The sequence below is a fragment of the Lampris incognitus genome, chromosome 4 (assembly GCF_029633865.1).
Source record: "Lampris incognitus isolate fLamInc1 chromosome 4, fLamInc1.hap2, whole genome shotgun sequence".
NCBI classification, from domain to species: domain Eukaryota; kingdom Metazoa; phylum Chordata; class Actinopteri; order Lampriformes; family Lampridae; genus Lampris; species Lampris incognitus.
This window is the reverse complement of record NC_079214.1, coordinates 50,090,857-50,225,216: the sequence shown is the minus strand read 5'-3', so window position 1 is coordinate 50,225,216 and position 134,360 is coordinate 50,090,857. Positions and strand designations below refer to the sequence as shown.

General features: G+C 42.5%; 2 protein-coding genes across 3 annotated transcripts; both read right to left on the bottom strand.

The window, feature by feature from the left end:
- Positions 1 to 21,634: 21,634 nt before the first annotated feature.
- Positions 21,635 to 80,284, bottom strand: LOC130111784 (OTU domain-containing protein 7A-like). The gene is made up of 12 exons (XM_056279066.1): positions 80,197 to 80,284; positions 63,790 to 63,972; positions 59,293 to 59,511; positions 57,511 to 57,612; positions 55,858 to 55,985; positions 53,756 to 53,868; positions 48,021 to 48,148; positions 43,855 to 44,004; positions 31,689 to 31,803; positions 23,692 to 23,776; positions 22,521 to 23,416; positions 21,635 to 22,409 (listed from the first exon to the last, which is right to left on the bottom strand). The coding sequence occupies exons 1-12, from the start codon at positions 80,279 to 80,281 to the stop codon at positions 21,635 to 21,637; spliced, it is 2,979 nt and encodes a 992-aa protein (XP_056135041.1). The 5' UTR covers positions 80,282 to 80,284.
- A 29,094-nt stretch (positions 80,285 to 109,378) lies between these two features.
- gtf2a2 (general transcription factor IIA, 2) lies at positions 109,379 to 120,087 on the bottom strand. Of its 2 annotated transcripts, none has more exons than XM_056278989.1 (4): positions 119,901 to 120,087; positions 119,258 to 119,362; positions 110,274 to 110,400; positions 109,379 to 109,681 (listed from the first exon to the last, which is right to left on the bottom strand). In XM_056278989.1, the coding sequence occupies exons 1-4, from the start codon at positions 119,970 to 119,972 to the stop codon at positions 109,656 to 109,658; spliced, it is 330 nt and encodes a 109-aa protein (XP_056134964.1). In that variant the 5' UTR covers positions 119,973 to 120,087; the 3' UTR covers positions 109,379 to 109,655. The 2 variants fall into 2 exon arrangements, with proteins under 2 accessions (XP_056134964.1, XP_056134965.1); XM_056278990.1 differs by having other exon boundaries at positions 110,274 to 110,380.
- Positions 120,088 to 134,360: the final 14,273 nt, after the last annotated feature.

Here is a 134,360-nt window from a genome sequence, read left to right as displayed (position 1 = left end):
ACGAAGCATAGAGGGCTAGGAAAAAGTCTGTTAAGGAAAAAGTATAATACAAAAAAAAACACATTAGGAAGCGGTGATAGCATCAAAATAGGCCTGCCCAACATGCATGCACGCACACACACACACACACACACACACACACACACACACACACACACACACACACACACACACACACACACTATCATTCCCATACCTTGTTCCACATATGGTACATGTACCTGGACATAAAAACAGATGCGTGCACAGGTGTATCCAGGTGGGTAGTTATTGTAGAAACCCCACTTTATGTATCTGCGCTGCAAGTGATGATACTATCATTTGTGACTCGTGGCAAGAAGGAGCACCCATTGATTCCCTCTCGAGGATGCAAATGAAGTGCAGTGGCAGTGGAGCCAGCCCGCTGTAAAAAGTGGGGCTTCAACAACAGCTACACTTGTTTGTGCGCGAAGGAGTGAGAGAGAGATCGAGAGAGAGAGATAAAGACAGAGATAGTAGGATGATCATTACACTTGTCTGCAGTGGTTCAGTCATGAAAGAGAGGAAGAACCAAATTACAGGCTATCACATTGTCATCAAAACATGTGGCGACCGGTGAGGAGATAGCTCATCTGCTGGCCAGGCGTGTGAGTCCGGAGGTATTGCTCTCTTTGCATTTTGGTTTTTAAAGAACTGCAAATTTTGGCTGCAGTGGAAAATACACGTTTCATTTTTAATTTTTAATTTCTTATTCTGTGTTAATTAACTTGCTCAAGCTTCGCCTTCAAACAATTGAATAGAAACACACTAACCTGATGTGAACCTGTGAAGTGATATTTCAAATTGGCAGATTTTTTTTTTATGATTACACATACAAGCTCTTGGACTGTCATCTCCAGCTGTTCAGTTTCTTTCTTTTTTTTGTTTCATGGTTTGTAAGAGTAGAAACGTGTATCTATGAATGTTAGAGGCGAGCGTCAGTCTCATATACTCATTAGGCGACTGTACATGAGGGCAATTATTTCTTATCTTTTATTGTGTTTTTTTTTTAATTGTTGTTGTTCTTTGTATCCCCACATTATGATTTGTCTGTTGATCTACTAATAGGAGCAAGTGAGCGACATGAACACACACATGTACAGAAGATATTACTGGTGGCTGACCTTAAATGAGCTCATATGCATGCTAAAACTGATTTAAGTTATTGATAAAGGGAGTGATAAGGGGAAGTTAAGAGTCCAACTAAGTAGATAGCAGGTACAGTAAAAAGGCAACTTAATCACCTGGATGGAACACCAAGTGAGAGCACCCCCCCCCCCGTCTCTCTCTCTCTCTCTCTCTCTGTAGGTTTATAGGGTGAGGCTCAGAGAGAGGAAGAGGAGTGGGATCACCCTGAGCATCTCTCTCTGCGGGCCTCACCCTTCCGCCCTCCCAAACATGTCAGAAGAAATGCTGATAGTTCATTCCACTCAGAGCACAACGCAGACCAGACATGCAGGCAAACATGTAATGAGTTAACAACACTGCTTGAGCTTAATCTCGACAGTGGTGCATGTCTCATAGCGTGCAAGCATGCTTAGTCCGCAGCACCTAAGACATGAAGAGAGCAGAGCACTTATTAAAGATAATTACAGGGTTCGAAAGATGTTGAGTTTTGCAGGTTCCTCTCATATTGCATGTTAAATTCTTTCCTCTGTGGTTATGCTGATGATTTGGTCTGCCTCCACATTGCCCCAGGTTTGGTAGTGAGCAATGTGGCTTTAAGAAACCTACCGTCCAGACCGTTTCCAATGCTACATTCCCTGGGTGCAGCCTTTTTTTTTCAATTTGGTTTTTAATGTGCTGCTGAATGCATATTATAGCATCTGGCTGAAGCTTTTGGATTTGCAGCTCTTTACTAGTTAGTAAATAGGCTGAAGACCCACTTGAATACATTGCGGCTCTCTGCCTGAAGTTATTTTTAAACGGGGGTTGAACTGCATTTTCATCTTTTGTGTTCCCCTCTGGATTTGTGCAGCATCACTAAGCCATGTTGACTCAGGCTCCCCTCCAGCGCCAATGACATGTTCAGGAAAAGCCATCTTGGAAAAATAAGACCCAGATAGCTTTCCTCATGGCACTGCTTATGCCTTTCAGCACAGTGTATTAAACACATACTGTAAATGATGGCGTTTCCTCTGCCCCTTAGGTCTATAAAAGGTTGAGGAGGACCTCTCCCTTCCTTCTTAAGGTTGGAGGGGTTTCATTTCTCAATGGGCTGAGCTTGGCACAAGGTTGGATGCTTTCCACGCTGCAGCTTGGGCTTTCAGTTGAACATAATACACTCTGGCAAGGCAAGCGCACACGCACACACACACACACACACACGCGCGCGCGCGCGCCCAGAGGAAGAGGAGAGGAGCTGTCCAGCTGGATAGAAGCTAGGCATGCTTCTGCAGGGGGGAAGGAAGCAGGTGTCATGGCAGTGAATGGTCTGCCTTGTCCCTTTAGCCTCTCCCCTGGGCCTCATTTTACCAGTCACCTCCAAAAAGAGCCATAATCAGCTTTTTCCCCTACCCCCAACCCGTTAGTAAAGAAAACACCCTTTAGAAAAACACTGCATCACCAGCTACAGTATTTCCAGCCCTAAACTCCACAACAGACATAATCCTAGATAACCCTCATGCCGTTTTAAGAGCTTTCACACAAGAGTTGGACCCAGGGGGCCTCTACTGTGTGAGAGCTGTAAATAAGAAAGGGAGCAAGGAATCGTCTTTCCATGTACCCCTTAAAATGCATGAAAAGTCATTTCCAAAAAAAAAAAAAGCTGTGTATACCTTCCCTCCTCACAGGAGTGTCTTTTCGGAAACACCCAGAGATCATTGGTTTCCGGACGAAACGTTGCTGGGGGATGGGGGGGGGGGGTTCTGTTAGGGCAGAAAAATATAATACTCCATGTCATGCCCAGCTTCTGCCATACAAAGACAGATATCTACTGTTTCCTTTTACCTCAGAATGTCATGACAGTTTTTCATCCGTTATGCCATAACTTTCTATATACCTCTATTCCTATCTCACATACAGTAAAACGCTGGCCCAGACCGAGTCTGCAGACATTTCTCCCTTCTGTTACTGCTTTTCTTTTGAAAACTGTCGCAAAACTTGACTTCGCAGAGAGGTTGTTTTCTCTGCATCTGCCCCAAATTTACTGATATAAAACGTTGTGTGCATGCGTGTGTGTGTGTGTGTCTGTGTGTGTCAGTAGAAGCAAATGTCCTAGCAGTCTGCAGATTTGGTTTGGGTCCGTAATAAGTCACTTTTGGTGGAAATTAATTCATCTCTTGTCATATGAGCAACTTCTCAGGATGCTGCTCTTCTCTCATCTCAAACTACATTTCCATTTCACGCAAACATATAAATCTAGGTTACGCTCATATTTACTGTGCATATTCAGATTCTTATTAAAATGGGGCAGACGAACTTTTTTTTTCTCATTGTAACATTATCCTCGGAAGTGCTGTATATAAAATGCAGTCATGTCATATATATAATAAGGACTGTGTGTTAGCACATTTTACTTAAGAAATCTTTATGACGTGTATATTATTTGTGAGATAGCATAATCTGAATTCAAAATCAATGCAAATGAACCTTTTTAATATCTGCATTGAAATCCAACCTCAGTTACGGCAGGTTGCACAAAAAAACAAAAAACAAAAAACAAAAAAAAAACTGATGCCAGGTTTGTTTAATGGGCTTTTGTTATCTAGGTTAAAAATGAGTAGACATATTTTGCGTAGAGGATTTTCACTTAATTTTCCAGCTTTTGCTTGAATGTTTGTTTTTCTTTTTATTGCAGCTGATGTATTTTGTTATGTAAATTGTTTCATCATCTGTATATCGCCGGGTCAGGTTTAATGATGGTGATATTACGTTATGATTTCCATGTAACAAGAAGCGCATTCCATCGTTGTCTTTTTTTTTCTTTTTTTTAAGGTTACTGTGTAATGGTCTGCACAAACTTAAACTGGTAACAGCAGGGACATTATAATCAGGAAGTTATGTAAAAGAGACACTGACTTTGCAATCTGCCTGCATGACGGAGAGTTATTTTCTTTTTATTGTGCCCTCACCACCCTTTTATGCCTCCACCTGTTTATGGCAAATCAATGCTTTTTGAAGAAGTGTTGCTGTTATGCAAGACTCGAGTATGATTATCAGGTTATAAGTATGATGTCATGTAGAACGATCTGTACAAATATAAATTCCTTTTCTGAAAATGACACAATTCTGCAGTAAATTTATGGTAAAACACGAACTTATATTACTCTCTTTTTGGTAAATGCAATATTTTTGTGTGGACAGGTGAAACTCAAATGTAGAGACATCTGGTATTTCTGCAGTTAATTTGCTTTGACCTGTCTTGCATCTAAGAAAAGGGATAGTGAACACGTCTCTGTTGGTGTTGTGTAGCACAGCCGTCGTTTGTAGCAAAACATGATGTACAGCGTCGACAGGCCCCTATAATGAATGCCTATTCCAAAGGTTTTATAGCTACTTCATTGATGCATGTACACTGCTTAGGATCAAACCAATATACCTTTGTATATTATGTATTTATTGTTTTTTTTATTTTGTATTATGATTTTTACTGTGATTCTTTTGATTTCCTAAGTTATAGATGTATCAGCTGTCCTTTGTCATTTGTTTGCTTCATTTTATTCTTTTATACTTTTTAGTACTGCTTTCAATGGGTATTCTCATCTTACATGGGCTATCCTGATGGAAAATGAACAAGCAGTGTGTTCACATGCACTATAGTGTTGAGATATTAGTCAGGATACCTCGGTATTCTGTTAGAGAATTGGGGCACCACAACTTCATATTGCTTTTGATGTAATCACGATGAACCTGAACAAGATGGAAAGAGTATGCTGATACTGACCAGAAAATTGCGGTATTTAAACATCTTCTACTGTTTAGTATGGGGTTTTCTGGATTGCGTCAGGATATTCTGTGATTTCATCCATACAGAAACGTAACGACAGAGTCATGGATGTACACAGTATATAACCATCTTGGGTTAAATATGACCTTTACTGCAGTCCAATATGACTTTGGAATACTATTGTGTATGTAAACACAGATGCAGATTTCATATTCAGTACTTGTTCCCCTGCCATGAAACACTCACAGTCATGGTCCATGACCTTTAATCGAGGCACAAATGGGTGGGCTCACTTAGTGTGTGTCTTTCAAGCAAATGTCATGTTTCATGTGTCATGCTCATGAAGAGACAGCAACAACATCTGTTAACATTTTTTTGTGTAATCTGCTATCAATGATTACATCTGAAAATGGTGTATAACAGAACACTGGTTTTGTCCCACTGAGATCTGGAGTCCATGCCAGGCTGCAGGTTATGTATTAACAAGTTGGGTACTGGGTGTCCGGGTAGCATAGCGGTCTACTCCGTTGCCTACCAACACAGAGATCACCAGATTGAATCCCCATGTTACCTTCGGCTTGGTCAGGTGTCCCTACAGACACAATTGGCCGTGTCAGCAGGTGGGAAGCTGAATGTGGGTATGTGTCCTGGTCGCTGCACTAGCATCTCCTCTGGTCGGTTGGGGCACATGTTCGGGGGGGAACTAGGGGAAATAGTGTGATCCTCCCACGCACTACATCCCTCTGGCGAAACTCCTCACTGTCAGGTGAAAAGAAGCAGCTGACGATCCCATATGTATTGGAGGAGGCATGTGGTAGTCTGCAGCCCTCCTCGGCCCGGCAGAGGCGATGGAGCAGCAACCGGGACAGCTTGGAAAATAGGGTAGTTGGCCAAGTACATTGGGAAGAAAAAGAGGGAAAAAATACAAAAAAATAAAACGTTGAGTACTACTGGCTCAGAGAGTTACCCATACTTAAAATTTTCAGTAGCATAAGAGCTTGTGTAGGGCAGTAGGGTGACTTGGTGGTAAAAAAGACTGTCACATGACCCAAATATCAGATATTCGATCTCCCAGAACAGCCAAAGATGCTGAACTTCTCTCTGCTCACTCATACTACACTGCCCTGGATAAGCATGTTAGCCAAACAGCTAAAATGTGTATGTTTTGAGGAAAAAATAAAATAAAATACAGTGATGAAGGAGCAAGCATATTTTTCTCTAAGGGGAGGAGTCAATAGCTAACGTTTGTTAATTGGGTTTTGCTGTCAGTGAGTCTTCAGTGTAATCATTACCAAAGACTTCAGGTATGGAAGAATGTCCATTAAGGGTTTCCTTAAATTAGCCCCTTAGATTTAACAGTGAGGGCATTGCAGGCAACATATCATAAGAACTGCTAAGGGCCTCTTCCAGTTATCTCATCCTTCCATCTGTTTTCCCACTTTCTCTTCTTCAGGATCACAAGGGGCTGGTGCCTGTCCTTGTATACTTCAGGTAGGAAGTAAGGAGATACATTTGACAGGTCAGCAGGTTCTGGCAATACAAACAGACTCAGACCTATGGGCAATTTAGAGTCCTTAATTCACCGACCCATGCAATGAGGTAAAGTGCTAACCGCAAAGCCACACAATCAAAACTGTCCTGATAACAGTTCATAATAAAAAAAGTCATATGATTTCTCTTCCCCCACCAGTCCCCGTCTCTGTCTCATGAGGTTCAGGTTGTCAGCTGATTAATCAAGGTGCAGTTGTTTTGTCCAGCAGAAATTAGCAGGGACTCCTACTTTGGCCTGTAAACCAATGATATTTTTATGTTAAGTAATCACATTTTTAGTGAGGTAACTGAATGGGGCTTTCGAACAAGTTTTTGACATATATTGAGCTTTTAACTTTTACTGCGTCACGTTCAAAGACAAGTGATGTGATCATACAAGAAATGAATGACTGTACAACGTTTGGTCTCCCATCACCTCACACACTCAGCCATCTCAAACTAGTCCTGGAGGCCAAGACTCTCAGGTTGGATGTCCACAGGCCTCCACCTTTTGAACTTGCAGCAGTAAACAAAAGCTTTAATAGACAAACTAGTAACAGCTAATGTTGCTGAGAAAGATACTATTTGAATCTCTTTTGCTGATGAGAGTGGAAATATATTTGAAGTCGAGCTTTCAGTTCCCGAGCACGAACAACTTGCTTAGCTCGGACTGTTGAGAACATGCAGCTATGTGAAAATCAGGAGAAGCAGAGTGCCAGTGATGTAAAAAAAAAAAAAAAAGGGTTCCCAATGAAAAAGTCACCTTGTATGATCATCAAAGAACACAGCATCTACTTTGCAATGAGATCAAAATGAACCGCGGTATCCATTAGGGTGCGATATCCATGTCTTGTGCACATTAGCTGGACTAGTATGCTGGCTGGGTACCAGGACCTGCCACACAGTGGACTTAATTCATAGTCTTTAATAAAGGGCCCCATAGTTCACATCTGAGATCACATGGCTCCTTTAAGCCCCTCCACCAGGAAAATATGGAGGAATTTGTGGTTTAATACCCTGTTAGTTTGGTTGTCTTGAACCCAGTTGGATCACACAGATGTACAAACACTCACGAGTGGGAGCTGAAATACTACAGTGTGCTACTTTCATTGGAGTCAGCATAAATGGAAGGTGTCCCATACCTACAGCATGGACTGCTGGCTTCCTGTCCAAATGCACACCCTTCCACACAGTGTAGTTTGTGTGTGGAGTTAAAAATGGATAATGACCTGGGAGTTTTTTTTGGGGAGGGGGGGGGTAGATTGGCATCACTTCCAACAATTATTGAAGTGAAACTATAGGGATAGAATGCAGAAATCATCACATATGAACCTCTTATCCAAATGTGTTTTTATTTGGGTGATGTCAATATATGATTCTATTGGATCAATACAGAGCAAATTAATAGTTGCCTGGTTAAGTGCTGTTGATTTCGCTTTCATGATAAAAGTCAAGCCTTCAAAATAAAAGTATATATCTAAAATACCACTTGATGCCTGCAGTGATGTGGACCCCTTGTCAATACACCACATGATGCTTGCTTCACTGATTTTCTTTATCAGAAACAACAACTAACCATTTATCAATTTCATGACCTACATCAAAGCTGCCATGAACTATGTCTTTCAAGTAACTCAGTCATTATGATAATTGGTTGATGGCCACAACTGTACAGTTACACAAATTCTATATATAAAGCTATTAATCCATGTGCTGGTCTGTTGTTGTTCTGCTGTACCTTTTTAAAACATCATTTTAACTCTGTAGAAAATATTTTGTGAAGTTGTCATATACAAAAGCAAAAATTAACCAGATTGTACATTACCATGATGGCATTTTAACTTGTATGCATGAATGAGTGGAGCTCCTGTTTTTAAATAAATTTGTAGTAAACCATATGGAAACAATCATTTTGTTTATGTATAGTCCTAATGGTGAAGTGAGCCTATTTCAACATCTTTGATTTGTACCCACCTGACAAATCCGATGATCCTTACCTCCCACCCGCTCTCAAAATTAAAGTCCAAGCCAGGATTTTACATAAGCACTCAATAGGACACAGGATAACTACTACATAACAACTTGTGAGTCAATAATAGTCCTTGTGCACAACATACAACATGTAATACATGTCCTTCTAGAAAACAGAAACCACAACCATTGCAACAAAAATCTATATTTTCACTTTCTCATATGATGTGGGATAATTCCCAACGAGGTGTCCGTTATCAGGAATCATTACACAGCTTTGTTGAATACTCAATTCTGATTGGTCAATTATGGCATTCTACAGTCTGTTATTTCTGAATAGCAGACTGTTGCAATGGACACAGTAAAGGACTAACGAATCCAATGAACTGCTTTTTTAGCGGAAGGAATAAAATTATATTTAAATCAATAAAATAAAATCATTCTTAAGTTTGACAATCACGTGGTCATTATGTGATGAACATGTAATGAGCACTTGTGAATTTGTGACACTAAATTCAACTGGCACTTGAACACGGAACACATATTTTGTTGTTAACTATCATTATTAGTGCATACAAGACATGATTGCCTTCTAAGCTGATATCGAATAGGTGGTCTTGATGGTTTTGAAACTCAATTGGCACTTTAATCATACAGGACTGGGTTTTGTTATTTCTGTTAGTGCATATGAGAAATACTATGTCTTTCAAGCTGACGGTCAATGTTGATGGCCTTGATGGTTGTATTGGAAATCTGTACTTCACAGGGGAGAATCTGTGTTCAAAGTTAAAAAGATGCTATCAAACAATAGTATTTGAATTAATCACAAAAAATTGTGTGATCCATCCATCCATCCATTATCTGAACCGCTTATCCTGCTCTCAGGGTCGCGGGGGTGCTGGAGCCCGCCTGCCACCCAAATGTGTGATTAATTAGTTATTTTTTTAATCAATTGATAGCCCTAATAATATATTCTATTCTATTCTATTCTATTATACCAGTGAGGGATGGGGAAAGGTAAACTACCAGGGTCACAGAGAACGCTCTGTTCTCTACATGCAGAAATCTTTCTTCTGTCATGGTAAATTGGTTGTACCTTATTCTGTGAATTGGGTGAAGAGGCTGAAGGGAACAGCATTACTTCAGATAGAAAAAAACTCTCACCTCAGTTCTTAGTTTGAAAAATTGATTAAAAATGGAAAAATATTTTGTGGTGATGGTGGGGGTGCACGTCTGTGCCTTTGCAGGCCAGGCAGAAGAATATTGAAGTGTCAGATTTGTAAAATATACAGTAGTGGAGCCTGATGTCATGATCATTTGAGAACTAACATATGCCATTACAATTACATATTACTATCAGTATTTGCTGATTTGATGACTGTGGCAGAGTGGGGTGTGGAGCAGCTGCCCTGAGTTACCCTAATCCACTCGGGGCAGATTAAATACAAGGAAACACCAGAGACTGGGGGAGAGCAGAAGCCATAGGGGATGCAGACCCATGTAGCTCTCTACCCACACAACCAGACTGCAGACAACATGCTGTTCTTATTGTGCTCTAATCTCCAGTTTTAAATGTCGCTGTGATTTTGATAAACTGGCTGTTAAGCCTTCAACTACCATCATTGTCCATGTCGCCATGGTGGAGAACACCAGCTGTGGTGGTACTTTGCCACAATGACTATTTTAATACACACGTTTACTGAAATATATTTGCACGATGGAGTGCCTCAGACAAGAACTGGACTCCTAATTCTGGCATAGTTGGCACAATGCTTTATCCATCATGCAATTTAGATAATGAAATCTCTGACCTTAGAAGTGTCTGTGCTGTGTCTACCCATTGAGTTTACCAGGACCTTAGGAGGAATTAGTCTTCACACTTCCCACGTTCTTGCCATCAGTCTGCCTCACACTCCCACCCTTGTAAAGACAACATGTTGGGAACAATCACTGGTGGCCGAGAACACAGATCCTAGTACATGGGGGGGGGGGGGGGGCACAGAAACTACTCAAACAGTGTCACCTACTTGCATAGATCTTCTTGCATAGATGCAACAAATAGATCAGACTGTATAAAAGATCAATTATAATAGATTCCTAAAGAGACAAAATGACAAACAGAATCATAGATGGATAAAACCAGTAGACAGACAGACTTATACATGAGTGGACAATGAGGGTTGTCATCCTGCAATATTTAAAATGTCATTTCTAACATATTGAATAATAGAGGTGATGCATTGTGGAAAATGACATTTGAAAAATGTCAGCAAATGAACAACAAAAAATCCTGAAGAAATTAATCAATACTACACGAGTGTGTGAAGTTTTTTGATCTGACTTTTGAGGCAGCACTGTCAGGCCACCCAACATGAACAAGTCGGGAGACAGACCACATTTTCTCTGCAGCGAGCGTGCCAGGGACAGATGACTCAAAACAACAAGTTCATCTCTGAACACGTCGCCCACGACAATTCTCCATGTTCTGGATGACCCTGTGTCCTTTAACTTCCTGTCTGTCTCTCACACATAGTCACACCACACACACATATTCACACATATTCACACCACACACACATGCTTATCTATGTGCTTGGACGCAGACTTACAAAGGCACAGTATGACCAGTAGACATTGAGATGCACATGCACACATTTACACACTCCCACACACGTGCACACATAGTCACATATACAAACACACCCACACATGCACACAGAAACAAACAAGCTTCTCCCTTCTACCCTAACAGTAAACCGTACAGTGTGAATATAGAATTAGTGTGAGCTGGACGGGAGAGCCTACTGTAGGAGGAATAAAGACGGTCTCGTTACAATGGGCCCTGCAGCAGCAGCAGTGAGGATAGATGACATGACTGGAAAAATAGAACCCATTGTAAAGGGTCCTTCCCACAATCCACCATTATTTTACTGCACGCAAGTCAGAGATGTAAGTAGGCGGGTCCTATAAGTCAATGAGATGCAATGCAGAGCTTAGGGCCTGGGTGAGGGGAGACTGGGTTGTGATTGTGGTCAAAGGTTGTGGATGGAGAAAGTGATAAGTGGCACTCTCCACTACCTCAACATTTGCCATGGAGATGCCCTCCATGGTAGGTAGCCCCCCCCCTCCAACAACCACAGTAAGACTAGAGAAGAGAGAGGGCATTTATGCACTCCATCCACCCAGCAGCACCTGTTCAACTTATATCCGGCTAATTTTCTCTGGGGGAATAAAGTTATTGTATTAGTTCCTACATTCAGCATTAAATTACTTGCAAAATGGCAAGTGCCGTTTATGGTCACACACAACACGTGGTGGATGTTACACAGGACTTGATCTGACATGATCTGATAGGGTGCTGCACCACAGATATAATGTCTCATTTTGCTAGCAAGCATGGAACAAGGTGGTCCCGTTTTTATCTGGCTTTAGGGGTAATCGAGATAGATAGGTTTGGAATGAAGATGCTATAATGAAACAATCCAGACCCGGTCTGCTGTGGTGATCTTCTCTCACATCATCTCAACAGCTTTGCTGATGTGTTCTCCCCTCTGCTGGGATGCACAGCTATCATCCACTGCTTTAATGAACATTTCCCTTGGGTAGTGGTGCAGACTTACTCTTAATCACTTGCCTGAGTACATTCAAAAGTTGTGCAGACAGAATAGGAAAAAAAACTATGTTGAAAATAAGAGTTGGATGGGGGGGAGATATGGTATCTGGGACATTAATTGTGCTTTGGGCAGTTTCAGACTCAGATTGATAAATAAGCAGCTATTGCAGCTTGCCCTAGAGGTCCTAGTTCAAAGGGAATGTGCATTGGTTTATGGGTCTGGCTGGCTAATAAAAATGTTTAATTCCTGCCTTTTCTGAGCTGACCAGCCCCATGACTGACCTCCTTTGAAAAGCTTCCCCAAGTCTAGTCAAGTGACAGGAGCACGGCTGGGTGGCATTTGAGAAGGTGAAAAAGGCCCTTGCTTTCACCTGATTTTCCTCATTCCTTTATCCTCCAGACTAATGCATTGAATGAAAAGCTGGGGCCCGTTTTGTTTAAGGAGGTAGGGGGACTTGACTGCCATGCATTTGGTTGCAAGCTTTCACAGCACCATTGTAAAAGAATGCCTTGTCATCAATGGCCGGTTATCACTCTATCACTACCACCTGTCCATCACTATCATGCCTCTGCAGGGGCTCCGCTGCATGAAAGATACCAACGCATGGATCACCCGCTGGCATCTGGTGTCGCAGCTATTCAGTTTCAAGGTGAGCCATAGGCTGGGTGCACAGATGGCCGTGGTTGACTTTCTCTCCCACCTGGGTAGAAAGGTGGGGTGTCACTTATCGGCCAGATGGCTCCCTGTCTTGAGTTGAGCAGTGGGGATATGTAACAGGGGTGTGGTTTCGGTACTGGTTTACAGGCAGGTACATTTAGGAATGGCTCATCTGGGCAACAAGCAACACCTGTTTATAATTAACCTCTCTGCCTGTTAATATTCGTGTGCAATCCAGCAAAGAGAGAGGAAGCTTGGGGGTACTGAAGAGCGGACACTTTGGATGGTGTAGAAATACTGTTTAACTTATGGCCTCTGGAAAGAGGATGATTGAGACTGACTGGGCACTGGTCTGCTCGTTACAGAGAACCTGAATTGATCTTGTTCTGGTGTTACGGATATGTTTTGGGGTCTTTCCCCTTTCGTTCTATTTTTTGTGCAGAGCTGATTGTGAACACGAGATGCCACAGCTGTGCTTATTATTATGTGTTGTACGCTGTGTGACGTCTGGGAGATTTAAAAAAAGGGAAGAAACTACAAATCCCACTGCAGCAGGTTCCTGAGTGTGACGTCACGTCCTGCCCATTCGTTTGGCGGGAAGGGCTGATTGATAATTGGTCCCCGCCGGCGGGCACAAGACGAAAAAGAAGCGAGGGAAGTCTGTGGCACAGGCTCAGCGGAAGCGTCAACGTTTTCTACACCCCTCTCTCTCCACTAAAAACAAGAGACTTGAACACCATCCACACGAACAGGACTGGCCGCTCACGGGAGCTGGGATTGCATTATTCGGACCACTGAGAGGAGGCGTCCTCGCGGGAGTCCGGAACCGGTTCACGGCTGCAGTGACGTAAGCATTGCTGTCAGTTTATTCGCCTCTGTTTTTATATCGGCTCTGTGTTTGGTTTCCTCTCTATTTGTTTCACGTTGTGCTACTGCAGAGGCAAGCTCCGGCTCTGTGCTTGTCGCGGCTGTACCATAAAACTGGCGTTCCTAAGTGTGATTCATTCATTCATTATCCAAACCGCATACCCTTACTCTGAGTCGCGGGGATGGTGGAGCCTATCCCAGCAGTCGCTGGGCTGCAGGTGGGGAGACACTCTGGACAGACCATCACACACATTCACACCTATGGACAGTTTAGTGCGGCCGATTCACCTGGTCTACATGTCTTCGGACTGTGGGAGGAAACGGGAGCATCTGGCGGAAACCCACGCAGACACGGGGAGAACATGCAAACTGGGACGACCTCCAAGGTAGGACTACCCCGGGGCTCGAACCCAGGACCTTCTTGCTGTGAGGCGACCGCGCTAACCACTGCACCACCATGCCCCCTTCCTAAGTGTGATGTCAAATAAATATTGTAAACTGGAGTACTGTCATCATGGGGTCCTCCCAAAGTACCTAAACCTTAGTCCCAGCGTCCAAATAAGTTAGTCAGTTGGAAGTCAAAGATGTACTGTGTAAGAGCTTCTCTATGTTGAATTATCCCATCTATCTATCCATCCATCCATTATCCAAACAGCTTATCCTGCTCTCAGGTCAATAATGGTTCTATATAGTAGATGACACAATGTCACCTCTTCACATTTTTAAGGTTGGATACAAATTTTGTGTTCCTCATATGAAAAATATAACGCCTTCTCTTACTAGGTGATTACTAGCAAAAATGAAGAAAATGTATTGTAACCGGTTATTTTCTTGCCAGGTGCGGGATTCGATACGGGGTGCACTGCACCACAAGGCGACATCACTAACCGCGCGGCTGAAGGGTCAGACCCGTTAGCTAGGGACTAACGTGTCTTATTAGTAGTTTACAGTCGTCACCCTCCCCGGAAGCGCGCCCTCGCGCTTTGTTCATCCCGCGCTCCGAAGAGACTTCTGAGGATCTGCACACTTCCGGATCCCACCGCTGCCACCAATGTAACCGGTTATTTTCTTGCCCGGTGCGGGATTCGATACGGGGTGTACTGTACCATAAGGTGACATCACTAGCCGCTCGGCTAGAGGGTCAGCCCAGTTAGCTAGGGACTAACGTGTCTTATTACTAGTTTACAGTATTGTACTTCAGTGTAAAAAATGATGTACTAGCACTAAGTAACCCCGCTCACCACGTAGTGGTCTTCATCATCCTTCACTCCTTTTAGGATCCCCATTAGCTGGGACCTTATAGCAGCTAACAAGTATTCCTGGGGTCCAAAGAAACAAAAATCAGTATGTTACAACACCCCCCAACAAGAATAAAGAGTTATGTTATCAAAATATGACATTAGCAAAATAATACCCTGAGCACATTAAAACAAATGCTATTCGTAAATGCTCTTTGTTAAAGGGAAATTTCGCCGATGATTTTGTGTATGTGTAATAAGTACTGATGAGTAATGTAGTGGGTTGAAGCATTAATCCTGCGTTCGATTATAACTCGGAGGTCGGAAATTCCTGGTTCCCACTAGGAAAAATCAGATAAAACGGCACGTGAGCTCGGAGTTCCTAGTCGCGAACTCTAGTTGCTTTTTTTCAAGACACGGAATTATATGACGTCACATCAAGATGGCTGCCCACAGTGTCAATGGTATCAATGCTTTTAAATCGATAAAGATACCCTATGCAATAGTTGGTTAAATATATTAGAGCGACTTAGGGGAGCAAGTCCGGGAGACCGTCGCCACAGCCGGGACGCGACCTCACGCCTCTGGGCGCACGCGCTTCCAATGACCTCACGGTCTCACTATCCCACTTCTGACACCAATGTAGCGAATTCGCTGGGCAGTCGAGCCAAGGGCCAACGTGTCTACTCATGGCTAAGTAGACACGTTGGCCCTTGGCTAACGGGTCAGACCGTTTAGTCGACTGGTTAACGTTATCGCTTGCGGAGTGGGAGATACAGGTTCGCGTCCCGGCTGTGGCGGCTCCCGGCCTGCCATCTTAATTTGCTACATTTGGTGTCAAAAGTGGGATGGTGAGACCGTGAAGTCATCGGAAGCATAGGCGTGAAGGAGCTGATATGCTTAAGCGCGGGGACGCGCTTCCCGAAGGAGGGGGGTAGTGAAACGTGCATGGGTAAGTAGATACCTTGGCAAACGGGTCGGGCCCTTTAGTCGACTGGTTAACGTTGTCGCTTGCGTAGTGGAAAACACGGGTTTGCGTCCCGGCTGTGGCGACGGTCTCCCAGACTGCCCCCCGAATTCACTACAATATAACATTAAATATTAGTTGTTATTAGCCGTTTTATAGGTTAACCTATCGCTAATCACAAGGTCACTAACTTGAAAATGTTCGTTGGCAACGATAACGAGAAGAAAACTGAACCATGATGATATAAAAAAAAGTATTTGATTCCAGCCTATTGTACACTTCGTAATGCCACAAATAAATGGGCTGAAATGGATCGGGCGTCCATGTTTTTTTGTTTGTTTTTTTGCGGGCGTCCATGTTTTGTTTTTTTTCCGCCTGGTAGCTCGAACGCAAGGATGTCGGTAATGGCGTGTTCCCAACTTCCGATCTCCCGCCTCCGGGCATAAACGAATGCGGAATTTGTACTCACTGTGTACTATATTGACGGAGATATCGGCATTGTCCTGCTCAGTCTTTCCCACAGTGCCTACATGCACCAGGATGCATTGCACATAAGCCTCTGTATCATCCTCCATAAAATCCTCTGTTAGTGTTGTGAGATGTGATTGCCACCATCAGAAATGTGGCTTTGCAGAGAGAATGAGGATGGAATTTTTGAATAGTGTGTTTAGAGTAGATCACAGTATTAGAAACCCTGCTAGGCTGTAGTTTTTCCGGCCGTATGGTGACGTAAGTGACGTCATTTGGCGGCCAGAAAAAAACCCGTTTCACCGTCGCCCCAGAGACGCAGAAATAACCGGGAACAACTGCATGTGTTTTTCATGCGTTATCCCTGTCACAGATATACAGAGATGAGGTTGAGAATTTGCGAATTTTGCCTTTACGGCCTTTACATGTATCGTAAATATTATGAGAGATATTCTTGATAAGATTTGTAACGCATAATTAAACCAATGTGTAGCACTTACATTGCTAAAAGACAGAAGGTGAAATGACATAAAATCTCTATTCCAAAATGGATACATAGGGTGGATATACAGTATAGAGCTTCTTATTCACAGCTGTAAGTGTGGGAGGCTGCAGTTTGACAGGAGCAGTGTCTTATTTTTAACCAGATCCAGAGTACAGTTCCCATACAACAGCCGAGCCATGAAATCCTAGCTTGGTACCGTTTGTTTTCGCTGCCTCGGGGCCAATCCAAGGATGAAGATTCCCTCTTCTGTTGCTTTGACAGGAGAGCAGAAACTCCTGGATTTGATGTGCACTCAGTGTGGTAGCAGGGCTGGTCACAGCAAAGCCATGGGATAGAGTTGTGGTCTGCTGGCACAGGACATGTTTTATTCCCACACATTTTGCCACACTAAAGAAACTCAGAGCAAGAACGAATTAATGCATCAATTAATACAGACATTTTTGCTCTGCGCCTCCCGGCCACTCATGATGCCAAAGCCTGCTGTGGCAGGGCTTGCTGAGCATCCTTCGTGATTTGATATTGTGAGGAAAGTCTCTTTATTCTCTACCCCTGCAGGTGCCCCTTGAGACTTGTTAGGAAAACTCTTAACCAGGGAGGATGCTTACCTTTCCACAGGGGTTTGCATCTTGGTCCTTTGGTTGGGGAAGGGTCTCCCTGCTCATTACAGTATGGAGTATACTGCCATAACAGCCGCCCTACAGTCTTCTTTTTTCGGTATTGATATGGTCCTTATGCAGATTTTATAGGTCTCTAAGCTGTTGTTTGTAGCAATGTTTGATGAAAAAGAGGAACAGACGTGACAAAAGAATAAATTATGCCTTTTTAATTTTCAGATATGAACACATACAGTCCCATTGCTCATGGGTTATGAACCACACATTGTCTTTTACAAGGTATAACGTAAAAAAAAAAACCCCTCAGCAATTCACCTTATATACCCACTGATATTGGTGCTAAAGCTTTCTTTGTTTTGATTATCACAGAAAGTGCTTTCCTTGAATAAAGGGTTGGAAATTCTGATTTTCAATTTTTTTTTTTACATTTTTATTGCAGAGGAGGGCAAAAGTAGGACACTTAAAATTCAATTTGGCTTCTTTTGACACATAACCCATATTGACACAGTACTGTAACAGCTACAGTAATTTGAAAAGAACATGTGGTTGAGCTACCAATATTGTACAAGGGCAGATTATTGCAAATCAAAAACCTGAACGTTGATGCCAAAGCTGTGGCTGTGAGGACATCCCCCTCCTCATCCTACAGGTCGACTCTGAGGTATTTTGGACCAAACTCAAACACAGGAACACTCAAATACTGTAACTTACCAGTAAGAGAAGCTCGCTTAAGCAGACAGTTTCCTGTTTGAATGCTAGCAGGGTAAATCTTTGTGGGGGGGAATTGACATAACATACCCTCCTCTCCTTCACCAGCTATCGCAACAGTGTCTTTGGCCAAGACGGTTAACTTCAGTGGAGCTACTAGGTGGCCTGCAGGTCAATACTGTGGTTCACAGCTCCCAAGTTCGAATGTGTTCAAATGCATGTGTAAAGCAAACCTTCCCTGGGTAAATAAAAGGTTAAAGACACACAAACAGACATGCATGCACACGCACACATGCACGCGCGCACACACATACACACACACACACACACTCACACACACTCCTCTTTCTATCTGGATATACAGGTTTCAGCACCAGTACTGCATAATGTTTAATGCTTATATTTTTTTGGACCTTAGCTAGAAGAAGCTAAAAATACCTTAACAGTTAGGTGATTTCATTGAAAGATACCTACTTATCACACAAAAAGGTTCGCACTGTTATCCTCAACTTTTTACACACTATTTCGGTGGATATGGAAACTGGTAGTCTGTTCTCTGTGTTATCCCAGAAACTGGACAACAATAATATTGCTGTAGTGGAGAAACCACACGAAAGAAAATTCAGTGTATCTCCTCTTTCTTGAATTTAAATGTCCTATCATAAGTGTCATGTGAGTTTCATGAGCCTTGAGCATTTAAGACTTGTTAAACCCCATTGTGTAATTTAAAAAACGCACAAGGGTGAATGAAAATATGAGCTTTTTTTTTTTTTACAGTTGCATGTTTTGTTTTTTTCACAACAGTCTAGATTTCATTATGGATTATGAATTAGCAGACCTCCTTAGTAAGCACATTGTCATCATCGTACAGTGAGACGTGCTCGGCAGGTAACAAAACAATTCTGTCCACTCTGAGGAAATGTGATTACTTTTAACCTAAGACTCTGTTGTAAATTTCATCTCCATTCATTTTCTTAATGCTTGGCAACAGTTGATACTTTGGAAGCAATTACAGGTCGTGTGGAGCATTCATGACAAGTACGTTTTGTATTTGAGTGGTTCTCGTCTAATAAACGTGGCGAGTTGTTTTACGACTAACTCTAAACCTGTTGAAACCCACAAGCTTCTTAATATTTGATTGATACATGTATTATTAGTATGACAATATGGCTGACATGTCAGACCAGTTGCTCCACTGTTCATTTCAAGTTCAGTTTTGGTGAGAGGATGACTTCCCCTCATGGCCATGCACTTTCAGTAACCTACCATGTAACCTACCAAAGTGAAAATGGTGTCCATAAGAAACAAGCGCAAAATATTGCTTCATGGTATTTTGTGAAAATTATATAAAAATATTGTTTTCTATTTTTATACACGTATATTTAAGCCTTGGCTTGTAAATTCCCAATGACGCCACATTCTCTAGTCCATTGACAAAAAAAAACAAAACAAAAAAAAAACACAAAACGAAAGAAACCACACGGACAAACTTGAAACAATAAACTAATGATATTCTCCTCAATTTCTGCTATGTACAGTATATAATGTGCAAATCAATAATTTAAGTTGTGTAAAACTCTGAAATGAATAGAAAATCATATTATACACTTAAATGTGTGAGTCTATGAGCCAGTCACATAAGAGGGCCACAGACTGCCTTGGTTGAGTGTCTTTGCTGCTAACATCCTTGGCCAGAGTTAACTTTGCTTCTTAACAACATTTACTTTAACATTCAAATGTTGGTAAGCTTGCCTGCAGCGTAACAAATACACATAACTACACAATCACTTTGCTGATTAAAACATTCATATGATAAAAAAAGCCAAACTAGTCTCATTTAACCCTGTATTAACTTTTGCTGTTATTATATAATAAAAAGTGCATATTTAGGCTAGAATTTACACCGAAACACCAAGGCAATCAGTTATAATATAAATTTAACTTGCACACTGCCAATCAGATTTATTCAAAGTTATATAAATTGATCATACAGCTGTTAAGGGCAAATGTAGGCTATCAGCTGAAGCTCTGAGCTGAAAGAAGATGTGGCCAAGCTTTGACTTAAATGTTGAATGTAAGACTTAGTAACTTAGAGGTATAAGATAATAGCTTACACTTAAAGGATAGGTTCATTTTCTTTGAACCCAGTCTTCATTAAACTGTTGTTGGGCATCATTTAGAATTGTGCTGACAAAAGCATTGCTGGTTTCTTAGGGAGTAAGAAACACACCACTTGGTTGAATCTTTTCTCTGGGCTTCAACACTTTCCAATGGGACATCCACTTAAGCCTTCCAAAACTATCCATCCATCCATTATCCAAACCGCTTATCCTGCTCTCAGGGTCGTGGGTTTGCTGGAGCCTATCCCAGCAGTCATTGGGCGGCAGGCAGGGCTACACCCTGGACAGGCCGCCAGGCCATCACAGGGCCACATCTCAGGGCTTCCAAAACTATTGTAGCGAGAATTCAGGGGCAGCCCGGAATTGAACCCGGTTTCCCCGCACCACGGGTGACTGCGCTAACCAGCCAACTAAAGGGTCCGACCCCTTAGCCGAGGGCTAGTGAGTCTACACAGTCGTGGTCACACACTGTTACACTATTTTATAGTTCCTTTTCAAAGCCATATAGGTCACAATTTATTCACCAAAAAAAGTCTATTTATTTTACGTTTATTCGGTTTTGAAAAGGAACAAAATCTGATTTAATTTGAACCTTATTTTTTTGCAGTAGACGTACATCCCAACCATCTGTACTTGGGAGAGCAGGAAGTCCTGAAGCTCAGCTGACCCATAGCATTTGCTTCAGCCATGTATTAGACAAACCTGTAGAATGGCAGCTAATGGTGTGGGTGTAGCAAGAAAAACATATTTGTGGAATTGGAAAATAAGTCAATTTAATTTGACAGAAAGCATAGTTTTTGAGTACTTTTTCAATGGAACACGACATTACAGATTTGATTGTTCTGCATGATTTTTGTAAGATTAAACGATTGTACAATAGGACTGTTGAAGCACTGCAAAATGATTCAGCAAAGCGGTACGTTTTTACCTATTGAAATGATCAGTGACATTTCTATATGTACGATTCTAAATTATGCCTGACTACGTTTTCATGAGGTCTGGGATAAGAAAAAGTGAACCTATGCTTTAAGATATAAACGATTAAGCCTAAACTCTGAGAATTTGGCTGTCAACTTGCAGCCTTTTTTACTCCATGCTGTTCAGGACATCTTTAAGATATTACTAATAACATGAATAAAATTAGTTTGAGTAAAGGTGGTCCTTTGGTGAAAAAACCCCTCCTACAAATGTAATAAAGATGAGTACATATTCTGGCCAAAGTTGTTAGCAAACAAAAGAGAGACAGGTTTCAAATCAGATAGTTGTATCCATTTGCAGTAGCCTAGACTCAGACAGTAGTGATGAGACTTTAATCTTAAGTATAGTAAAAGATCGCCTCTGACCGGTAACCTTTCTGCCCTATAACCACACTATGTGCACAACAATGTCATTGTTCAAGTCATTGTTTAAGACCTTGTTCTTCTCCTGACCAGCTTGAGTTGTATCAACTCTGACATGACAAGAAAGGGCTATCCAGGTCTGTGAAACTTGACCTCCCTCTCCCTGCGATTGAGCTCCTCCTTGTAGCAGTAGGAGCAGTAGTTCTCGGTCTCAGGTCGGCCATAGAAGGAGCAGTTCTCCCTTCTGCACCTCCTCTGCTGCAGGCAGTACATGTTGCAGCCCCCTGTGCCACTCCTCCCTTTGGTTTTCTCAGTGGTGGTGCCGCTGCTGGCCCAGGCGGATGGCGAGTCGGCATCGGCGAACTCCAGGCAGTCTCGGATATCGTTTGCGTTGAAGCCGTTGGTGTAGGTGTGGGACTTGTGTTCTCCTGGCATGCTGTAGGGATCAACAGACATGCTGCCCGTATTCATGGCGGTACGGACCCCGGACATGCGGGCCGGTGAGTAACTCTGGGAGGAGAGTGAGCGGTTCTGTTGTGGGTAGGTGGCACACGTCTTCAGGGTGCCCACAATAGGCCGATAGGGCTCCTCGCGAAAGGAGGCTGGTGGTGAGCCTACATTGACCTCCCTTAGGTGAATGATGCTGGAACGCTGGATGGGTGGCGTGTGGCTGTAGTGGGCTGCCACTGGTATGGGGGCTGAGGGCTGGCTGGAGCTTAGGAGGGATCTCCTGCTACAGGGAGAGCTGTGGGGAGATGGGCTGTGGCGGCCCTGCAGCTTAAGAGCCAAATGTGGAGGAATGTGTGGGTTATGGCTTTGGTAGTGTTGCTTGGCAGGAGAACAGCTCTCGTGGGACATGGAGACAGTGGGTGGGGGTATGGGAGGAGGCGTGGGAGTGGAGGTCCTGTTCATTAAACGCTCTCGTTCTCTCTCCCTCTCTCTCTCCCTCTCTCTTTCTTTCTCTCTCTCCCTCTCCTTTTCTCTCTCCCTTTCCCTCTCTTTGTCTCTCTCTCGCTCTCTCTCCCTGTTTGGGATGCTCTCTTGCTCAGCCTTCTTTACGGATGCAGAGTTCGTCGATGGTCCATTTGTGGCTGTCGCCGCCACTGCAGTCACCTGCGTTGTCTTCTTCTCAGCCTCCTTCCTCTTCTGCTCCTGCTCTTGACTGAAGCGCTCCTGGGCACTACTCAGGTAAAAGCTTATCATCTCTTCGTGGAATTGGTGGCGATGGCTTGTCAGGAGCAGTCCAGCAAAAATGAACTTGCGTTCCCCTTGCATCGCTGCTCGCAAGATGTTGAGGCTGAGCTTGACATCTGTGCTGTACTTCCAGTGCTCTGTCTGAGTCTTGTCCCCCACCAGCCTGGCCAGGAGGCTGCCTCTGTCCCTCTCCAGCAGGGGGGATGGCAGCCTCTCTGTTGGCGAGGGGCTGGTGGTTTTCTCAGATGAGGAGGAATTGCTGGCCGACTGGCCCGATTCCTCTTTCCCACTTCCTGCTCCATCCTTCCGTGACTTACCCTCCCTCTTGTTCTTGGTCTTAGTCTCGCCATTTTCCAGGCTCCGTCCATTGCCACCTGAGTTTGACCGGTTAATCTTGCCATGCACCAGCCCTCCAAGGCCTCCCATGTTTTTCTTCAGTTTGATGCCTATCGTCTTGCTGAAGCTTCCAAGTTTGTTGGCCACCGAGTCCGTCCTGGTTTTGTCCTTGTCCTTCCGCTGTTGCTGCCTATCGCTTTTCTCCTTGGGCTCTTGAGCCTTTTCCTTGGAACTGGCAGCAGAGGAGGACGTGGGGGCCTTGCCATTGTTGATGTTGGAGTTGCTGCCGACAGATTCGCGGTCAGAGTCCATGGAGTCTGCTAGAGACTGGACGTCCTCTCCTGCTGACGCTGTGGGGGACTCTGGCATCGCAAGGGGAGCCTTCAGAGTAGACGAGATGAAGGACAGGAGGATGAAGGAGAAGATAAAGTGGAGGTGAGAGAAGGCATGCGGAAGGAGAGGAAATGGAAAATGACAAGTGGGGGGAGAAAGAAAATGGGAGTAGAAAAGGAGAGATAAAAAGAGCATATGTCCTTAGTTAATTTTCCCTTATTTCATCACACCCTTTAACCCTTCATTTTATTTTCCCCTCACAATCCACCAGACAATTCAATGACAATTTTCTCATTTTACTCTGTCCTTTAAAAAATGCTCACCCTTGTTTCTGATGGTATTCGAATCCATGTTACATTCATGTAGCTGTGCAGGAGGTTGAGCTTGGCTTCCAGTGAAAGGATTAAGCTGTGTGGAATAAATCACAGTTGGTAACAGTTACCACATTTTGGATGAATATCCCACTGACTGTACCGTTGCTAAGCGTTTGTTTTGTCTGCTATACAAAAACTCTGGAATTTTATTTGAGAAAGAAGGAAACCGAGTTATTTTCATATTGGTGAAATGTTCCACTGCCAGATCTTCCAGCTGTTTTCAGAGCAGTGTAACCTTAAAGGACCTCTCTGCTGGGATTTGTTCACATTGTTGTTGCGGTACCTTTGGGCCCACACCTCGTTACAACCCTGCACTTCCTTTCTAATTACCAAATGAATGAGGGTTAGGAATGAAAAGCCTCTATCCAGAGATTCTCCAAATCATACAATTCATACATAGAATTAGCAAACCCAAAGAAATCTGTTTGGTAAAGCTCATCAGTGCTGACATTGTGCCTGTTTTCTTAAAAGTTCTTCATTAGGGGGATCTCCTCTCTTCTCCTCTCCTCTTTCTCACTGTTTATTTTCTTCCCAACTGGGAGGAAATGGGGCTTTACAAACCAGCCACAGCCCCAGGGGTAAATTTTAACCTACCTCTCCCTCCCTCTCTTTTCACACCACTTCCATCACCACAAGAACACACCGTCTCCACATGGTGCAAGTGGGCTTCCCTCCTTTCCATTCGGACTTACTTTCATCTGTTAATCTGACTTTTTCTTTTCTTTCTTGCCTGAAAATTGTCTCACTACCCTCTCTTTCCCCCTGTCCTTTTCTGATTCACATGACAGAAATGTTTCTCCTACTGCTTACTTTTCGTACCCCACTCCATTCTCCTTCTCTCTCCATCTCTCTCGCTTTTCTGTTGGTGAAGTTATTCAAGTTACTCGAGAAAATTAACCTTTCTTGTTTTGTCTTACTCTATAACCCAGTATCATGTTTTTTCGTGTTCATAGTCATGGAAATTAATCTATTGATTTGTGTCCCGCAGCACGATTGTCAGACTTTTTTTCATGCTACACACACCAAAATTTAAACCCATGCATTTTAAATGGGAGCAATTCTCTGACTTTTTTATGCTGGACTGAACGGAATATATTCAACACAATGAATATGTAAGGGTGACTTATATCATGAAAGTTATTTTGTTTATTTGTTTAGTCATATTTTCATATTGCAATCCTGCTGACCATCCAGGGCATTACTACAGGTATGGGGCCTGAATTGCTTGGGTCAGGGTTAGGTCTGAAAAGAAAGATCTTGCATTTCATCAGGAAAATAAACTTCAAAGTAGGCTAAAATTACTAGTTTGGTTGTAAATTAGTCAAACATTGTTACCTTAAATGATGTTTTTCCACTGTTTCCACTAAAACAGACAAAAAAACTAAAGATCTTTCATTTCATGTGTTGGGCCTCCAAAAGGCTCTCTGAAAGCAAGGCTGGGCCAAGGCTGTGTCCATGAAATGTAAAAATTAAGACTTTGCCATAGAACTAAACTAAATGAATCGTTGGAAAGGTCTCGACCCGCAGACCTTAAGACTGACATCATGTCAGTCTTAAGTTTGTAAATGGTGCCTGCTTTGAAATATTGACCTCTGAACCACTGAACTCAGTGCATGTTGGAAGGCTTGTCATTCAGCAACAGAAGGGACTACAGACATGGGACCAACAGTTACTAATATATATATATATATATATATATATATATATATATATATATATATATGAGCTCTTATATGAATAAAGTGTATAGTTAAGTTGCTTGGAGTACCACATGGGCAAGGTTTACCACCGAGGACCGGATAGTTACTGAGCACTCCTTTACATACTTTTTCATCTTTGAGATTCACTTCAGATCATTTCTAAGCAACAACTTTGACAGTATTTGGAAGTTATATATCTCTGTAAATTGCACCCATTTTGGCAATGGGGTAAACCACTCTGATGCAGATACAACATAGAAAATTAAAAAGGTTTAAGACATCTGCGTCATGACAGATAATTCATAGAATAAAGCTTAAAACCATTGTTTTTTTTTGTAAAGGGTATCAGTTTAGTTTTATAATATGACATCACTGTAACAGATGAGATCTTCTACACTTTAAAGATGTGTAATAGTGATGTTGTATTGTCATGTAAATCGCCCCTTTTTACCATAAACGTAATAAATAACATATCTTTATATTTATGGATAATTTTTACATTTATGGATAATGTACTTATATGCCAAGATAAACTATGTTACATATTTGTACTTTTAAGCTACTTGGGTTATATCCAATTGTTAGAATACAAACATTAGAAGCAAACAAGCACGAAGCCATCCAGACCCACGAAGCACCTGTGCAGCACATGTATGTGGCACAAGGCAGTCAAGTCAGTTTTATTTGTATAGCCCATTATCACAAATTACATTTTTGCCTCAGGGGGCGTTCTAGCAACACAATATCCTGTCCTTAGACCCTGGCAGCGGATAAGGAACAACTCTATTAAAAAAAAAAAAAGTTTTTTAAAAAAAACTCTTAACAGCGAGAAAAAATAAGAAGAAACCTCAGGGAGAGCAACAGAGGTGAGCTCTCTCTCCCACGATGGAAAGATGTGCAATGGATGTTGTGTGTACAGAATAAAACACAATTTAAAGAATACAACATTGAAAGAGTATAACAGAATTATAATGGAATTATAAGATATATAAAGAATATGATGAGGAGGATGCCAAGCAGTGTACAGATGCCACCGGAACAGCCTAGGACATGAGCCACGCCACCACCATCACCATGTAGACCTAACAGGAGGACAGACTACACATGCACATAGGGGAGACTCACATCACAACATTCACATACATGGGAGAATAGACAACAAAAAACACTGAACATTGAAACAGTATATATATATATATATATATATATATATATATATATATCACATTTATTTATTTAGTTAGTTATTGACAGCTGATGATTGCTTATCGCATGAAACAGGCTTGTACTGTCTTATAAAGAATTTACTTGACTCACTGGATTATATATATAGCATCCTTTTATATTCTGATTATATATTCAGCACCCTTTTCCCAATATACCCAGCATCTCTCCTCCACACATGTCCAAGCCATCTCAATCTTTCCTCTCTTGCTTTGTCTTTAAACCGTCTAACCTGAGCGATCCCTCTAATATAATCGTTGCTAATCCTGTCCTTCTTCATCACTCCCAGTGAAAATCTTAGCATCTTCAACTCTGTCATCTCCAGCTCCATTTCCTGTCTTTTCATCAGTGCCACTGTCTCCAAATCATATTACATAGCTGGTCTCACAACCATCTTGTAAACCTTCCCTTTAACTCTTGCTGGTACCCTTCTGTCGCAAATCACTCCTAACACTCTTCTCCACCTACTCCACCCTGCCTGCACTATGTTCTTCACTTCTCTTCTGCACTCCCTGTTACTTTGGACAGTTGACCCCAAGTATTTAAACTCATACGCCTTCATCACTTCTACTACTTGCATCCTCACCATTCCACTGTCCTCCCTCTCATTCATGCATAGGTATTCCATTTGCGCCTACTGACTTTCATTCTTCTTCTCTCCAGTGCATACCTCCACATCTCCAGGCTCTCCTCAACCTGCACCCTACTCTCGCTACAGATCAAGCCAGTGCATTCTTAGTGCTGGTCCCAAGCCCAGAATAACAGGGAGGGTTGCGTCAGGAAGGGCATCTGGCGTAAAATCTTTGCCAAATCAAATATGCGGATCCTAAATAAGATTTCCAAAGCAAACAAACTAATTAACTTAAATATAAAGTATCTAAACATGATAAACAAACAATAACCTAAATAAACTCAATGAAACAATCAGGGGCTACAGAAAACAATTCTTTATGATAGTGTGTGTGTACTTTTCTTGTTCATAAGGGCCAATGTGTCTGTGTACATATTGAACTCAACCAGAAAAACACCAAGATTTGGGAGGGAACTAGAGAACCTTGCTTTATGTATGTGAAATTTACTAAATGCAAGTCTAAGATTTGTCATGTAACTTAAAGATTTATTTTCACATTCAAATGTAGTAATAATGTCTTTAGGCACTCTGTATTTGCCATTTATCCTTAAGAAATACTACCGTATCATCAGCTAATTGTGTAATTTTTATCTCTGTCAAAAATAGTTAAGCTTTGTCTACCTGGCCTATGTGAAATATTTAGACAAAAGTTCAACCATCCATCCATTATCCAAACCGCTTATCCTGCTCTCAGCAACAACAAAAAAAACAAAAAACAAAAACAAGAAATAGGACATCCTTAACATACACCTCTTGAAATGGGAAACCTTTGTGAAATGTTGGGATACAGAATAACAGTCTAACACTAATCTGATGTTAGAGCTAATGTGACATTTGGCCATAAAACCATTTCCATCCAACCATTATCCAAACCGCTTATCCTGCTCTCAGGGTCGTGGGGATACTGGAGCCTATCCCAGCAGTCATTGGGCAGCAGGCGGGGAGACACCCTGGACAGGCCGCCAGCCATCACATGGGTTTCCTCTGGGTGCTATGGTTTCCTCCCACAGTCCAAAGACAAAATACATTAATAAATTCATTCATTCGTTCATTCATTCATTAATTTTCTCTTCTAGATTATTTCTTAAATGTTTAGCAGGAACCTGCGATAACATTTTATAGTCTGTGTTTAAAAGTGAAATGGGCCTCCAATTTTCAATTAATAAATTATCTTTATCTGGTTTAGGAATTAGGGTTCGCAGACCTTCTTTCATGGTTGTTGTCATCTCCTTTCTAGCTATGCATTCTTTGAACATGAGTAATAAATTGTCCTTAATAAAATCCCAAAAGCAAAGATAAAATTCAACTGAGAGACCATCACTTCCGGGTGATTTCCTTAATTTCATTGAGTGTACAGCTTCAATGATTTCTGAACTTGAATGCTCACCTTCACAGCTCTCTTTGAATTTTTCAGAAATTGGGGGGTAAATTCTTTAACATGTTCCATAAATGTGTCACACTTTGGTTGATTAAATTCGGATGTATATATAATTTGCAATAATTATTGGGGTCAGAGCAAATGATACCATTTACATTAAGAGATGCAATATTCTTTTCCTATTTCTTTTTTCTAAACCAAAAAGTAACTGGAATATTTCCCCCCCTCTTCTAACGACTTAGCCCTTGACCTGATGAAGGCACACTTGGTGAGTCTCATATACATTCTATCAAGTTCTTCACTGATACTTTTACGTGTTTTTAATTCTTCTTCAGATAAATTGTGTCTAGACATTAACAACTGTAGCTGGTTCATTAAGAGATCTTCTTTGCTCGAGTTTAGTTTTTTTTTTATTTCTTTGCTACATTTAATTGCAACTTCTCTGACTTTAAATTTAAAGAATTCCCATTTTTGAATTGGACTCTTCTTTTTTATTAAAACATATGTTTTACAAGTAATTTCACACTTTCTTTAAAATTGTTATCATCCAATAAATTATTTAACTTCCACTATCCTCTGATGTTTGATTTTTCTTTATAGCCCTTTCATCAAAGACTTTTGGTTATTGTCATCACAAGGACTACAGTTCAGAGGTTTCTCATGCTCCGCTGTCTGATCACAAAATAAGTCAATTCTTGATGGAGAGCATCTGCTGGAGTTGGTCCATGTGTAGTCTTTGACACTGGGTTTCATAAACCTCCAAGCATCTGAAAGCAAGAGGTGATCACTTATAAATGACGCAGGTTTAAAACCCAATGCCAATGAAGATCTGGGAGGCCATCGATCCATTTCATCATCTGGAGCGTCATTGAATTCCCCTCCAATGATAAAAGTAGGATCTTTGTACTTTCCTTTAAGGTCAGTCAGTTTTAAAAAGAGTTTAGAGAACATATCCTTTGCTTGAACTGTCTTATTTGGTCCATAAACATTCCAAGTAATAAACAAAAGATCGCGTACTTTTAAGACCAAAATAATTTCCAAATGTTTCATCACTACATGAATGAGTTTCTTGTAAGAAAACTATATCTGCATTACAACGCCCACTAAAGACTAAAGTGAAAAACTGCCTTCCTTTTTGTGCTATGATGTAATCCCCTTACATTGATAGAACATAAATTGAATTTATCAAACGTAAATTCGTCATACTTTATGAAAATAAACAAACAAAAGTTTAGCTGATGTCTGGAAAAAAACCTCCTTACTATGGTAGAAATATAATGAAATGGGTATTTACCAACAGTAAACCTCAACTATAATTTTACGTACAAACTCACTCAATTGTGCATTTTAAACCATTTAGTGTTATTAAAAGTCAGTACCACTGTGGCTTGTTTGCTGGAACATTGTGAGTGTTAAAGTCAGTGTTAACTTAACGGGTCACCATTTTTACTTCAATATAAGCTTGTGCACCACAAAACCCGGCACATTTCCCTTGCTTTCTGGCTGCTTCCACAAGTGGCCAGAGTTTGTTTCTTTCCATTTTGTCGACCTGTGTCAAATCTTCCTTGAGGAGTAGTTTCCTCTCTTTCAGGATCCCACTGTCAGGGGAAATCGTCCAGAGTTCGTCTCTGAAGGATCGCATTGTGAAATGCACAAGGACGGGCTGAGTTGCATTTTCATGTTGCACTCCAACTCTATGCACCGTGTCGACAAGAAAGCCCATCTTGTCCTTATCTTCAGGTGAGAGCAATGCGAGAAGCTTGATGATTTCTCCTGTGCTGATGTTTTCTGCAGGTGTCTCTCTCATTCTATGCAGGCGTAAATTCCATCGCCTGCTGTAACGTTCAGCATCTTCACTTCTCTTTTGCAATTGCGAGACTTGCTATGCATCATCTTTGTTTTCTTTTACTTGAATTTCCATCCCTTTCAGGCAATGGCGTCAGTGTTCTTGGATATGTTTTGCTCAAGAGTAGTGAAGCGTTTTGTCAAATCAATCACCGCTTTTAGGATATCAGCATTTGAAATACCCTCCGATTCTTCACCGTCTTTGGAGCGCTGTTTCTTCGGTTCCGGGCTCTTAGTTGGTGTAAAAGGTAACGGCGAGCACAAACCATCAAAGCCCTCAACTTCTTGTTCAAGCAGTGATGTACAGTCTTTGGTTCTAGAATCTCTTTTCGGCATGTTGATCTTGACGTTAAGCTAGCACTAGGCTAACACGAAGCTAGGAAGTTAGCATGTTACTGTTTCAGGTTTATTTCACAAGAAATCCGTGTTAAGTGAATTCCATTTACTTAGTGTTCTTCTTTTTCTAAACGTAGGCCCAGCAGTCATAACGCTTGGTTTGTCTGTCTTTTTTTTTGCTGTGGTACAAATTACAGCTTCGGACCTCACCACACACCAACCGCACAGGTTGCCATCTTTAATCGACCCCGCCAAATGGCAATGGCCGGGTCTGCAGGTGGGATGCCGGGTGTGGGTATGTGTCCTGGTCGCTACACTAGCTTCTCCCCTGGTAGGTCGGGACGCCTGTTCAGGAGGGAGGGGGAACTGGGGGGAATAGCGTGATCCTCCCACGTGCTACGTCCCCTGGCGAAACTCCTCACTGTCAGGTGAAAAGAAGCGGCTGGCGACTCTATATGTATCGGAGGAGGCATGTGGTAGTCTGCATCCCTCACCAGATCGGCAGAGGGGGTGGAACGGCGACCGGGGCGGCTTGGAAAAAATAGGGTAATTGGTCAAGCACAATTGAGGAGAAAAAGGGGGGGGGTAAAAAAAGAAGAAAAAACGGGTGTTTTCCGTGTTTTCCCGGAAGTCATAGCAACTAGAGGGGGTAAAGGGTATATGACGCCATTGACAGGCGACCAAATGAAACGTGGCGTTACTTTGAATAACATTACGGATTTTTCTGTGTTGAAACATTTGGGATATATAAGTACACAACAAAATATTACATATTATGCCGTTAAACACATCAGCATCAACGGATACGCCTTTTTTTCTCTCACACACTCACTTGGCCAGTTTAGCGTTGTCATTGTCGTCCCTGCCCCAGTCCCAGTCTTTGCCTGGGTCGGTGGCGAAGTGAAGCGACAGCAGCCTGTGTTCTGAGTCGGTGAGCGGAATCACAGCTGGGAAAACATACAACACACAGGGGCTTTTAACAACATGTTCTTCTTAATTTGTAAAGCACATGCATACACTTGGCAGATGGGGATTGTGATGTAACGGATGTATTGTTCATCTTGTTATCCTTGTATTATATGTAGTCTTTTGTTTTCTGCATTGTTTATCCCAAAAGCCATTCTTTTGTGATAAACCTGTTTGTAAAAAGTGTTAATGTCATTATGCATGCTCAATAATCCAGGTAAGGAAATCACAGAAAGTTGAGTCAGTTCATCTGGACACAACGTTTATTGAGGGAAACGTTTTCTTACTGATGTCACAACCCGGCTCATAGGCTGCGACAAAGAGGGGAGACCAGACGAGTTTGCAATTTTGCCCAAGCACATTTATTTACAAAACGACAAAGAGCAACGAAATAAGTGGTAGTCCGCACTCGGCGCTCGGCTCATGAGCAAAAAGGGACGAGCCTCCGCCCCTCACCAGGATCCTGCAAGACAAAGAAGAACACAAAAATCACAGGCGCCCCTAGTGGGGCGGAGGGGTCGTCACACTGATCTAGGTGACCTCTTCAGTCTCAACTGACTGCAGGTATCCCCACCCTTATAAACAACACAGTGGCATAATGACTGAAAACAACGATCAGTTTCATATGCAAATTGCCGTGGCACTTTGACAATTGCTGAGTTAATGGTCCAGCAATTAGCATATGACACTGATCGTTGTTTTTGGTCGTATTGTTATAAGGGTGGGAACACCTGCAGTCAGTTGAGACTAAAGAGGTCCCTTAGATGAGTGTTGAAACGTTTCTCTCTCAATACAAGTTTTGTCCAGACGAACTGATTCAACTTTCTTTGGTGTTCTATAAATAGAAAATAAGTAAGATATTTGTGTTTTTCACAATAAGCTTGCAAACATGAGTCAGTAACAGCAGTAAACCTTGCTTGATCAAGATGGGTCAGTTTGTCATCTCCACTATAGGCACACAATGCATTCCACAGACAGAGATTAAAAAAGGAATTAACCAAGCTTTGTTCTACTCTCCACTGGAGCTGCCACAGCTACTGCACTTAACTACTTGTCACACCCTCTACAATACTTAGAAGGCAATATGCATACAGTAGCAGTGTAAGGTGTCTGAAATTCAGAGTTGACCAGAAATGTAAAGTGCTTTGAGTGGCTGTTGCAGCTGGAAAAGTGCTATATAAAATGCACTTGATAGATAGCGCACACCTCTTATATTTCACACTACTTGCTAGACCATTCTTTTGACCTTTTGATAGGAAAAAAAACCCCAACCAATTCTACACTTTGTGTGCATGTCCTGTCAGAAGATGAGCAAGAGTGCAGCAGCCCTGCAGCCAAACATGCATTTCCTACATAACCAACAGACCACCCATCCTGAACAAGATTTGTGATAATGGTGTTGGTAGTTTGAACCTAAACTGCTCATTGTCACACACACACGCACGTACACAAACTAGCAAGTCTTTCTGGGGGGTTTTCTGAGTCATTCTTTGCTCTATTGTCAGTCACCTCAAGCCACTGTCTGTTTTCCTGAATGATTAACATAGGCTTAGTCACATCACCACACCAATATACTGTGAGTGTTTGCCATTATTTAGATCACTATTAGCTTAAACCCAGGTGGCAGCAAGCAGAAGCATGACATTTTCCCATGAAGCAAGATATCAACCCCCACATTTATGGAACAAAAATAATGAAGAAACTACATTTGTATAGAGAAACATTTGTGGCATTATTTTTCAAAGAAAAAAAAATATGTTCACACATAAGAGAGACTGAATAAACCACAAAGAAAACATTTGGTAAATAAATATAACAACAAACTCTTCCAGCTTACTAAGAGCAGCATAACTTTACATTGATAAAATTAAAGGAAGGAAATAGTGCGCTGTGAAATAAGAAAAGCATGACGCAAAATTGAAATAAAAATGTGGTCATTTAATAGGATGTTGACTGGAATTTACACTGATACAGCCCTCTCAAATTGCCAACCAAAACATGAATTACAGTAACATAAAAATACAATGTAGCACTTATGTACTATATCCGTGCAAAAAAGGGGTAGACAATTGACGCCAATAGTCAAACCATGCCTCAAGCATGCCAGTCTGTCTGACTCTTAAGTTCTCTTAGCAAAGTCAGACTCAGAATCCCTTTTTTCGCTGAGTACATTTGATGCACCCTTTTTTTTTTTTGATGACATCAGTGCAGACATATACTCACAGAGTTTTACAGCACCTAAAAACACAAATGCTACAGGGTCAACAGCATTTCAGGGATAATGCAAGCTATTCTATACAGCATTCTGCAAACACTACATATCACTCCATGTGCATGTTCACGTCATCCTATCTTCTGTAACATCAAGAACATTTCTGCAGACTTAATGTTCAGCACCGGAAGGCTGCCCCCTGCCTTACACTCCTCCTCTCACACACAATTCTCATAATCTAGCAGTTTGTGAAATTACCCTAATTTCCTCCTGCAAATGTTTCACTTGCTGTAAGAGGACTGAGATGGAGCAAATGTTACAATGGACAGTTTTTATAGTGTTCCTTTAACTGGCTCAAGGACAACTGACTTTACTTACTGCTGAGCAGCACTGAATCTCGGGAGTGTAGGAGACTTGTCTATATATATATGTATGTGTGGAAAAAAATGAAGCTGTTTCATGTGGGTTGCGAGTTTCATTTGACTGCATGTCTGCGTTTATGTACGTGAGAATCTAAACGTGTGTTTACATGTGCCTGTGTGTCTGTGTTGGTGTGGGTCAGCGAGGTCCTTGTCTTTATGTTTGTGTGTGTGTACAGTAAGTGAATGCTGGCATGCTCAACTGATGCAAATAAGAGATAGCATGGATAAGAACGTTGTGTGTGCACATGTGTTTATATTCATAAGTTTTCATGTCTGTGCTCGCTCGTTTCTGTTGCACAATGTATATTGTACACACAGAACTGAGTCACCATCCATCTCCTCACACTTAAGTACACCGAACACTGTTAAATGACTATCAGTGGTTATTTTCTGCTTTAATGATTGCTGCGTGTCAGAGTTGAGATAATAAAAAGAGCAGATGGGCTGCGGCTCGAATAAAGGAAGAGGAGGAAAGGGGTGGAGAGAAGAAGAGAAGCAAGGGGAGGGGGAGGGAGGGGAGAAGAAGAAAGAAGATGAGGTGGGGGAGAGGAAGATACTTCCAGCACTGGTCTCATTGACGCCAGCCTGTCGTTGACTCAACATAGTTTAATTAGCAGGAGAAAGAGTGGCTTTCTTTGAAACACAGCATGCTTCTGTAATGGAGGACAGCCTGTTGGAAGACCCCAAAGACTGGCCTACAAAGCATGGCTTCTCCAAAGCTATCTATCTATCTATCATCAGTAGCAGTATTACCATTATCCATGGTAACAGTACGAGAAACATGGCACATAGTAGTAGTAGTAGTACTAGTAGTATTCCTCTATATATAGCAGTCAACAGCATGGCTACTCAGGAAGTATTTATGTGACAGGAAGGCCGGTAATTTGAATCATTGCACTGACGTGAAATACTGGGCTGAGGAAGTGGACCAGAAATGCTCTCCCCTCACCGAAAAGCTACTGTCGATGTGCCCTTCTGCAAGGCACTTAACTCCTTGAAAGCTCCAGTGGTGCTGCTCAGCTGCCACCAGAAGACCGTGTTTGCACTGGGCATTTCCTAGTGGCTAAATCAAGGTTGAAAAAGGTTGATCTCAAGTCTCTTATGCAGTGTGGCTCGGATCAAACAGGGACACTATCACCGTAAACAACATTCATCTCTATTCCCCTCGTCTCAGCACTGACATCACAAACTCAACACTGACAGAGAACGGCAGTTAGCAGCAATATTTAGTGGTTGATTATTATAGCTAGCTGAGCACCTCTAAGTATAATTAGACATTCCTTCTATTGTATCACAGCCAGAAGGTAAAAATTACTCTAGTGGAGGTGAATAAAATCCCGTCTGGTATTTGCAGCACATCAATTACAGCAAACATTGAACATATAATAAGGACAAATCATGATCTGTGCACTGCATAAAAAAATAGTCGAGTTCACAGGACAAAATCCTTAAGCTTAGGAGAGCAATGTGTAATGGGAGGTGCGGCAGAGAGGGGGTGGGTGAATTAGGATTAGAATCGAAACAGGAAGGGGGCATGTCTGAAGCCATGTCTGGATGGCGTGGGGGGAGGTTGCAGTAGCAGTGAGATGCACCTAGCGCTAATGTAAATCTGACATGAACACAAGTCAGAATAAGTAAGTTAATCAGCTGAGCGCTTACTTGCATAAATAAAATATCGTTGTATAGATATAATATACTGCAAATACAAACCTTTGATCCTATTGCGGGCCCTGGATTTGTCTCATTCTTTAATTGATAGCTTAATTTGTTCTGTATGTGCCTTTAATCTAAATCAGGGTTGCAGGAGGAGCCCATCCCAGTAGGCACTGGGCAAAGAACAGAGGACACGCTGGGTAGATCACCAATTTATTTCAGGGTTTACGCGTACAATCTCTCATTCTACAATTCACACCAATAGACCATTTATAATCTCCAGTTAACCTAATATGCATGTGTTTGGACGATGTGAGAAAACCTGTGCAAACAGGGGGATATCATGTATAGTCCACACAGAAAAGCCCCAGTTGGAACCTTGGGATAGTGCTGGTGACCTTAAATGAAGCCGTGTACAAATTTCCTGATTTGGTACTGTACCATGTTGGACAAGGTCCACTGAGCCAGAACTGAGTCATGTTAATGCACTTCTTTTGGATTTGCGGGGCTAGCTCCAGGTGTGACTCCAGTGTTACTGTACTTCAGACTGGTCCAGCTCACTGGACAGTCATGGCACTTCTCATACCCGAGCTGCCACCGATGTGACAGGAACAAGCTACAAAGGAACGAGTGTCAGACCGTAGCAGCAGTGACAAAAACTGGAATCAAGCGGACCTTAACGGATAAAGACCCCTGGCTGCATCGGCCTATTCGGTACACCACTGCTCCTAAATGCAGGTTGTTGTGTCAGTGACCCCACTGAAGGTGTGACTCTGCACTGTCTTGCTTGTGAGAGTTTCTAAGCTACAGTCAGGAAGTAGGTGTGTATGTGTGTGATGATTCTCATTTCATGCACTGTTTATCTACATACATGGGTGTACAGATATCTATATATTTTGTTGTGTCAGTGCTTCACTTAAGATATGACTCAAATGCACAGTATGCAGACGTCTGTTCCTTCAGACACACAGACAGGCGGAACACATGCAGATACAGAGTTGTATACATTAAACACACACACACACACACACACACACACACACACACATACACAATGTGTAATTGGTCATCTACAGTATGTGCATGAATATACAGGTTCGTCCATAGACACAGATATGCATATTAATTTAAGTGTGTACCAGTGTACCAAGAACCAATTGCTCAGTTCACTCAGGGCTTCACACACACACACACACACACACACACACACACACACACACACACACACACACACACACACACACACACACACACACACACACACACAAGAGCAGCCTGTCTAAAGGTCAACTTCCAACTCTCCTACTCCCCCAGCTGTCCTCAGTGACACATACACACATCCTGTTTTCGCACAGGCATTGTTTCAAAGGGGGAGGATAATGGCAGGAGCCTGATGCTCAGAAAAGAAAGCCGTGGCTGGAAGGAGGTTCAAATTCTGAGTGAGAGAATCTGGGTGAGGATGATGACTGAGACATATAATCGCCCCTTCCTCCCTCGGTAACTACAGGAAGGTGCTCTCGAGCAAGGTGCTTGGATGTCTGGCTGCTGCAGTAGAGCTGCTCCGTGGCCGACAGAAGGAGACTGTGCTTATGTTGTGAATGTGGCGCGAGGGCGTCGAGGTGTGTTTATGTCAAGCGGGGCGTGCTGAAAAGTATGGCCAGTACATCTTCCGTGGATAAATAAAGGCTTAAAAACACACCTTGTTCTAGCGAGGAGCCCAGACAGGCGCTGTCCTTTTACAACTTCCTCTCATATTGCCCCTCCCTCGCTACCATCACTGTCATTTGCATAGAAGAGGCAGGGAAACTAAGCTCTTTGTCTACTCACCGCAATCTCTTAATCAGGCAGCTGGATTTTTAGGATGGAATAAGACAAACCAAGTGATGCTTGGTTACCTGCCAAAGTGACCGGTCGTGTAGATTAACTTTCCAGACGCAGCCAACATTTACTAGCGTTTGGCTTGTTGGCGTTGTTAATTCCTCACCCTGATGACATCACAGCCAAGTGGAGTGGCAGGTGGGCGGGCTGCCAGCCGGGTTGTTTTGGAGCCTCTCTCAGGAATGCCAGAGAGGGGAGGAGGATAGGAGGGTTGGTAATGTACCATGAATGTGAACAATTGGTCTGGGCTGTTGTGCAGTCGTTCCTTGTGTGTGTGTGTGTGTGCACGTGTGTGTTTGGGGGGGTGGGGGAGCATGGTGTGTGGGCGCATGTGGATGACTCTTAAATAGGTAAACACAACCTTATAGAAGCCCCTAAAGGGTAAATGGAAGAGGTAAGGGCAGAATAGACAATTCTAGAGAAACAAAAAAAAAATACTGCAAAATAAACTAATCCATCATCTTTACAAGTCGTTTAAGGCCATGCTCAGACCATCTGCTTTTTTTTTGTTTTTGTTTTTGTTTTTTTTAAGAAAAGTGTTGCCTCAACAGCATTTTTTTTTTTTTGCTGATCTGAGAAAGCAGGACGTGTGATGTGCGCTGTATCCATACCAACCGGCTTCACGAGCTGCCACCATCAGCAAACATTTGTTAAACACAAACCTCAAGCCCACGTCAGGCAGCTCATACAACGCAGACACCCTTTATTGCTCTACATGTTCTTTTATCACAAGAGTTTCTGGGAATTTCCCAACATTTTCTACACAGACATCCCCCGTACACATTCTGACTGCTGTTATTGTAACTTGTTTGTTGCCCACACGTCATGGAAGCCCAGTTTTACCATATTGTTTGTACCTGCTTGCTCCCCCTAAAAGCTGAACTTTTCTCAGATTTCTAAAGGGCTCCCCAAAATCAAGCAGGGACTCGTTTTCATAGAGGCCCCTCTCCTATTATGAATACACTGCACTGGCAGGTTATAAAAGGTCACTAACTAACTAACTAACTAAATGAATGAATAAACGATAAAATTTTAAAAAAAATCCCTGATAAAATTGGCCTTGTCTTCCTTTGTCGGACCGAGTTTATTCAGTACAGTAGCTCTACAACGCTTTTTCTACTTGACATATGGATCACTTCTTTATGGTTACAAATAAGTTAGAGTCTAAAACTATAACTCTTTGTGGTACACCTCTATCCTCCTCCCCCCTTCTATTTTCGCAGAGAAATCGTCAGGATCTGAACGTTAGCTGCATGGTTTTTGTGGCTCTCAGATTGTGGTCCATACGAGTCATCGTTCAGATAGACGAAGAGAGATCAGATACAACCACAGAGACTTGAAATTCTGGTATTCCTTTGTGTGAGTCAAGCAAATGCGAGTCCTTGCAGATCTGATTTGACGTTTGTGTTTTGGCAATTCTCCGTTAGGGGAATTTAGCCAAGGCAATACTGCCCCCTATTGGAGGTATGCCGCAACGCTAACAGTTGCAGGGATCCCCATTCACATCCATTATCTAGCATCCATCCTGCTTTGCACTGTGAACAGTGGTGTCCTGTACGGAAGTCATGCAGCATATAGGGGTCAAAGTTCACCCTGCATCTATCCTGTGTTAACACTAAATACACTTGTGTCTTGGGCATTATCAAGTAGAACCAAATTAATATGTAACAAAAGATGTTTGTATTTAAATTCTTTGTATCTCCTGACAAGTGACAAGGGAGAAAAGCTGAAGGATTTTGCCAATCAGCTCCTCTATGGGAGAGGGCCCGAGTGCAACAGTGGTGGAGGCAGCAGGGGGTACCAGTTGTGACTTCTACAATGGCTCCGTCATTACATATTCTGTTAAATGAAGGAATTAGGAAGGGAGAGGGGCTTGTTACATCATCATACTTTGTGTAATTGTTATATCCTCTTACTTTGTGTCCTGAATAATACTGTGAGATTAGAGCAAATTCATCAGGCTATCTCTAAAATGAATGAACTAATGAATGACTGAATGAATACATAAATACATGACTAAATGAATAATAGATGAACAATGAAATTAAATAAACTGGTTGGACAGATAGATAGATAGATAGATAGATAGATAGATAGATAGATAGATAGATAGAGACAGACCTATAGATAGATAGGGCATTACTGTTTATGTCTTTACACACACACACACACACACTTGTACACAAAAATACATCTCTTACACCTTTTACTAGCACGCTCATTTTACATATCAAGAAGGAATTTCTATTTGGGTCATGTTCCTGCCCTGTGTGTGTGTGTGTGTGTGTGTGTGTGATTTACACTTATGTCTGTTTCTCATTTGATATTGAGACCGAAATGTAGTTATACCTTTTTACCTGTCTGTCTGCCTGCTTGAATATCTGCCTACCAACTGTCCTGATTGGCTGTACCTTCGACTACCAGTCTGTTTGTCTCTCTGGCTCTCTAGCTTTTGTCTGGGGTCAGGACCAGGATGACACCGACTGTCTTTTTTTTTTTTTTTGACTTCCCTCCCCTTTTTCTCCCCAGTTGTATCTGGCCAATTACCCCACTCTTCCGAGCTGTCCTGGTCACTGCTCCACCCCCTCTGCCGATCCGGGGGGGGGGGGGGCTACAGACTACCACATTGCCTCCTCTGATACATGTGGAGTCGCCAGCCGCTTCTTTTCACCTGACAGTGAGGAGTTTCGCCAGGGGGACGTAGTGTGTGGGAGGATCACGCTATTCCCCCCAGTTCCCCCTCCCCTCTGAACAGGCGCCCCAACCTACCAGAGGGGGCACTAGTGCAGCGACCAGGACACATACCCACATCTGGCTTCCCACCCGTAGACACAGCTAGTTGTGTCTGTAGGGACACCTGACCAAGCCCGAGGTAACACGGGGATTCGAACCAGCGGTCCCCATGTTGGTAGGCAACGGAATAGACTGCCATGCTACCTGGACGCCCTCACCGACTGCCTTCACACTGTTCCTCTGTCCACTGAGAATGCAGCGGTATTACACAGTGTATGTTTACCAGTCTATCTGTCTGTCTATGTTTCTGAATTGCCTTACCATCTATCTGTCTGTTGGTCTGTCAGTCTGTTTGACTATCCGTCATCCTGTTCTGCTCTTCGTTTAGTCATCTATTGACTATTGCACATATGCAACAATTACAAAACATGTCGTTATGCATGCTCAATAATCCATGTGATGACATCACAGAAAGTTGAATCAGTTCATCTGGACACAACGTTTATTGATGAAAGGTTTCTCTCCATAAACATTGTGTCCAGATGAACTGATTCAACTTTCTGTGAGTTACAAAACATGTTTTCAGCCCCAAATGTCAGGGCTGGCTCTAACACTGTGTACAGTCCCTGTCATAATTCCCTGCAGGCAGGGCGGTGTGAGACAGGAGCCTCAGGCAGCCAGCTGGTTGCCTGAAAATGATGGGGCATTGCCTGAGCACTCTGCAGATCTGGATCAACATAGTCTCTAATCTGTGTGTGTGTGTGTGTGTGTGTGTGTGTGTGTGTGTGTGTGTGTGTGTGTGTGTGGTAACTCTGAGGTAACATATGGAACATAGTTCTAATGCAACATCCTTCACATAAATACATTTTATTTTTTAAATGCATATGAGGTCACTCTCCAAACAGTCAAACTTACTCTATTGAAATTGTCCTGGTATGGATTATGGAGTGTGCATCCTTATAAGACACACTCTAAAGTCCCTTTTCATCACATTTGTCTTGAGAGGAGAGGGAGGTAGGAGACCCTGCCCTCTCTGCAACAGAAATGCATCCTGGACCCATCCTCTTTATTTTAATACTTTCTCCACTGCATCCTAAAGACTGTTAGTGTCTTGCTGTTATTACAGAGATCATATTTTATATACATAACATAGCAGTTCCCCCCACCTTTTTCTCCCCAGTTATACTTGGCCAATTACCCCATTATTCCGAGCCATCCCGGTCACTGCTCCACCCACTCTGCCGATCCAGGGAGGGCTACAGACTACCACATGCCTCCTCCGATCCATGTGGAGTCGCCAGCCGCTTCTTTTCACCTGACAGTGAGGAGTTTCGCCAGGGGGACGTAGTGTGCGGGAGGATCACGCTATTCCCCCCAGTCCCCCCCCCCCCCGAACAGGCGCCGCGACTGACCAGAGGAGGCGCTAGTGCAGCGACCAGGACACATATCCACATCTGGCTTCCCACCCCGCAGACACGGCCAATTGTGTCTGTAGGGACGCCTGACCAAGCCGGAGATAACATGAGGATTCAAACGGGCGATCCTCAATAACATAACAGTTATATCCATAATTGTCTATCAGTCCCTTTCATCCTTTCAGGGATCAATCTCCAGGGATCTATAGTCCCCGGAGATTGATCCCTGGGGATTAAAAGGAGATGTCCCATTGAGCCGGTGCAGACAGTCATACCAACGCTCATCCTATGGCGTCATTTATATTGACCCTGTTGACAAAGGGTCGATATAGTATGACATGCAAGGTACCCTTCAGCATTAGTTTAGAGACACAGCAGATGTTCCATAGCCTCATAGATTTTGGCCTCATTTATGAATATCAGCTACTTACAGCTTAGATGGTGGTTGAGTGTAAGGTCAAGGTTAGGTAGTGGTTAAACTGCAGCATCTCATACAGACTCAGAAATCGTCATTAACCTGCTGTGTCTCATACAGGTGCTAAAGGGTACCTTGCATGTCATATATCGACACTTTGTCCAAAGCTGCAATATATGAAGTGGTGAGATGACAATGGGCTCCTCAAACGGTATCTTCTGTAACTAGAACTTAATCAACTCAACCGCCCAGCCTATCCAACCGTGCAACCTTAGACGCCAGCAGCAAAAACACAGTGCTCTGAGCTTTTATCGACATTTAGGTGCTCAAACCACAGACCTCGCTGACAATGATGCATCTGAACAATGCCCACAATTTAACCATCCTCCTAATAAGTCTGCATGCTGTCAGGCATAGCTAGTTCCCCATTACTCTATTCCAGAGAAATGGCCTCATTTGTTGCATCGGCAAAGCAGATAAACAGTTACTCACATGATGTCATTTAAACGATGGGGTGCTTATGAACTATCAAAATGCTAAAATATACGTCAGTAGAGTCTTATTAGTATATGGTGGGTGTCACAGTAGTGAGTGAGGCAGTATTTCATAGAAATGTATAAGCAACTCGTGAGGTATGAGAGGTAAAATGTGTAAATGTGAACAATCACTGGATGTTATTCATAATGAAATGAAATCTTAGCACAGCAGGTCAGATGGACAGACTCTATTATAATTTGTTATGCGGGGACAGTGGTAGGACAGATGCTGGGCATACTGTCCATGTCATGGCTATGGGTCGAATCCTCCAGAGCCACCTGGGCAAAATACGGACAGGAAAGTGGCTGAGTGACACTCTCTTTACTGTCAAGGACTGCCATCCATGTGCCCTTGAGCAAGGCATGTAACCTAAAACTTCTTTGCTCAGCAGCCAAAAGTAGAAGATTGTTGTGGTGTTGCACAGCTCCCAGCGAACAACAGAAGAACTGATTTCGAAGGGAGAAGTTCACTTATAGGTGTAAGTGAATTTGAAGTTATGAAAATGAACATTGATGCCCAACTCATCTTCCTTGGGTATATAAGGACTTAAAACAACATTCATTCTTAGAATTAGGGGCAATATTTCATATTTGTCAGTGCTGATGAGGACCCCCCCAAAGCTGCTGTCCCCACAGCCTCCTCTTGTTATGACCCCTTCCACACCACAATCAGAACTGGACAATAAAGGACAGGGTGTTTGATTTAGAGATGAAGAGGAAGAAGCTTATTTAAACCTCTAAACGATTTGACTGGCATTGTTTTCCTACCTTGCTCCCTGTGCTGGTCCTTCTGCTCCATGGAGACGAGGGCAGAGAAGTGGGCCTGATCGTAGGCCAGGACCAGGGGAGAGCAGTGACAGCGGTTTGGTGGAACCTCCAGAGGCAGGTACAGACCGCCAAATGGGATGGGTGCAAAGGCTGCAGGATGGCGGTGGAGAGAAAGGTAGAAACAGGGTCACAAGTAGCAGACAAGCAAATGAACAATGGAGAGAGAGGGTGTGAACTCATCAAAAAAACTTAACAATTTCAAACTAATCAAGGAAAGAATAAAAGGTCACAAGGGATAATTCAGTTGTTTCCTTGGACTTTATGAGATCCATTGCAAAACATACCATGAAAAAAAGATAAGTTTCTGCTGTATATTTTTGTTTGTTGTGATTACAAGTTGGTGGCACAGTGGCGCAATGGTTAGCGGCGGTCGCCTCACAGCAAGAAGGTCCTGGGTTCGAGCCCCGGGGTTGTCTAACCTTTGGGGTCGTCCCGGTTTGTCCTCTGTGTGGAGTTTGCAGTTTCTCCCTGTCGCTGTGGCTGGATTTCCTCCGAGTGCTCTGGTTTCCTCCCACGGTCCAAAGACATGCAGGTCAGGTGAATCGGCCGTACTAGATTGTCCCTAGGTGTGAATGTGAATGTGTGTGTGTGTGCCCTGTGAAGGCCTGGCGGCCTGTCCAGGGTGTCTCCCCGCTTGCCGCCCAATGACTGCCGGAATAGGCTCCAGCATCCCCGTGACCCTGAGTAAGGATAAGCAGTTTGGATAATAGATGGATGGATGGTGATTACAAGTCATTTTGTATTTTTTTGCTGCAATATTACATAGTCATTTGAGATAATTAAGTAGTGGAAATTGAATTTGAATTGAGCAGTAGGTACCACAGTGACCCCTGAGTCTTGTACTGACAGTACTCATGTTGTACCCATGAGCATAGTAAACAAAATACTTATTATGACATTTACCAAAAGTTGCTGAAATGAGGATCATCTGAAAAGAGGAATGTACATGCATGTGGTTAAAAAGCAAGAGAAAGAAAACATACTGTAGCACCCTTCAGCCCACAAACACCGGCACAGTGACTACGCCATTGATTATGAGAATTACTAGCAATGTTGCAATGCATGCTGGGTATTCATAATACATAGATGAAAATAGATATTGTAAGAGCTATTATTGGGTGTGTGACCCATATAAAGAAAATACGTGATTTGGAAGTGCGATTAAATACAATTTACTAAGTAGTCAACTTGTGAACTGTTAATTGCTGTAATCTTAGGTTTAGAAATGGCCATTAGGTCAGTTCACACACTGCAAACGGTTAAACTTGACTAACCCCTTGATCAAACCTAATGTGAAATGCTTGTAAAATAATTTTCTCCCTAATAGAGGGTAATTCATTTTAAATGAGAGCGTTTGTGTTCATCTTCTGCATCATTACGTTGCAGATTCATTGTAGCAGATGCAGCAAATGTATTGTATTTATGCATTCATAATACATGCTAATTTAAATATGGTGTATTATCTTGGCTTATAGTGGCTCTGAAATTTTGCTGAAGAAAAGTTTTCGACATCCATCCATTATCCAAGCCGCTTATACTAATTAGGGTGATGGGGATGCTGGAGCCTATTCCAACAGTCATTGGGTGGCAGGCAGGGAGACACCCTGGACAGGCCGCCAGGCCATCACAGGGCACACACACTCACACACACACATTCACACCTATGAACAATTTAGTATGGCCGATTCACCTGACCCACATGTCTTTGGACTGTGGGAGGAAACCCACAGAGACACGGGGAGAACATGCAAACTCCACACAGAGGACGACCTGGGATGACTCCCAAGGTTGGACAACCCCGGGGTTCGAACCCAGGACCTTCTTGCTGTGAGGTGACCGCGCTAACCATTGCGCCATCGTGCCACCTTGCTGCCAAGTTTTCAACAGTGAATCAAAATTGCCACAAGTATTTATTACAGTCGCCATCCATGTGTAATCAGAACTGTTCACAACTTGCAGCATAACGGCAGCACCACAGAATAACATTATCCAGGGAAAAGACAGGGCGGCTGTTTGCCCCGGTCCTCATCTTCCAGTTGTTTGAACAGGGGTCATTAAACAAGTTTTACTGGTGATGAGTCGGGCCTGAGCTGTGGTTAAACATGAGTGTGTGGCACGCTTGACAGAGAAACAATGACAGATGGGTTGTAATGTGAGATAATGTAATGCCAGGTCTGCGTTCATGTACATGGTAAAAGTACAAGTTAAAGTTTTTACAGAGTATGCACCGATGATTGCATATGCACACGCATCATATTGTTTGGGCAATATATTGCAGTGTAAAATGAGTAATATTATATTGTGTATGATTATAAGGTACTTGTGTTTGTGTATTTTTGTGTTTCTGCATACAAGTGTGTGTGTGTATGTGTGTGTGTGTTACTGTGTGCACAGGTGTCTGCGTGTTCATGAGTGTATGGGTCTTTAAGGGCTATGTGGGTGTGCCTGTATCTGTATGTATACCTACCTGCCTGTTTGTGTGGCTGTAGCAACATACATATGATATGAGTCACACCTTAGGTGGGGTTATTGGCACAACAACCTGCAGTTAACACTGATGTACAGAATCCACAGATGCAGCCTGAGATGTTTTTGTTTGTCCTTTAATGTGTGTGTGTGTGTGTGTGTGTGTGTGTGTGTGTGTGTGTGTGTGTGCGCGCATGTATTTATGTGAATGCTCTTATGTGAGAATTCTCTGTGCCGGTGAGTTTTTACATCTATCTGCGTGATAGATACACATGTGCTATGAATACCTGCAAGTGTGTGTGTGAGAGAGAGGTTTGTGTGACTATGAGTGTGTACTTATGAACATGTTTATGTGTATGAACATGTCTTTTGAGTATACCTGCCACCTGCGAGTGATATATGTACATATTGATATAATTTTGTTAAAAGAAACACTCAATGGTAGGGAAAGTACTCAACAAATAAGGAGCAAAATAATCCAGTGAGTCAAGTAAATTACGAGACAGTACAAGCCTGTTCCCTGCCAAATGCAATCATCAGCATACATATTGATATATGAGCCTCCAGAGCAGCTTTAATGCGCCTTTTTTTTGTTTTGGATTTTCCCCCTTTTTCTCCCCAATTGTATCTGGCCAATTGCCCCACTCTTTTGAGCTGTCCTGGTCACTGTTCCACCCCCTCTGCCTGTCCAGGGCGGGCTGCAGACTACCACATGCTTCCTCCAATACATGTGGAGTTGCCAGCTGCTTCTTTTTACCTGACATTGAGGAGTTTCGCCAGGGGGATGTAGTGTGTGGAAGGATCACACTATCCCCCCGAATAGGCGGCCCCCGACTGACCAGAGGAGGTGCAATTGCAGTGACCAGGACACATACTCACATCCGTCTTCCCACCCACAGACACGGCCAATTGTGTCTGTAGGGACGCCCGACCAAGCCAGAGGTAACACGGGGATTCGAACCGGCGATCCCCGTGTTGTTAGGCAATGGAATAGACCACTATGCTACCTGGATGCCCCCAGCTTCAATGCTCCTTGTCATAGATTCTACAAGTCTCTGAACTCTTCTGGAGGGATGGACACCATTCTTCCAAAAGATATTCCCTCATTTGGTGTTTTGATGATGGTGGTGGTGAGCGCTGTCTAACTCGTCGGTCCAAAATCTCCCATAGGTGTTCAACTGGGTTGAGATCTGGTGACTGTGAAGGCCATGGCATATGATTTACATCATTTTCATCCTCATCAAACCATTCAGTGATAGCTCCTCCCCTGTGGATGTCATCCATTGTCATCCTGGAAGAGACCACTCCCCCATCAGGATGAAAATGTCTCATCATGGAATAAAGGTGATCACTCAGAATAACTTTTGATTTGCAGTGACCCTTCCCTCTGAGGGGACAAGTGGACCCATACTATGCCAGGAAAATGCCCCCCCCCAAAAAAAGCATAACAGAGCCCCCCGGTCCCCCTCACTGTAGGGGTCAATCAGTCAGGTTTTTCCTTTATCACCCCATAGAGAAAGAGACAGAGAGAAAGATTGTGTCTATGGGGATGTGTGTGTGTGTGTGTGTGTGTGTGTGTGTGTGTGTGTGCCTGTGGGTGTGAACATACAGTATGTGAAGAATATGTCTCTGCTGCTCACCTTCTCCCCCAGAGTCTCTGAGCATGGTGTCCGCCACCACTACGATGGGTCTGCGCAGCACGTGGGCCAGAACAAACACATGGAACTCCTCCAGGCTCTCATAGACTGGATCCTCTGAGTTGTCCACCCTGAAGACATTTAAACCAAACCCACTGCATCACATAGAGATTCAGAGTTAACAAGCCCACACTAAATACACGGTCTCCTGTGAATGCCTCAGCACCTACTTTGAACACTCAAGTGAAAAAAGCTAAAATTTCAATTGTTTGGTTTTCATTCTTTTCAGTTAATGTGTGTGTACCCCTAATTTTAAACTGTAGCTCTGTGACATATTTTGAATGTTCAAAATGTTTGGACAAGTTGTCCTTTGTTCTTCATTGTTTTGTTTTGTTTTTTGTTTTTTTATTTTTATTTGGCAGGTTGTTGGAGGTATGTACACTGGTTTTTAGCACCACAGTGCTTTGACTCACCCACATGGACACGTTCAAATCTGCAAATCTGCCAATCACAGTCACAATCTGTCACTGTTTCTAATGGACAATTTCAACTAAGTAGCTGGACAGCTGAATCGCCTTATATTATTTCATCAGTTTTTCATCACTGATTATGAGGGGAAGACATATGGTGATGACAAAACTGGTTCAATAAAAACATCTAATCCTTGAGTCAATTAAGACATAAAAAAGGGTGGTCCGACTCGAAACTTTGAAGGTGGCTGTGTGTGCTGTATGTAGCAGTAATAATATACAATTTGCTGCTGACAAATGCTGCAGCAAGAAACACAAAGCGATAAGCTACAAGTACTTGGGGGGTTCACCCAGTCAGTAAATAGGACTGAAGTGTTAATGCTGAGGCTCTGTACAAGAGTGGCTTATGCAGCATCAACATATGTCTTTTGAAAGCCAAGATCCTTTTATGTATAAAGCAGAGCACTACATCTTCTATCAGTTTGTGGAGGCTTGTGTGAATTTCAATACAATCATGTGGTGGGGGCCACCTAGGTTGATTCCCAGAGGTCGAATTAGGTAATAGGGAAAGCAAGTTCAGTCACTGGAAACAACCCAGACACAGAGTAGTGGAGAAAAAGATCATGGTAGCCAAGCCTCCCATTCTCCACGACAAGCTGATGAAATAATAGCTGGCTGCTGCATCCCATAAACACCAGGCACCGTTTTGAGAAGTCTTTTTTCTTCTTGACATTATACTAAAAGCTAGCCCTGTGCCAGAGCCATTCACAGTATAATATTCATTACCTATTGGGGGCGGCATTTACCAGTGATTATACACAATACCGCCGTTGAACAGAAAGTCATGTTACTGTTCTTCCCAGGCGATCGTTGAAATCATACTGTGCTATGGGATACCTGTCTTCGGCAACTTGAGAAAATTTAAAAATGTCAACCGAGTACAAAGAGACATAAAGGTTAAGGGTGCGAGGCAATACCCTGCACTTCTGGCCACATTTGAAGAGACCATCATTAGGCAAGCCAGAAAAATAATTTCAGACCCCATTTACCCACAGTTCTCTACTCCAAGTCGCTCTCCTTAGGTAGATGTTACTGAACAAATTCAACTGCTCATTTATTCCCCTCTCCATCCAGCTCCTTAATAGATCACTTAGAACAACTCTATTAGATAAGGGCTGACATGAATGTTGTTTTGTTGACTCTTATACATTATTGTGTATCCTTTTGTTGTTTTTTGTTGCCATTTATTTATTCACTGATTTATATTTTTGTGCTACATTGCTTTGTATCCAAGAAAATAAAATCCTCTTGGGACAATGAGGTTAACCTTGAATTTCGAGTCATCTGATTTATGTGCAAGATAACAATAAGTGCAATTGACCTCAACTTTATTCACTCAGTCACATTTCTCCACTTACTCTAAGCTCAAGACTTCAAAAAGGTGTATTTGCATACTGTATCTAAGTCTGCATGTCTACCAAGGAGCTCTTTTATTTTAACAGAAAATAATGTACTGTTTTATATTCGCCACAACACTGAAGTCCAAGCTTTACAGTAGCTAACTACACCAAACACTGGAAGCATCAAGTGCTTCAGCTTACGAGTGTTGTGCTTCCAATGGGGTTTCAAAACAATAGAAACAATGACCTAAGACCCGTTAGGCCGGGATCAGACTACTCGATTTCAGCCCGATTTTGACATGATTTTGTCGTCGCCGACAAATTTCCAGCGTTGGACCATATGGACGTCGGGCGACGAACGGGCGTCTTTACCCCGTGTAGTGTGACATAAGCGAAGAACAGTGACGTGCCGTCTGGAACGCCCCACGAAACCCCGACAAAAAGTCTATTATGTCAGATTTTATTTTTTGTATTTTCCTGCCTAGTCTGACGTCTGCTATGACGTGTTCCTTCATCATCATCATCATCATCATCGGTTCAGTAACCTTTTTTGAGGTCGTGGGAGCACAGCACAGCTGATGCCTCAATAGGCTGGGTCATCATTGTGTTTCAGTAGGGGGAGAACCTGGTGGTCCCTATCTCCTCTCCAGGTATGGATGGCCGTTGGTTCACAGAGGAACTCCTCCGCCCTTTGACGGTTTTTTTAATACGTGTTTTTTTTTTTTTTTATACATGTTCCTTGACGTTGACCAATAGGATGACCGAGTGCTCTCTGGCGCACATACGTAAACATGGCAAAGAGAAAGCAATGCTGCTATTGCTGCTGTAAGGTGGACCAACGAAACCAGGGAGGTTCGTTGAGCTGTGGCAACAATACCCCTGCAGACGTTTTTCCACGACAGAGTCAAAAAATATATTTTTTGGCGAGAAGTTGCGGAGACACTTCAGTAACCCGGCAGGCCCGACTCTAGGGGGCGCTGTAGTGAGGCTTAGCCCCCCCCCCACCCCCAAGCGACATACAAAGTTCAGAGTTGATTCCATGTCCCCCAAAATGGGATTCTCTGAGAGACGGAGGCCTGAACAAACACCAGAAGAACACGCGGAGAATAAGACAAGATGGAAAGGGGGAGAGACGAGCAAACACTGGCAAAGAGGCATCGACAATGGTCAACACAGAGGAGTTCGCGAAAAATTGTTATTATCTTTCTGCTATCATTGACATTGTAGCGAATTCGAGGAGCAGTCCGGGAACATCAACAGCCGGGACCTTAACCCGTGTCTCCCACTCAGCAAGCGACAACGTTAACCAGTCGACTAAAGGTTCCGACCCGTTAGTCAAGGACCAACGTGTCTACTTATCCATGCACGTTACAACATGATAGAATTTCTAGCGTCAAACCGGTTAGCTTTTCAGGGGAGCAAAGATGCGTTGCAGTCAAGAGAGGAGGACAGTTGTGGCCCGTTTCTCTCTTTATTCGAATACACTCTCAGGAAAGATCCAGAATTACAGAAAAATATTGATGCACTCACTTTTGGCGCATCAACAGCCGTGTGTGAAAACTCGTTGTCAACGTTGGAAAACGTCTTTACAGGCAAAAGGCTAACCGTGTTGCATGAACGGAAGACGCGTGGAAAGATGGCGTCATGCAGAGACTCAACTCTCAGCGGAATCGCCGCCTTCAACTCTACTATTCGGTGAGTTCAATATTCTATTCTATTCTATTTAGCAAACTGATTGTGGATAGGTATCGGCTGTGCCATTTACCGTTGTGTGGATGGCTGCCACGCCACCCTATTTGTGAGCGAGTTAAGCGAGAATGCGCGTTTATTGCCACTCGCCGTAGTGGATGTGGACTGACGGCTATATAGGGCCTGCCCTTCTGTTTGGGAAGTGGTTGTACTGAGATGCATAAGCTTGGGGTTTGGAACGAGTTGCTATGTTTTGTGCCAATTAGATCGCAAGCCTTTATCTGTGTATGATATGTTTATATATTTTTGTATTTTTTGGGTGCCTTTGACGGTGGTCAGATTGGAAATTTACCGTGTTAATACCCCTCCCCCCCATTTTTCACAATGCCCCTCTTAACAGTTTTGCCGTGGAGCCGGGGCTGCAAACCGGCGAGTAGCTGGTTAAACTATGCTAGGTTAGCATTCCCTAGTAACACTAGCCGCAATAGCGTCCATAATCGTTTTTTATTTCTTTTCTTTTTCGTTTCGGAACACAAGACCGCCAGCATCACAAATAGCCTTTCTGTAGCCATGATTGACACTTTTTTTTAAACCTTCCTCCCTGATGACCTATGAACTCGCGCAAGATCGTGAAAGGCAGTATACGATGGTTTGTTCGGGGTCACACTTGTTGTGTTGCCAAGCACGGCAAGAATTTATGGCAGGCAGTATGATTGCCTAATCTGACACGGTGACCATCGTGAAAGACAAAAATATCGTGTAGTCTGATCCCGGCTTTAGTGCTGTTAGCTGACCAAAGAGGAACGCTGTTAGACACAAAGGTAAGCTTCTCCAGTAGCTTGTGGTTTGATTGCAAAGTGCAAGGATGGATAAAGCCAACCCAGTTTTTAAACAGGCCTACAGTAGTGTGTCCCTGTGTATGGGAGTCCTAATGGACTGTAGTAACTGGCCTTAGCTTATTTATGTAACCCAGAGGCTTATCACTGGCTGTTCTAGTTTCTAGTCTGGAGTCAGTAAGCCTTCTAACCCCACCGTGGAGCATAGCCACTGCCATCATAAACAGGTTCTAAATTATAATAATAACAATGATGTTTTTAGCGTCGAAGGTACATCTTAGGATCTTTGATATACAACGATGTCATTAGGATTCATTGTCTAGTCTGAGTCTGACTGATGTTGGCTGGACACCGACATATTCCACTGGCATCAGTCTGACATTTTGTTGGTAGCACACCGTCACTACACCTTCAGTTTAGCACTGCCCTGGAGGGTTGTGATTGGTTTCAAGAAATACAAACAATCCAGAACGATTTTTTTTAATCTATGCTATTGCCAACTAGACAATGTGTTCTGCCAAACACTCTTGTTCTCTGGTGCAGTGCTCAAACAGAGTGCAGAGAAAGGTTTGACTTGGCAAGACTACTCATTCTATAACCCATAATTACATCAACCAGATGCCTGCATCTTAGCGTACTGTACCAGAAAAACTTAAATTCAGAAAAGGCAGTTCATAAGGCATTATCCCCAAATGGCACCACTATAGCGTGTGTTTTGAGTGTGCACAAATGTGCTTATTTCTTTATTTAGCCAGAGAAATATGGTTGAATTCTTAAGACCCACTTGAGTTTACCATGCATTACTAACTACCTGTGCTTGACTGCTTTGAATCTGAAGCTAGACTGTGGGTTACCGCTGAATTAGAAATGCCTGCGTAGTGGCCTGTGACCCTGCAGAACAGTCTGACCGAGCGTGCTTGGGCTCTCTCCATGCCACCCTGCTTCGTTTTGATTCATATGCATACATTCACATTTTGGGACTACTGAATACACCACACTTCCGGTTCAAACTCCACTGGAACATTTGGAGAATAGCTGCCTTGCTCAAGGTCACCTCTAAAGTGGTAACCTTCCTCATTCTTATTCACCCATCTACTGCTCAGTCAAAAACAATCTTAATGGTTGTTCGTAAATGGGCATGAGCAATGAAGTTGTGCTTGTATGAGTGCTGTTTGTGCTTGTGTGTGTGTGTGTGTGTGTGCGTGTCATATTTGCTGTGTACTGTATGTGTATGCCCGTGTGTGTTGTGCATTTTATATCTATTTGCCTGCGCATGTTTTGTATTTGTATGTGTTTTTCTGTCCATAATGGTTTGTATAAAGCTGTGTGGGCATCATTCTCACCCTCCAGTTGTGTTGCTGTTCTTGCTGCTGTGTGTTCGTGGCTCGCTGGAGGCCAGTTTCAAGAGCTCATTCCACTCTCTCTCCCACTCCTCCTCTGTGTACACCAGCCCTGACTGGAACCACACAAAAAAGTTAGGCACACACACACACACACACACATACACAAAATATGGTTTAATGCCAAAACACCATGTTATGTGCTATAACTCTTACTGAATCTCTTTTTACTGTCTTTCAGCCACCTAATGGCTAACTCTTATTAGCCTCGCTGTCCAAATAAACCGGCATGGGCAAAGAGCTTCAACATCCCAAATACATATTATTTTGTATATAAACAATATAAAAGCTGTTTTATGTAATGCCATTATTTTGTGTCAGCACTCAGAAAGCGGTAGATGTGTGCATGTTATTCAGGAAAGCAGTAGCAATGAATTCGCAATAAATGATTATTCTATTGTAGGTAATATTTGGGTTTGTAGCAGAACAATAATGTACTACTGCAATTTATACAGCTAATGAGAGTAACGTCTCTTGCGTGGTCTGAGGTTAGGGAGCGCTGGCTATTTCAGAATAAATTTGTCCAGGAGGCTGGCCCGGCCAGACAGGACCTCTTTATTTAATTGTTTCCTAGGAGTTTTGTGTGGTTAATGGCCACATTAACACAGTGTAATTGAGACTTTGTTTCCTGGTATATCCCTCTGAGACATACATACATGCATGTATGGTGCTCACCAGAAGGGTCACAGGTCAGGGGGCTGCCAGAAGTACCGTGTGTTAAGGAGATTAGCAGACACTGGAAAAGATTGCTTTTGTGCCTGTGAAGGTTTGTGTGTGTGTCTGTGTGTATATATACAGATGTTTGTGTGTGAATATATGTGTGGGTTTGTTTTTTTGGCATTTGCATCAGTCTGTATGTGCAGAGTGTCTATGAATGTGTGTATCTATGCAAGTATCTGTGTGCACATACATATAGTCCCTACTTGTGCATGCAAATATGCATGGTTATGCATGCTTGTGCATGTGTATGTGTGCTGTGTGTATATGTTGTATGTGCACATGTGCATTTCATGGCAGGGAGCGTGCGCATGTGTAATGGTTTGAATTAGCTCACTTGACCTATGGAGCCACGAAGGTGAAGAATGTAATTCCAGCTAAAGTCAGATTAACAATTTGCAATTTGGCATGGAGTGTCTGAAATGAGTGGACCTGAGGGACTGACAAACCCCTAGAAAGCAGAAGTACAAGGGCCAGCCATTCTAGATAGGCCATTATTCCATGCATGCTGAAATACTACGGCATTTCAGCTGCCTTGCCCAAAGGAATTGTTTGCAGTAGGTAAGGTTTACTCTTTCCACCCTAAAAAGTTTCAGGGAATGGTCAGGAAACTAGCTGGCGGAGAGACAACATGTGTCCGACTTTCAGGAACATTGTACTGTTTAGTCTCATCGATATTTCAGAGTGCCAATTTTGTTGACATTTAGAAGAATTTTTTTTTTTCCAATTTGGCAAACCTTGAATTCACACAATGTAATCATGGGTTTTATGGACCCTGAGGACCGTGTGAACTTTCATTTCAAACAAACCACGAAGTTTCAAGGCTCAAGTAGAAATAGAAACATTTCTAGCAACATTAATTAATGACAATATTAGGCTTACTTGTAAATTGTGTTGTATTAGGGTTGTATAATCTCTCATCAACCTATGTTCAATTATGTATAATACACAGTGCGCGTTGGAGGGTGTGAAAACTACTTAGTGCCTTATTACTAATAGGCATCGTCCTCAACCTCCCCCCAACAGACAGCGACAATTAACACTAAATAACCTCTCGGTAGTTATGTGTGAAACACACCCAGCCGGTATTCACATATAACCTTTCCTGATATAACAAAGGAAATAAGGAAAATGATTGGCAGGACTTCCCTCTTCGGGCATTTACTCAGCATCTAGCCTACATTCATTCATTCTGACTGTCATACTGTCAACTTTATTCCTGAACTGTCAACTACTCCAAAGTAAAGGAATATATTTCAATGAAGACCATACACGGTGTATTGTAGGCTTGGATGTGTCTGTTTGGTGCCATGTGTTCATATGCTGACCTCCTTATTCTGTTGGGTTTGCTGCCACCTCCACCTCCTCTTCAGCGCTTCCCTCTCAGCTCCACTCTTCATCATGGCATAGAGAGACTTCCTCAGCACCAGGTCTCTGTCATGGAAACCCCACATCCCTATGCCCCCCCCGCCCGCGTGTATGCATGCGCACACACACACACACACACACACACACACGCGCGCGTGCGCACGCACGCACATGAATGACGCACAAGCACACAAACACAAAAATACACGCAAACAGTAATTTTCAGCAAATCCTTGCAACGGTGTTGTCAACATGATTTATGCCTGATGGATCCCCTCAAGGGGAGGTGTGTGTGTGTGTGTGTGTGTGTGTGCGTGCGTGCGTGCGTGCGTGCGTGCGCACATTTGCACATCTCTGTTAGTGTATGCATATGTGAGTGTAAGAGAGGAGGAGTTTGTAAATGTGCTGAGAGCATCTTTTGTCAAGTCGATACACATTTCTCTTCATTATTACACAGTTTTCAAGTTAAACCAGCAGGAGCCGTTTTCTCTTTCATTTTCCTATCATGCCAGTGTGGAGTCACTGTTGTGTCTCAACCCTTCCATCACTCTGAACAGAGAACACTTGTGGATTATGGGATGTCAAGAGTGATTAACCCACTTTGAAGGGAATAGGTATGAAGTCTCTTCTGTTTCTCTCAGCAGTAACTTTTTGTCTATGTGGATAAATTCTCATTTGTCCAGTCAAAAGCACACATCAAGGGTCTTGAATAAACATCCATTATCCAAACCGCTTATCCTGCTCTCAGGGTCGCGGGGATGCTGGAGCCTATCCCAGCAGTCATTGGGCGGCAGGCGGGGAGACACCCGGGAAAGACTGCCAGGCTATCACAGGGCCCACACACACACATTCATACCTAGGGACAATTCAGTATGGCCGATTCACCTGACCTACATGTCTTTGGACTGTGGGAGGAAACCGGAGCACCCGGAGGAAACCCACGCAGACACGGGGAGAACATGCAAATTCCACACAGAGGACAACCCGGGATGACCCTCAAGGTTGGACTACCCCGAAGCTCGAACCCAGGACCTTCTTGAGGCGACTGCACTAACCACTGTGCCACCCATAATCATTAATAAACATATTTGTCATGAAGTGCTTCATGAAAAACAAAAAATTCAGATTAAAAACAGAATCCCTGCTGCTTTTTCAATTCCTTTTATTCTCTCTCACTGATCGTGTGGAAGTTAGCCACTGATTTTGAAATAAGAATAAAATTGTCCGATAATTTGCGTAATATTTTTGAATCGGCCTATTTCTAGATAAATTTGTTTTGCTTCACACTGCCTTTACTCACTAATTTCATCATTGAAATCATACTGTGCTTACATTCATCTTACCTATATCTCTCTTCCTCTCTCTTTTTTCACTTCCCTCCCCTCCCTCTTTCCCGGCTGCACTCTCTTAATTTCATCTCAACGAGCTTAAATGGCACGGCTGTTATTAAAACAGTACTGCCAATGCATCTAATTAAAATGTAATCGAATTTAAACCAAATTTTCTCTCTCTTTTTCTGCCTCTCACCAATCCCTCTCTTATCGTTGCTCCCTCTGTTCTCTTTCCCACCTACACCCTTCTCTCTCTCTCTCTCGCTAACTCTGAACTCTTACCTAACGACGCGGCATGCAGCAGACAGTTGCCGTCGCCAGTGGTTGCCAGGGGGAGGAGCTTCTTGCAGCTGGAACACATTGTGGACCACCAGTTCAGACGACCTGCAGCCAGCACACACAAAAATGTACACACACACACACACACACACACAGCAGCATCTCATACATGCACACAGACACAAATTCACAAAAGCACATGCACACAAAACAACAACAACGGGCCAGATGTTACTGAGTGAAAACCTCAACCAGATCAACACACCAGGAAACTGGAGAGTGTAGAGCCCCACCTGGTCTCTCCACAACTCTCCTTCTGAGGGTGTTTCCCATGGCTCTGTGTGTCTGACATACAGAGCCATACACACACATCAAACAAAAGTGTGTGTGTGTGTGTGTGTGTGTGTGTGTGTGTGTGTGTGTGTGTGTGTGTGTGTGTGTGTGTGTGTGTGTGTGTGTGTGTCTATGCTGTGCAAATTCCCTAATGGTTATGCCTAGATCTGAGAACACAGCACTGTCACACCTCGATGTAAGTGTATGCGGGGTTGTACCATGTTTTTTTTATGCATCATTTGTGCTTCACTGTGCGTGTGCATGTGTGTGTTTGCTTATTAAGTGGGTCCATGTGTCTATATTTACACATTCTTTATGCTTGTTCCCTCTCTTTTGAGGGAACACTCATTCCTCATGTGTGATACCCTTACAGGGAGCCATTAGCAAAGGGCTGTAGGAAGAGCAGTATACATTGTAAACACACATCTGCCCCTACAGGCACACAGACAGGCAGAACACATGTAGATACAGAGTCGTATACATTAAATACACACACACAATTTGTAATTGTTCATCTACACTATGTGCATGAATATACAGGTTCGTCCATAGACATAAATATGCATGTTTAAGTTTGTACCAGTGTACCAAGAACTAATGGATCGGTTAACTCAGGGTTTCACTATCTCTCTCTCACACACACACACACACACACACACACACACACACACACACACACACACACACACACACACACACAAGGATGAGTTAATTCTGCTTAAGAAAAATGTCCCAAAGGAACTCCCTTGAATCTCCATTGTGCTTTGTTCTTTCTGTTAAATGGATGCAAACATACACCCGGCTACTTCCTGTCTTATCATTAGAATTCCACATGCATAAATACTTATATACTGTTGTCAAAGCTTCTACATCTTTTCAATAATAAGAGAATAACGGAATAATTAAAATAACTGAATAACAATATTCAATAATAACAGAATAACAAATGGATAATTTGCATTATGTAATATAATGTGTACTGTCATTTTACACCTGAACTTTTAAGGTTACTCTATTAATTGCTCTATTAACTAATCAATGAGAATTAGCCATTTCTCATTGAATAACTGGGAAATGATTAGGGAGGAAAAAGATGAGGATGTTACAATCTCTCCGTTGGATGCAAATCCTTCTGCATAGCGACATGTCTCATAATCACTGGTAACAACTTTCTAGTCACACTAAGAAGGGAGGTCAGGTTCAGAAACATAGCGCTCTCTGCAGCTGGTAGAGATGCTGTGCTGTGCTAAAAGACAAGCCTAGTCTACTGAATATACTTTCAGTGAGTGCATTAACCAGTCGGTTTATTTAAATAAAACAGGGTTTTGACTTCAGCTTACAAGTAAGCGGCCACCACTGTGGCCACTTGTGGCCGCTAGTAGACTGCTGAAGCATAAAAAACTCTTTTCAACCAGAACCATCTTAAATGTTCTCCACAGCAAGCCCACTGACCGGCTTGTTCCAGAGCCACCATGGTAGATTGCTCGATGAGGTCTCTCTCTATGAAGCTTCTGAAGTCTTCGCTGTAGACACTTAGGTCGGGCAACTGGAAAGTGTATATGGGCATCTCAAGGGGGAACTGGTCGCTGATGCAGTCGCTGGCCACGTGGGAGCGAGCCAGCGACACGATGGCAGAACTAGCGTGGGAGATCCCCCGAGACAGGCGCTTCTCTGGAGGGAGACAGGAAGAGATGGAAGGAGCAGGATGTGTGTGAGTGTGTTTGGAGGGGGTGGGGGGGGATTATGTTAAAAAGAAGAGGTTAGAGTTAAAGTCTTAAAGCTGTTGTTTAAAAGGAACTGTTGAGCAAGGCACTTAATCCCAAACTGCTGAACAGACAGCAGAGGGCAGTGGCAGTATTGACTGGCTCTCAGGAGTGAATGTATGGAGCTGTATGAACAGAAATGTTCAGCAGAAGCCTTTCCAGGATAGATGAATGTAAAGTGAGCATATACTGGCCTATAAATGACATGGCGTTTCAACAGTGAACGTATTGAAGCTCAAACAGTTTTTTGCCAGAGTGGATAAAAAATTTTTTTTTATCTCTTTTTAATTTTCTCCCCAATTGTATCTGGCCAATTGCCCAACTCTTTTGAGCCATCCCGGTCACTGCTCCAGCCCCTCTGCCAATCCGGGGAGGGCTTCATACTACCACATGCCTCCTCCGATACATGTGGAGTCGCCAGCCGCTTCTTTTCACCTGACAGTGAGGCGTTTCGCCAGGGGGATATAGTGCGTGGGAGGATCACGCTACCCCCCCCCCCCGAACAGGTATCCCGGCCGACCAGAGGAGGCACGAGTGCAGTGACCAGGACACATACCCACAACCGGCTTCCCACCCGCAGACATGGCCTAATGTGTCTGTAGGGACGCCCGACCAAGCCGGAGGTAACATGGGGATTCGAACCGGCTTTCCCCATGTTGGTAGGCAATAAATCAATTTGATGGATTTCATCAGCTTTTTATAGCTCTCACAGAAAGTCAAATCAGTTCATCTGGACACAACATTTATTGTGAGAAACATTTCATCACTTATCTAAGTGACTTTGTCAGTCTCAACTGACTACAGGTAGCTAGTAGCATAACACCCGAAACCAATGATCGGTTTCATATGCAAGTTGTCGTGACCAGTCAGTTGAGACTGACGAAGTCACTTAGATGAGTGATGAAAAGTTTCTCCCAATAAATTTTGTGTCCAGATGACCTGATTGAACTTTCTGTGATTTCCTTACCTGGATTATTGAGTATGCATCAAGACATGTTTTAGCTCCTCTTTCTCTGCAGGTTTAAGGTCAACCAGTAAGATTAATGAAGCTCAGGTCTCATGAGAGTCATGCATAATGTAATTTTTAGTGTTTATTTAAATGTTACATGTAGTACCACTCTGAGGGGGTTTAACTGCTTCAGATAGCTCATGCTGAGCGTGTTAACAGTCAAATGAATAATCCAATCATGAACGAATAAAGTTGTTGCTCTGACTTTAGAGACATTCATTTCAACAGCTTTATATGGTCATTATCAGTGAACGACTGAAATCAGAATGAGCATAACATCAAAGTCGGAGTCCGTTTGAAAGTCAGAGATGATTATTACAGTATTGAGATTTTTGCTGTCTTTTGATGATTTTTTTAACACATGTAAGAGGCAAAGATATCTCGTAATTAGCGTTCGAATCTGCCCATGGAAAAGTGTCTTTATGCATGCTCAATAATCCAGGTAAGAAAATCACAGAAAGTTGAATCAGTTTGTCTGGACACAACGCTTATTGAGAGAAACATTTCATCACTCAACTAGGTGACCTCTTCAGTAACTGACTGCAGGTATCCCACCCTTATAAACAATACAGTGGCATAATGACCGAAATCAGAGGACAAAGAGGCCATCTATTTGAATGGGGAACAACCATCCCTGAATCGGGGGGGCTAAGAGTACATCTGTCGCTATTTTACAAAGCGCGTTTCCAATGAAGTTGTGTAAAACGTAAATAAAAACAATACAATGATTTGCAAATCCTTTTCGACCCATATTCAATTGAATACACTACAAAGACAAGATATTTAATGTTCAAACTGATAAACTTTGTTTTTTTTTTGCAAATATTCACTCATTTTGAATTTGATGCCTGCAACACGTTCCAAAAAAGCTGGGACAGGGGCATGTTCACCACTGTGTTACATCACGTTTCCTTTTAACAACACTCAGTAAGCGTTTGGGAACTGAGGACACTAATTGTTGAAGCTTTGTAGGTGGAATTCTTTCCCATTCTTGCTTCATGTACGACTTCAGTTGCTCAAAAGACCAGGGTCTCCGTTGTCGTATTTTGCACTTCATAATGTGCTACACATTTTCAATGGGAGACAGGTTTGGACTGCAGGCAGGCCAGTCTAGTACCCGCACTCTTTTACTACGAAGCCATGCTGCTGTAACACGTGCAGAATGTGGCTTGGCATCGTCTTGCTGAAATAAGCAGGGATATCCCTGAAAAAGACGTCGCTTGGATGGCAGCATATGTTGCTCCAAAACCTATATGTACCTTTCAGCATTAATGGTGCCTTCACAGATGTGCAAGCTACCCATGATGCCATGGGCACTAACACACCCCCATACCATCACAGATGCTGGCTTTTGAACTTTGCGCTGATAACAATCTGGATGGTCCTATTCCTCTTTAGCCCGGAGGACACGACGTCCATGATTTCCAAAAACAATGTGAAATGTGGACTCGTCAGACCACAGCACACTTTTCCACTTTGCGTCAGTCCATCTCAGATGAGCTCGGGCCCAGAGAAGCCGGCTGGGTTTCTGGGTGTTGTTGATATATGGCTTTCGCTTTGCATGGTAGAGTTTTAACTTGCACTTGTAGATGTAACGACGAACTGTGTTAACTGACGATGGGTTTCCCAAGTGCTCCTGAGTCCACGTGGTAAGATCCTTTACAGAATGATGTCGGTTTTTAATGCAGTGCCGCTTGAGGGATCGAAGGTCATGGGCATTCAATGTTGGTTTTCGGCCTTGCCGCTTATGTGCAGAGATTTCTCCGGATTCTCTGAATCTTTTGATGATATAATGGACTGTAGATGATGAAATCCCCAAATTCCTTGCAATTGTACATTGAGAAACGTTGTTGTTAAACTGTTGGACTATTTGCTCACGCAGTTTTTCACAAAGTGGTGAACCTTGCCCCATCCTTGCTTGTGAACGACTGAGCCTTTCGGGGATGCTCCTTTTATACCCAATCATGACACTCAGCTGTTTCCAATTAACCTGTTCACCTGTGGAGTGTTCCAAACAGGTGTTTTTTGAGCATCCCTCAACTTTCCCAGTCTTTTGTTGCCCCTGTCCCAGCTTCTTTGGAACAAGTTGTGGGCATCAAATTCAAAATGAGTGAATATTTGCAAAAAACAATAAAGTGTATTAGTTTGAACATTAAATATTTTGTCTTTGTAGGGTATTCACTTGAATATAGGTCGAAAAGGATTTGCAAATCATTGTATTCTGTTTTTATTCATGTTTTACACAATGTCCTAACTTCATTGGAATTGGGGTTTGTACAATACTGTCGTTGCAACTATCCCCCAATCCTCTGTGAATAGTACACATGGCCATTGTGACTCTAGTTAACTGTCATGACAATTTGCATATGAAACCGATCGTTGGTTTCGGTAGTTATGCCACTGTGTTGTTTATAGGTGGGGATACCTGCAGTCAGTTGAGACTGAAGAGATCACTTAGATGAGTGATGAAACGTTTCTCTCTCAATAAACATTGTCCAGATGAACTAATTCACCTTTCTGTGATGCCCATTGAAAAGTTAACCAGACAAAGTGAACCGTATGTTTGAGCAATACAGAAATGGCAAAGTGGTCCTATGTCTTTAGCGTGACCTAAAACATGAAAGCACTATTTACCACTTCATTCTGTGTACCGTTGCAAACTGAACAATACAGCATAGTAATAAATTATGTTTACCATATGCCATGGTGGTGTCATCGATTTCAAACACTGTCATTTTCAAAACATTGAACATCCATCCATTTTTTTCCCCCATTTTTCATTTGTGATAAAAGCTAATGAAGTTGTTCACTTGTTTACTGTTACTGTCAAAAGCTGACGTGGCATAAAGTGAACACAATTGTACACATACTGTATCCCTGCTTCTGCTCCTAATCATGTCCATGTTCTGTCCTTATTTTCTAATCTAGATCATCCACAATTCCCTGTTCATAGTCACAAAGAACACATAGGGTGCACCCTGATTACTCTTCAGGTCAGCTAGCTACTTGATCACATAGCATCATCAGCCCAGTAGGGGTAGTGAGTGTGTAAACGTGCCAACACAGAACGATTTAGATCAGTTTGGTCTGACCTGAGACCCAAAGGAGTAGAAAGAAACAGGCTTTTGGGCCCTGAATGAGTTTTTTGCCATCCTCTCTCCCAGTGCCAGGGCCCACCTTGTGTGTTTTCCTCCTGTCTCTGGACTGTGGGCCGCTCCACCTTGTTGACATGCTGGGGAGTGATGTGCTCTGGTTGCCGGTAGTAACGGCCCTCATTGAAGACCTGTGGCAGGTTGGCAGTATGGACCTGCCTCAGCTGCTCATAGTCACTGAGGGCCGCGCTGAGGTCCCAGTTTTTACCTTGAAATGCACCAATACACACAGCCACACATTTGCAGACCCATGTACACAAACAAGTAAAAGCATGCACACAGACAGACACACGAAAACAGAGACAGATGTACATACAAAGCAGACACAGACACATTCTTGTTAAACTGATTAGCAGCGAGTATCACTTCAATCTCCACTTAGCTCTCTCAAGCTTGTTAACCTTGAAGAACAAGGATAGCAGGCCTGCCTCCACCCGCTCCTATAGCCAGATGAAAGTATTTTGTTCGCCTTGCTGGCAGCATCATCCCATCTGGGAATAGTTACAGTCTTGCTGTGATCAGATACGGGAGCTAAAAGCCATTCTACCCTAGCCCAGGGGTAACTACGCTTGCTAACACCCTGTGCCGTGCAACAAAAAGTCATCATGCAGAATAGCAATTCGCCAATCGTTACAAGGATTCAGAGATTACAAATGACCGGGGCATCCTGCTGGGTCAGCGGGAGCGTTCCTGTGTCCCCGGGGCATTGTGGGCTCAAATCTGACACACAACCATTGTTGCGCAACACATTTACATTTTAGGCCCTCAGCTGATGCTTTTATCCGAAGTGACTTAGTCTGAATGAGCCAGGAGGGGATCAGTGTCAGGACATGACTGTTAGTAGACAAAACTATCCTTCCTCACCCTCACCAGCCGCCCTCTGCTATGGTTCCTGTCAACCATCTCAGCGAGTGCAAACAACTTATATTTAAATAATAGAATCATGTATTGTGTTATGAAGGGTTGTATCTGGCCCTTTGACCAGCCTGTACTCAAACGGCATTGATTTCATCCTGAATGTTTTATGGTGAAAGGATCTTGATACTAAACCCACCACCTGCTCGCACATTATAATTCACATGGGATAAGAGCATCAGCAGAATGTTGAAATGTGACGAGGTGAATTATTTGAATTTAGAAATATACTGTTTTTTTCTGGTACTTCTGTAGCTTGATTAGGAATACGACACATATCAGTCATACACAAAGGGCTGAAAAATATTATTCTTCCAGTGAAAAACAGATTCCACTTCTAACAAAAATGATTGATTACCTTTCAGTGAACTTAATCTGAATATCTACGTGAAGCTTTGTCAGTCTGTCCTGGTTTTATCCATATTCTTTTAAACCTTCCTGTAGTTATCAAAGTATAAAATGTTAAGAATTAATAACTTGGCGGCAGTAAAAGTCCTAAAGAGAATGTAGAATGGCAAGCTTGTTAGCTGGACCATGCAAATACCTGCATGGCCAAAATAGATCTGAATTACTTTTTTACTTTAAAGCGTACCGTACAAAAATATCCACCAGTGCCAGCAGATGTGATTAACCCAGTCCAGGATAGGACATAATGCTGCATATGCAGCCCTGACACTGTTGAGTGACATAGCAATTTCCAAGGTGTCACAATTCACCTATTTGATAAGTCTTGAGAGAGAGAGAGAGAGAGAGAGAGAGAGAGAGAGAGAGAGAGAGAGAGAGAGAGAGAGAGAGAGAGAGAGAGAGAGAGAGAGACTCCATCACAACTATGATGGAGTCTCTGAGTTTCTGTCACACTTTCTCACATGCACACAATTCCTCTTTTTATCAGAATGACTTTATTTTCCTGTCATGCATGCATGTGTTTGCACATGTGCGTGCACACTCACACACACACAAAATTATTCTCAAGGAGCCATTTAATGTACCTCAGCATTAAGTCTTTCAATCATGTTTTTATTCTTCTTCCAAAAAAAATACAATTACGATTCAAAACCAGATTAAATGTGTAGTTGAGATGAGTATTTTTGCAGTTCATACAGAGAATAAAACTGCAGCGGTCAAAAATTCATTTCTTGTCTTCACTGATGTAGAATGTGGTAAACATGGTCATAGTGGTCAAACAGTAAAACAGCTATTGCATTTTATTGTTAAAGAGAAGAGATCAGGGGGACAAGTTGACAGATGAGATCAGGCAAGAGTCTCCATGCACAGGGATCAGGTAGTGGCTACGCTTTGCAAAAAGGAACATCATCTCTAATAGAAATTAGAGTTTTGACAGACCTCTAAAGCACCATGTAAATTTCATGCCTGAATAAAAGATTCCAGAGCCAATCCTCAAATGTAAAAATGCACGGGGGTGTAGAAGAATTGCTTTTAACTATATCCAATGCTAATGTTGACACTTTTTGCTTTTGAGGCTTGCACTCATATGCATTTGTGCATTGGCTAAGGCAGATTCTCATTGGTTTTGAAGCTACATTAAGACATTGTGAGCAATTGTTAGCTTAGCATTTGCCCCTGACATCTGGTGGTGGTGCCTGCATGATCCATCTCATAGTCTGTTGACGCAACATCTGCACCATTGGTTATTGACCAGGATCCAAAAACCCTATTCATTTTTGCCATAGGCGCAATGTTTTAGACCTGCTGGCCAAAGTGAACTTTGGCTACCGGTTCGACCGGCTGCCACGTACAATCTGCTAGACCAAATACAAACAATAAAACAATTCCAACTTGCCCTTTTTATCTGTATCTGTCCATCTCTTCTTCAGCCTTGTTCTTTCATTAAAAATTTCTCTCTTTTTTCGCTCCGTGTCTTTCAATGTGGAGCGTTGGTATGGTCACCACACGGCATCCTTGGCTGATGTACTGGAGTGGCGGTTGGCTTTACTTCCCTGACATCAGCTAGGTACTGCAGTGTAGATACTGAAGGTAAACAACTATGAGGGTGCACCAAACATCGCCAATTTAACTTAATCAAACATCACATCGTTGATCTGGGATACTGTAAATGAGCAACCGAATCCATTTACAGACCTAGGTAAGCTGAGCCATCATATTTGAATAAGTAGGCTTCTATCTTTAAACTGAATCAATACAAAGAAATATCCCAACCAGGATCATAATGAATCAAAGTCATTAACATATGGGTTCTTCCATCTTCCTACTGTTACCAGTCAACAGTTGTTGGCAATTAAATTTGCTATATCACTTATATATAGTTGGACACATCTAAAATCTTACAAAATAGAAAGAAAGAAAGAAACAGGGATAGAAAGGGAAAAAGAAGAGGAGAGTAAGGGTACAGAAATGCTCTTGAAAATAAGGAGATTAAGACAGACAGACAAATAGACAGATGGAGGTTATGCCTGGTGAAACTGCAGGGGGCAACCTGAGCATAGTCTGGTAGAAAGAAAACAGAAAGGCCTACCAATTGTGCTGTTTTAGTTGTCTAGTTTGCTGTGTTGTATTGTATTCTGTATTCTGTTTGCCCAAAAGTTTTCTCTGACTACACTGAAGCAGAGACTCCTCTTGTCCTCTTAACGCTCTAAAATGATTTCACTACCTTATGGCCATGTTTTATTAGATAAAAAAATTCATTTATTTCCTGAAATATTTCAAGATCTGAAATATATTTTACTTGATGCTTTATCACAAAAAAACAAAATACCACAATGGTAAAGGCATTTGTGATGACTGTTGCTTAATTCAAACTTTAACACTTATATTGTGTAGGTCCCCCTTGTGCCACCAAAACAGCTCTGACCCGTTGAGGCATGGCCTTCACACGACCTCTGAAGGCTTCCTCTGGTAACTGGCACCAAGATCATTTAAGTCCTGTAAGTTGTGAGGTGGGGCCTCCATGGATCAGACTTGTTTTTCCAGTATATCCCACAGATGCTCGATTGGATTGAGATCGGGGGAATTTGGAGGCCAAGGAAACACCTTGAACCCTTTGCCATGTTCCTCAAACCATTCCTGAACAAAATTTTCAGTTTGGTAGGGTGCATTATCCTGCTGAAAGAGGCTCTGCCATCAGGGAATACTGTTGCCATGAAGGGGTGTAATTGGTCTGCAACGATGTTTAGGTAGGTGGTGCGTATCAAAGTAGCATCCACATGAATGCCAAGACCCAGGGTTTTCCAGAAGAACATTGGTCACAGCATCACACTGCCTCCACCAGCTTGCCTTCTTCCCATAGTGCATCTTGGTGCCATCTCTTCCACAGGTAAACCATGCACACACACCCAGCCATCCACATGATGTAAAAAAAAAAAAGTGATTCATCAGACCAGGCCACCTTCTTTCAGTGCTCCATGGTCCAGTTCTGATGCTCATGTACCCATTGTAGGGGCTTTCCACGGTGGATAGGAGTCATCATGGGCATTCTGACTGGTCTGCCACTAAGCAGCACCATACACAGCAAGCTGAGATGCACTGTGTGTTCTGACACCTGTCTATCATAGCCAGCATTAACTTTTTCAGCAATTTGAGCTACAGTAGCTCTTCTGTGGGATCAGACCAGACAGGCTAGCCTTCATTCCGCACACACATCAGTGAGCCTTGGGACACCCATTACCCTGTCGCCAGTTCACTGGTTGTCCTTCCTTGGACCATTTTTGGTAGGTACTGACCACTGCATACCAGGAACACCCCACAAGTCCTGCCATTTTGGAGATGTGCTGACCCAGCCGTCTAGCCATCACAATTTGACCCTTGTTAAAGTCGGCCAGATCCTTACACTTGCCCATTTTTCCTGCTTCCAACACATCAACTTGAAGAACTGACTGTTCAGTTGCTGCCTAATATATCCCACCCCTTGACAGGTGCCATTGTAACGAGATATCAATGTTATTCACTTTCCTGTCAGTAGTTTTAATATTTTGGCTGATCGGTATATTTCAATTTATCCCCCTATGCTCATCACTTCTGTCTCTTTTAAGAATTACATTTTTATTCTCTAACTTGTTATTTCCTACTTTATAATTTAAAGGCAGACTTTCTCAGAAGAACAGAATGACAACACAAACCTGTTCAAAGGGACATATCTATCTAAAAATGCTGGTTTACGTATTACTTTGATTTATTTAGATGCCATCTCATATCTTTGCGTCCTTTCAGAAGCTCTCTGAGAAGTGTCCTTTACCTAGACAGTGTTTTCTTTTTTTAGATACCTACAGAGCTTTGTTTTCGTAAATTTATCTCCCATTTTCCCAATCTCCTGGAGGCCTCACCAACTGACTCTTTCTGAACCCCATTTCCTTCCATAAAGGGTATGATCTCACGTCTGTATGATTTTATCCACTCCTTGCATCAAGCCTCTTTACATAACATAAAAACTCAATGGGAGGAGGATCTCAGAAGAGTTGTGGGATGTAGTTCTGCATCGGTTTCACTCATCTCTTTGCGCTAGGTAGACATGGTCTAACTCAATGCAAAATCCTTCACTGTACACACGTCACCAAAGTCAAGCTTTCTAGGATTTATGATGTTGATCCTATGTGTGATAGATGTCGCCAAGCCTCTGCTATCCAACATCCATGTGTTTGGAACTGGAATATTTAACCACATGGTGCCATGATAACAACCTCTTTCTAAATGGCTCAATGTCAATACGACAAAAGAAATCATTATTGACTTTAGAAAGATGAGAGAAAATTCACATTCCTACTTCCAACAATGGGTCATCTGTTGAAATCATGGACAGTTACACATCACAGACACTCTCACATGGTCTCTCAACACCAACAGCATCCTCAAGAAGGCACAGCAGAGATTGTGTTTTCTGAAGCATCTCAAGAGTTTTGATATGAGTACCAAAACACTCATGAGCTTTTATCATCACAGTACAATCGAGAGTGTCTTGACAGGCTGTATCACGGTGTGGTTTGGCAACCTGACAGCTCAGGACTGCAGACTGCTTCAAAGGACTGTAAAGAAAGCAGCAAAAATAATTGCCATGGAACTACCACAACTCATGGGTGGATTACCGAATGGGTCTACTGGGCCCAGGCCACCTATGCTACAACTTCATAATATTTACACCATTCGCCGCAAAAGGAATGCCCTACACATCATGAAGGACACCAGCCACCCTGATCATGTTCTGTTCTCACTCCTTCCATCTAAAAAGACATTACAGGAGCATCAAATCACCGCCACCTGTCTCAGTAATAGTTTCTTTCCACAGGCAATCAGGTTGCTGAACAGTTGACGCACCCATATGCACCTTACACTGTTGTGTAATCGTGTTCTTTTTCTATACTGTGTGTCTACTACTACTACGTTTGGCTGCTCCCATTAGGGGTCACCACAACGGCTCATCCGTTTCCATCTCTTCCTGTTCTCTGCATCTTCCTCTGTCACACCATCCACACCTGCATGTTCTCTCTCACCACATCCATAAGCCTCCTCTTTGGCCTTCCTCTTTTCCTTTTCCCTGGCAGCTCCATATTCAGCGTCCTTATCCCAATATACCCAGCATATCTCCTCCACACCTGTCCAAACCATCTCAAACTTGCCTCTCTTGCTTTGTCTCCAAACCATCCAACCTGAGCTGTCCCTCTAATATACTTGTTCCTAATCCTGTCCTTCTTCATCACTCCCAATGAAAATCTTAGCATCTTCAACTCTGCCACCTCCAGCTCTGCCTCCTGTCTTTTCATCAGCACCACTGTCTCCAAACCATATAACATAACATATAACATTTTTCTATACTGTGTCTATAATGTATGAATTCTGTGTACATAGTCTATGTAGGTCAGTAGGTTGTTTTTTTTGTTTTTTTTTTACATTTATTTCTGATTTTTCCCTTTTTTCTCCCAATTTAGTGGCCAATTGATCCCTATTTTAATTCAAACACCCACCCTCGTATTGCATGCGTTCGCCAACTGCATCTCTCTGGCCGGCAGTCTCGAAGGAAAGCGCCTCCCCACTTTCGTGACAAGGCGAATCCAAGCCGAACCACTGTTTTTCCGACACACACAGAGACGCATTCACATGACGAACACAAGCCGACTCCGCCCCCCTCCCGAAGACAGCGTTGCCAATGATTGCTGCTTCATCGAGTCCGGCCATAGTCGGATCTGACGAGACCGGGGCGCGAACCCCAGTCCCCAGTGGGCAACTGCATCGACACCAAGCCGATGCTTAGACCGCTACGCCACCGCGGACCGCTGGTTGTTTTTTTTTTGGGGGGGGGGATATGGTGTGTCCTTGTGTCCTTTATGTGAAGGCAGAGAGAGCCAGAGCACAAGAATTTCATTGTACTCCAATACACATGATAATGACGCTGAACTTGAACTTTTGGTCATGCCCTTCCTTACACACCTACTGGCAAGACATTGTTAACTTGATTTCAGATTTGAATCAACAGCAATCACGACAATCTGGGGTTCTCCTCCCACTCTGTTTATAAGACCGACTTTGTAGGGTTTGTTACCTTATTAGCTAGATGTCTGATTTTACCGAGACTGAAATCACCTGCACCCCTCCCCCTCTCATTCGTCGTGGATCAAGGACATTTTGTACTTTGTTAAAGTGTAAAACAATTAGGTGTCTATAAATGGTTCTCTTGTCAAATTTAATAAAACATGGGGTCCTTGTGTTGCACATGCTGAGGCTTTGGTGTTTGCTGCTATTCTGGAACAACCAGATTAATTTAATGTTGGTAACCAATCTAATGTACCTTTGGTGGGGATGGAATGTTGTTTTTTTTAATCATGTGAATTCTGTATTTATCTTTAGCTTTATATGGTGACCAATGTGAAGGTTTTTTTCTGTTTTCATTTTCTTTTGATGTCAGCTATGTCCTAGCTAAAAAAAAATTTTCATTTGTGTGTTCTTGATAATCTAATAACAAATTTGAGAAAGGAAAAGAAAAACTAAAAGGACAAGGGACACATTTTTCTTCCAAACCTCACGAGTAGCCCATTGCCAAAGAAGTATGCTTATAAAAACACTTTTTTCCAGGACTTGGGGGGAAAAAAATAGTCTCCACCTCACCTCCAGTTCCATCCTCTCAGCCTTCATGACTGGACTGACCTTTTAATAAAGAAGCTTTGATCATTAAAACTGATATGATGGGGAGACTGGCAAAATATTTTACTACAGTAAAAATACTACTACTTCTGCTTAACTTTACCTAAATCGAGGTTGGAGAGACTGAATCTGTAAAATTACATATATTAGTTAAAAAGTGTCATTTCTGTTAAATGACATGGCAGAACATTGCCATACGAATTCAAGTAGTTAGGATCATCAATACAAACAGAAGGCAGTGGTGAGAAGGAAGTCAAGAAAAGGACACAATGTGGGTGGAATTCATGGAGAAAGGTAGCTGGAGTACTTTGTGACAAAAGAATGCCATTGAGGGTAAAGAAGAAAAAGGGAAAGCCACTTTATTTTTGCCATTGTACAGTTGTTCCATTACAACGAAATTTGTTCTCTGCATTTAACCGATCCTATTGTATAGGAGCAGTGGGCAGCTGCAGCGCCCAGGGACCAACTCCAGTTCTTTCCATTGCCTTGGTCAGGGGCACAGATAGGCGTATTAACCCCAACAGGCATGTCTTTTTGATGACAGGAGGAAACCAGAACACCTGGAGGAAACCCACACAGACATGGGGAGAACATGCAAACTCCACACAGAAAGGACCTGAAATGGCCTGGAGTTTGAACCCAGAAGCTTCTTGCTGTGAGGCAATGGTGCTGACCAGTGGGCCACCTTGCTGCCCTACAAGGTATACTAAAGGGGAAGGTATACAAATCAATGGGTAGGCCTGCCATGCTGGTATGGAAGCAGTGACAACAACAGAGAGGCTAGAATCTACATTACAGGTAGCAGCGATGAACATACTGTGTTGGTCCTTGGGAGTGACTAGAAAAGACTGGAAGAGAAATGAAGAAGTGAGAACTACGTTCAAGATCAGAGGACTGGATGAGAAGTTGAGAGAGACAAGATTGAGATGGTTTGGACATGTACAGAGAGGAGACTTAGACTATATAGGACAAGGTATTGGACCTGGAAATACCTGGCAAAAGAGAAAGACCAAGAAAAAGACGGAGAGACCAGGTAGAGGAGGGCATGAGGAGGGTTGGACTGTGGGAGAGGGATGCATTAGACAGAAAGCTACGGAGGGCTGTGACAAAGTGGGTGAGAACACACCATTTGTCTCATCATCTTCATCATTACCAGGTGTTGGCTTTCCCTGCCAGTGGTGCAGCTGATTGACTCAGGAGTATTTAAGCAGTTGCTTTGGAGTTGTTGGTTGGGTAGGACGTCGGGGTATAGATGTGTGCACATGATGGTAATTTAAGCTCAATTGTTATGAGTTGAGTTTTGTTCAGTTAAGATGAGTTAGCTGTTAATTTTTGTTTTTGTTTTTCATATTTTGTTTCACTTGTAGCTACACCCTGTAAATAAGTTATTTTTGCTAAATAGAAACAGTTTTGAGTCTGCCTCCTACATTTTAGCCACTCAGGCCAGACTTCCCCACAGTTGGTGGCAGCGGTGGGGTCTAGGCCAGTAGGGGGCAGTGAAGGAGGTGCCAACCTGAGAAAGGAAACTTCAAGCAACTGGTGTGCCTGATGTTCATGGTGTCCTTGACCAGCGCAGGACAATGGCCGGCTGCCAGATTGACTAGGTTGTGCTGAACTGTCCAGTCTTTGGTGACATTTGGTGCGGAAACAGTCTGACGGGGTGCCAGGATGGAGCAGAAAAGCAAGCGGTAGGAGCAGAGGTGGAATAGAGTCCAGCAGCAGTGTGCCCAGCTTCAGCAGGGGGTGCAGCAGGACCATCAGGAGGGTTCTCAGCTGTTGGAAGGTGCAGCAACTGTCTCTAACCCCTCCACCGAGCTCGAGGTAGAGCAGTCTGACAACCAAGCTAGTTGGGAGAGGCCTGATGCCCAGCCATTGGGGGCATCCATCGGAGAACATTTCAGTCAATAGAGGTTCCCTGACTGGAGAGGTCCAAGGATTCATGATGTTGCTGACTTCCTGTCCCATGACTCTGAGGAGTAATGGTCTTAAGGGGGGATGACAAAGTGGGTGAGAACACATCATTTGTCCCATCATCCTAATCATTACCAGGTGTTGGCTTTCCCTGCTACAGTGGTGCAGCCTAAACTCAGGTGCTGCTAATTGACTCTGGAGTATTTAAGCAGTTGCTTTGGAGTTGTTGGTTGGGTAGGACGTCAGGATGTCGATGTGTGCACACAATGTTAATTTAAGCTCAATTGTTATGAGTTGAGATTTGTTAATTCAAGCTAAGTTGAGTTTTGTTAGTGATGAGCCCCCACTTGTTACTAAAGCAAGGCTTTAATGAAGACGGGGCACTTGCACAAACAGAAGAAATAAAAGGTGTGTGAAGCACCAGGTCAAACGTGAACTGACAAGGGCAAAGTCTTGTTTATAACCCGACAATGAGCCGGTGTAACAGCCCAAGATATACCCCCTGGCGAGACTATACCCAGGGTTGAAGTGGGCTAGCCTGTTTTATACCCCGGGTATATTATGGGCTAGTCCAGTTTATACCCTGGGGTATTATTTGGGCTAGGTTATTTCATGCCCTTCTAAAACAGATGATACTCAATTAATTATCCTGATTAATACAACATATTCCGTTGTGTCACTGATCTCATCTAGCTCCTCCATTGGTGTCTTGAGTTGCTAGGGTTTGTCCTCTATGGTGTCACAGGGGTGGTCAGGAATGGTTGGGTGCTCAAGGTCATGGGGAACATCTGATGATGTGGCATTTGTGTAGATCTTGAGGTTGTTGGCATGGTAGGTGTTACTTAGGATCTTGTTGGTTTTTACATTTTTTTTAGCTTAACACGGCCTTTGCTGAGTAACTCAACAACAGTATATGGACCAGTCCAGCGAGGCTCCAGCTTGGATCCCATCCTGTGGATACGTCGACTGTTTTTGATGTAGACTATGGACCCTGTAATAATCTCTTTGTTGCTTTCATGGCGACGATCGTAATTCTCCTTCTGATGAGACTGTGCACTGGTGATGTTTCTTGAGACTGGAACAGAGGTCTTTACTACATGTGTGAAGTGTCTGCAGAACATAAGGGCTGGCTGAGTCTGGAAGTGGCGCTTCATCACTCTTGTCAGCAGACTTCAGGTTGATGGGCAGCTTGGCAGCGTGGCCATTCATCACTTCTAAGGGCGTGCACTTTGTTGAGGCATGGATAGATGTATGATAAGCAAACAAAATGCCTGGAATGTACTGATCCCAATCATCGGCTTGGTCGCTGATGAGCTTGCTCGGTGTAGCCTTGAGTGTCTTGTTGTCACGTTCTTTTTGGCCGTTTGACTGTGGGTGATATGAAGAGGCTATACGGTGATCTGTCTGGAAATAGCCCATAAGCAAGTCAATAACATTGTTTACAAATTCATGACCCTGGTCACTGATAAGGGTGTCCATGCAGCCTAGTCGACATACAACAGAGTAAAGGAACTCTGCCACTGACTTTGCGCTCTTGTCTGGGATAGCTGCGGCTTCAGAGCACTAGGAGAAGTGGTCAGTTATGGCGACGATGTACTTGTTACCACTTGTAGTTTATTGAAGAGGGCCGATAATGTCAATCCCAACCAGACTCCAGATCTTGGCAGCTACAGGTATGGGGTTGAGTGACAGAGCTTCTTTGCTGACTTTGGGATGACTGACGAAACACTTTGGACATGCCTTCACGTATTCTTGTACGTCACTCTTCATGCCTCTCCACTAATATCGCTGAGATATTTTGCTGAAGGTTTTATCTTTGCCAAAGTGCCCTCCTGTAGCTGGATTGTCATGACAGGCCTTCAGAATGTTGGGCACACAGGTTTTGAAAAGAGCCTCCTTATTTCCATCGAGGAGAGTTCCACCGCTAGCACAAAATGGCTTTGCTGTTTGACGAAACTTAGACTTTGCATTCACATGCTTGGCAAGATCCAGCTCATAGATATGCTGAGGATACTTTCGGACAGAGCTGGTGTAGAAGTTGAAAATCTGATTGTACAGGTCATCCATGATGGATTTTTGTTTGAAAAAAAAATGAATAAAATTTAATAATACACATGTAGGCACCCAAAACTTCACACTTCCCCTTGTCCTTCCTTTCTTCTTTATTTTCTTCCTTCTGTTTGTTATTCCTACAAAAACATATTTTATTATTGTAATTATTTAATTACACGTTTAACAGTTACTGGGGCAAATTGTCACATGGCCATTCACAATATAAAATTAAAGTATTCACTGTAGTGCCACCTAGTGGTGCAGTTCCATGAGTATTAAGGTGCATGATCACGCATATGTGTACTACGTACATGTAAACTTTCAAATCTCTTTATCACCTTCCTAGCCTATTAGCTTTTGGCTAACTAGCAACTGTTTTTAGCCCTTTTAGCTAAGCTAATAAATATTTTCGCTTAAAAACATCAGAAATGACAGCAAAAACTTGCTTTTTAATACATATAATAAATAAATTTTAATACATATAGGAACCTTCCTAACCTTGATCTAGCAATCTGAAGGACGTGTATGCATTAATGGGGGGGTATAATTTGGACTAGAGGGGTATAAGCTATTTTATACCCCAGGGTTAATCTGTCCTGCTACACTGGGGTAACCGGGGGGATATATACCTACTGGAAAGCCAGTCAAGGAAATGGGGTGCACGTGAACAAGGCAGGGCAGGAACAGACATGGCAAGCCAATCAAGTAATGGGGACAGGTGAGCAACACGGGCAGAACCACGACCATGACAGGAAACCGGGCTGCATGGCCATGACAAAGAGGGAGACGCACACAACCAAGCTGATTAGCTACCGATTTAAAAGGAAAGTGTGGCGTGTGTAATCGGTAGTGTAGGAGAGTGCATGTGTGTAGATGCAGGGTTGTATGTGCAGAAACGCAAACCAACCAAAGGGTGTCTCAAGGAGGAGAGCATCATCACAACTGAGCTCCAAGAGGCTTTTGACGGAGCACTGGCACACAGGGCCCCAGGTGTTGCTGACTACACTGCCACGCCCACTTCCAGTACCTGCAGAGGCATCCCAGCTGGCACACACAAACTAAGCCACAGAGCCAGAGAGACTTAATTTGTTTGTTTGCTTTCTTTTTCATATTCTTTTGTTTCCCTTGTAGCTACACCCTGTAAATTATTTTCTAATATATATTTTGAGTGTGCCTCCTACATTTTAGCCACTCAGGCCGGGCTTCCCCACAAGGGCAAAGATCCACTGTGGCAAATGCCGAGAAACGGAAGAAGCCGAAAGAAGAAGAGCATACATCACAGCTAACTGCTGCAGGGAACCCAGAAGTGTCCTCTTGAATTATGTCATCTGCAGCGTATGCTCTAAATTCACTAGGACAATTGTTTTGTGAGCTTTATAAAAACTTGCAGCCAAAGTGTGATTATTCGTGGTTAAAATTTAAGTTCCTCATCAGTAAAACTATTAATTAGATAAACCTCAAGAACGGGCCGACATTATCTGAAGTAATCAAGTCTCAAGTGCTATAAATCATGATAAAGCGCACAAAGAAGTGAAAGTGTCTCCTTTGCCCGACTGACCTGGTTTTGCTACTTGACGTGGCTGTAAAAAGAAAAGTAAGCTAAGCTCACCAAGTACACAGTAGGAGTAATAACACATGTTTATACAGCATAGCTGAGCGTGTGTGTGTGTGTGTTCACAAAGGGACAGAGGAGATACGTATCATGTTGCTGTTAGTTTGTATGCGTTAATGAAGAGGAAGTGAGGAGCATGACAACCATGTGTGTGTATGCCTATGTAGCCCCCTGTGTGTGTGTGTGTGTGTGTGTGTGTGTGTGTGTGTGTGTGTGTGTGTGTGTGCGTGCGCGCGCGCGCGCGCGTGTGTGTTGTGTAACTGAAGGAAAAACTGTGAACATTACGTAACTCCAGACAGACCCGACATGGCTGAGACACTGCCTCCTGTCTCTAGGGGGACTGTGAAGTATTGCTTTAATGTCAGATGCTGAGCTGTTGAATCTAGGCCACTCTCAAAATGGCATGGGTAGTGTTAACCCTTACCGAGGAATGCATTTTCTTTTTTTAACCTAATTCAATGCAAGGGGGGTTTGCTAAGCAACGCTTGCTTTTTTGTCGGCAACCTTCATCTGCCCAGTACAACCACAGTCCTCTACTGACCGCCAAGCAGCTCCCCTGGAGGGACTATTTGCCTGAAGAGAGGGCAGCCCAACGGCAGCTGCTGAGTTACAGGAGGTATTACCTGTAAAATCTCTCCACCCAGTTTAGAGAAACACAGAGGCGCTTCTCTAAACGATAGGCAACCACAACCATGCTTAAGGATGTTCAGCAGTGTAGGGAGCCTGAATGGGGGTTATGACACATGCATCTGAGTAGTGGCCAAGCTCATGCTGGCCTTTGCTATGTTTCATGACAGGGTTCACTCATAAACCTATGGCAAAGTGCCCTATGAGATGCCGTTTAAAGCTGTAAATCTCCAAAATGAAGCCAGTGAGCAGTGAGTGACATACTAATAATTGTAACCAATATGCACAATGACAAAAAGTACAAAAACAAGACCCAATTATATATAAATGGAATCAACCTTTAAGTGCAACTAACAGTATGGTGTGCAAGGATCTATCTGAACAACAACAACAACAGCAGCCTGGCGATATTTTGAAGAAATGCACCCAGAGCTATGACATAGAAGTGATAATAAAAGAGAGAAGGAAGAATAGCTGAATTTAACTAAACTAGAGAGAGAGAGAGAGAGAGAGAGAGATTCTGTCTATAAGTAGAGACCAACGAGCTGAAAAGGTCCCTTGCTGCTTCAGTCAACAGAAAAGAAGTGTACAGCTGAAACAGGCTGACTGCAGGAAGCGGGACCTCCTCCAGAATCACTGGCATGTTTACCTAGATAAAGCAAATATTCTAAATAATACCTCTCCTATTTGAAACCAGTGTAAGATTTTAACAATTTTATCGTGTTTTTTTTAAATTCTGCTCCTGATAAACATTGTCTCATCCTGACTGAAACACTAGCTCTTAAATTATCCTGAAGTTTATATCGTGTTCATCTCTCCTTGTCTATCACCAAAAGAATTAGATAAAAACTAGACGAGAAACCACACTGTCTCGAAGGGGACTGATATTTGTCTGAAATCATCTCATTCAAGTTGTAGCTCAATAATCTTTCAATAAGAAAAGGAAGATTTCATCTTTTTCTTTAATATGTCTCCTCTGAACAGTTTTGGTTCATTTCAGGATTAACTCACAAAGAGAAATCTGTAAATTATGGGGACATTCTCATAAATTCTCAGACATGCCTCCCTAATCTCATCTGTATGTCATTGCTGAATGATTATATAGGCCTCGACACTTAGACCAAAGCAGTCTCTATCTAACATATTAACATCACTGGTGGTTGTAATCAATCAATATTACCAAGAATTTATATGTTGATATGCATTTGAGCAGTAATTATACGAGTTATACAGTTTTCGATATGGTATGTTTGTGATCAGTAATTAATCAATTACCGATTTTCCATCAGCACTTCTGTGAATACATGACCACTATGGGAATACAGGAATATTTATTAGATATACTGTCCAGTTTCTTGGACTGATCCTTCTGAAATTTACATTTTGTTATTTGCAATGTTGGTGTTAAGGGACTAAAGTTCGTTTCACTGTTGGACTCTTTGTAAGTTTCTCTTGACAGCAGTGACGGCTAAAAGGCTGAAATCTACATATTGATATCAGATGGATGCTATGACCAGCTGTGATGTGTGAGGAGACTGGAGACAAAATGCAGTGCAAACTGCTCATAAATGAAACCAAAGCAATGTCATTATGACAGTAAATATAAATAAAATAAATAAATACATCCTGCGCAGTAACTGTCCACAGTACTGTATGAAACAGGCATTCATGCATAGCCCTTTTGCAGATGCTGTGAATGCTGTAGTTTGCATGTACAGATAACAACAGAAATATCCAAAAATATCTCAGCCAAGATAATTTACACACCAATTTGCATTTTCACAGCCTTTAGATATGCGTTATTTTTTATCCAATCTGACCACTACAGCCAACATTCCTCCACCCCAAAGGCTGATGCCAATTTTCATTACTGTATCTGCATACTCACAGCAATTCTTACTGCAGCTTGTTCCTGTAAATTGGTGTCATTTTAAGTATGCTGGTACCAAAACCTTGATGTCAAATAATGTAACATAGGTATCGAGTGTGTAGTCGGCTCTGAATCTGTGGTCAGCTCTGTTATCTGTTGGTAAAAAAAATAATGTAACACTAGTAACACTAGTCACCTCCCCTGATGGGGAGTAATGTCACTTCAGTGGAGCTTGCAGTGAGCTCTGCCAATCAGAAGGCCTATTTTTCAAATCTGTCAAATACTGTCCAGCTACATTCAAGTCTAGTCTGGTCAAATGCAGTCTTATCCCACAGTCTTACCTTCCAGCAGGTCCCGTGCCAGACCAGGCTCGGCCCCGGTGGAGCGGACAAAGTCTGACAGCACCGCATCCATGTCCAGGGTCATGTGGTCGTGGGGGTGGCCCACCCAGGCCACAGTCGTCACCTTAGTTGACGCCAGCTTGCCTGATTTAAGATCTCATCTGACAGCAGAGAAACACACAGAGACACAGAACCAGTCAGATGGGATCCTTTAAGTGACGGTAGCCTGCTGGTAAGCAGAAGCGGGCAGGGAGACTAACTGGTAAAACCCTCAGACTGGCATGCAGAATATGGGTGGGGAAGGGGAATTACAAAAACTAACCTGATGTGATGCCCTGACCCAAAACACTTAACCATCAGCGGCACTGCTCTGTAGTTAAGAATATATACATAGTACATCTGTGAGCGTGCTAAGCAGCTCCTGGCAGCCAAACAAAAGTGTTTCTAACTATGTGAACAGGATGCATGGCAGTGCTGATATAAGGGCATGATGTTCAGTTGAGCGTGCCCAAATAAATAAAGGCTGTGAAAAACAGAGGAAGGAAAGGTACCGAGCTCATAAATATATCATTATACTGGCCCAGTGGTTCGCACTGTTGCCTCACAGCAAGAAGGTCCTGGGTTCGAACCCCAGGCTGTCCCAGGTCCTTTCTGTGTGGGGTTTGCATGTTCTCCCCGTGTCTGCGTGGGTTTCCTCCGGGTGCTCCGGTTTCCTCCCACCATCAAAAAGACATGCATGTTAGGTTTAATACTCCTGTCTGTGCCCCTGACCAAGGCAATGGAAGGAAGAACTGGAGTTGGTCCCCGGGTGCTGCAGCTGCCCACTGCTCCCAGCTACAGTGCGTGTTGGGATGGGTTAAATGCAGAGGATGAATTTCCTCACAGGGATTAATAAAAGTACATTTTAACTCTTATTTGACAATATTACACTGGTCTTCTATCCCAACAGATCTCCTCATTTAATTCACACGTAGTTTTAATGTTTCAAAATGAGTGTATTATAAACGACTGTGGTGTGCCCTGGGATAAGAAGGAAGAAGAAGAAAGCCACTTTGTTTTGTCATGGTACAGTTGTTCGGTTACAATGAATGTGTTCTCTGCATTTAACCCATCCTATTGTATAGGAGCAGTGGGCAGCTGCAGCGCCTGGGGACCGACTCCAGTTCTTCTTTCCATTGTCTTGGTCAGGAGCACAGACAGGAGTATTAACCCTAACATGCATGTCTTTTTGATGGCACAGACAAGGCATACAATCTTTTTATCCATCTATCCATCCATCCATTTTCTTAGCCACTTACTGTTTGTCATTGTCAAAGGAACCTATCCATGAATAGGAAGGTAAGAAGAGGTAAGGAGACACTGTTGGTAGGTTGCTGTACCATTGCAACAGCTGGCTACAGCTACTGATATTTTTACTTGCTAACTAGATATTTAGAACAGATGTACATCAAACAATGGTTAGTTAAGTAGCTCGTAGTAATAATCCAACCTTATTACAGCACGCGTGTGTGCATGTGTGCATGCACGTGAGACTGCAAACGTGCATGTGTAGATGAATTGATATGCACACTTATGTGTTTATTTGCTGTGACGCCTGACTAATGGAAAGGAGTGGCTTCATTTCCAACACTTCCCAGATCTCCAACATTGGTTGAACACAACGAAGAAACCCACAGTAGGGCAGAGACAAGTTGCAACAAATATTCAACTGACCCTCCAGTCCTCACTTTAGAGAGAGGCACAAAAAAAACAAAAAACAGAAATAAGATAGAAGAGCTAACAAGAAAGGTATTTCTTGGAGAAGCTGAGGAATTGTGAACTGTAGTGGGCTCACTCTAGCTCTCTGTCACCTCCTCCGCTCAGAGGGAGGCTTCAACATTTCTCCAGAGTGTGTGAGTGAATCAGCTCTCTCTCTCTCTCTCTCTCTCTCTCTCTCTCTCTCTCTCTCTCTCTCTCTCTCTCTCTCTCTCTCTCTCTCTCTCTCTCTCTCTCTTTCTCTCTGTCTTTCTCTCTCTCCTCTCTCTGTCTTTCTCTCTCTCCTCTCTCTCTCTCTCTCTCTAAATTCAATGAGTTGATCGAAGTGTCTGCTTTGTCCCTAGTTTGTTTTTTCTTCTTCTTGTTTCCATTAAACTCTGTCACTACAGGTACTCAACCCCAAATCAGACGTGGACAAATCTCTGTTCAGTAAGATGAAAATGGTGTACTGCTTTTGTTTTGTTTTGTTTTGTTTTTTCCCCCCCTTCCCTAAAGTGGACACAGCTTGTTTTGTGATAACTGAACTGTGCACAGACAAAACAGACTGTTGAATATTCTGACACAGCGCAGCTAGTTACCAGGCCATTTCTTATAATGTCTGACAGATGAAAACAGAGCAAAACAACCCATTTTCCAAATGCACATAATGCAGGAGAAAGGGACTTCTTCAATAGCAACATTTATACTCAGGCATGCAGTCTGGCTCTTACTCCATGATCTATAATGTATGTTAGTATAGTTTTCTATATCATACTTCCCATATAATGCATGTAAAATTCGTTTCTACAACATCTCCACATCTCCAGCACAGATAGTTCTTGTCTTATCAAACTGTCAATGGTGTTATAAGTGCTCAACTAATGAGGGGCGGAATATCAACACAGATGCAGGAAAAAAGGTTTAATGCATAGCAGTACAGGCCTGTTTTGTGCGTCGCGCACTCATCAGCTGCCAATGTGGTTCAACAAAGAATCACAGTTTACGTTGCCCAGCGTCACGCCCCTATTTTCGGTAAGACAGCAACCAATCAGATGAGGGAACGTTTAAACTATAACAACCAATGGGGTAGGTATTTATGATGCACAGCAACCAATGGAGGGGTAGAAAACATTACAACCAATGGGTTAAGGGACTGGGGCTTGTTTTGAAAAGCATTTAGGGACCAGGGCACTGTTGAAATGGCATACATTTAAAATATAACAAGGTGATTTATGTGAATCATATAGTGGGGTGGTGTTGGGGCACAGTTGGAATGACAGGCAGTTAAAATATAAAACCTCTAATGTTATATGTGTATCATCTAATTGGGGGAGAATAATAAACATATTTTACTTATAGTTACAAAGGAGATATTTTTTTCGGTGTCTACAGCTCATGGTCAATTTGTTTCTATTATTCAAGGTGGACATATCAGGTCTGCAAATAATAAAATACTTTTCTGCCAAGCGCAGTTTACATCTTTTACAGCAAATTAATAAAAGCTGGGAACATAGAGGAGGAACATAGAGGAGATGTACTACAACAGCGTTTCCCAACCCAGTCCTCAAGGAACCCCTATCCCGCAGATTTTCATTGTAACCTTGCATAGGTAGTCCTGCTTGTACTTACTCAACCAATCATCTCACAGCACTTAATTATGCAAGGTGTGCAACGTCTGACATAATTAATTACTGATTGGTTGAATAACTACAAGCAGGTACCTATTCAGGGTTGCAAAGAAAATCTGCAGGGTAGGAGTTCCTTGAGGACTGGGTTGGGAAACACTGTACTACACTGAATAGACTTAGCAGCTCCTGCCAGGTGAACACTGCACCACCTTATTGATTTCATCAACTGGGTGCATATACGATTGACTTGAAGAGATTGATAAAGGGAGAGAGAGGGAAGGATTTGTAAGCCTTGAGGCAACTAAGGAAGAGTTTATGCACAAAGAAGTGTAGTTAAATAACAAGAAGACCTTCACTAATGTTCTGGACGGTAAATTGGTATCTCTGATGACTTGTCCCCTATCTGGCCATTTAAGACGGCTACAGATCCATTTCCCTCCAAACTCTCGCTCCGAGAAATGAAACATTGCTCCAAACAAAGTGTGATTGTCTGCGCTGTAGCTGATAAATACCTCTGTATCATGACCTTGAAACAAACACCTTAAAATCCATTCAGGTCCTAAATCAGCAAGGTGGACCACCAGCCAGGAGGAATTTACAATCTCAATGTGAGGTAGAGCCTGTAAAAGTCCAAACCAATTAACCCGGACAAGGCAAGGTTGTTAACATGTCCTTGGAAAACTTTGGAGCAATGTGAAAGGATCAGCATGGTACTAAATTGTTTAAACCTTTATTTGTCCTGGAAAAGTTTGCTGAGCATGGATTCTTTATTTCAATATGATCTGATTCGATTCAGCCAATCCCCTTCTATTGGCCACTGAGCAGCTTGGGGTTTGCTGCCTTGCTCAAAGGCAGCTGGGTTGCAGATGCCGAGAGAAAAGGTTGTCACCATTGGTAAGTCTCTTAAATGTTATAGTTAGTACCTTTTAATGAGTTTACAAATGTCTTTTAGATAAAATAAGACAAATAAAAAAGAAATAGTAGACACAGCAGTGATAGTAGTTTCTAACAAATGACTACCAAAGTGATCATTATGCTTTTGATGGTTGAAAAAGCAAACAAGTGAGGCATCCAGGTGGTGTGGCAGTGTATCCCGTTGCCTACCAACACAGGGATCAGCGGTTTGGTCGGGCGTCCCTAAAGACACAATTGGCCGTGTCTGTGGGTGAGAAGCCAGATTTGGGAATGTGTCCTGGTCACTGCACTACTCTGGTCAGTCGGGGCGCCTGTTCGGGGGGGAGGGGGAACTGGGGGGAATAGCGTGATCCCCCCATGCGCTACGTCCCCCTGGTGAAACTCCTCACTGTCAGGTGAAAAGAAGCGGCTGGCGACCCCACATATATCGGCGGAGGATTGTGGTAGTCTGCAGCCCTCCCCGGATCAGCAGGGGGGTGGAGCAGCGACCGGGACAACTTGGAAGAGTGGGGTAATTGGCTGGATACAATTGGGGAGAAAAAGGGTAAAAAAAAAAGCAAACAAAGCAATAATTTTACTATCATCTTATTTTGGATCAAACTGCAAAAGAGAGACTTCTCTGTTCCTCATTTCACATCCAGCTTAAACAAAGAAAGACCTCAGCCTAAATAGAGCAAAAGCTATTATGATCATCTTCATCCCATCCTCAAAACCAGTTACATGGTTGTCACTCGGCACCAGGTCTTGCAGCCGAATGAGTTGGGGGCAAATTCAAGTGGTCCTTCACCTCATGTCAACTTAGAGCTTTCACAAGGTCAGCCAGTCCTCCAGTGTGGATGTTCAAAAGGACGGCTGAGATGTTTGGAGAGGTCTTCTCAGTGTTGCTAAGAAACACAGTAAGCGAGTAGAAGGAAAATGAATCCTTGCCAAACCCAGTTGCTCGGCTGAGTTTGATGTGTGTGTGTATGTGTGTGTGCGCGCGCGTGCGTGCGTGCTGTAAATAATCTGTTTTAGTTTAATATATGGTTGAGACATTAACAGTGGATGGTAAGGAGGTTGCCAAGCCACAATGAATTACCACTATTTTACAGTAATGTATTTTGTTGTCTCATAATTAAGTACTTTAAAACTTTAAACTGACTCTCCTTGGCTATATCTGTAAATTGCACAAAGAAATTTCATCTCTTCCTTGTTCTGATAAAGTCATAAAACATCATGCATAAAATATGATAACTGCATAAATAGCAGACTGTCAAATCAACCACTCCAGTCCCGGACTGTATTCTTACTTTCTCTGTGATCACAGTGGAGTCTTCAGCACATCTCTACGAGGTGTGCTTACTGTGGCTGTGCTGGCTGAAACAGTCTAGTCCATTATCTCACAGCTCATCATGGAGAAGAGAAACCTGCCAGAAGAGAGCCCTGGGGAAGGAAAAGGACAAGAAGAAACACTGTATTGGTACATTGCCATTACCACTGCTGTATCTATAATCATGATGACGCCTCTGGACATTATGGCTGACATTCAGCGGTGGCCGGTAATGCATGTACTGCTGTGGTAGTTTGCTTTGAAGCAGTGGCATAAGAGCTGGTCTAACTGCTGTCTGCAAGACTGAAATGCATCTTTTGCCGACAGGGTGGCTTGACAGGAACTCCAGAGTTTGTAACATGGTACAATGGCCTTGTAATGTTTTGATAGTTGTGCAGCATATATGCCAGTTCCTTTCATCATCACCTCTGTCTAGGACGAAAAAAAGTGCATGTCCGCCCATTTACTAATACATAATGTCTCTCTCTCTCGCTCTCGCTCTCTCTCTCTCTCGCTCACTCACTCTCTCTCAATGCACATCATAACACTGTTAATATACAGTAAATATGCCGTCAGTCATTTTAATCCCCATTCATGAAAACTAGATGCTGGAGAAAATAATGAGAAACTTTAATAACACTTCCCCGAACAGAGCTACAGCCTGCTTTTGACACAATGAAACATCTTAGATCACTGCAAATGAGATAAACCACTCCAAAATAATGCACACAAATATCAATACACACAATCCCGTTATATTCAACAGGAACAAAGTTAAGAACGATCTGGCCTATTGAGCGCAAAAAGAGGTTTGAGATTTTTTTTCTTTCTTTTTCTCTCCCCAATTGTACCCATCCAATTACCCCATTCTTCCTAGCTGTCCCGGTCACTGCTCCACCCCCTCTGCCGATCTGGGACTACCACATGACACATGCCACATGTGCCACATGACTACCACATGCCTCCTCTGATACATGTGGAGTCGCCAGCCACTTTTCACCTGAGGAGTTTCACCGAGGGGATGTAGCGCATGGGAGGATCATGCTGCTGCCCCCCCCGAACAGGCGCCCCAACTGACCAGAGGAGGCGCTAGTGCAGCGACCAGGACAGATACCCACGTCCGGCTTCCCACCCGCAGACACAACCAATTGTGTCTGTAGGGATGCCCGACCAAGCCGAAGGTAACACGGGGATTCGAACCAGGATCCCCATGTTGGTAGGCAACGGAATAGACCGCTACACTACCCAAACGCCCAACAGATTCATTTTAAGCTTCATTCTAAAATGCAAAAGGACTTTAGGGAACCTTTAGGTGATCTTCAGGTTGAAGGTTGCAGGGATACCTGTTTCTAAAGAGTTTTTGAACACCAGCAGTACTTTCATGAACCTGTGACACATGGGACTTCTACAAGTTAACCCTTCTGTGATATTTTGTGAGATGAGAAACCCCAAAGTGATCATTGGCTCCCTTTGAATCTTGGAACAGCCCCAGACAAGTTTTTGGATTTGTGTGGGAATAATTTTATCAGGAAAGCCAGCCAAGTTTCAGCCATAGTTATCTGGGTTTCACCCTGTTACACCAACATATGCAGGGAGGCGTGTGCTGCTGGAGCCCAGGGTGAACAGGCACAGATGGCCACAGACACCTGTTCGATGTATGTGATTACAAAACTTCAGAATCAGGTTATTGGTCATGTAGGTTTGCACATACATGAAATTTGACTCCGGTTTTGTGGCTCTCTCAGTGTACTTAACGTAGAATAACAACACAACAATCTTCAGATATATACACAAGAATTGACTATAAACAGATGAAATAAGAGGCGATAAAGTGCAACAGTGTGGAGAACTTCTCTTAACTTCAATCAATAGAGTATTTTTTTCTATATTTCATGCATTGCATTTCATTATTCAGTGAAAGATTGTTTAATTCCTAAATCATCAATATAAAAAGTCACCCATAGTGAGAATGCAGGCGTCAGAACTATAAGTGGCCTGACAACAGATGTTACAAGATATTTATGTGAACCTGCATTTCCTGCCCATACGGGTTGTGTTGACGCTATCTATTGTGTGAATGTGTGAATATCAGGGTCCATTAATTACAAAATAATTCTCACACCATTCTTAGTTTGGGAGTTTTTAAAAGACAAAATCTGACATAAAATCCGGTTCCTTCCCATTTCCGTTTAGTTTGATTTGGAATAAATATTGTTAGTTATAGTTTTATTTCTTGTGTCATTTGTTTAATTCTCATTGTCTTAGTTTAATTGTTAGTGTAAGTGAACAATAATAAGGTTTACACTGACCATTTTCCCTTCCGACACGCTCCCTTAATATTGGTGACAAAAAAGAACGGCTGCCCTTTGTTAACCTTCAGATATGAAGTGTCCCAGCAGGCTTTTCTGCTAACTTGAGTCAATTCAGCCTGACTGAGCAGATCCCCGCTTGTAAAAGTGACACGTTTTCATTTCATACAGTTTGTGAACCTTTCTTATAGTGAAGGAAGATTCACTAGCCTTTTTTTTATTCTTTTATTTTTTTTATTCAAAGAGCAATATTTTTCACTTCTACACAACCTCAACTTCCTAAATTTTCATGAACCCACACCTGTGAGATGTTTGGTACAATTATTTTGTTGTACTGTTGGCCCGTAGAAGCTGTCGAGTACAAACAAAGTCTTCTACTAAGTGGCACTAAGTAGCTCAGGTAAAAGAACGGGCAGTGTAACATGAGAGAGGGTAGACTGAGAAAGAGACAACTAAACAACAGAGAGATAGAGAGAGTGTGAGATTAAAAGATTTGGAGAGGGGCATTCGGGTAGCGTAGCAGTCTATTCTGTTGCCTACCAACTCAAGGATCGGTAGTTCAAATCCCCGTGTTGCCTCCAACTTGGTCAGACGTCCCTACAGACACAATTGGCCATGTCTATGGTTGGGAAGCTGGATATGGGTATGTGTCCTGATCGCTGCACTAGCACCTCCTCTGGTTGGTTGGGGCTGCTGCTTGGTAGGGGAGGGGGAACTGGGGGGAATAGCTTGATCCTCCCACATGCTATGTCCCCCTGGCAAAACTCCTCATTGTCAGGGGAAAAGAAGCGGCTGGTGACTCAGCATGTATCGGAGGAGGCATGTGGTAGTCTTCAGCCCTCCCCAGATCAGCAGAAGGGGTAGAGCAGTGACTGGGATGACTCGGAAGAGTGGGGTAATTGGCCAGATACAATTGGGGAGAAAAGGGGGGGGGGTTGGAGAGAAACATCAAAAACTAGAAAAACGGAGATAAATTGAGAGTATGATGAATGTTGAGTGAACAGCAAATGTCATTAAATTCCAGGAGTAGAACACCTCTTGTACAGCTATGAGGATATATGTGATAGTTTATGTTTAATATGTTCCAGAAGGATGCAAAATCATTCTTTCAAGCCCACTCTAGTATAAACCACGGGGGAAAGGTAGGGACAAAACAAAACAATAACCACCTTAGGTTTCCCCACAAGAAAATCACATATCTTAAAGGGCTCCTTGAGGAACCCCTCAAATGTTAGAGACCTGTGGAAGCCCCATCGGGGTTCATGCCTTTGAAAAAACTGTTGAAGTTCAATGCAACAAACATATGATTTTTCATGTTTCAGATGCAATGCATGTGATGAAAATGTCAAGGCTAGTCATTTGGCATTTAGAGCTGTTGGGAAAGTTTATAAATACAGACAAAAAAAACTTTCTTGAATAAATAAACTAAATAATCCAATACATAATCCACAGTACAGTATACAAACATGCACTGAAATTTCAGCCCAGCACAGATGGGCTTTCTGTCTGTTTAGAAGACCTGGAAAGCGCTCCTTCCACTTCCCAACAATATCCCTGGTCAAGCCAGTATTAATGCCCCTTTACTTCTCTCCAAACTGAAGCCACATGGACATTTCTTCTGTATCTGCAGCAGCTGCTTTCTATTTGTACCTAGCAGTCTGCTTACCGTCTACAAGAAGTTTGGAAACCTGAACTGCTGTTAGGTTGTTGCACAGAAACAGCTAGCAGAGTTTTCCTCTGCAACTCAAAGTAGCATTAAAGACCACCACCCAGCGAAAAAGTAGTAAATGTTGTGAGGGAATGTGGCTACTTTAAACATGAAAAAATTAAAATATACATGCAGTAAAAAAACCCACATTTTGAACGAAACGTATTTTGGTAGAGAACATTTTCGCGATTCTGAGTAAAACGGTAAGTGATATATCTGTCATCATCAAACACTTAAGGTGTGAATGTTCTTAATTGTTCTGACTCAGAAGTTGAGCAGAGTCTCCATAGATTTTCTCCCAAAATCAATGGTATTAGACAAGGATAACTAAACTGTCATATAGTGTAACTGCCAGATCCATACCAGAAACCCAATTTGTTCTACGCATGTGCCATGCTATTAATGTTGGCTCACACAGTCGCAATGTAAGCATGTGTCTGTGAATGTTCTCATTCATCCAGGTCATGGTTATCCAAAGGAGTTGAATCAACTGCAACTGGACTTGGTATGTATCCGTGAAGACGTTTCGCCTCTCATCCAAGAGGCTTCCTCAGTTCGTGCCTTTCTGACTAGACCAAGCTAGTCTATACCAAGTCTATACCAAGTCCAGTTGCACTTGATTCAACTCCTTTGGATAATGGAAGCATGGTTAAGTTTAGTGTTAGTTTGAGGTTGAGGTTGGAACAAATCAGGTTTCCAGTATGGATCGGGTGGTGACATATGGCAGCCTCACTACCTTATCTTGAAGTGGCTAGCAGTGATTTTAATTTGGAGTACTTTTTAAGATATTTGGTCAAACATCCATGACATCTATCTATCAAGTAAGAAGATGCACTGAGAAAAAAATCTGGTCTCTGTGGCAGCCCTAGGTGCTGTAAATGGAGACAGAAAACTTTCTCTGTACCCGCTCTTTATAAGGCAATCACAAGAGCTCTTTGCAAGCCGGCATATCCATTGGTCCCTACTTCAATCAGTTTGCATGTTCACCAGGCTCTCATGCAGAAGTGAGGGGATGGATTCTTTTGCAGTATGTTTTGAAAATATAGCGAGTTCTTGCTAACTTCTGGCCAGGATCGCTAACCACCACTTTGCTCTTATACTTGATCACTGTAACTGTAGTTACTGTCGCTACTGCATGAAAATTGACTTTGGCATATGAATTGGACAAAATTTTAAAGTCGCGTTATTTGTATTCTGCTTGCTGAGAGTCCTCACTGGTCGTCTGTTTTCCCAAGACACATGCATCATTGAGCGGAGACAAAAAGGGCTGTTTGTGGTAGAAAAAAGGGACGAGACAAGGGCAAATCAGCCATTGGAAGGGGTCTAAAGTGACTTCATCATTCCCAAATGCAAAGACTAGCCTTGCTCCATCAAGAATATTGGTTCAAGAGCTGCATTGTGTGTCACAGTGAGTCCGACTGTATCTTGTAAATGTTTGACAACCCCTGCATGACAGCTGGCTCCTTCTTACCTCAGAGAGGTGCAGAACCACTAAACCACACTTTGGTCTGTTCCTGCAAATTGAACAACAGGCACTGCACCAGACCCCTGCCTTTCGCTCACCATTTCCAGACGTCACTAGGTTGGCATCTGGATTGTATAGTAGTAAGAATAACAAATGTGTGGTGGCAGAGTAACCAAGGCAGCCAAGGAACAGACCGGAAACACACCTGGTCTGAACAATGTCCTCATCAGACATGCAGGTGGAGAGAAATGAAATCCTGACTCATTTCAGGTAGGGCATAGGGCTGGGCTCGGGAACTGGTGAAGGATTACATTTTGCTCTTTTTTCAACATTTTGTGTAGCCAGGAAGGCTTGCTCTTCACAGGTGCTCTTTTTCAGCAGTTTTTTTTTTTTGCTTGGCGTTTGAGCAGTCCTGTACATTCCAACATCACCCTTGTGCTCCAGAACTTCCACTGGCTCCTTGTGCCACAACGGATACAACTGCAAGTCCCTCTCCTCACTCACAAAGCCCTCCATAACCAGGCCCCCTCCTACCTCACCGACCTGCACCACTACCATACTCCTTGCTGCAGTCTTTGCTCCTCCAATGCTGACTTCCTGTCTCCACCACACAGGACCAAGCACCTGACCTGGGGTGACAGAACCATCCCCAGAGCTGTTCCTCTGAAACCCCTTGCCCAAACACATCAGAGACTACACTCATCTGTCCACGCTCAAATCTCACCTCTGCAGAATTGCTTTTAATGCATGATTAATGTTGTGTGTTATGTGTTTCTAGTGTATTGCTTTTTATGAGTTTTTTTATCTTATGTAAAGCGTCTTTCAGTACCTTGAAAAGCACTCTATAAGTAAAATGTATTATTATTATTATTAATATTCACACGTGGAATCTGCCCAATACGACCACAGTCTTCTGATGCTGGTTATTGTTCAGCTACACTGGAGGAGACCGGGTTAAATAGTCCAGTGGTAAATACTGAAGAAGAGAAACATTTAACTCAATAAATTTCAGTTCCAGATTCCCACAGCTTGTCTGAGAATTTAAACCAAACATACTATATTTAGTATACAGACTTACAGGGATTAGTCTCATTATCCTACATAAAGTAATCAATGATATAACTCGAGGTCCACTCAGAAACCAACAGAAGACATTCACAAGCTTAGTGAAAGCCCTCTCAAGCCTGTCCTGGTTATACGGCCTCACTTTTAACCTGGCACAACAAACAAACTCCATCAGCAGAGCGTTTCTGCTTTTTGAGGAAAATCAGATTCCATGACCCATGTAAAACAAAGTAAAGTATATTGGATTTTCTGCTGATTAACCATCTGATGCTATTGTTTCCTCAAGCAGCCCAGTAAAAAATCCGGCCTTATGAACGACCACCATGACGTCTACTAACACAGCTGATGGAACTGGGTTTCTTTTACCCAGTTTGGCTTTCTGTTGGTCATCTTTTTTTTTTCTTTGTCTTTGGAGTTGAGATGTCAGAGGCCCTTAAACGCTGTTTTCATGGTGGAATAGGGAAGACAAGTTTCCGACCACACCAGCATTATCCGATCCTTTCCAAAAAGTTAACTGTCCACATTGAAATGCCGAAAAAAAAACCCACTTGGCATGTGCATGCAACTTGAGCTGGCAGCTCTATGCTGTTCACAAGACCTCAGCATTTTCTAAAAGCTTTGTTTTTGCCGTCGACAGTACAACATGAGACTGGTGTTTTCACATTTATCTACTTTGGAGAGCGTTGTCAAGATGCTCCAGTTTTGGTTGTCGAAAACACCTGCGCCAACATCATGACCTTACAATGGCAGCAGTAGACCCACACAAATCACACAGCCATTTAGCTCCACTGATGCAATGGGGGGCAAGTGCCTTGCTCAAAGGCATTTGAAGGTGGAAGTTAAGGAAACATAACATTTTTGATTCACTCTCCCTGCATCAAATGTTACCCTGCTCATCCTGAAATGCCAGCCCTTTGTTCCTTTTCAAGGCTACTCCTGCGGCATGTGGGGAAATGAAATCAAATGATATTTTTCTATTCATTCAAACTTCTTCTAACTAGAGTAGCAGCCTGGCCAGGGGTAAATCAGCCTTTATGAAAAATATGAAAAGCCACAACCATTTGGGGTCAATCTAATTTAAGTATCCACATCGTTAGATGAACGCATCAAAACAGGATCATTCCCAAGTCTAACCAGAAGGGTTGGCAATCAGCCCAGGAAGGGGATTTTCTTTCAATTCCAAACACTGAAAAACGTTTCGGGGTAGTCATATATGTGAACGATCAATCTGTCATTAATAGCCATGGCGATTATGGATGCCATGGGGCTGCATAGCGGACAATGTAAAAATGCATACAATCACAATATAGACCGACTTAAGAGGAATGTGCCTTTTTACATATTTACCAAAATATGTGTACCGCCTGACTTTCTTTCTTCAACGTGGTGTACCTTTAGTACAATACAAACCAGGAGAAAATGCAAAATATCTCTAGCCCAGTGGGTCACTGGAGGGCTTTATCATCACAAACAGAAAGTAGGTTTGTCCAACCAGGTTGCTTGGCTTTAACTGTTCAGCACACCATCCACATCAAATACATTCCAGTTGGCATTTACCGTTTTAAATCTCATTTTAACTTAGGTGAAGGGAAATAATCCCCACCCTGCTCTGTGTTTATAATGTTCTGGGGGGTCAGGATAATTCCTGCCTGGATTAGTCGGTACAGGCTATTAGCTGCAATGCCTAATAGCTAAGTGTTCATAGCAGATTCCTCTGAGATCCAAATGGACACAATCGAGGGTTCCCTGAGCGCCACCCACCTCCCTACAAATTAGAGGTTTCTAAAGGTAACATCAGTTCTTATTAACCCTGATGAAGGAGTTCTTAACATAACCTTCTGGGGTTCCCCCCCATTGAACTGTAAGTAATCCCCAAAGTCTTTTAACTTACCAGAGCTACAGATACAGCTGCAACATTACCAGCAGCTACATGTCATTTACTGTGTAACTTCACCAGGCAGTGTGAACCACTCTCTCCATCTTGGATGAGAATGTCTTAGTCATATGGCACCATGACAGACAGACAGACAGAGTGATAGAGAGAGAGAGGGAGACAGACAGACAGACAGAAGGACAGACAGAGAGAGAGAGAGAGAGAGAGAGAGAGAGAGAGAGAGAGAGAGAGAGAGAGAGAGAGAGAGAGATACAGACAGACAGATAGACAGAAGGATAAACAGAGAGAGAGATACAGAAAGACAGAGACAGACAGACAGAGTGACAGACAGACAGACACAGATAGACAGAGAGCAAGAGACAGACAGACAGACAGATAGACAGAGAAAGAGAGAGACAGACAGACACACACAGCGAGAGAGAGAGAAGGAGAGAGGTGGAAAGACACAGACAGACTCATTTCAAATAGAATGAGTTACTTTCATTATGTCTTCGGCAAACCAAGTTCCTCTCTCTAACAGTTCAGTTCTCCTTATTGTCCTTATAAGGGAAATTTGCCTTGCAGCAGCTAATTACAAATGGCAACATAGAACCAGAGCAACAACACCGACAATGCATCCATAGCATACATCATAAAGCAATGACACAATTTAATAGTGCTCATTTATTCATCCACATTACTTGTGGCTGATAATCACTCCTGGGTATGAGCTGAGAGAAATCTGCACATCTGATCACATCTATTAGAATAGATACATAGACTTACAGTGCTGCTTGAAAGTTTGTGAACCCTCCAGACATGGTCACTGTTTTTGTAAAAAACATTAAAATAAGCTTATTACACATACATCCAAATCCCAATTTGTAAAGCACACCTTCCAAATAATGGACACACACACAAAAAAAGATATATTTTCATTATTTAATTCAACAAAGGTGGTTTATTTCACAAAAACTGAAAATTTAACATGTGCAAAAGTATGTGAACCCTTGTATTAGTAGCTTGTGGCTCCTCCTTTTGCAGCCATTACTTCAACCAAAGGTCTACTGTAACCACTAACCAGTCTCTCACATCTGCTTGTGGGGATTTTTGCCCACTCCTCCTTGCAGAACTCAGCCAGTTGAGAGGGGTTGGAGGGACATCTGGTATGTACCAACTTCTTCAGGTCTCGCCACAACATTTCAATTGGATTAAGATCCGGACTTTGACTGGCCTATCCAGAGTACGAATCCTCTTTCTCTGAAGCCATTCCTTTGTAGTTTTGCTGGAATGCTTTGGGTAATTGTCTTGTTGCATAATCCATTTTCGTCCCAGCTTCAACTCCCTGACTGATGGCAGGAGATTCTGGTCAAGAATTTGTTGATATGCTGGAGAATTCATGGTTCCTTGGATAATATGGAGTTGTCCAGGTCCAGAAGCAGAAAAGCAGCCCCAGACCTTCACATTTCCACCACCATGCTTCACTGTTGGGAGGAGGTTCTTTTCTTCATATGCAGTGTTGGCTTTTCTCCAAACATGTTGGTTTTGATTGTGACCAAATAATTCTATTTTGGACTCGTCTGTTCAGAGAATGGACTTCCAGAAGGTCTCTGGTTTGTCCAAGTGCTCTCTGGCAAAGTTGAAATGGGCAGCTTTGTTCTTTTTTGAGAGCAGAGGCTTCCTTCTAGCAACCCTCCCATGAATGTCATGGCTATTCAATTTTCGTCTGATTGTAGACGCATGCACATTTGTCCCAGATGCTACCAGAGAGGTCTGCAACTCTCTAGAGGTGATGTGTGGGTTGGCCTTTACCTGATTTATTATTTTTCTGGTGCTTCTGGGTGATAGTTTTGATGGGCGTCCACTTCTAGGCAGAGTTGCTGTCATGTTGAAGGCCCTCCATTTGTAAATTATTTGTCTTACAGTGGATGGATGGAGTTGGAATCTTTTGGAGATGGTCTTATATCCCTCCCCAGACTGATGGGCTATCACTACCCTCTTCTTCATGTCCTCGGATATCTCCTTTGCTCTCGGCATTGTTGATTTGTATGGGACCACAGTGGTTTGGTTGGTTTCCTCTCTCTTTTAATTAGTGCAGGCCAAACCCTTTCCCAAGGATGTCTCATTTCATTGGTCTGCTTAAATGATTAATTAAGCACCCAAATGTGTTTCACCCGAGTCTGTTACCTGCTTGATTTAAGCAATGCAGGTGGGGGTTCACTTACTTTTGCACATACACTAATTCCATGTTTCATGTAGTTTTTGGGCTACTTAAACAAGTCCCACTAAACAAGTACCTGCAACTGATAAACATATATCTGACATGTCATACATAAAAACTGGTGATGATAGAATAAGAAAATCATGGTAAAACAACAGAAAACTCTAAACTGCTCAAGGGGTTCACATACTTTCAAGCAGCACTGTATATATATATATATATATAGATAGATAGATAGATAGATAGATAGATAATCCCAGGCAGAAGTGTTCCTCCATGTTGCGGGCATGTTATTAACAGTAAACACAGATTACAGCCTGGGAGGTAATCCAGAGACACGTTGTACTGTGGCAGATATTAAATGGGCAGGGCGCCCACAGAGACAAGCCCTTTTGGTTGCAGTCGGAGCAGACCATGCCAAGAACATCAAACAGGGCAAATATTACAGCCATTCTTGTTAAAGTAAAAGAGCAATTTACAATGAAACGGTTCGAGACACAATTTAGATGATTCCTTGGTGTGGAAAATGAGACTTGGCTGACACTGCAGATACCTGTGAGACACATTTGATCTGACATACATAAAACCATGTAGTCATTTAAACCTTTAGTACCAGACTGAACTAAACTGCATCTACCTACTGAGACAAAACCAAAGTCTTACTTGGTAAGGAAATAAGAAAACTCGGAAAAAAGTGGGACACTGGTAAATCCACATGTGCAAGATCAGAAATGTCCTATTTATTGACTGATAACAAGTAACACATTTTTATATGACACACTTAAAACACATTCTCAAACACACAAATTGTTGACATATAGAATCAAGATGTCCTTGAATTTCCATATTCTGCTTAAATATGATATTCAGTAAACTACATCAGAGGAGAGTAGGATAATGGATGAGAGCAGTCGAACAGCGAGGGAAGAGAAAGAAACTCCCCCGCAAATCAAGTTACGGTACAATCAAGATCTACTCTGGGGATTAAAAAAGAAAGTCTCTCTCTCTCTCTCGCTCGCTCGCTCTAACTCTCTCTCCATTTCACTATCATAAATTTAACCGCAACGGTCTCCCAGAGTCAAAGTCAATAGCACCATGTTTTGCATGGGTTGAGGAAAGTGAGTTTGTCTGCTCTTGTAAGGAAGAGAGGAGGACACCTTCATGGTTTTCCCCTCATCCCTGCAAAATGATTGGCAGTTTGACAAATTCAAGGATTGAGCCACACACACACACACACACACACACACACACACACACACACACACACACACACACACACACACACACACACACACACACTGAGGGTCGGGGCCATATCACTGATAAGATCGATGGAAGACAGATTTCTGTGATCTTAGAATGATCATGTCGGTATAGGTGAACCAGAGAAGGGAATGAGATACTGTGATTTTTGGGTTTTTTTTCAGAGGTGATGAAAGTCAAGTCAAGTCATGTTGGTGAACAGACGGACAAACACAGAAATAAGCAGACAAGTCAGAAAGCCATACAGACTGTGTTCCTATTTTAAGGGAGGTTGGCAAGTGGCAGAGCCGAACACACACACACACACACACACACACACACACACACACACACACACACACACACACACACACACACACACACACACACACACACACACACAGATAGATAGAATGAGCCACACACAGCACTGAGAGGCAGGCAGATGGAAACGGTGTATAATAAGCCACTTCAAAAAGAGAGGCCAAACACAGGCTGACTGGCAGACAGACAGATGGGGGGGGGGGTGACCTGTTTTGAGGTAATCCAGAAAGGTAGATGGACAGACAGGCAGGCAAACAGACCCAAAGGCAAGCAGGCAGGCAGACAGACAGAAAGGCAGGTAGGCAGGCAGACAGGTGGGTGACCAGAAGACGAAAAGATGGTGGTCTGATTAGCGGAGAAGAAGGCAAGCAGTGGCGGTAGACACTCCAGATGACAGACACAGTCACAGACAGGCAGAGCGATTGACAGACGACCAGAGTCGGGGACAGTGGCCTGTTTTGAGAAGAGGCAGACAGACAGGTGGCGGAGGTAGACCGGCTGGCTGAGCCTCCCAGCTCTGTCCTAGATATAGTGAGAACCATGTCCCCTGAGAACGACAGACTGCTCTGCCTCCAACACAGTGAGGACAGCAGAGAAACACAGAGAGGAAGGAGAGGAGATAGGAAAGAGAGGAAGGTGGGAAGGATGGATAGATGGACAGAAGGAGGGGTGAATAGAAAAGATTGAAGAATGGTGCATGAGGGATGATGATGAGAGAGGTGGAGATGGAAGGGAGGGATGATAGAAGAATGCAAAAATGAACAGAGAGAAGAAAAGGAGATAATGAAGGAAGATGACGACCTCGTAAATTGGATGTCAGAACGAGCATGCTGGCCTAAAATTAACAGACTGAATGAAGAACACAGAGACCAACACAGGTCGCTTTGCATACAGTTCCTGAAATAAGACTTCAGCGTCATAAAACTAGAAGCAAAACATAAGAATATGCTGCTCTGGCCAACCTTTTAGACTTCCTAAACCAAATTAAACAGTACAGTTATAAAAGCTTTTACTGAATCGGTAGCCTTATACTTTTTTCAGGAAACCCACCATCTACACACTTCACAATTAATATCATGCAACTGCAATTGTGACATAAAATAATGCAAATTTAAAAGTCAATACGACATCACACTTCAAAATGTTAACTTAATTTGTCACACACGAAGACATTGGTAAGGCAAATGGAGTTCTACAGAAAATTAGATGTAGATGTATACAGAAAATAGATGTGCGTGCATGCGTGCATCTAGTTCCAGAAGCAGGGTCCTGATGAGAGGACCAAATATAGTTATACAGAAAATTAGATGGTGAGTATTCACCTAAAAACCTGACCTAACTCAGCGACCTAACTCACCTAACTCAGTGTTATCACTAATCGCTCTTAAACTAAGCTAAGGGTTTCATTAATGATTGAAAAATTAAGTTTGTCATGTGGATTTGAGGATTGCATGAATTGGCTGGACCTCAGTCATGCTGTCAGTTATGCTGAATGACTGTTGTCTACATGAAAACATGAGGTGACCTGGTGCAGCAGGGGTTTGACATTATGTTGTTTTGAAAAACAGCCACACATGAAAATAAAATCAGTGGGAAAAACACGAAAAGCCCCATGTCGAACTACGCCCCTGGTACACCGTGTGAAATTGTATAGAAAGCATTTAAAATAAAAACTATATACAATATAATATAAAATAATGTAAAATGTAATAAACAAGAGGTTTCGGACAGGCAGATGTCATATTTGAGTGATTTAGGACACTAAAGTGTGAGCAGTGAAGCTTTGTCTTTGTCTCAGTATGTCTCAGCACCAGTTCTGCAGAGACAAGCTCCTCTCCATTTATTGAATGTTGAGAGTGTGGGGACTCTGATCATGGGCTGGGCAAGTTTGGCACAATCCCGAGTTCAACACTGTGTGAGCCCTGGACAAAAGGTCACATGTGTATGTGTGTATATACAGCATGTATATATAGGATCCCCTCATACAATGTAATCTGCAATAATACCCTCTTCCTTTCTGACGCCACACACCCCTGCTAGCTGTAAATCCCAACCCTGCCTCTTCGTTTTAAGGCAGAATTGTCCTGACGTTGATGAATGGGATTTTCCTCTAGTTTTCTTAGAGTCCACCAATAAATCAGGACACGATAACATCTGACAACAGAAAAAGTGCGTTCACACCATTCCACTTTTTTTTTTCTGTAAAAAGCGCTGCCTCAACCACATTTTGTGCTGATTATAAAGCACAGGTGAAAGGATGCAAACTTTGTTTCTGTGATGACTATCTGCCAGAGGCACTGCTCTCAGCAAACTGGACCCCGGTGCTGAGACCTCCGCCAGGGTCAGTCCACCCATACGATAAGGAGAGTACTCACATCCAACGTCACATATCACAGCACCCCAGCTAATTGTCTATGCAAATGGATGGGCGATGAAGAAATGTGGTGATGGCTTCGGGGAAAGGACAAGACCATAACAAAACAAAATATAGTATTTGTGGCTAAAGCGACACTTTTCACTGCAGTCTGTCAAGAAGAAGAAAGAAGAAAGGCACTTCATTGTGGCATTGTTTTCTTACAATGAATTTGTCCTCTGCATTTAACCCATCCTATTGTATAGAAGTAGTGGGCAGCTGCAGCGCCCGGGGACCAACTCCAGTTCTTCTTTCCATTGCCTTGCTCAGGGGCACAGACAGGAGTATTAACCCTAACATACATGTCTTTTTGATGGTGGTAGGAAACCGGAGCACCCGGAGGAAACCCACACAGACACGAGGAGAACTGCAAACTCCACACAGAAAGGACCTGGGATGGCCTGGGGTTCAAACCCAGGACCTTCTTCCTGTGAGGCAACAGTGCTAACCACTGGGCCACCATGCTGCCACGTACCATCAATGCACTGGTATTGATATTTTAGACATTTAGCTGACGTTTTTAATCCCAAAAAATTGCAAAAATATATAGAGCAGTGGTACAGGTTTAAATGTAAGAGATGACTTGGCCTAACGGTAGAACTTAAGTGACAGGTCAGCTGATCTGTGCTGGTGGTTTATTACATACAAAGGCAGAAAGAGAAACCAGATGTGCAATACAAATGTACTATTGTAAAGACACAACTGCTGTATAAATCATTATTGTTATTGATATAATTATAAGTATATAATATAGTATATAATTTATAAAATAGAAAATATATACATATATCATATTTATTTTTGGTATAACATAATAATAATATATGATATAATATATAAGCATAATAAGTTATAAATTATTCAGCCATAACAAAACTGTGTATACTTATGACATACCTGTTGTGCATACATACTTACCTCCGGTATTATATTTATTATTCAGTTACACAGCATATGGATTTCGAAGCTATCGCTGCTTTCACTCAATGCATGTTATAAATGGCGGCGTAGTTAATAGAAAAACCACCAGCCTTATCAACACTGCTGACTGCTCCAGTAAAATGGAGGAGGATGAGTCTTTTGTCTTAGACATTTTACCGTAAAAGGTGTTTGAGACTGCTTCCCAAACAATGCTGTTTGGATTATGCGCCAACCTACAAATCACACGAGTGAAAACAATTCCTTTTATTAAAACTGCGTTTATGAATCAGCCTCTCACTTTTTACCTCCAAATAGTTTATTTTCAAGTGTTGACAAACCAAGATATTGCAACTCATATCTGTCACACACAAAAAAAATGTCCAGAAACAGAGTCACAGTAGGATTGTTTGTCAGTATCCTGCACCCGGGATTATAGGCTTGGGAGACATGAGGTTCAAAATAGGGGGCAAAGGGGGGGGGGCATGTTGGAAGTGGTGGAACAAAATCCTGACTGAGAGACACAATGACAGCAGCACACTACACTGTACAACAGCATATAGTATGTGTGTAGACATGGCAAATTTCCAGTCACTCACAGTCATATTGTCAACAAGCATGTCCACATTTTATCATAAACAAGTGCAGAGAAACCAACCATTCATACACTACACACACACACTCACACACGCATGCACACATACAAACGCACACTTGTCTAATATGCGATCATGCCTAACCTGTTCAGGCGAAAGGTACAGCTGGTGGGTAAGCAGACATGTCAGTTTCTTCTGGTGGCATCTGCTCCAAGCTGAATGTGCCAGACTTGTTTTGTGCCGGGGTGGCCCACAACTGGCACACAGTGTGAGGACACACACACACACACACACACACACACACACACACACACACACACAGCTAGTTCCCTTGCCCTTTCCCATCAAGCTAATACGCAATGAGGAGAGGAGAGCAGGGAAAGTTAGGTGAGGGGGGTTCAGAGGAGCTGAGGAGAGCATCTCCGAGCATCCCCTGTCGGTCCAGAAGCCGACAGACACCCAGAGTGACAGGAAGTCTTGGGCAACACTCATGCCATCTGACAGCTCGTCAAGTTCAACTACAAGCTCAAAATATCACTCTGACCTATTTTGTGGAGTTAGTAATGATGAGCATGGATGACAATGTTTCTAGAAGTTTCCACAGGTTTACTTTGACGATTTTACCAATACACAGGATTTGTGTGATTCTATTAACTTGAGTTCACAATATATGTATTGTACTGATTTTCCTTTGTACATCTACCCTGTTTCATTTCATTTTGCAGTTAAATTTCTCATGGTGCGAATGTTGATTTTCTTTTTTGTTCTTTTCTATCTGCACTGATATAAACTCTAATGGCCAGGTGGTGTGACACTAACAGGAACCTGAATCTGAAACTAAATAGGAATTGCATTAATTTTAGATTCAGGTTCCCATTAATGTCACACGTAGTGCACATGGCGCACTTTTTTTTGTGGGGGAGGAAAAAAAAACCCCACAGACAGCTGTTCCACTGTTTGTGCTGTCAGATCAACGACTAATCAAACTGCAGTAAATTATCTATCAGGGAATCTTTGCTGCCAAGCATAACAATGCAGTAGAGGGAATAGACATGTTTAATACATAATAGGTTGAAACACTATATCACATTCAGTTCATACCGCTGAATGAAATAACTCTGTCACAAAAGCTGGACATTTTCACCATCAATTTTTCGAGCACATAATGAATAAAGAGACGGGAATGAAAAGTGGTTGAGAGAAAGGCCAACCATCAGTTCAGAAGTAGTACAGAACTGGTGGAGACTGATCCTCCGTGTTACAAAGTACACCAGAGTGATATAAGTTCAGATACTGTAGTGATTTGGAAAGAAAGAAAAACTAGCGACAATCAATTTCTTATCGTTGCTCGGCATCTTTAGGTGTCTGCAGTTAAAGCCAGGAGCAATAAATTCCCCATTTGTAAAGCTGTCACTGGGACAACTGGGGTGTTTCATGGTAGCACAGGAGCAAATCCACCAGCAGTCCACCACACACAACAAGAGTCAGGACTTTGGACTCAGTGACGGGTCGTTTCAGGAATACTGAATTTAGAGAAATACTTCTCGTTCAGAAACTTGATTGGGATTCATCTCATCAATTTTGCAAAATAAAAAAAAGTAGAAAAATAATACACCGGTAGCCTTTCAATATCTTGTGAAATGGAGGCCTGCAACATAGACACACGTCCAGGTTAAGAGAGTGGTGGCAACACAAAATACAACATTATCTCTCCTTCATTTCTGACAAAACCAAGAAAAGGCCTAACTGCTGTCCAGTTGTATTCCTTGTGTTCAGTACAATGACCTCTTGTCCCTAAATTCCCTAGTTAAAAGCATCATCTGAGCACTCTTCCTCAGTATGGAAACATGGAGCTGGCATGGGTGGCACGGTGGCTCAGAGGTTAGCACCGTTGCCTCACGGCAAGAAGGTCCTGAGTTCAAATCCCAGGCTGTCCCAGGTCCTTTCTGTATGGAGTTTGCATGTTCTCCCCATGTCTGTATGGGTTTCCTCTCATCATCAAAAAGACATGCATGTTAGGGTTAATACTCCTGTCTGTGCCCCTGAGCAAGGCAATGGAAAGAAGAACTGGAGTTGGTCCCCGGGTGCTGTAGCTGCCCACTGCTCCTATATGATAGGATGGGTTAAATGCAGAAAACACATTTCATTGTAAGAATACAATGACAAAATAAAGTGGCTTTCTTCTTTACTTTCTCAGAGAGGAAGCAGTAAAACCATTGATTTAAACTGGGGCCAGTTCAAGCTAGATGTCTGCCCCTCAGGCCACTGATCCAATGGTGTTCCCTGAACATGTTGTCAGTGAGAGGAGGCATTTCCAATGCTTCATCTAAATTAGGAAGCTGGGGCAGGACAGCGAGTAGGAACAAGACCCATCTCAGTCATTCTGAGACCCTGCTGCAGTGTCTTCAAGCAAGACACTCAATCCTCTCCACTTCAGTGTTCCTATTCTAGGCCATGTTATCAGAGACTGGCTGGACTAATTACTTTCTAACATGGGCTACAGTACAACGCTGCAACTATGCATGTACTTTAATCAATGTGTGGTTTTGACATGGCCTCTCGTCCATAAAGCACTACAGCAAATGTGAAGCATACTTTGTAGTGGAAATGTTAAGGGGACCAGTGTCAGCAGTCTAGGGCTGAAAAACAGCCAAGTGAACCCATTGAGAAAGCCACAACATCTCCATCTTGACCGAGTTGTCTGATCCAGGTGCAAACAGCATCCTGAGGGCCTCCATGTCCACAGCAGAACAATGTAGCCTTGAGAAGAAGCAGCAGACTTAGCCAGTTTGGCTTTTCACCCTTTAAGTCCCCAACAGGCTTAAGTCTGAAGTGCACGTTAATGTCTTATCAATGGCACCTCTTCCATACCTGTCAATCAACTGATAAGGCAGAACAAGTGTTTTTGTCTTTCATCAAAACCACAACCTTACTTGCCACTCTTGTTTCCAAGTATGACATAAATCCAACTAAGTATCTTCATATTTTATGTTGCTTTATGGGGTAGTTCACTTTAGTAAATAGCAGATATCTAACTTTCAGGCAGATGCCTTAGGCTGATTGAAAAATGAAGGTGGTTGTTTAAAGAGGAGGAAGGGAAGGCTGGTCTTTCTGACTGAACTTGAGAGACTTTATGAACTATAAAGATGTCCATTGATATAGTTCTCCCAAGCTCACACAGTTGTTAAATCCAGCCATTCATGTTTTATCTCATTCATATCTCATCTTTTTCAAAATAAAATTATCTCGTGATTTACTGGTCTCATGCATTGCTGGACACTCAACGGAAACGGTCTTCGGCTGCAATCATACTGCGTGCCACGCTGCTTGTAAGCACAAGATGCTTAATGGTTAGAGGCAGAGGGATGTGTGTAGTCTACTGTCTATACACACACTTATGTGTATAGACAGTATGTCGAGTGGTATTTATAATCTACTGAGTGTCCCGTACAGTCTCCTGCCTATGTGGAGTGATAGGTATAGTGAACTGTATAACATGTTCTGTACTACCATGTACAGAACATGTTATAGACTATCATGGGACTAATACATCCTATTGTCTTCTGTTGCCTCTTGTCAATAGCTAGATCATGGGTGTAGCTAAAGAGTGGTCAGGTAGCTTATTCAACCTATCCCAAAACATGAAAAGTCCAAAAAGTATTTTTTTTGGGATCTTCTTCTTGATTTTGAGATACTTTATTGATCCCTGTATTCAATGAAAGCAAGCAGCAATTACCTTTGGAACAAAATTAGGTCACAGGCTCACATGCCATATGGCCATATGATGTTTTCAAGCCTGAAATATCCATTATTTGGTGATGCCTCCACTAAATTGCAAGTTTTAGAGTGTATTTGTAGCTATAGTAGGTCAAAGGCAAGCATAAGGTATCTTGAGGGTGGAACGAAAAGGTCTTTTAGTACGCTGACTACACTGCTGTATATGCTAACACATCTCTGCACCAGTGTCATTATGTATTGTTGTACTATGTTTGGGCTCCTGTTGTGCTAGGAACATGTATCATACCTGTGGTATGATATTAGTATGTTAGTGGTCCTGTTGCTCACAACATTTCAGCATGTACTGTGGTACAATGTTGGTCTATTCTCAGAGTCATTCATTGACATTTAGTGTATGCGTTGGTGCCAAGTTACATCGTTTTTGAATCTGAAAAGAACTAGTGGAAATTCAAAAACTATACAACTATAACATTTGCATTTTTAAACACACATCCATAATGACTTAAAATAAACCCAAATTCTCTAGATTGCCAATGTTACATACGACTAACAGTAGTTCACGTTTTAAGTCATGTCAATTTTATTTGTACAGCCCAATATCACAAATTACAAATTTTCCTCAGTGGGCTTTACAGTCATGCTGGGGGGGGGGGACTGAAGACCACCAAGCCTTGCCAGTTTCCAGGCCATGCTCTATGCATGCTGCTGCACAGCACTGGGACCAAGTTCCCACTATCAGCCTGCATTGGCCCATATAAGCGTTTGGGTGCTGTCGTAAAAAGTCAATCAATACTGCTATGACGGGACATTATGAAGTCCGTGGAGCTGGATACCCACAAGTCAGTTTTCTCTTCTTTTTTTTAACTCGTGTTTTGAAACACCACGTAGCGACGATTAAGGGGGGAGGGGGGGCTCGACAAAAGGAGTCTGTTAAAGGGGAAACTGTCATGATGTGCTCTATTTCACAAAGCTATGTAAAACGTGTCCATGCCTCAGACGAGGTAGGCTTCCTACATGGCTATGACCTCTCCATGCACACTACTACTGTTGCAGCCAACTGATGTCACACAAACACCGGGTTTTAAGACAAGCACGAATTGGTGTCATGTAGGCCTTGTATTCACACACATATTCGTGCTTTCAGTCTACACTTCCATAAACTAACAATATAATACATATGGTCGTGTTTTTGACGGGCGTGAACGTTGTCCCCCCCCGCCCCCCTCTCCCCTCTCTCAGGTAGGCTTTAGCCCAGACGTGCACAGACGGTGACATAACCCAGCCATGTTGGTGGGGTTATTTTGCTCTCTGGGTGCATGCTCTCTACGCATGCTTTTGTGCTCCGCTTCTCGCAATACGTGATGGGGGTTTTTCTCTTTCTTTCCCGGAGCTACATCGACGTTGCTGTCTTTGGAAAAGCTACGTAGCATCACCGTCGACGTACACATATAGGCCCCCATTAAAAACAACGGGCCTGCTTTGAATGGACTGCATTCCTTCGATACGCGACCTAAAAGGACCAGCGTGATCCCAATTACGCCCCCCCCCCGCCGCCGCAAGCCAAACTGATAATCGTGCCTTTATTCGGTACCCTGTCAATAGCAGACACAGTTTAAAATCGTTATCGAATGACATCACTGCCTGAATCACACACACACACTCACACGCACGCACACACATACACATCGCCAACATCACGAAATATCCCAACGGCAACGATACGATACAGAAAATCTCACGCCTACGGACCCAGTGCACCTGTCTCACGCATGCGGGGACTGAAATGAATGGCGGCATCAAAAAGCCTTTTTCCCACCAGACCCACAACATTGATGAATAAAAGCCCCCTAAAGGAGGGGGAAAAAACTTACCATGTCAGCAGTCATTGCTCCCCATGGCGTTGTTTGTCCAAATCCTGCAACGGGGCTCCCCTCCGCCTGTTTTATACGGTCCCTCTATGATAAACACGCCCGGCCGTGCGCTTGTCTGCCTCCGTTTCTCTCATCCTCCTCATGACATCCTCTGCCTGCCGCTGCACCACAGGCCCCCCAGTCACTCCCCCCACCCCACCCCACCGCACCCCGCTCCCTTCACCGACATGACGTCAGCAATCAACAGCAGACACCCCCCCTCCTCTTCTTCATCCATGCCATTGACAATTTCCTCACAACCGGCCATACCCCTTAAAGCAGTGTCTCGTGTCCCAGCCGTGTGTGATATTTCGGGATGCGTTTTGTTTGTGTTTTAAAGGAAACGGCTAAATCTCGCATCGTGGTTACGCTGTTCCCGACTGGAATGCCAGCCGATGGCGTGTGTCTGTGTATTCCCAGGGTTTAAGAAATAACATCGTATTTTGGCTTCATGTGTTTTGTTTGAATGAAATTAACAGCGAGCGTCAGGGCATCGCAGCGACAGGTCGACCCCCAGGCGCGTCGTCCAATAGGAGGCAGACCGGAAGAGAACGTGGCCGTCGTGTTATTGTGTCGCTGTCCAACATCAAAGTCCGGCTTGGCGGTCTCACAACAAGCGTTTTTGTGAGCTAGTCTGTTTTGACGAATGCTCGCTTTCGCGATGTTTTTTTTTCTGTTGTTGGTATAATCATCACGGCGTTCACAGAAATCAGCGATAATGTCAACGAAATCAAACGCGTTACACCCATATTATCCCAAAGAATGTGATTGTCTCGGGTTGGATTTCCAACACAAACAGTGCAGGGCGGCAGTGGCACCAACGGTTTGTATAAACTAGGGCCCATTCTCCTTCTCTGCCATCTTTGGTTATTTGGGTCGTATTTTTACAGCTGGTCAGCTCTGAGGAATGTTTGGATGTGGTGGGGCCGGACCGCCTTGGCAGCAGGCCCATGGGCACAACCGGCAGCAGGGTGAGGAGTTAAAGAGACAGGTCCACAGGTCCATATCCCAGCCATGTGCATCGTTATGTCAAAGCTGCCTTTACCAACACAGGTGTACCTACCTGCTCACTCTTGTTTGCAAGGTGTCTAAATGCCCCTAAAAGAGCGGAAACAAACCCCGCATTGTACACACAAACTGTTCACATTGATTTCCTTCCCATCTCCGTTCAGGCGATGACCAGGATGAATAGCTGTGGCTTTTCGAGCCCCAGTCCATAATTACTCTGCCCCCTCCCTCCCATTTTGAGAAGCTGCCACCTACTTGTTAACACCATCCTTTATTGGACAAAACCAATACCCCCCCCCCCAATTCTAAAATGCTTTCTGGAAAAAACTTGTGATAAAAGTGCCGAGTGACAGCTAAAAACCAGGCCTGTATGGAGTTTGAGTGTGTAAATGATTTGTTTTACATTGACAATATTTATGAAATACACATAACTCACCTGTCCTACTTTATAGTCGAAAAATTGTATTGCTCCTTTATACACGAGGAAGCTTTTACACCACAACTCACACTGTGGCATCAATGTAAATGAACATTATTGTGGGAAGTGACAACCAGCCACATGCATGGAAAACGTAGACTGTGGCTGGTGAGGTTTCTTCACTATAACAGTCCCTTCAACTGGTAACCAGCTATTGTAATTTCTATTCTAAAAGTCTGGTTGGCTGGTAAAAAATACTGAACATGGTGATTAAGTTCTGGGAGAAACCAGCAACCTGAACTGCAGAGAAATGCTTCCTGCAACATTCAAAGGACATTTCACAACAGGCATCAGGAGGTCCCGCCCCTTTTTTTAAATAAAAGTTTATTAAAGATGATCCAAGTAAACAATAAACAGCAATTACCAACTCAAAATTCGGTCCTAAGGAATATTTATATATATAAAAAAAAGTCATGCAATTACAAGGCCATGACTGGTCCATTCGCTCTCATTACTGCCAATTAAGGTCTTACATATATACACACACGTGTTACTCTTTACAGAAATTACTGTAATAAATTATATTTACAGTGCTGTCTGTGGTATAGGCTTCGTACTTGGCCTCTACCAGTGACATTGCGGGTGGTGAAGCACAACCCCGCTCTTTACTCTGCAGCATTGGAACCAGTGTCTGCAAGAAAAACAAGAGTCAACGTTAACTTCAATACTTTGTAAAGGTCAAGTTAAAAAACAAAAAAAGGCCTCAAACATGTAACCAAGATATGAAATGACCGATCACTAAACCAGATGTAAAGAAATAAATTTAGGAGCACAAAAACACAACCAGCATTTACAGCGTTATCCAATTTTCTCGTTTTGAGTGAGGTGTTTGAGAGGCCCTTAACAATTTCTTTGTCTGACCTCCATAGTTTAAAGTTTGTCATATTCATTCAAAGATGAACCAGCCTAGATTACATAAAGAACCACTATCTTATTAAATACTACCCTACTAAATTGCCCCCCCCCCCTTTTTCCCACAATCAACAACATGCTAGTATTTACATTTCAAATACTGAGACATATGCTGATTAGAATAAGTAACTTTTCAAAATAGTAATAGATACCCGTTAGTTGAAACTACAAAAACAAATGTGTTGATAATGTCTCACAAATAACTACCGTGTTTCCTCAGGGTTGGGATTAAAGAGATTTCGTTGCAGTTAAAGTATAAAACAGAATCATTTGACAGTAAACGGGGAGAGAAATGCTGGTAGCTGACTTACTCTTTCCATCACAAGCGACAATCTTGACTTTGTCCACCCTCACCAGGTCGGTGACCTCTCTGAACTCCACGTCGTTCAAAACAAACGTCCACACGTTGTCGCAGAATCTGTAGGTGTTTAGCGACCCCTAGAGACGAGACAGGGGAGACACATCTGCATCACAACACTGGAGACGATGGGATTCCTCTCCTCATTAACTTGCATTCTCACTCCAGCACTTTTTTTTCTGATCACCTAACAAAATCTAAAACGTAGCGTGCGTATTACATATAAAGTTATTTACATGGGCGTTCTACATATTTCCAATATATATTCCATACGTCATCCAAACCTTGATTTCTAAACGGGATGTAAAGATTTTGGTCGTTCATTTTAATATCAGTATTGATTTTGTAGCAATCCAGATCGCAGAGATCCATATGGAGTGAGTTGACAATGCCATTACGTCAGCTCCTTCTCTACCGCCAAACAAATCACATCTCTCAAGCAGGGCTTTAGTTCTGTTGGTAAAGGTCTTTTTTTTTTTTTACAAAGCTTTTTTCTACCATATCTTCTTGTTAGTCACATGATTTTTTTCTTCCTCTTCAGTCACTACTACCAGTCTTCTTCCACATTTCACTGAAATGGTGAAGATCTGAAAAAGCCACGTGCAACATTATAGTCTCAAAGCCCTACACACCGGCAAAAACAGTGAAACTAAAATAACTCGTATGATGATCTTGTTTTGAATACATCAGCAACTGAAAGTTTCAAAAAGGATGCGCAGCTTTCTGCATGTTTATATGAACCGCTTTAGGATAGTTGATAAGGCTGATGAACCTGGAGGAAACCCATGCAGATATGGGGAGAACATACAAACTCCACACAGAAAGGACTTGGGACAGCCTGGGGTTCGAACCCAGGATCTTCTTGCTGCGAGGTAACAGTGCTAACCACTGGGCCACTGTGTTGCTATAGCTGTTGTAACTGCAGCCTTTCTGAGGACTGATAGAGCTTCATTAGCTACGTTAAATTGTGTCCTTTACTTCAAGGGCCAAGCTTAGCCCTGACACAGTCCAAGTGTGGTTGAACATTTTTTAGTTTTCTTTTAAATTTATTTAAAGCTGCTACAAGGAGTTTTTCACTGATTAGTCATCAGTCTCAATTTAATTTTGATGCCTTATATGATTGACATATTCAAATGAGACCATCAGAGATAAGATTAGATATTGCTATATGATGAATCTAAATATGTCCACATGCTTGTTGTCCCCGGGTCCAATTCCCTACAAAATCTGACAAAACAATTTACACCACACAGATGAGAAACACAGCCACAATTAGAAATGCGTTACCTCATGACTGTATATATTGCTAACGCCTGTATTTGCAAAACATTACTGCGTCTCTTCTTTTCAAAACCAAAGACATGAGCAACTAGAGGGCGAATGTAGATCTCTAACAATGAAGTTGTTCTTCTACAAAACACTACTGCTTTTGTCTACAGCGTTACCAAACGTTAACAAAAATCAAAAACTTCATAGCAGTTTTAAAATGCCAAATCCATTAGAATTTGGAGGGCGGTGGGGAGGCATACAAATGGATGTAATCTACTTTTTTAAAAGAAAAAAGCACATCGACTAGAAAAGGGAGGACACACCCACTAAGACATCAAACCCACTACCTATTCAACCTGTTAGGAAAAACAATTAAGATTGCATAAGAAGGCGTTTTAAAAGGCAGTCCTGCATATACCTTTGAAAGAGGTCATTATCATGCTTTTTGGGTTCTTCCCTTTCCTTTAGTGTGTTGTATAGCTGGGAGGTGCATATAAAATGTCTGCAGAGTTACAAAGCCCAAAGTCCACGCCGAAGGGAGTTATTCTCTCCAACAGAAAACACTGCCTGTAACGCCTCGTTTGTAGTCCAGCGTTTTCTTCCATTACTTATCTACATCACTATGTAACACATTTTCATGATGCTCACACAGCGGCTAGTTTGGCCTGCCCTCAAACAAAGTTTGGCAGACGGGTCACAGATTTTGGTGCAACATCGGGGAAGAGTTTGGTTAGCGGCACCACGTATTGCAATGTCAAGAAGACACTTTTCTTCGGCGCGAAGGCAAATTCCCTTCATGTGGACTTCCAAAGGAAGACAAAATTAAGAATCAGTGGTTAAAATTCCTTTTTACCACTATTCCTCAGCGGTACAACACCAACCTTTTATATGTCCTCTTCATTTTATTGAGGACTAGCTCCCGAACCCGGCACATTCCAATGCAGAATTTTCGATTTGTTTGCCTTTTGTAAAGAAGAAGGCACCAGACAACATTGGATACAATTTCTTTTCTTGGCCCAACAACAGCCATATGCCAACGTGGTTGTTTTTTCATGCCACTTTACAGAGGACTCTTTCCTCAATAGAGCCCAGTATGAAGCCAGAGTTTCGGCTAGGCTGGTACTAAAAGATGGGCTGTTCCAACTGTGCAAGCTATAATTAACATTATGTCACTGAAATGTTTGTCTGGTATTGATAATCACACCAAATGGCTTGTGAATACAGTTTCTGTGCAGACAATGGGTGTATACAATGAAGCTAAATTTATTTCGGGAGCCAACGGTGATTTGCACAACACAATATAGCTGTACACGAGCAGTCAAGATATATGCCTTTATTTCAACCATATCTGCTCAAAATCGTGGTGCCGAGGATAAATGTCACCATCCCCCAAACACGATTTTTTTCAAGTAAACCGCAATCAACTATAATTCTTATAATACCAAAAGCAGTGAAGACATTTCGAGCCAAAGGCCTGTCAAACTACGGTCTTCTTGGTAAATCACAAAACAGTCTACTTGAGTAGTATTATAGACATTTAACATACTCCAGCATACAACTAACCGACGATGCAGGGAGATACTATCCAGTCGTTTGGCAAAAACATTTTACAAGCTGCTAGGGCTGCACGATATTGGAAAAAAACTCACTGCGATATTGTTTTCTGCGATATATATTGCGATATGAAAAAAAATACAGGTATTTTCACCGGATGACTTCAATAGCTCTATTTGGGAAGAATTAACCATTCTAGAATGATTGGGGTGATTTTGTAGGGGAGTTGTTGGGAAATAGTTAAAAGTGAGCGGTGCCTTTTTTCACCATTCGTATTGGAAGAGGAAGAGATGGAGTCAGACAGATGCGGAGCAATATGCATCTTCCACACGCCACCCACCCTAACTAATTATTTTCTCCAATTTCGAGACCCGCACCCATTCACACATTACCATTATTTCTCAGTGGGATATACGTATGTAAGTGTGATGATATGGTACCATACACCATGTTTGAGGTACCCGTGTTGTGCCTATCATACATACAGCGCTTTGCAGCTATTACATATGACATATCCAGCACTTGACTCGTCATGGTTAAGTATTTCACTAAATCACTCCCACATGGAACTTTTCTGCCCTCCCTTTTGTGTTTTTTTTTTTAATTTAATAAATGTATTTCTGATTTCTCCCAATTTAGTGGCCAATCGATCCCTATTTTAATTCAAACACCCACCCTTGTACTGCATGCGTTCGCCAACTGCATCTCTCCAGCCGGCAGTCTCGAAGGAGACGCCTCCCCACTTTCGTGACAAGGCGACTCCAGGCCGAACCACTGTTTTTTCCGACACACAGAGACGCATTCACGTGACGAACACAAGCCGACTCCGCCCCCCTCCCGAAGACAGCGTTGCCAGTGATCGCTGCTTCATCGAGTCCAGCCATAGTCCGATCTGACGAGACCGGGGCACAAACCCCAGTCCCCAGTGGGCAGTGGTGGATCTAGAGGTTTTTTCCTGGGGTGGCAAGACTGTGTCCCAGAGGTGGCAGCTGCCACCCCTTGCCACCCTGTAGATCCGCGCCTGTGAGAGGGAGGGGGATTCTAAATCGGCGACTTCTGTTTGAGATGAGTTTGGTGCGGGTCTCATTGACCTTCACCATGCATGTACATAAAATATACTTTAAAAACATATTATCTGATTTATAATGGGGTGGCAACAGGGGGGGCAAGACTGTGTCTCAGAGGTGGCAGCTGCCACCCCTTGCCACCCTGTAGATCCGCCCCTGCCAGTGGGCAACTGCATCGACACAAAGCCGATGCTTAGACCGCTACACCACCGCGGACCGCCCTTTCGTTTTTTTAATCCTCCTTTTTTTAATTCTCCCTCAGATATTTTTTGCCTCCATTGCTGCTTAAGACAAATGGACGTCGATGAGAGTCTAATCTGCCTGACGAAAAACGAAGCTTAAAATATGTCCACACTATGTAACTAATTTTTTCCTCATTAATGGTGTATTATTTCAGCCACAAGCAACGCATCCACCATTACTCAGAATGTTAACTTTTATGACTCGGCCTGCCCGATCTATGGATTAACTGCGGTGCCCGTGGATAGAACTGCGATCCGCTTATCACTAGCCAAGAAGCAGACGAACACGTCGATGTGTAATTTGTCCAAACGGAGCGAAATCAGAGTAAATTATGTTATATCAGACAGACTTCTCCTGTAGATTAGTCATGGAAAATGAGAACCATGGTGAGTTTTCCTTTTGTATCAAATAGCAAAAAGTTCGAGTTAATTTGCCTTACTTCACATTGCACGCCTCGTGATGCACGCACATATCATGATGACTATGCTGAGACGATATATCGTGCAACCCTACTAGCTACCCAACCTTCGCTGCTTAATGACAGCCGACGTTTTCCACTTCAGTCCGCATTTTAGCGCCATTTCCACAAGTGTAACGATTAACAGGGGCATATAGATTTTTTTTATATACAGCTTGTGATAGAAAGACTAAATCCAATGTTATGTTACATAATAAGCAGGCAATTAGTGTGATATTTACCAAAGACGTCCTGCTGTAATCAAGAACGAGAAATTATGTTACTTTGTAGGTTTATAGTTTGGTTACGGAACCTCCTACGATACAACACCGGCAAGAGGATGAGGCGGTGCTCAAAACACTGGTTGCTTCCCCTCGGCAGACCTCCGGAAGTTGGCCAATCAGAAGAACGCAGTGGGGCTTTTAAGGAGGGTGGCCTTGAAGAGACAGCTAAAACGGTTTTATTTCAGACAGAGGGGCTGCATAAAGGGCTAGAATAAGATAAATAAGGATTTTTTTTTTAACTGTGATTCATGCAAAGCTACTCTAGTGGAGCTCCAGAATAAAAATATAGAGCTGGAATAAGCATGATATGGCCACTTTAAACAAGATGCTGAAAAGCTGTTGTGTGGCAAACACATTTAAAAACACAGATTTTATCTCATGTATTATCAAACAAGGAGAGGCAGTCTGGGAGGCAGACTCTATGGTTGCAAGTTATCGGGCAACAGGACAAGAATGGACACCTGTGGGGTTCTTCCTCTTAACATATGTACACACCTGCAGTTCAAATTTCATTGCAAAAATTTGATTGACACAGTCACACATATATATATATACACTACCGTTCAAAAGTTTGGGATCACCCAAACAATTTTGTGTTTTCCATGAAAAGTCACACTTATTCACCACCATATGTTGTGAAATGAATAGAAAATAGAGTCAAGACATTGACAAGGTTAGAAATAATGATTTGTATTTGAAATAAGATTTTTTTACATCAAACTTTGCTTTCGTCAAAGAATCCTCCATTTGCAGCAATTACAGCATTGCAGACCTTTGGCATTCTAGCTGTTAATTTGTTGAGGTAATCTGGAGAAATTGCACCCACGCTTCCAGAAGCAACTCCCACAAGTTGGATTGGTTGGATGGGCACTTCTTGCGTACCATACGGTCAAGCTGCTCCCACAACAGCTCAATGGGGTTCAGATCTGGTGACTGCGCTGGCCACTCCATTACCGACAGAATACCAGCTGCCTGCTTCTGCTCTAAATAGTTCTTGCACAATTTGGAGGTGTGTTTAGGGTCATTGTCCTGTTGTAGGATGAAATTGGCTCCAATCAAGCGCTGTCCACTGGGTATGGCATGGCGTTGCAAAATGGAGTGATAGCCTTCCTTATTCAGAATCCCTTTTACCCTGTACAAATCTCCCACCTTACCAGCACCAAAGCAACCCCAGACCATCACATTACCTCCACCATGCTTAACAGATGGCGTCAGGCATTCTTCCAGCATCTTTTCATTTGTTCTGCGTCTCACAAACGTTCTTCTTTGTGATCCAAACACCTCAAACTTGGATTCATCCGTCCACAACACTTTTTTCCAGTCTTCCTCTGTCCAATGTCTGTGTTCTTTTGCCCATCTTAATCTTTTTCTTTTATTGGTCAGTCTCAGATATGGCTTTTTCTTTGCCACTCTGACCTGAAGCCCAGAATCCCGCAGCCGCCTCTTCACTGTAGATGTTGACACTGGTGTTTTGCGGGTACTATTTAATGAAGATGCCAGTTGGGGACCTGTGAGGCGTCCGTTTCTCAAACTAGAGACTCTAATGTACTTATCTTCTTGCTCAGTTGTGCAACGCGGCCTCCCACTTCTTTTTCTACTCTGGTTAGAGCCTGTTTGTGCTGTCCTCTGAAGGGAGTAGTACACACCGGTGTAGGAAATCTTCAATTTCTTAGCAATTTCTCGCATGGAATAGCCTTCATTTCTAAGAACAAGAATAGACTGTCGAGTTTCAGATGAAAGTTCTCTTTTTCTGGCCATTTTGAGCGTTTAATTGACCCCACAAATGTGATGCTCCAGAAACTCAATCTGCTCAAAGGAAGGTCAGTTTTGTAGCTTCTGTAACGAGCTAAACTGTTTTCAGATGTGTGAACATGATTGCACAAGGGTTTTCTAATCATCAATTAGCCTTCTGAGCCAATGAGCAAACACATTGTACCATTAGAACAATGGAGTGATAGTTGCTTGAAATGGGCCTCTATACACCCATGTAGATATTGCACCAAAAACCAGACATTTGCAGCTAGAATAGTCATTTACCACATTAGCAATGTATAGAGTGTATTTCTTTAAAGTTAAGACTAGTTTAAAGTTATCTTCATTGAACAGTACAGTGCTTTTCCTTCAAAAATATGGACATTTCAATGTGATCCCAAACTTTTGAACGGTAGTGTGTATATATATATATATATATATATATATATATATATATATATATGAGTGTGTGTAGAAGGATTTCAAACACTTGTTCTACCATTTTGGAAAACTAACAAGTGGAAAAGCCGATGATAAATGAAAACTGGAAATAAATGTTCTTTTCTTAAGGGATTTATGTTAATGACAATCATAAAATAGAGTCAAAAAATGGAAAAACCGTTTGCTGAATTCTCAAAAACATTTTGAACTTTGGCTAACATCCATCAAGGTTTATTCAAAAGGTTAAGTTTGACTTATGGCTAACAAATTTATTGTGCTGCTGTGGTTGAAAAAGATGGGATGATGTACATGAGAAATTATTGCGGCCCTTGGAATCAGTCTAGAAATATCAATTATATCACACAATGTGGTGATAGGCGCAACCCCTCCCCATCCTTGAAGTCTGGGAAGGGGATGAAGGACATGGTGGAAGCCAAAAAACCTTACTGGTCAGTATTTGTATTACCAGGGAATGTGTGTCTAATGGAGCTTTAGTGAAAGTTCAGTCAAGAAGACTATCTTTTGCAGGCCTGAGGTTCTATTTCTTATTTTATCCTGCCATTCTCATCTCTCAGGCATGCTCACTCATAATTTCCTTTGCTGTCATTTTCTGGGGCTGTCAATTGAGCCATCAGCTGTTCTCATCTATCTAATACACAGTGGCACACCTGCATTGTTAGCCTATCATCTTGCTACTGTCTTTTGAAACATATTTCTCCCTGCCTTAAGTGCGTTTGTGCCGCTGTTATGCACACCCCTCCATCACCACCTAGTCCTAGCAGATTCATCAGTTTCATCGCTTCATCAGCCTTATCAATCTCAGAAGAAGTCATCAGCCAACACCACCAGTGTCTGGATTCCATGGGGGGGGGGGGTATTATGCTGATGCCCCTCAATTTAAAAATCTCCCTGTTGGGTCCAAGCGCCAGACTTTCTTGACATGAATTAATTCCCACTAAATTATCAGTTATAATAAACAATCATCTTCACTTCTTTCAATATCTTTCTCCTGATTGAACTTCAAAGAAAGTTGAATCAGTTCATCTGGACGAAAAATGTATTGAGAGAAACGTTTCATCACTCATCTAAGTGACCTCTTCAGTCTCAACTGACTGCAGGTATCCCCACCCTTATAAACAACTGAAAACAATGATCGGTTTCATATGCAAATTGCCGTGACCATTAACTAGAATTTCAATGTCAATGTGTACTATTCACAGAGGATTTGGGAATGTTTGCAATCACAGCATTGTAAGATGCCCCCCCCCCTTGGTTCAGAGATGGTCGGCCCCTCTTCACATAGATGGCCTCTTTGACTCCGCGTTCAAACCAGCGTTCCTCCTTATCAGGGATGTGCACATCCTCATCCTTGAGAAAGAGTGGCCACTGGCCTGTAGATGAGTGTAGACTGTGGAGCCCTGGCCTGACGTGTTAGCATGTCTGTGTTGTGCCATTCTCTCTACCAACATCTGTTTGGGTTCCCCGATGTACAATTCACAGCAATCATGATTGAACCATTTCTTTGTGGCCTAAGCATTTTGTTGTGTTTGAGAAAGGTGTGTCATATTTCTCTGGCCACAGTGATAAAAATGTCAACCACATTTATCTACTCCATTTTGAATTAACTCTGTATTCCCAAGTTAATCTTGAACATGTCCGAATTGGTGTTCACAGAATTACTAATTACTGACCGGAACACCTAACATCTTGATTAAAACGACAGCTGAAATGCATGGGCGTGTGGCCGCACTGCGTTCTGCCAGTCCATGTTCCTTACTGTCCAGACCCCTGTCTGACATGACCAGTACGCTCTAGAAAAACCACGTGCCCACTACTATGAAGGCCATCCATGAAGGGCCATCATACTCACCCGAAAGTTGACCCTGTTACGAACACGGCTGGCAAGCGCTGTGTTGATGGCTTTGTCAAACTGAAGTAGGACTTGAAGTGCTAGCTGGGGAGTTATCTGTTGGGTCTGAGAGACACAGCAAAGGACAGAAACCACCTTCATTTGGATAGAGAAGTCATCTTTATTTTCAAACGACGAAAAAGACAAAACAGTTGACATAGTAATGGAAGAAAATGCTAAATTCGCGTTTAAACCCCATTTTCTCAAAAACATTAAATCAAGACAGATGAAAGCGACCAAAATCAGATGTAATTCATGAAATAACAGCTCAGTCCTTCAAAATCTTGTAAAAAGAGTAGGGGCCCATCTCAGTAGGCGACAAGGCAAGCTTACAGCTTCCAAATCCCAAACTCAAGACAGGGCCACTGTTTAAAGTTTGTGCTAGACTACTGCTAGCACTGGGGGGGAAAAGTAAACAGACGCTGTCGAATTAAACTCTACGTCTAGTAGAGTAAGATGAGGAAGGATTGATCCTGCAACAGCAGCCTAGTGCTGGGCTCGCTAAGCAGGCGCTAGTTAGGTTCATCAACATATCTGCAGCGTTTCGTCGTAGCAGTTAAGTGTGAAGTAGCGAGCTAACCGGCTAGCCAACGGGTAATGTTACCTGGATAAGCTCGTCTAGGCTCTCCTGAAGACTGTTTCCCAGCGTTGTATTTCTGTAGAGCTGGTACGCCATTGTGGGAAAAAAATCTATCAACAAAAGTGGCGAGCAACAGGAAAAATCGAGCGTTAGCACAAGACGTGGTAATTGATCAATTCCCTCCCTAACCAGGCAGCCGTGAAGCCGTACGGTTTTACGTGACGCGTAGACTATGGGAAGCAGGAAGGACCAAACATTATATAGGCACGTCAGAGCGACTGAAACGCTGTGTAGTTTGAAATAGTAGTCAAAAGTGGCCCAGTCTGTTGTTCACATTATTGTACATTGTACTTCGTAATTGTGTGCCTAGTTTATATACCTTACAGCGCCATAGATTATAACTATTACAAGCGGTAATGAGTTGTTTATCGTCGAGGAATGAAATCACCACTAGATGGCGCCACAACACAAAAATACTACACAGCAACTATTCAAAAACTACTAGTTCATGGCGATAATAAAGAATATTTTGAAATACGAAAGGCTACGGTGTGTGTGTGTGTGTGTGTGTGTGAGCGAGAGCGATAGAGAGAGAGAGAGAGAGAGAGAGAGAGAGAGAGAGAACAATCAATAGAAAATACCAAATGATGTTAATAACAGAACAATTTTTATTATGAACCTCAATTGCTCCTCCGAAATCCTTGCACGTTTACATATATTCATATATTAATGTTTTTGCAGGAAGATGCTGCTAATCCTTTACATAAACTTATAGATAGAAGTGCGTTTACGAAATCAGCAGTCTAACTTGTTCATCAGCTTGTCTTTTATCCCAATAAAAGACTTTGTCAAGGCCACTGCTTGTGCGGAACAGTTATTCATTATAGGGACGCCAGACGCGGGGAGGGGAAAAATGCATAGATGCTTGAATAAGCATTTCCATGCGCAACACACCCGATAAATCATAGTTAGATCGGAATCCGGTTGGCTACTTAAATATATTTCAACATTACGCTAAAAATTGGTTATTTGCTAATGAACAGATCCGTTTGGTGCAAGTATCGAGCTGACACTCTATTGCATCCCTCCCATTTTTAAACAACGCAAATAGAGGAGATGACATTGTAAATATGTTAGAGCACAGAATGCAATTATTTGGACACCGCGAGGTAGTGTTGGCTCAACATAAAGCAAAACGATTAACAATGATCTATGAATGTGATATCTTGGAGAAGAAGGAAAAAACCATAGCATTCGCTTGATTCATTTCGGTATCTCCTCCTCCTTGGACCACTTAACGGTCGGGAGTGCGGAGGAGGGGAATGATGATAAATAAAAACAACAGGCAGGAAATGGGAACTGCTTCTTTCGTTTAATTACTATGTCAAAACGAATTACCCGAAAAATCAAAAAGGAAAATCCACACGGGAGGATTTTATTTTTCTTTTTTCTTTTTCTTTTTTCCCCCACCAAATATGTTGGCACGCAACTTCCCGGCTACCGTCGCACCAAGTTGCAGTTCACCATTAACTTGGCGTTTTCCCCCGGATATGTTCTGTTCTTTAGGTTTTATTCTCTTCAAGTTGTGTCCTGCTTTACAGATTGTTGTTTTTTGTCTTTCTACCTTTAATTTGTGTCTATATATATATATAAAACCTCTTTGTAAACTGCATCTTTTTATTGCTGTTCTCAATTTGTTTTCTTTTTTCATTATATCCTTTCCCAGTGCTCAGCGAAACGAAAACTTTGCAGCCAATGGTTTACTCTTGATTGACATGTTTTATCCTTCTTTAATCACGCGCACAAACAATCACGTTTGCGTAAACACGCGCGCGCACGCTTACGCACGCACGCTTACGCACACGCACGCAATTCCGTGACCACTGAGAAATGGATTTCATTGGCCGGAAGTATCTGGTACGGGGGAGAGAAGAACAGTGAGCAACAAAGAGCTCTCTAAACAACTACTGTCTGGGTGCTCTTGAGCCAGGCACATCCTCGCCCATTGCACCGGCACTGCTCAGCTGCCATCAGAAGGGGGCTGGTCCCGCCTCTGGGTGTTTGCGAAGCAGAAAAGCATACATACGTTGAACATATTTGCTAGGTAAAAATAAATAAATAAATAAACTAACCTCATCAGTGGACTCCGTTTTGAAGAAGTTTTGAAGAGAAGACTTATTCCCGGGATATCTTTACATTGGTGCTTAATGCGTGAAGTTGTCAAAGTGATGTGTCTCACATGTAAAGAAGATAATCAATTTCTCCCTGTAATCATCATATGTCTCTCACGAAACCCTAAATAAACGTATACAAGAGTGGATGACTGCAGAGGCAAGGCATTCGCTGAAAGATGAAAATGACTGCTTATTGTCAGCATTAAGACCAGATGCCTCAATCACATCTCTTTATCTCGCCTTGTGGCCCTATGGTACTGCTACACTGCACGCTTTTTTATTTTTCATCAGAATGGGGACCGTTCAATGACACATGGAGTCAAAAGCTCAAAGATTTCACAGAGTCAATATTTTAGAGACACGGTAAACTCCATGCTCATAACAACTAAAGTGTGAGCGCTGACCTTAAGAAGAGTCATAGCTTCATCACCGCTCCATCAGTTAGGGAAATGAAAACACTTCCATTTTATTTCCGCTGTGATGAGGAGATTACCTGTGTCAGAGGAACACACTGCGCTTGCTTGGCACAAAAAAAATAAAAAAATGAAAATGAAAATCTCAAGGATCTACGTGTGCTGTATTGTTCTCTTTTATGTTTTAAGTTCGTCAACAACACACTAATAATCATTTATGTTTCTTAATTGAGTTTTATCTCGGCCAGCTTCCACGAAGCCAGACTGACGTGTTTTATTATTAAATGCTGCATACCACTTTTGTCACAAAGATCTGTGTCACGATCAGATATTTTCCCTCTGCTTCATTTGGAAAACTGATTCAATGGATTTAACTTATTATAACGGGGTAATTAATATTAATGCTACTAATTAAAAAACCGATGTTTGTACATCAAGATCAGACAGTTTTACAGATGGAGTAATCCGTTAAAATTGCATGTATCAAGTATAATTGTCATATGCTGTGCTGCTACACCATCTCAAACATATCAAACACTATATTAGAAGGCCAAAGTGACAATATTTGACCATTTCTACTTAACAAATATACATAATGAAATGACATGTTTGCTAATTATGGACACAATCCTTTATGGGGGAGAGTAATGCTAAAGCTAACTGCTTACACAGATTGTCATTTTGTTGTTTGTGTGGTAATGGACATCCCTGATATAATTTGCAATATGTGAAACCAGCTAAATCTGTTTTGCTAACATCCAACTCTTGCTCATGCTTTAACATATATTTATTCATGTCATGCATAAAAAGAGGGTTTTGTTCTTCTTGCACATATCTTGCATGACTGTTTGACCCATTACTCCTTACTATTACCAAGAAATGTCAGCCTCTGAGTCTGCATTTACTCAACCACGTGCTAAAATATGGCTAAATCGTAAACATAAATGCTATTTGTATAGGAAGTCACTCCTTACATGTCCGTGCATTGCCTTACATGTTATGAAATAAAATGTGGAGCAAGTAATGTGCAGACGGAGCTCACTTGTGAAAACACTTTTGTGGTCGTGAAAAACAAAAAGATGTAGATAAGACAGTCTTGTGTTTTCTAGCAGCCGGGGCTTACCAGTTCATTAGGGGGGCTTTCTTTCCGAGCAAACTAGGGTAAGTCGGAGGGAAACCATCATAAATGATCACATGGCTTGGGACTAACAGAGGACGCACACAAGGGAAAGGCGTCAAGTGATGAAATATTCAGATGTGGTTTAACGTTAAATGAATATTTAAGTACAACTGAAATATTAAAAGGGGAACAAAAAAGGCGACATTGAGAGGAGCACAATAAATAGTCTGGAGTGTCATAAAAAGTGCCCTTCACGCCGTGCACCATTAAAAACTACCTTACTACATGTCCATGGCCGTACAATACCCTTTAAAGCTTTTGCTTGAATTTGAGCTCTGCCAGGGCCAGCTTGCAATACGGCAATTGTCACAACGGGCGTGCAAGGTCTGACTCCCTTCACACTAAGTCCTTAAATAAACAGAATTAATTTTGTACCCCATGTGGTTTGGATTTGAGCCAGTAATAAATTATAATGAATGTCAGCGCTTGAGTCAAAGGTCAAAATGTCTCATTGGCTACTATTTGACCAAGACGTGCTTTGCCAAGAAGCTCGAGCCGTAGGCCGGCCCCTGCAGGGTGTTCACACGCTAAGCCACTTACATCTGACTTCCTTTACTGTGTTTAAGGCTATAACGGTGATGCAATAGGTATGAGCTTAACTGCTGCGGGGGATCATTTAAGCAGCAAGGTGTGTCATCCCCTTAGCCGATGATTGAGGGCATAATTCCCTCCGTGCTCCGTGAGGAGCTCGCCCCGGTGCTACAGTATTATTCGCACTATATGTGAGCATACGTCATTCTGATAAGCGGCCGCAGAATGGGAAGGCGCCGGTACACCAGAAATTAATGTTGACCCCTCTTGAATATTTGGTGAGCAGATCACGCAAACACCGCTAATAGCTGACCTCCTATTATACCTAACGACAACCTAACCTCGCCTGACAGCCAAAGGGAAAGACACATCACTTGGTATGCATCCGTCAACAGATGCACCCAGGCGTCGTCACCATCGCCTGTTTATCTTTACTCGTTGTGAAAAAATGTTGTTCACGGTGTCACGGCTTCCCTTCGATATTTTGAAGTCAGCACACACCGGCTCCAAACCAATGCAAACATACAAGATACAAAAACAGGAGGATACAAGAAAGGTTAATAACTAGCTCCCTATTAACCACAAAGCAAGATTTGTACCACCGTGAAGGGATTATCGGCTTGGTCGCATGTTACTGAATCTATCTGTTGTGGAGAAAGGAGGGAAGATTGAGTGTGTTTTGCACCCTTCTGCATCTCTCATGGTAAGGGCACTCAGTGCTGTCAGCTATTCTCATAATCCTCACAGGCTGTACTATCATGGTAAAGAAACAATTAGGGCAGAGCATCTGCTCTTTACGAGTTAAGAACTGTTTACCCTCATCATATATGACTGTCATTGATGAGAATTAGACAGAACCTCTCACGAGAGACAAGAGGGGAGTGTATTATGTAGGTTCACCATACAGGAATTATCGTTTGACTTAGAGAACCACACATGTGGCCATCTGATTCAAACTCTTTGTAGACCTGCTGCCCGACACTGGATCACTGTGGGCTTCCATCGCCCCTGGCCAGAACTGACTGTCTTCTTGTAGTTTGACTGAGACCTAATATTGCGACACATTGTTAAATGCTTATGCATGATATTCAAGTAGGTTACATCTACACAGATGTCGGTGTAATAATATTTCACAATGACAGAAAGGTCCTCAATCCCTGCTACACTGCAATGTCTTATCAATCACTGCATGTCTATCAAAAACCCTCCATCTCGGCAAAGCGCCTTTAACCTCATTGTCGGGTAAGTTTATTTGTATGTTAAAACACTGATCCCTGTTCTTATTTCTTCCAGCTAAGAAAGATTTCTCAATTAGTGTTGAGTCTCAACATGAACTGTAAAAATACACACTTTTATTTGGATTGTTGTGACACTTTTTTCACATGCCTCAACAAAATAGCTCTTGAAAACTCACAAATGGTTCAGTGAGACTGTTAGAAGCAACCATAGGGCTCATATTTCCCCACTTCAGCCTCTCTTCGCTGGCTACTGGTGAAATATAGGGCTTAATTTAAAACGCTGCTGGCATCTTACAAGGCAATTCATGTTCAAGTCATAGACTATATATGTGTGTGTGTTTGTGTGTGTGTGTGTGTGTGAACTCCTGATCCAAGCGTGTTGGTAGTTCTTCTGTCAAAATTTAAAGACAAGGTCCAATGAAAATCGAGTTTTCCAATCTCATCTTGTTTAATAACAGAAGGTTTTGTTAATGTGAAGTTCCCCAAAATGTTAGAATTGCTGTTGTTGTGAAATGGCTAAAGCCCCTTGAGAAACCATCCTCCTGGTTGTCAACATGATTAAAAGGTTTCAGAAAACCACTCTGCCTCTGGTAATATATTACATCATTTAATAGTCTGATTTGAATGGACCATCAATTAATTCTGCCTGTCAATCATCAGCCTGTCAGTTGGTCTGTTTTCAGATAGTTGCCTAGCAACATCACACAAGTTAGCATGCTAGCTAGCTATCAATAGAGAGTTGTGAACTCAGGGCCCCGTCCCCTCAACCTCCTGAGAATGGGCTGTGTTCAGAGAGGAGGCAGTTATAACAACAGTTATAACAAATCAAATGAAAATGATAAATTATCAGTAAATGTTGTCTCCCACAAATAATGCAGTGAACCCCTGGCATAATCTGTGACAACTAAAGCAGGAGTTATATCCTGCCCCACTTTACCGATGTTTTTTCCAAGGCCAAATGCATCATTCCCCCATGACCTTAATCTGATCCTAGGGGTTCATCTTGAAGAGATTAATACACAGAGGAAATTTCTTGTGTCTTGGTTTGAGTATAGAGGTGCAAGGGAAGAGGAGTTATACTTCATCAAATCTGAGAGGAGTCAGGGGATTTCACTATGATGTCCTGTGGGGGGCGCTATGCCAAAATGCTATGGATCGGTTTTTTGTCGTATACAGTGAAAGGAACCCCTGAAATAGTCTAATTGTATATTAGAAATGTTGAACCCAGGGTTGTTGAGATAATGGCAGTGGAATACACACACACACACACACACACACACACACACACACAAAAAAGCAAATTAGCAGAAAACATAAGTGAGTGGCGCTTAATGCTCCAAGAAGCAAAAATGTTCAGATGGGGACAATGCACACATGAACAAAATATCAAGACTTTGGCTGTAATGGTAAGAAAGTTGTGCTTGTTTAAAGTTTGAGGCCTTTGTGCCCTGAAGTAGATGCAAACAATATTTAGCCAATCATAGTTATGATGTAATCACCAAAACAGTCTTGGGCTACATCCTTCCCCCAAGTTTCATCAGAATCAGATGGTGGATGAGATACCTCATGTGGTGGACAGACAGATGGAGACCGAGCTATAGCCCCCCCTCCAACTAGGGTTGACCAACCTTTTCTTTTGTGAGTCCAAGGCTGTGGATTTTAGCATTCCCGTGGACATGAGGTTTGTCAGCACTGTGGACTGTTTTAAATGGTGACGGGCTTTTTATAAATGTAAATCACAGTTACAATCTCAGAGGGCTTTACAGTCTTCAAACATAAGTAGATAAAGTTAACGCCAAACCACATCACCCCCCCATAACCCATCTGGCACCCTTGATTCAGATAAGGAAAAACTGTAAAATCTTTTTCCTGAGAAATCTTTACAGGAAGAAAAAAAAATGGGACAAAACATAGGACGAGCATTTGAGGTGGGATAGGTGTGCAATAAGTGCCAAGTGAGCAATGTGGTAACAGATTCACTAAATAAAAAAAGGAAAAAAAATACTCAATGAAAGTATTTAATGTCTACATGGCATCCTCCCCATACTGTGCCACAGAGCTGCACCATCCTGTACAGCATCACCAGCCCAACTGCATTTGCTTACCCATTACGCATAATTCTGGGCAAGAGTACCGACTAATTGCTTAATATGAACTGAGTAGTAAACCCAAATGTAATCTATTTAATCAGTTTGCAGCAGCTAGTCACTCCCAGGTCTTTAATCTCATGTAACTGGTTTGGCTACATTTAAAACGATCTCCAATTGCTTATTACAATTCACCAGGCATTTTCCCACCTACCACATCCGGCGGCTTGACTCATACAAATCATCTGGTATCAATAACGTTCTGCCACACTTTCTGAATCAGCAAATTAGTTCAGCAAACAAATAATTACTTGAGTCAATGAGAACAATTAATTCCACAATGCCTCTGAGAGTTGAATGTGCATATTGAATGAGATCATTATCATACTGTGGAAAATGGAGTGGAACTAGACACATTATATGCTTTCAGTTGCCCGTTGTACATCTGCTTCTGGTCTACTTTAAACGAAAGTGGTTTGGAAATGCGTCTTTTCGGTGAACATTGTGTGTCATCAGTTTGACTGCTTCAAAGAATTCATCCCATCTTGGTCTGTGAAAACGCGTCTAATTGGGCACAGAAACCCATGCTCTTTTCTCATCATGTTGGCTACTTAATGTGTAGCCTACTGTGGCCATGCAATTTCTGCCCAACACTGTCCCCTCTCTGTTTTCATGCCACAAAGGGAGACTCGCGCCTCTGAAAATGATACAACAGTCCTGTGGGACACGTGTAAAAAGTCTCAACTATTAGAATTCAGGCATCCCATAACTGAAGGCTGTGAAATTTATTGAGCCGCTCTATGGGCTCCATCTATCAACTCCTCCCTGTCTGATAACAATGCATCCCGGCTCTGGGCTTTTGCCATGGTTGTTTGACAGACGAATATTTGCTGACATATAACCCAGCCCAAGTCAAAGATCATTACCTCGTTGACTGATGGGAGACCGGCGGTGACTTAACAGTTTTATTTCCTTCCCACAGCTGAGCTCCTTGACCACGCTAGCTAAGCGGACACAACCTTTCAAGTTGGGTTAGTAGTTCCATGGCTCTGCTGATAAAAATGTGCGCCTCCATTTAGCCTCTCCATCTTGATCGACTCCTACCGGCTATTAATAATGTCAGGCCGGTTGAGCGCTTGGTTGAAGGTTAAATAAATTCTCTATGATTGTTTACATGTTCGTGGAAGGAGTCCAAATTGCAATGGTCCCATCATGCAGCCCAGCATGCAGGGGCCAACATCGAAGGATGTGGAGGTCATCACCTCTGCTGAGGTAGGAGCCTAGCTTTTCTAGATAGCAGAAAAACGAAGTACCAAAAAGAACGAGAGACAAAATTCAACACACTAAATCCAGTATGGAGACTCCATTTCCATTTGAGTTTGCCTCAATTTAAGTTTCCCAATCCACCTGACATTTACATGAAGGTGTGTGCACGGGTCGAAACGTAATTTACGCCTTGAGAACACTGAGAAAAAAGTGTTGTTTGAATTAGCAAATGCTGATCAGACAGACCCTGAGCACCAAATTACAGCAAAATTTTGTATTAATTCAAGAGTGACCAACCTTTTTGATTTAATAGACCTGTGGATGCACAACACCTATCAAACCCACATTAACCACATGTCTTGGTGTTTGCAGTCTTTTTTTTCTTGTCAGATTTGATTCGGAAACGATATGGGACAATAAACAAAGAGAGTAAATAAAAAACAACTATTGCATATCAGAAATGAATTTCATGCCCTACTTAATCCCTTACACGAAGAACTGTTCCAATAGAGATCTATCTCTCTTCTAAGGATGGCTCTCCTAATGTTTTGTTGCATTCACCTTGGACTAAAAAAAAACGAGTCGAATCCTTCAAAACAAAAACTCCATCTCATTATTAGAAAACTGTCTCCGGCGTTGTGCACAGTACGGACATGTTTATTTAAGGTGAAATGAAATACCGATGTGCTGACTACATTCGCCCGAACACCTCAGACTTCAGCAGCCACTATCGCTATTCAGTCATAAAATAGATGGAAGATAATCTAGAAATGACAGCTGGATTTTATGACAAAGGTGGCTGAGAGAGGACAAATACCTAGCAGCCACAGGCAACATTTACCAGGGTTTGACTGGTGGCCAGGTAGACACCATTACCCTGTTTCTGAGTCGCCTAATGTCACTTAGCAATGGTCTTGAAAAGCCTTTTTACGTCAGATTAAAACCAGATTGTATCGCCGTATGTATGTTGGCCCTGGTAACTGGAGAAATTATGCATGCAGACACAAACATGTCCCCTTCTGAGACTGGTGTGGTGCATGTGCTGGTGGCACCGGGAGCGGTCCTGTTTGTGTGTGTGTGTGTGTGTGTGTGTGTGTTTGTGTGTGTGTGTGTTTGTGTTTGTGTGTGTGTGTGAGCTAAATGTGCTCCGATCTTCATTCTTAATAGCGTGTGAAAGGAGTAGAATTAATTGAATTGATCAAAGAGGATGGGGACTGTTCTGGGCTATGTTTTCTAAAGTCTGGGGTGGAATAAGATTCAGCCTTAAAGTGGTCTTGTGTAGCTCGATGGATAGAGCCCGGCACTAACTCTGCCACGAATTAGAAATATACTTACATGAAGTTGCACAGTATGTCACGCAAACTCATCCACCTAACAGTGTTTTTAATTTTACAAACTTCTCTCTCTCTCCTAATTACATTACATTACACACACACACACACACACACACACACACACACACACACACACACACAGCTGTATAAAACAGAGCCCTGAGACTCATAGTCTTGACTTAAAACTTAAAGCACTAACTAAAGTCTGATGGAGCCCCTTTTTTAGTGTTTGTGTCTCATCTATGTTTCAGTTGCTTAAGGCTGTAAAATAATTTTAGCCTGTCTTCTCCTCTTCTCTACCTCCCCATTTATGACTGAGAAGGATTTGAGGGGTGAAATAAAAAATAATAAAAAAAGGTACCAGATATTTTCCCTGTATTATCCTGGTCAGTGTGTTTCATGAAAACAGCAGGAGCTGCTAGCGTGTAAGTGTGTACACTTATTGACTATGCACTACTATGTGGGGTCTATGGCTCCACATATATTCATCGAACAGGGAGCATTTCTATCCAAATGCCAAATTCCAACAAATCTATTGATAAATTAGATCATGAAACATTAAAACCTTTTATTGGTTCTGGAAAGGAAATTTGATCGGATGATATCAAATTTGCTTAGCCACTGTCAACAGAAGCAAGACTGGTCTAATGAGGTTGGAGTGGATGGTCTGACTTTTTGGAAAATAGGGATATAAAAATGAGTTTAAGCTTTTTTCTATCTGACCAACTGCTTTTTTAGTCCCTTGACTATGGCATCTAGCCCCCTATGCTCTAATCAAGACGCTCATTGGCCAGTTATAGAAAACTGTGGTTTTACGGGGTTACGGTTACTGTGGTTAGCACTGTTTCCTCACAGGAAGAATGTCCTGGGTTCGAGTCCGAGGCCCTTTCTGTGTGGAGTTTGCATGTTCTTCCCGTGCCTGTGTGGGTTTCCTCCGGGTGCTCCGGTTTCCTCCCTCCATCAAAAAGACATGCATGTTAGGGTTAATACTCCTGTCTGTGCCCCTGAGCAAGACAATGGAAAGAAGAACTGGAGTTGGTCCCCGGGTTCTGCAGCTGCCCACAGCTCCTATACTATAGGATGTGTTAAATGCAGAGATCAAATTTTGTTTTAACCTGGACAATGACAAAAATAAAGTGGCATTCATTTCTTTCTTTCTTCTTCTTAGATGTAAATAAATGTAGCTGAATGAAAGGAAAACAGTACTGATAAAAGCATGCATACCCGGCATAACTCTTCCCTTTAAAGGTTATCAACCGAAAAAGATGGGTTGACAGCCCATGTCTTCTGTTGACTTAGCCATTCAATAAGATGTGACGTGGGGGGACTGGGTCATGTCAAACATCAGACTATCTGTTTGCACCTTGTGTTTTTTGAGTTAATTGGCTCTGGGGGAAAGAAGCAAAGTTGTGTCATCCTATTGGCTGGTTCTTTTCCATTTGTTTTAAGAAAAAAATATAAAACTGACTACAAGATAAACTTTTGAATATGGACGTTAATTGCTGTGAACAACCAAACGATGGCTGTTCTACACAATAGGGGCGTGTCTGGTGTCAACACAGGCTGATGTGGGGGGAGGGGCCTGAAGGAAGAGGGGCGGGAGGACGTGGGGAATGACAAGCTCCCGTGGGACAACTGTCCAAAAGAAATTAATTACTCCGATTCAGCATTTTTAAATGTGCCACTTAATATTGCAGCCTGATAATTAAATTTCTAGCCCTGTGACCTTGAGAGTGTTTCCACAGATAATAAATGACATGGAGAGATAATCAACGCAGTTGCGTACTCTTCAATGACCACCGAGCAACGTGCTCCGACACAACAGAGTCAAGGTCACCGCCAGCTGACTGACTGGTTAACTGACTGATTGACTGGCTGACTTACTGACTGTCTGGCTGATTTAATGCTTGACTGACTGGCTTGGTGATTGACTGCTGGGGTTGCTGACTGGCTTTCCTGGACTAGCTAGCTGAATGGTTGCCTGGCAGCCTGATTGAATAACTGACTGGATGAATTAAAAGGTCGAGATACTGACAATGGAAGTAAAATTTGGTTTGTTCCTATGGGCATGAGGAGATATTTATGGACTTTAAGAGGTACAGCATTGCCTTTGGTCTCCACAGTGTAGACTGGCTGATTGCCAAACCAGTCCAACTGAAATCATCGCACACATGCATGATTGCCTATAATTGATCATGCGTGTCATATGATTGGTTAAGTTGTTGGTAAATCTGTCCATTTCCTTTTCTGGTTAATTTCTTCCCTTTTTTTACGGGGTCAGCCCAATGTTCGCTCAGCCCTGTGGGTTAGCTAGCGAATAGGTTAGCTGTCGGTTAAGGTTAACATTGGGTTAAGGTTAGGGTTAGGCAGAGGTTGAGGTTAAGGTAGGTTAAGATTAGGTTAGTTCAATTAACATAGGGCTGAGGGAACATAGACACACTCCCTTCATTTACATCTCCATGCTAACCATCTTCATGCTAACAATGTGGAGACCTAGCAAGTGTACACATACACACACCTGTATATCATTTTATTTTAGAAGAAAATTCATTGACTGCCTTACTGACTGCCTTACTGACTAATCAACCGATAGCTGATTTTGTTAACTGACTCACTAAATGGGTGATGGACTGGCTTACTTGCTGGCTCTGGCTGGTTTACAGAGATCTATACAGACACAGGGACCTAATAAATGATCCCTGCCCGGCATTACTCCTGTTATATTGCAGTTTGACATGGGTCAAGTCTATTCGGATGTACAAGACAAATAAATGTGTTGATGATATTGATTTAACAGACATTGCTGTGAAGATTTTTTTTCTCTTTTGAATCATCTATATTTTGGATTAGTGACTAGATTTTCCCTTTAAGCATTTCGGTGATGTACTTACCTAAAGATGTTGACCAATGACAAATGACCAGAAATGATCACGAGATGCGCTTCATGTACTGTAAGAATAATAAGAGCATGGAGACAACAGAGAAGGTTTTTTTTCTCATTTATTGTGAAAATACATATCACACTTCTTTTATTTTACACAAATGTATACATAATCATAGAACAAAAACAAAAAAGCAAAATACAAAACTTTCAACTAAAGTTTAATACACAGATAGACGAGACAAAAAAAAAAAAGTGACGCAACCTGCAGGCTTTTAGCATAGCTTAAGGGTCAAAGAAGAGGAACATATGAATAGACTACATTATATGTTATATTTATCAGTCATGTTATGTTGATTTAGGCTTTACTTAGACATACGGTAGTTTTTGAAGAAAAGCTGAGAAAGAAAAAAAAAGTCAAATGTGATAGCATCTTTTGATGGATGCCAGTCAGTGATTACATGATTCATATCCCTGTATTTCAGCTCTGAGATGCTTGACAAATCTGTCACCACAGAGACTTCTAGCGTTGGCCAGTGACTAAATACAAAGGCAGGTTAAAGAGTAAAATAAGTTTAGGTGATTTAGTCCTTCCACTCTCTACATATAGCATCCACCTGTATGCCTTTACAAAATTATGCATATGCATTATGTATATGTTTTAACTATGTATACTTACCATTATGAGACAGTCGTTACTGATCATACCATGTAAACCATTACACTATGGTGGCCTCCTCAAAAAGTACAAGTGTAACATATAAGTATAAAGTATAAGTATAATAAAGTATAATATGTGAATATATTTTTGATCAACAACATATCTTTCAAAACAGCATTTGTTCTGTAATTCCCATCAGTCCGATAGGTCTACTTTCTAATACAATACATAATCCTTGAATATATTTATTCCTTAAAGCTTCCAGAAATCACATGTTAACCTTTTTCTTTACTTTACAGGTTTTGGCCATGATGATAGACTGGACTGTGGGCAAATGTCTTTTTTTTCTTTTCTTTTTTTAAATGAGACATTAAGTCACATCTTTATATATGGCACAAATAACCTTTGTTTGACATATTTTATCAAAAAAAACCAACATATTAATTATTTTCTCAGTGGACCCTGCCTTTGTATGATTTAGGAATTTAGTCCGAGTAACCCATGGCCTTTACAGATAGAAAATAAATAAAACTTAAACTGTTCAATACACCACTTTACCTGATGTTATTGCATTACAGTAATTCTTCGGTCAGTATGTTGTCCCCAACTTCAACGTCTTAACACAGCATGGGTTTAAAAGTTAAATAATGTCATTCTTCATTTATTCTAAATTAAAGTTATATAGCCTACAAACCGGTCTGGCTGAATAGGATTCATCT

Coding starts and splice junctions, on each gene's coding strand:
- LOC130111784 (XM_056279066.1), bottom strand. CDS start 80,281: ATGACCCTGGACATGGATGCGGTGCTGTCAGACTTTGTCCGCTCCACC. Junction 44,005..48,020: donor CAGAGACTCTGGGGGAGAAG/GTGAGCAGCAGA, acceptor GCCATCCTGCAG/CCTTTGCACCCATCCCATTT. Junction 23,777..31,688: donor GACAACGCTAAACTGGCCAA/GTGAGTGTGTGA, acceptor TATTCCACACAG/CTTAATCCTTTCACTGGAAG.
- gtf2a2 (XM_056278989.1), bottom strand. CDS start 119,972: ATGGCGTACCAGCTCTACAGAAATACAACGCTGGGAAACAGTCTTCAG. Junction 119,363..119,900: donor GCCTAGACGAGCTTATCCAG/GTAACATTACCC, acceptor TGTGTCTCTCAG/ACCCAACAGATAACTCCCCA. Junction 110,401..119,257: donor GTAACAGGGTCAACTTTCGG/GTGAGTATGATG, acceptor TCTCGTCTCTAG/GGGTCGCTAAACACCTACAG.